The following is a 144,179-nucleotide window of genomic DNA, read 5'->3' on the forward strand; positions in this document are numbered from 1 at the left end:
AATACCCAGCTGATGGGAACACAGGCAAAGGCATGAACTGCTTCCTCACAAAAAAGCTGTGTTCCCGCTGACAGAAGGGTCTGCAGCCTCTCACAGCAGATTTGTGGAGGTCTCTGTGGTTGGGTGTGGGCAACGTAAAGAGGGGAAGATTTGAGGTGTTGGCGGGAGGCGGAAGACCCTCCTTCACCCCCTGCATCCCCTCAGCATCCTGTGGGCCAAAAGCTGGTGGCTTGGCTAGGCCTGCTGGCCGGGGAGGGCCAGGCCAGGCCAAAGGGAAGATGTGACTCCTGTCTCTCTGCCTTCACCACACTCCAGGCCTCAGCCAAGCTTGGGGGACCCAGGGAGATTTGGGGATGGGAAGAAAAGTGACTTCCACGAGAGGAGCAGGCCTTTGTGGAAGACCTTCTCTGGACCCCGCTCAAAGCCCACCTCCCCAGAAACCCAGAACCCCATCTATGGTGGCCCACCCAGCCGTGTGGGGGGCTGAAGCAGGTGCAAAGAAAAGCACACTGGGGCTCAGACGGCAGCCAGTCTTTCCTCCAAGGTCTTCTCACATCTTCCTCTATCGGGACTCTGCCAGCCCAGCCAGCGCGTAAGGAGCTGATCCGCGGAAGAGGGAATGAGGCTACTGAGGTTTTATCTAGGTAATATCCGAGTTGGCGTGCTCCTGTGGGTGAGGGGCGTAGAGGGTCTTTGCCTTGTGAACGAGGCCTGATTATTGATAGACGGGGCCTTCCAATGGACAGCTGTCCCATACTTGAGCCTGTTCAGACTCCGCTGATGTTAACGCAAAATCTCCCCCACGGCTTCCCTGCCCTGCTTTTAGTATCCAAACTAAATTAAGACCTTTGTGTGTATCTGTGTGTTTATGAGAAGACGGTTGATTCACACGTTCTCAATCTCCTGCCATAACCTCTATAGCAAAATTTCATCTTCGTAGAACGAGTTGCGACTCGGTCAAGGTTAAGAATACATTTTCCAGAAAATGGAAACCCGTCGTTTGCATACAAACGGTCACTGGGTGAAAATGTAAAAGCAGGATACCACTCACTGCTGGAGAGAATGTGGACAGCCTCACGGGGGTTGTTGATGGTATCATGAGTCACTGCAAACGCCTCGAAAACAGTTTGGCAGCATCTAGTAGCGTCTAATATAAATCACATACTCAACTCAGCACTCCGGAAAATATGTCCCCTATAAAGTAAAAGCACCGCTACCTAAAAAAAATATATAAAAAATAAATATACCACTACATAAGAATAAATATACAAATATATAATATAAATAAATATAATATATTTATTTATATAAATAAATATACAATAAATAATAAAAATAAATAATATACAAATAATTGATGATTATTTCAATTTCCTTTATTTGGGTAAAATAAAAACTGGAAACAACCCCAAGTTAATGAGTAGGGAATCACTAAATAAATTGTGATCTATCCACACCTTAAAATATCATGCAGCCATCAAAAGAATGACTTAAAAAAATGATTTGGCAAGATTGCCAGGGATCCTCAGAGAACAAAAACAGAATGTATTTAAAATATGATCCTGGGGCTTCCCTGGTGGCACAGTGGTTGAGAATCCGCCTGCCAATGCAGGGGACACGGGTTCGAGCCCTGGTCTGGGAAGATCCCACATGCCGCGGAGCAACTAGGCCCGTGAGCCACAACTACTGAGCCTGAGCGTCTGGAGCCTGTGCTCCGCAACAAGAGAGGCCACGATAGTGAGAGGCCCGTGCACCGCGATGAAGAGTGGCCCCCGCTTGCCGCAACTAGAGAAAGCCCTCGCACAGAAACGAAGACCCAACACAGCCAAAAATAAATAAATAAATAAATAAAAATTAAAAAAAAAAATATGATCCTATTCTGTAAAGCAAATAATCACCTGCAGAAAACCCTCCACATATATATATAGATAGATAGATAGATATAGATATATAACTGAGCATGTATGACTGCATGAGGAGGTATCAATATACACCGCTGTAGAAGGACACCTAACTGACTACCAACATGAGGCACTGTGCTAAAAAGCACTGAAAAAGGAACTAGTGTCTTTTAAGTAATGAGAGATTAAAACAAAAGTAATCCTTTTATTTTGATTAACTTGACTGTTAGTTAAAATTCAGTTTCACAACACATCAGAAAGCACTTAAGAATCGATATTTTTATTTATACTGGCACTGTCCAATTCCAGAAAGGATTTGGGGCAGCTTACAAAGCTATATGCACAAAGGGAGCAGTAAGGACAAACCAGCAATGGGACGGAGCCGAGGCGGCATCACAGCAACCCAACACCCACTGGCCTTCAGCATCTCTAAGCTGGCTAATCTGGTGCACGTAAAACTTGATGTTTCTGTATCCTTCATCCTGATATGATATCGCCTCTTACTTTCCAGTTTTAGTTTTCCAATCACTCCAGATAATTTATTTTCTCCTCTGAATTTATCTAAAATTACAATTCACCTCCCCCCAAAGCCTGTACTGCTCCGGCTGTGGGTTCGTGGTATGAACACTCAGGTCGCTCAGAAGCATGGTGAGATGAGAGAGCACAATTTCCACTCATCTGTACTTTTTTCCACAGAAGTAGAATTTGTTATTGCAGTAGTTGAACATATTATATAGTTCCTGCATTTAAAAAGATGCATTTCGAGCATATAGGTACAAGGAAGTTATTGACTTACTGAGAGGTTGTTCTTTGATCCCTTAAAAACTTTATTTTTTTCTAAAAGCTTGAGAACAAAACGCCTCTCATCTCCCCAAACTCTTAGTTTTTAATTTCTTATCAGGGTCCCAGAATCAGGCTGACTTCTCAAAGTGTCAGAATCCCTGAGGCTGATCTTCAGTCTCTTCTGCGACCACCCCTACCCTCTGGGACTGGGGGATCTTAAGTTTTCACACGAGCTTTTGTTACTGGTCGGCCACATTCTGAATTCTGGATTCCTTCTTCCTCACCGTGAAGGCCTGTTTTTCCCATCCTTACACCCCAACAGAGGGAAAAATTGCAGAGATGGAAGAATGTGTGACTAAGTCATCTTTTGAGAATCAGAAAGGTTTGCTTTCTCAGAGGTAAGAGTCTCTCCCTCCCAAAGGGATTAGCAGCTACTAGACATATACTGGTCAGTTTACAATTACTGATCTCAGTAATTAAAATACAGTGATTCAAGAACAGACCCCAGTAGAATATATGGATTACAAGCTACAAGTGGCATTCACATACACGGGGAGAGACTGGATTCTATAATAAAGGGTGCTGGGATAATTAGTAACGATTAGGGAAAAAGCAAGGTTTAGCCTTTCTTGCACCAAAAGAAATTCCAGGTGGTTTCAATCAGTGAATGTTTTCAAAAAATATACTGAAAGACAGAAACCAGAAGATCAGTATTTTAATGAATAATAAACTGTAATAAAAATGAAAGACAAACTTGTTTCTAATACAGATTGGAGTTGTTCAAACAAAAAATAAACAAAAAAGGAATCCATTTTTAAAATGCATTTTACCAGATTACACCAGAAAATAATATTCCAGGTAGATAAGAGTGCTGATAAATGAGCCCATTAGTATTTCATGGCTCAGAGTACAGACTGGTGCCACTACCGTGAAGGGCAATTTGGTAACATGTATCAAGAGCCATAAAGTTGTGTATATTTTTTGACCCAGCAATTCCACTTCTGGGAATTTATCATGAAAGGTTATTATGGTTACACATAGGGATTATTAACAGCAAAGACATGCGAGCATGCTGAAAACATGTTAAAACCCAAGTATCCACCAGTGAAATAAACAAATACATCAATACAATGTAAAGAGAGTCCCTAAAATGATGCCGTGCAAGAATGCTTAATAACTGGAAAGGTATTCACAGTACATTTGTTTGTTGTTTTTTTAATTTTTATTTTTTATTGAAATATAGTTGATCTACAATGTTTCAGGTGTACAGCAAAGTGATTCAGTTATACATATATATATTATTTTTCAGATTCTTTGCCATTATAGGTTATTATAAGACATTGCATATAGTTCCCTGTGCTACACAGTAAGTCCTTGTTGTTTATCTATTTTATACGTAGTAGTCTGTATCTGTTAATCCCAAATTCCAAATTTATCCCTCTCTCCCTTTCCCTTTGGTAACCATAAATTTGTTTTCTATGTACACAATGTATTTTTTTTAAGATTTTTTTTGATGTGGACCATTTTTAAAGTCTTTATTGAATTTGTTACAATATTGCTTTTGTTTTATGTTTTGGTTTTTTGGCCACGAGGCATGTGGGATCTTAGCTCCCCAACCAGGGATCAAACCTGTACCCCCTGCGTTAGAAGGCGAAGTCTTCACCACTGGACCGCCAGGGAAGTCCCCACAATATAGTTTTATTTATTTATTTTTTTAACTCTTTATTTTATATTGGAGTATAGCCGATTAACAATGTCGTGATAGTTTCAGGTGCACAGCAAGGGGACTCAGCCATACATATACATGTATCCATTCTCCCCCAAACTCCCCTCCCATCCAGGCTGCCACGTAACATCCCACAACGTATTTTTTTAAATTTATTTATTTTATTTATTTTATTTTTGGCTGTGTTGGGTCTTTGTTGCTGCGAGCGGGCTTTCTCTAGCTGCGGCGAGCGGGGACTACTCTTCGTTTCGGTGCACCGGCTTCTCATTGCAGTGGCTTCTCTTGTTGCGGAGCACGGGCTCTAGGCGCACGGGCTTCAGTAGTAGTGGCGTACAGCCTCAGTAGTTGTGGCGCATGGGCTTAGTTGCTCCACAGCATGTGGGATCTTCCCAGACCAGGGCTCGAACCCGTGTCCCCTGCATTGGCAGGCGGATTCTTAACCACTGCACCACCAGGGAAGTCCCGGCTCCACTTTTTTTTTTTTTTTTTTTTTAAATGTCAATCAATGTCTTATTAATTTATTTATTTTTATATTAATTTTTGGCTGTGTTGGGTCTTCGTTTCTGTGCGAGGGCTTTCTCCAGTTGCGGCAAGCGGGGGCCACTCTTCATCGCGGTGCGCGGGCCTCTCACTATCGTGGCCTCTCTTGTTGCGGAGCACAGGCTCCAGACGCGCAGGCTCAGTAATTGTGGCTCACGGGCCTAGCTGCCTCGCGGCATGTGGGATCCTCCCAGACCAGGGCTCGAACCCCTGTCCCCTGCATTGGCAGGCAGATTCTCAACCACTGCACCACCAGGGAAGCCCCCGGCTCCACTTTTAAGAGAGAGAATCTGGAAGGTGACCTAACAGAGGTTGCCGGTTATATCTGTGGGGTTAGAATTGTATGAATATTTTCTTTTCCTCTTCTCTTTGCTTTGCTATATCCTAAATTTTCTCTAAAAAGACATATGACTGAAAATAATGTTTTTCAGGCTGTAACTATTTAAAACATAACCGTTTTAAACATACAGAACTTCACACTCACATGTTGGCTCTGAACAACACAGATCCGCCCTCTCTAGCCACCCTGAGGATTTCACATCTCTGAGTCCACGGCTGTCAGAAAGGCATCTTACCCTCCAAAATGAGCTCAACAACAGCATTCCCTGCAGCTGCAAAATCTCCTCTGAGAGGAAAAAAATCATCATCGCATAACAAACAATAAAAGGAAATCTAGGGACTTCCCTGGTGGTCCAGTGGTTAAGACTTCGCCTTCCAATGCAGGGGGTGCAGGTTCGACCCCTGGTCAGGGAGCTAAAAGCCCACATGCCTCGCGGACAAAAAACCAAAACATAGAACAGAAACAATAGTGTAACAAATTCAATAAAGACTTAAAAAAAAAAAAAAAAAAGGTCCACATCAAAAAAATCTTTTAAAAAAAAAAAAAGAAATCTAAAATTTCTACTTTACACATCTATTTTTTAAAGTTGTCCGTGGGTCTGACCACACACGTGCACACATTTCTACTTGTTTTCAGAGAAGGGTGGCCTGCCTCCAATCTCACTAAACGTTTAAAGTAACCAGATGACCCACACCTTCACGCACTGTTTACTGACATTCGATTCGACCTCAATTGCCAGCCACCATCTCCACTTATTAGGCACTTATTATGTGCTTGGTACCGTCCTGTTTTACCTGCACTGTCTCAACTAACCCCTCAGGCACATATGCATTCTTGCTATTTTATAAGCAGGATGCTAAGCCCAAGCTCCAACAAGTCCCCGGGCTGGAAAGCAAAAGGCAGAGACAGGAATACCACCACCCAGTGATACCTGGTGAGATGTCCTCTTCCCCACCCCAACCCGTGGGGACTAGAGCAAGAGCGGTTTCATCTTGGGTCCTGCACAAGCTTACCTAGTCTTCTCACCATACACAACCCCACAGTTCATGATCCCTGCACATAAGGCGTCCCGTGTGCTCTTTCCCTACTCTCCTTGTGGCTGGAGTAGCAGCAAACTGCAACTAAAATTCAAAAATCTTTGCAATTGGTAAAATCCTATCCTTTAGAGTTATAGATCTCTATGCTGGGAAAGGAACTTAAAGCCTATCTAATTCAGCTTCCAAAATAAGACTTCAACACCCTTTACTACAACCTTGCCAAGAGCTCGACCCTCATCCCCACATTTAAATACCTCCTGTGATATGGAACTCACATTCTCTGGGCAACCCAGTTCACAGTTAACTAATTCCACTCGAAAATGTTTTTCTCAAAGGAAGTCCCTGCAAGCTTCCAAGAACCGCTCAAAAGCAAGTCTACTCAATGACTGATATTTGACGGCAGTTCTGAATCACTAATGCACCAAGTTGACCTTTTTGCTGCCATAAAATTCACAGTGATATCCGTGAGTGACCATCTCCATGGCTGATGCCCAATGTGCCAGCTGTCCCTTCATCCCTTTCTAGCCCACTCAGGGAAGCCGACTACAATGCAAGTGACACTATATTTCAGGAATAATCTTGAACCCGCTCTCCTGTTTTTCAGGAAGTGGGTATTTTTAATTGCCACTCTTGGGCTTCCCTGGTGGCGCAGTGGTTGAGAATCTGCCTGCCAATGCAGGGGACACGGGTTTGAGCCCTGGTCTGGGAAGATCCCCCATGCCGCGGAGCAACTAGGTCCGTGAGCCACAACTACTGAGCCTGCGCGTCTGGAGCCTGTGCTCCGCAACAAGAGAGGCCGCGATAGTGAGAGGCCCGCGCACCGCGATGAAGAGTGGTCCCCACTTGCCACAACTAGAGAAAGCCCTCGCATAGAAACGAAGACCCAACACAGCAAAAAAATTAATTAATTAATTAATTGCCACTCTTCACACCCAGCAGTGACACAGTAAGGTACCCATACAGAGAAGGTTAAGAGGGTGAGTTGGGGTTCTTTCCATGTGACAGGGCTCAGGCGATGCACCCAGATGTACCGCCACCCTTCCTGGGTTCATCTGCTTTCCCAGCACATCTGTTGGTGTTCCCCTCGCCCAGAACCACAGCAACTTTCAATGGTATCACTATGAATTGAGCAGTGGTTCCTATTTCCTCTTCATTTACAAACCCACACGTCACAGATTCTCTGAATATTCCATTGTTTGCGAGAAAGTCACCACTTTAGAGTTGCTGTTTGTTTTGCTTATTGGGAGCAGCGCACTGGCTTTATACCTCCATCACCCTGCCACACCGCCGGGTGGTGTCGCTGGTTAAGCAGGGGACAGTGTGACCTTCACTCCCGTGGCCCAGAGGGACTCCTCCGACTGCAAGTGCTCCCCACAAGAGCGCACTTCCTCCCAGGGTTTCAAGGGCATAACAATACAAGAAAAATGAGACTTTCTAAAAAACCACCCAGAAACACGGGTGCCTCAGTCTGCTGGGTCTACAGATTTATCAGAGTTTGGGGGAGCTGTCTTGAATGTTCTCCTCCAAGAGCTCCAGCCGGCGCTGTCCACACATTCAGGTACGTGCTCCCCTTCATGACCAAATGGTGTCCCCTCCCTGAGGACACGGTCACGGCTGCTCTCCTCGGTGCATCTTTGGGGGTGGCTGACAGACACCTGCTGAGTCACTGGGCCTGATACAGTCAGGTAAGGGCAGTAAAGGGTGACGGTGGATGGGCAGGAGATAAGCCGATCAGGAGGGAGGTGGTCCTTTCTGGAAAGCTCCCACGCCTTGGTGATGGTCTGCTGAGCACTCAGACTTGGAGGTGGCACCAAGAACGGGTCTCAGCAGTTTTCTTCTCCCTTGTATTTTCTATGGGTTTCTTCCCAGAGGTGTCTGGCCCATGGGCATCAGCCAGTAGGAGGCTGAGCTGGCTGGAGCCCAGGCTCCCAGGGCAGGGTCTCCCCCAGAGCCTCAGGACACCATCCACTAGCACAGAGCTTTCCCTCCTAGAAGTGCCGAGCGGTGCCTGCCAGGGCTGCCGTCCTGACTTCAGCGTGATCACAGCTGATCACAGCGACCGCAAGCCAGCCACAAGCCTCTGTCTTTGCGTGCCTGGGGTTTCCTGCAACAGTTAGGGACTCTGAGGCTGCCCTTCAGATGAGGTCAGATTAAAACGTGCAAGAATTCCTGTACTCTGGACTCTTTCCCAAGGGAAGTTGAAGGGAATGGCCCAAGGAGGGGTTGGGGGGACGCTTGAGGCAGGCAATTGACCCCCACGAGCAAGGGGAGTCAGGCAGAGGTGCTGCCACCCTGGGTCCCACCTGCACACCTGCCCCTTTTATGTGGGGACGTTATATAGGGCGGCCCCCCTCCAGCAGCTGTTTGGGATGAGGAACAAGTTCACTTACAAGCACAGATGCAGTGTCTCGGTTCTGTCCTCTGTGGAAGGCCCACAGACACCTTAGGTACCTTGGAAGGTCAAAACTGACAGGGCCCAAAGAAACTGCTCAGACCTTTGAAAGCCAAAGGTTATTCGAATTATTTAACAGCATTGTTTGCGGACTTTAGAAATTATCGAAACAATGTAAGTGATTGACAGTAAGAGGAAATTTTCATAAATTGTGGCCCATTTACTTGGCAGACAATTATTCAACGCTCAACAATTGTCAAAGATTTTGTAAGAGGCTCAGAGAATGTTTATGCAAATAACAAATGGAAAAACAGGACATAACGTTGCATTTACAGTAAGTAAGGTGTAGACGAGGCTTTAGGAAAGGAGCAGAAGAAAGCACGCCCAAGTGTGCTCTGAAGAGTCTAGAATCTACTTTTCATCTTCTGTGGTGGGCCCTGCTCCCCCTTCCTCTCCCCTCCTCCCCCCACAGGCCTCCCTCTGTCTTCCCCAGGCCCAGTAGAGTGATGAAACCCCCCTCCCCCAGGACCCTGGGAGGGAATGAGGGAGGGGATGGGGGGAGTGTAGGACTTTTCTTTTTTCTCTTTTCATTCACTCTTTCATGCAATCACTTATTCAGTCTTCACTCACTTGCTCCTCGACCTTGGGCAGTGGGCTTCTGGTCCCTCCGCCTGTTTTCACTCCCACAAATTTAGAGAGAACAATCGCCTGCCTGCCCGTACCGCAGGCACTGTACCCAGAGCCGCCCAGCCGTAAACCAAGATGCGGAGCAAAGTGGCGGTTCCGGGCTTGGGCCGTGCTGGGTGAGAGGCTGCACTGACCTGTGCCTTGGCCTTGGTGTCTGGGGAACGGGGCTTCCTGGCACCTGGCCCGGGAGGTCGTGCGGGTACACAGTGTGGTAGAGTCAGCACCCCGCACGAGATACTGGCGTTTGTTCCTGCCCTTGGCTGTGCGCTTGGCCAAGCCCGGGTCACTTCTCCCTCTCAACCGGGCAAGAGAAGCAGGGCTTCCACACCTACCACCACCCCTAAAATACACTCCTGCAACCCCCAAACCCCGGGCCTGCCATCTCCCCCAGGACTCCTGCATGCGCATGCGCTCATACACACACACACACACACACACACACACACACTCACCCTGCGCAAAGACCCCTTCATCCTCATACTCTGTGTTCCCCTCCCTCTGCCTGGACCCCCCAGGGCTCCTCCTCGCCTCCCTCCAGGACCCCTCCTCCACTCATCCGACAGCACTTAGGTTTTCCAGAAAGCCCCCTGCGGTTCTCCGTCACCACACTCAGCGTACTTCTCATGCTCTGTCCTTCTTTCTCTGTTTTCCCTTGTTCTCTCTGCGCCACTGCACTGTCAGCCCGTGCGTTCCTTGAGCATTGCTGAACCCTCTGCCTAGCCCTGTAGTAGTGACATAAATGAGCAAATAAACATTACGTTTAAAATGAAAATAAACCGGAGACTTGGTCCTTATCCTTAGAGAGCTTTAAAAATGATGGTGGAAAAGATAAATATTATATGATTCCACATAGATGAGTTTCCTAGAGTAGTCACATGCAAGGAGAGAGAACGTAGAATGTTGTGGGGGGGGGGAGTTAGTTTTTGATGGGAATGTGAGAAAGTTCTGGAGATGGATGCCACTGATATTGCAATGTGAATGTACTTAATGCCACTGAACTGTACACTGAATGATTCAAATGGCAAATTTTGTTATATACATTTTGCCACAGTTTTTGAAAATTTTAATAGTTGTGGGAAAGACATAAATATACTAAACTGGAAAATTATGAGACGACACAGGAATACACAACACAGACAATATGGAGCAGAAAGCGACACACACACACTACTTGATTCAGCCCCAGAAAGAAAGAAGCCCACTTCTGAAGGCTGTTTCCGGGCGGAGTGCGGTTCTGCACTAAGCACTGCTCCCCCGGAAGGGAAGTGAGTTATTTTTAAGTCTTCCATTTGTAAAAGTAATATAATCGTGGTAATATACATCGCAGAAACTTAGAAACTAGAAAAAAGAGTGAGGAAAAAGCATCTTGATGTATTTTCACCTAATGTTTTTAAAACGTTTTTAGTTGTAATCATGCTGAGTGTATCTTTTTATTAAGTATACTAGAAGCATTTTTCTTGTTCTTACATAGTTTTCATAATTACAATAATTCATAATTTTTTTTAAAGATTTATTTATTTGGTTGACCTGGCTCTTATGCGGCAGGTGGGCTCCTTAGTTGAACTCTTAGTTGCGGCATGCATGCGGGATCCAGTTCCCTGACCAGGGATCGAACCTGGGCCCCCTGCATTGGGAGCCTGGAGTCTTATCCACTGCGCCACCAAGGAAGTCCCATCAATTCATGATTTTAATGTTTAAAATTGTATTGAGTGGATTATCGTAGTTTACTTAAATGACTCTTTATTTCTGAACATTTCAACTGCTTTCAACCTTTAACATCTCTGTTCATACCCTACTGTGACAAGTCTAAGATTATATCCACTGGAGAAATTTTCCAGATTGGAATTACTGAGCATACGAGTATAAATATTTTTGTAGCTTTTAATACTTGGTATCAAATTGCTTTCCAGGCCATCAGCAAGTACCAGTTCTACACCACTTTCACCCACAATAAAAAAGGTATCACTTTTTTATGCCCCTGCTGGGTTATAGGTGGGAAATACTTTTTCAGTGTTGATATGATTTTGTATTAGAAGATTGCCACATTTTTTCAAAGACTTTATATTTTTAGAGTAATTTTAGGTTCACAGCAAAATTGAAAAGGTACAGGGACTTCCCATATACTCCCTGCCCCCAGACATGTATATCCTCTCCCCTAATCCACATCCCCCTTTAGAGTGGTACATTTGTTACAATTGATGAACACATCATTACCATCCAAAGTCCATAGTTTACATTAAGGTTCACTCTTGGTGTTGTACATTCTATAGGTTTGGACAAATGTATAATGGCATGTGTCCATCATTATAACACCATGCAGAGTAGTTTCACTGCCCTAAAAATCCTCTGTGCTCCATCTGTTCATCTCTCCCTCCCCTTAACCCCTGCCAACCACTAGTCTTTCTGCTGTATCTATAGTTCTGCCTTTTCCAGATGTCATATAGATGGAATCTTCTCATATTGGCTTCTCTCACTTAGTAATATGCATTTAAGTTTCCTCCATGTCTTTCCGTGGCTTGATAGCTCATTTCTTTTTAGCACTCAATATATTCCCTTGTCTGGATGTACCACACTTTATTTACCCATTCACCTACTGAAGGACATCTTGGTTGCTTCCAATTTGGCAATTATGAATAAAGCTACTATACACATCTCTGTGCAGTTTTTTGTGTGGACGTGAGTTTTCAGCTCCTTTGGGTAAATACAAGGAGTACGACTGCTGGATCATACGATAAGAGTATGTTTAGTTTTGAAAGAAACTGGCAAACAGTTTTCCAAAGTGGCTGTACCATTTTGCGTTCCCACCAGCAACGAGTGAGAGTTCCTCCACATCCTTGCCAGCATTTGATGTTGCCAGTGTTTTGGATTTGGGTCATTCTAATAGGTGTTTGGTGGTAACTCGTTGTTTTAATTTGCATTTCCCTAATAACATATGATGTGGAGCATCTTTTCTTATGCTAAATTGCTATTTTCATATATTCTTTGATGAGGTGTCTGTTAAGATTGTGGCCCTTAGTTTAATCAGGTTGTTTCTTTTCTTATTGTTGAGTTTTAAAAGTACTTTGTATAATTCAGATAACAGTCCTTTATCAGATGTATCTTTTGCAAATATTTCTTCCGGTCTGTGGCTTGTCTCATCACTCTCTTGACATTGTCTTACCAGAGCTGAAGTTTTTAACTTTAATGAAGTCCATCTTATCAGTTACTTCTTTCATGGATCGTGACTTAGAAAAATGCAGCATTTTAAAACTCTGTGTTTCCCAAGTGGAACAGCTTTCCTTGTAGTACACAGACCTTCCTGCTGTGTTTATAGACCTAAAGCATAGGAGCTTATGCTAGAAACACTGCAGGAACTCAAAGCCCTAGGGAGGGTACCTGGTTTACTCCACCCTGCGCCTGGAGGCAAATTAGGGCAGGATTATTTGGAAGTGGTAACCTAAGTACAGGGTTACACTGAGTTGCTTGAGGAGACAGCAAGAGAGGCTTCACTGAGGTCCTTGGGCAGAGATTCCTCATCCAGGCAGAGGGCAGATGGACAATCCAGAACCTGAAAGCAGTGCAGTAGCTGTCCAAAATGAGAGAGAAGCAGAGCTGGAAAAGGCAAAAGGATAAAGAAGGCAAGATGGGATGGAGCTAAGGCATTAGCAGTGGGAAGAGAAGGGTGCAGGAAGCAAGGGGCATAGAAGGAGTGCATCCCCCCACAAGGGGACTCTGCCTTCGGAGAAGATTGGTTACAGTGGGGGCTTTCCCCTGCTGCGGCAGGGTCTTGCTAAAAGTGAAACTGGGATTTTCCAAGGGTTCTGAAGGGGTTTGCCCTGGCAAGGAAGATGTTCCACTTGGGGGTCCACACTGGCTTAAAAACAGTCCTCCAGCTTTCGGTTACCAAGCCCTACGGCAGTGACCCCAAATCACCCTGCATCTCAGCGTGGGCCGGGGCGTGAAGGGCCCCCAGTGTGTCTCAGCTCAAGTGCGCAAGGACTAGACCCCAGCTGCTTCCTCACCACAAGATGAAGAAGAGTAATAAAGCTCCCATCTGCTGAGTGCCTCCCAGGCGCCAGCACTATGCTGGGATCTGTGCGTTCCTTTTCTTCTTTACTTTCCTAACAGCCTTATTTAAAGTAGATATTACTGGCCCCTTTAACAGGTGAGGAGACTGAGGCTCAGAGAGGTTCCCCAGCATGATCGAAATCACACAGCATTTAATGAATTGGAGCACTACGATGCAACACCCATCGGCCTAGCTCCAACACCTTACCTACTCTCCACTTATCCCAGAAATAGCCCAGCTGCTCCTTAAGGCTTTCAGGAGCAGCAAGCAGGTGAGTTTGGAGAAAAACTTGTGAGAAGCCTGTGTAACCTGATAAAAGTCTGAGTTATTGGATTATTTGAGAATAAAGTTGGTCTTTTCAAATCAACTAACTCCAGCTACACAGCGTGGTTCAGGAAAAGAGGTGAGGCTGGAGGAGGGGTGGTCAGAGCTCTTGGGGCAGACAGAAGGTCTCAGTGGTTAGGACAGAGGCCGGCGTCTGGCAGACTTGGGCTGCTGTGTGACCATGGACAAGTGATCCTGGTTATTTTTCCCCCAGTTTTATTGAGAGATAATTGACAAAATACTGTATCAGTTTACAGTGTACAATATAATGATTTGATATATACATATTGTGAAATGACTACCACAATGTCTAGTTAATGTCTCTCATTTCACATAGTTACAATTTTTTTTCTCATTATAAGAACTTTTAAGACCTACTTTCTTAACACCTTTCAAATATACAATACAGTGTGGCTAACTACAGTCGCCATGCTGTACATTACATGCCCGGAACTCATTTATCTTATAACTGGACGTTTATACCTTTTGATCCCCATCACCCATCCCCGCCCCTCCATCTTTTCTCTGTTTCTCTGTGTTCAGTTTTTTTAGATTCCACATATAAGCGAGATCATACAGCATTTATCTTTCTCCATCTGACTCATTGAACTCAGTGAATGCCTTCAAGGTCCATCCATGTTGTTGCAAATGGCAGGATTTCCTTGTTCTCTGTGGCTGAACAATATTCCATTGTTTATATGCACCACATTTTCCTTATCCATCCATCCATCTACGGACATTTAACTTGTTTCCATATCTTGACTATTGTCAGTAATGCTGCAATGAACATGGGGATGCCGATATCTCCTCAAGACAGTGATTTCATTTCCTTTGGATCAATACTCAGAAGTGGAATTGCCGGATCATATGATAGTCCTATTTTTAATTCTATTTTTAATTCTTTACATTCTCACCAACAGTGCACAAAGGTTCCTTTTTCTCCATACACCCTCCATAACATTTGTTATCGCCTGTCTTTTTTTTTTTTTTTTTTAATTAATAGCTACTTTATTTATTTATTTATTTTTGGCTGTGTTGGGTCTTCGTTTCGTGCGAGGGCTTTCTCTAGTTGCAGCAAGCGGGGGACACTCTTCATCGCGGTGCGCGGGCCTTTCACTATCGCGGCCCCTCCCGTTGCGGGGCACAGGCTCCAGACGTGCAGACTCAGTAGTTGTGGCTCACGGGCCCAGTTGCTCCGCGGCATGTGGGATCTTCCCAGACCAGGGCTCGAACCCATGTCCCCTGCATTAGCAGGCAGATTCTCAACCACTGCGCCACCAGGGAAGCCCCTCTCCTGTCTTTTTGATAATAGCCATTCTAACAGATGTGAGGTGATATCTCATTGTGGTTTTGATGTACATTTCCCTGATGAATAGTAATGTTGAGCACCTTTTCATGTACCGATTGGCCATTTGTATGTCTTCTTTGGAAAAGTGTCTGTTCAGTTCCTCTGCCTAATTTTTAATAGGATTGTTCAATTTTTTGCTATTGAGTTGTATGAGTTGTTTATATATTTTGGATATTAACCCCTTCTCAGATATATGATTTCCCTGGCTATTCCCCCCCCCCCCGGCTATTTTTGAACGGCCTAAATCCCACCCCGACTTAAGGCCAGGAAACAGATGTTTCATTAACCTTGGGAATTCCAGTACTTCAGACAGTGCCTGGGACACAACAGGTACTTATATGTAATTATTCTATAAAAAACTTCTAAAGAGAACAGAGTTTTTGAATTTTTGTTTTAAATTGCATAATATGTCAAATAAAAGTACTGAAAGTCATATCATAAATGCCCAGGGACCCCTGTCAGATCTAGAAAATTTAACATTTTTCCAGTTTGCTTCAGTTTTTTATTTCAAGAAATAAATGTTCATACTTACTTCACCCTCATTCCTTCCTCCACTACTGCCCAGAGATTGTCAGAGTATAAAAATCCAAGACCCAACCCTATGTTGTCTATAAGAAACCTACTTTAAATGTAAAGACTCAGGTAAGTTGTAAAGGGATGGAGAAAGCTATATCATGCTAACACTAATCAAAAGAAAGCTGGAATAATCAGACAGAACAGACTTCAGAACAAAGAAAATTATCAGGGTTGAAAAGGGGCATTACATAATGTTAAAGGGATCAATTCTCCAAGACTTAACAATCCTTAATGTGGATGCGCCTAATAACAGAGCATCAAAATATATGAGACGAAAACTGAGGCTACAAGGAGAAATAGACAAATCCACTATTATAGTTGGATATTTCAATGCTCTTCTGTAAGTAATTGATAGAGCCAGCAGGCAGAAAATAGTAATGAGTTAATTGACCTGAACAGCACTATCAAATAACTTGATTTAATTGACATTTATAGAATACTCCATCAAACTACAGCAAAATATACATCCTACCCAAGCTCACATGGGACGTTCACCGAAATAGACCAGATTCTGGGCCATAACTCACATCTTAACAACATTTAAAAAATAAAAACCATACAAAGTATGTTCTCAGAACACAATGAAATTAAACTAGCAATCAGATAACAGAAAGATATCTGGACAATCCCCAAATATTTGGAGATTAAACAACATACTTCTAAATAACGCATGGGCCAAAGAATAAGTCTCAGTGGAAATTTAAAAATATTTTGAACCAAATGAAAATGAAAACACAACTTATCAAAATGTGTGGGATGCAACAAAGGCAGTGCTTAGAGGCCCTGCACATAAATTTGTAACATTAAATGCACGTATTAAAAAGTAAGGAAGGTCTAAAATGAATAACCTAAGCTTTCACCTTGGGAAATGAGAGAAAGAAGAACAATTTAAGCCTAAAGCAAGTAGAAGAAAAGAAATAAAAATTAGAGCAGAAATCAGTGAAATTGGAAACAGGGAAACAATAGAGAAAAATCAATGAAATTAAAAGTTGGTTCTAAGAAAAGATCAATAAAATTGATAAATCTCTAGCCAGGCCAACCAAGAAAAAAAGAGAGCAAACACAAATTACTAATAGAGAAATGAAAGTAGGGTCATATCTACTGATAGTGTGGACATTAAAGTTATACTGAAGGAATACTGTAAATCGATGGAGCTACTTGTGTATGACAAGCTGGGCCATTCCTCCTCTTTCTTAGTCCTGAAAAAAAAAGCAAAGGACTCCAGCTCCCCACACCTTATCCTACCCTCCCTCTCACCGCACCCCCTTTATCTGAGGGACACTGGAACAGGAACCTATCGATCCCGGGAAAATCATGTAATCTCATTAGACGTCACTTTTCCCCATATTTCAGCCCAGTTACCCTAAAATCTCACCACTATAAAAAAAGAGCTAAAGAAGCCCCTCCCCCCCAACCGTATAAGCTTTAGGTCCCACAGGACCCCTATCTGCTTTGTGTGCTACATTGAAAGATCTGCTCAGGTAGCAGGGAGAGAGGCAGTCAGGGTGAATTCAAGGTATCTGGTTTGAAGGGAAGGATTTTTTCTTTTTCAATAAGGTGTTTTGTGGTAGAATAAACAAAAACATAATTCCTAGAATATAAGAGCTGGAAGAGATTAATCTCCACAAATTAAAAGTTAGAAAACAGAAACACAAAAAGATGAGAACAGACAATCCACACACACAAAAAAGAAAATTCAACTGATTGGACCTACAGAAAAAAAAAAAAAGTCAACCTCAATAAAAATCAAAGCAAAGTTTTTAAAGTATCCCCATTTCTTACCGTGTTGTTTGATTGTGTTCTTTTTATACCTTTTGCTGACCATGCGGAAGCCAACAATGTGCATTTGTCAAATCCTTAAGAGGCCAATTTGGCTTTCAAGGCCGTTTTCTTCTGAAAAATCCAGGTCAAGAAAATAATTCAAAATGCATAAAAAGATATATATGCCAATAAGTGTATTTGTTTATCATCTCAACAGCCACGTGGTTTTTACACCTTATAATGTTAACTTTAAAATACGGAAATAAAACCATCAAAGGGTACAAATTTCCAGCTGTAAGATGAGTAAATTCTGGGGAAGTAATGTACAGCATGGTGACTATAGCTAACAATACTGCATTGCACTTTTGAAAGTGGCTAAGAGAGTAGATCTTAAATGTTCTCAACTCACACACACAGAAAAAAATGTAACTATATGAAGTGATAAATGTGTTAACTAACTTTATTGTGATAATTTCGAAATGTATGCATATATCAAACCATCATGTTGTGCAGCTTAAACGTATACAATGTTACACGTCAATCATATCTCAATAAAACTTGAACAAAAATTTTTTAAATAAATATGTAAAGCAAAATCTGTTAGAAATATAAAAAGGAAATGGCAAATCTACAAACATATTTTGAAAAATTACAGTTCTTTCAAAAATTAACCCATCAAGTAGATACAATAAAGAACATAGCAAATATGGATAATATATATTTACTAAGCTTGATTTAATATATACAATTTTGTATTCATTCATTCAAAACTATGCCTAAAGTTATTTTAAAAATCGACCATCTATCAAAAGCTCAATAAATTCCAAAAGCATAAACACAAGCCACATTCTCAGACCACAGGACAATAAAATTAAAAACAAATGGGGAAAAAAAATCTATCCACTTTAAAAATTGTAACATTTTTAAAGAATGCTTAGGATAATTAAAACACAAAAATTGAAATTACATACTATTTAGAAACCACTGTATCATAATGAAAAAGTACACACCCTAAATGTCCAACTAACTGGGGACTAATTGGTCAAAATATAAACAGAGTATTATGCAGATATCAGGTGAGACTCATGAAGAATATGTTAGAAGAGAACTGTGTACGATACAAGAATTGTAAAAAGCAGCCTGGAAACCTAAATAGGAGATATGATGACATTGATGGAAAAAATTTTTTAATATATAAGTAAAGGATTTGAACAAAAAAAGTCTTAAACCAACCCCCCCGCAAAAAACAACAAACAAACAAAAACAAAATAAATACACCAAAATGTTGAGAGATTGTAGTTCCATACTAGCACTATGAGCGATTATTTTTTCTTTTCTATTTTTCAAAAATTTTGACCAAGAGGCTCTGGTTCCTAGCACGTCCTGGGCCAGTGCGGGGCTGAGCCTTCCACATAAACTAAAACCAAGAGTGGAGCGAAATCGGTGAATAGGCCAAGGAACCTCAGAGAGGCCCTGGCCCCTGTAACCTCCCACCTAGTGCTCCGAGGCTTTCCCTTCTCCCAGACCCGCCCGTGCCCAGTGCGGACGAGACCCGACCCGCCGCCTGGACCTTACCCTGCACAGTGACCACTGCGCCCTGCACGAGAGAAACCAGGGACCGGCCGCTCCACCTGACCCCAGGACATCCCAAGCCCCCCGACCCAGTCCGCTTCCTGCCTGGTGCACCCCTCCTGCCCTCCCTCCGGGCCCAAGGCCCCCTCTCGGGGCTGCTGGTCTGGATGAGCAAGCTGGAGGAACCTGTCCGCCTCCCCTCCGCGCCTGGGTCCCGCCGTTCGTGCCAGGGACCAGCAGACAGCTGCTGGGTCAGCCCCGGGCGGGGCTCCCGGAGCTTGCGACGGCCCAGGATCTCCAGTCCGGTCCCTTTTCATTTTTGACAAGTGAGGGAAGGAGAGCTGGGAGAACTCACAGCCTGGCACAAAGAAGAGAGGTTCTCAAACTGGGGACTCCTCTCCACCATTAAAGGGTTGACATTTTATTTCTACGGACGATGCATCGCACAGATGGTTTAGGATTCATTGGTAGATACTGAGGGATTGGGGGAGGTTAGGAGTCTACGCGAGATATCTCCCCGCCCTATCTTAGGCCAGAAATTCCGTCTTCAACCAGTCTTTTGATCCCCAGTCAAATGCAATTCCTGCCCTCCACCCCACTCCACTCCATCCCCCAAGGTACCCTCGGTCGCCGAAGAAAAGTAGAACTCTAAGTGTCTGTAATAGGACTCTTGGAAGTCGGGGTGGGAATCCTGAGAAGGGCGAGGCCAAAGCCACCGCCGGGGAACAGCTAGGTGGGGTCTTTGAAGAGGGCTGGGCACCGGCGGGCTGGGAGGGAGCGTAAACCGGCTTCAGTTTTGCTTGGGGGCACACGCGGACTGAATTCGCAATTCCTCCCTCCCCGCCCCGCCCCCAACCAGGCCCAAACTAGAGCAACATCGCCCCCTGCTGGACTGAGCGGGGCATTAGATTTTATTCAAGGCAGGCCGAGCTCGGGAGCGGGCAGGAGCGTCCCATGGTACTTGGTCCCGGCTCAGTTCTAGCCTCCTGAGTTACTCTAGGATATGGCTCACCCTCCCTGGGCCTCCGATTTTCTTCCTCTATAAAATAAATGTGTTGGGTCGCATCTTCTCTGAGCTCACTTCCAGGTCCGGATTCTAGAACTCTCCTTTCTCCTCCCCCCGCCCCCAGCCAGGGGCCCGCAGGCGCTTCTTCACCTGCCTCCCCCCCCGCCCCGCCCCGCCACCCGCAAGGTCCTGCCCACCAGCTATGGCACCCCAATTTCTACCCCAGTGCTGCGGGCTGAGCTCTGTGCCCTAAGCGTGCAGCTGCAGAAGGCCAGCACCTGCCCCTCGTTTGGGGCCCCTGTTTTCCTGGGGTAAGAGTGGGAAATGTGCTGCCCCCTCCGATCAGGGCTGACTGTCCCCAGAAAAAATTTCTGTGAGAAACGGTGGAGGAGAATCCAGGCCTTAGATCAACCGGGGTGGATATTTGAGACCTCTGCCCAAGTCTGGCCCAGAGAATTGTGCAGAAGGAGTAACTGAGAAGGGAAGGAGTGTCAACCGACCCCCAGCCCCTCTCCGGCATCAACTCTGCCTCCACAGCCCCGCCTCGGGCCACCGTACCTCTGCAGCACCGCCTGCCTTCAGCCTGGCTCGCCACCCGACCCCCCCACTCCCATCACGCCTGCTTCTTCGCCTCCAGGAAGACCGAATCCGGACCCAGCTGGCTCTAGTCGCTTTGATCGCCCTCCCCAGTCCCCACCCCACCGGCTGAGGGCGGCGGGAGGCTGGGCTCCTCGTGCGCCTGTCCGCGGCGGCACCCACCACATCCTGGCACCCTCATCGTGGTACCACGTGTTCCCTTGTCTGTCCCCATTGCTTAGCCGGTGCCCAGGACGGCAAGAGACACCCACGGCAACCGCACGCCCCCCCCCCCCCACACAGACCCGTACCCCAGCTCCCTGTAGCTCCTCTCCACTGCGCAATGGCTTAGGGGTCTCTGCGTGGAGATCCTATTTCATGCCTCTGCCTCTGAGCACAGCCAGGAACATTCCTGAAGGGCAGTTTACCTTAGTGTCTGGGGTGTGAAAGAAGCAGCTCATTTCTCTCCTTCCTGCTAAACTGAGAAGGTGCAAACCACCCTGAGAAATCCTCTAACCCCCATCATTCCGCCCCCGCCAAAGGCGGTGGGTGGGAGGAGCCGGAGGACGAGACGAGAAGGGAGGGAAAAGCCTTTGGTCTCCCTCATCTATTCTTTCCTTCCCTAGCTCCGCCTTTTCTGCCCTCCTCCCTCTCCCAGGATCCACACCTCCTTCCTCCTCTTCCCAGAGAAGACTGATAAATGGGTCACCGTCCTACAGGAGTTGCTGGGCCCTTTTAAAGGGCCCGCCCTCTGGCTCTGGTGGTTAGCTGTGGAAACAGTCGTTCTTCCCTCTTGCGTCCTCCGGCTTCCACAGCTCACCCCGCAGGTAACCGGAGACAACAACTCAGGTCCCCTCAGAAAGTTGCATGAGGGGCTAGTCATAGTTTGTAAAATGTGAGCATGAAAAGCTTTACACGGTTGAGTTGAGGTTACTTCATGGATGCTCCACCAGCGGCCAAATTAAAAAATTAACCCTCTTGTGTAAAAAGAAAAATTTCCACTGACTTTTTAAAGTTTCTGTTTTGGGTAAACGGTTTCAAGACGACAAATTGTCTCACCAAAAAAGAAGGAGGAGGAGGAGGTGAAAGAGGAGAAGGAGGGGAGGAGGGAGAAGGGGAGGGGAAAGAAAGGAGCCTTGGCCTTTTGATAGTTTATTTTGCCTCGCAGAGTTTTTTGGCAGAGCCTGAACTGTGAATGCAGCAAGACTCAGGACAGTCTGAACAGAGAAAAGAGCTGAAGCCTCATTTGGTTGTTGAAATTAGTAGTGAACAACTGACTGGAAAGAAAGCATGTTCTTTAAGCACCAATGAAATTTGTATTTTAAGTGATGTGAGTTCTGGAAGATAGGGACAGCACCTGGTGTGTGGAAGTTACTAACATTGTTGACACTCAAAGAAGGCAAAGAAAGCAAACAAGTGCTTTGCAGAAGAGGCTGAATGGCCAACATCTGACAAAACGCTCAATCCCATCCTTGTTTAGGGAGATGCAGGTTTAAACAACAATAAGATACCAACTCACACCTATCAGATTGGCCGAATTGAAAACACTGGCAAAACCAAGAATTAGAAAGCATGTGGGTAAATGGAAATTCATCCATAGCTGGTGTGAGTGTAAGTGGGTACCATCACTTTGGAGAGAACTTTGCCAGTAGCTATGGGGGTAAGAGAAGAAGATGCTTCAAGTCATCATTCCTCTCAAGGTCAGTGTCCTCCTTAAGTCATTCCTCTTCCAGGTTGATACCCTAGAGAAAATCTTGTACATGGACTCTAGGAAGTATATGTACAAGGATGTTCACCGTAGCATTGTTTATAATGGCAAAAACTGGAAACAGCCAAAAGGTCCATCAACAGAGGACTAGAGAAGTAAACAGTGGTATTTGCCATCAAATCTTACTTCTCTTGTATCACCCCCCAAATATGAAAGACTATGTGCTCCACTCATTTAAAAAATTTTTATTGTGGTAAAATACACATAATGTTTACCATCCTAACCATTTTTAAGTGCACAATTGAGTGGTATGAAGTACAGTCACATTGTTGCCCAACTATCACCACCATCCATCTTCAGAACTTTTCATTTTGCAAAACTGAAACTCTATACCCGTTAAACAACTCCCTATTCCCCCTCCCCTCCAGCCCCTGACAACCACCATTCTACTTTCCGTCTCTGATTTTGACTACTCTATGTACCTCGTGTAAGTGAAGCATACAGTATTTGTCTTTTTGTGACGGCCTTATTTCACATAGCATAACATCCTCAAAGTTCATCCATGACTACAGTATATGTCAACATTTCCTTCCTTTTTAAGGTTGCATAATATTCTATTGTATGTATATGCCACATTATGCTTATCCAGCCACCCATCAATGGACATCTGGGTTGCTTCCACGTTCTAGCTACTGTGAATAATGCTGCTATGAATGTGGTGTACCTCTTCACTCAGTTTTAACTTGACATCAAACACTTTTCATCATAGTATACTTGTAAAGTATATAATTTCCAATGTGTTGTAAATATTGGTATTTTAAAATAAAGCTTTACATCAGTCTTTTTATTTCTAATAGAATATAAACAGATGATGTATCAATTTTATTTCAACCATTGATGCCAAAAATCTTGGCTCTCTGTGCACCGATGCCAAAAAGAAATACGGAGACAGAGTTTTGGAGGAACGAGAAAGAGTAGCTTTATTATTTGCCACGCAAAGAGGGAACACAGTGGGCTAGCACCTCAAGAACTGTGCCCCCCTCCCTGGGGAATAGGGAAAGGTTTTTATAGCCCAGGGCTTGTGGTCTGGGGTAGGTGATAACACTCAAAGTAAATAAGGTCTTGCATTTCTTTTCTTCTGCAAATTCATGGCCAAAGCTGGCATCAGGCAGCGCAGCAACCTCGTGTGGTGTCCCTGAAGTTATAGGCCCATAAACTTCTTTCTGAAATGAAGAGTGCTACAGGGGAGTGTAGGGGGAGAAGAAATGCCAGGTGCAAAGGGTAATTCATATGGAGTCAGAGAGTAATTAGCTTTGTGAAGGACAAGTCTAGCTACAAGTGTTTGTTAGTAGTAACAGCTAAAGAATAACCAAGATTGCTTAACTCTTTATGGGCTGTTTCCCCAGCCTGTTCATTGTTTCCTTATTTTCCTTGTTTATCAGAAAAGAAAATTCTCATTTCTATTTTTTCCTGCAACACCATCACCCATTTTAAAAATACAACAACAAGTTCTTTAACTTTTGGAAATTCTCCATCATTCCTTTTTTTCTTCAAACTTATGAATTCTATCCCACTTCCTCCATAGACATTTATTCTAATATAATACATTCTTATGCTTGAAGATCTTTTATTGATCATACTTCTCTGCCAAAAAAAAAAGCATACAAACTGAAGTTTTAATTTCCTACAATCATAAATTTCTAAGTATTAAAAGTTTAGATTATGCCATCATTGCAACTATCAGTAGTACACAATTGTTCAAAAATAACAAATTTAAAATAAAATCAATTTTAAATTATTAAAAAGTAATTATTAAACATAAAAAGTAACCCTTGGTTCTAATGTACTACAGTTATGCAAAATGTTACCATTGGGGGAAACTAGATGAAGGATACATGGAATCTGTCTATATTATTTCTTATAATTGCAGTGTCAATCTGTAATCATCTCAAAATAAGAAGTTTCATAAAAAAGTAACTTTGAGGGTGTCAACTACAAATTGGCATTTTCCATGAGCACTTGCCATTGACCTCTACAAGGAGTAAATCATGAGCTGCTGCAGCCGCTGACTTCCAACACCCCCTGAAAGGAGTTCAGGATGGAGAGCAGAAATGAGGCACTCCGTGCTCTGGGAAAAACTGGCAGAACAGGTCTTCAGATAGTTAGATATTTTCAGGAGCCCATTTTATGAGCCCAATTCTTGTATCCCCTCATATCTAGAAAAGCGCTAAAATCCTTCATGGTGACTGACGTCTGCTCCTCTTGGCTAGCAGTAACCTGCGCGAGACTAGCAGCAACCTTCTGTAAAAAATATGTGCTTGGTTGCATGTATTCCCCCTTCACCAAAATCACATATATACTGATCTTCCTGCCTGCCTCTTTGGAGCAGTTTCTCAGAGCTATCTGGGATGCTGTCTCCCGGGCTGCCGTCCTCATTTTGCCCCAAATAAAACTTAACTCGCTCCTCTCGTGTTGTGCATTTTTTTTAAGTCGACAAGGGGAAATTCAGCTCTTAATGAGATGAATAGAGTCCAATTAGTTAATGAACCCACAGGATAATATTACCTATCGTTAGAATGAGACAGAGCTCAGCATCAATTATTTTACTTTTTGTTTGTTTTTGTTTTGTTCATAACAAGGAAGCACTGAAAAATCTTCTTTCCATAAATAAACAATTGGTTTTGTTACAGCAGAGTCACTAAATCTTTTAACTTTTTCCAAAATTTTTTCAGCCATAAAAACCCCCAATAACCCCACAATAGTGACCCATCATCAGAAGGTAATTTTAATGATCTATTAGTTGCTTTGTTATTTTGCAACTAACAAAGTAGCACAAACTAAGTAGCTTAAACCACAGGAACGTGTTGTCTCACAGTTCTGGAAGCTAGAAATTCGGGATCAAGGTGTTGACTACATTAGTTCCTTCTGAGGGCTGAAAGGAAGATCTGTTCCATGCCTCTCTCATAGCTTCTAGTGGGTTGCTGGCTGTCTTTGGTGTTCCTTGAATTGTAGAAGCATCACCCCTATCTCTGTCTTTATTTTTGTTGCAGCAAAAGTAGAAATGAAGTTTTCCTTCGAGAGCAAGGAAAACAAAGGGAACAGTGAACAGGACAGAGAAGAAACATAACCTGGCCTGAAAGAGTTAATCACTCCTAGTTTTATTTTAACTGTTACTAATCTGTAGTATCTGTAACTAGATTTATACTTCTCAAAGCTAACCTCACTCCCTCACACTATGTAAATTACATTCTGCACCTATCACCCCTGACTCTGTGTGAGTTACATCCTGTGCCTATCACTGCCTAACCTTATCACATCCTCGGGCATACATTCCCTATGCCCTCTGGTAACAAATCACCCCCTGTAGCTTCTGCATTTCAGAAAGGTCTCTGGCGGATAAACCAGAAACAAACGGTCCCAATTACCAGAATGCTGGACCCCAATTACCAGGCTGCCTGACGCCAGCTATGACTGTTTTGAAATAATGCAAAGGAAAAAGAATGCAAGACCTTCACTGTTTTGACCCTTATCACATACCCCGCCTGTGAGCCCCACATATAAAATCTTCTCCAATTCCCCAAGGGGGGGCGGGCACAGTTCTTGAGGCACTAGCCTACTGTGTCTTCCCTTTGCCTGGCAAAGAAAAATAAAGCCATCTCTCTCATCCTCCAAAATCTCTGTCTCGGTATTTCTGTTCGGCATCGGTGCACAGAGAAGCTGAGATCTGGCAACATTTTCACTTGATGTTCTCCCTGGCTATGTGTCTATAACCAGATTTCCCCTTTTTTAAGGACACCAATTATATTGGATTAGGACCTGATGAACTCATATTAACTCGTTTACCTCTGTAAAAACCTTATCTCCAAATAAGGTCACATTCAGAGATACTGGGGATTAGGACTTCAGCATATGTAAATTTGTTGGGGGGGTGGGGGGAGACTCATTTCAATCTATAACAGTTGCCAGCTCTAGTAGGTCTTCTTCCAATTATGTTGGAAGGAAAGACTCAGGAATCACTGACCTGCATGTGGATTGGTCATGATCTTTAGAGTTATTCACTTCTCAGTTTCTGGAATCCACCAAAATAGGCTTTATACTACAGCCTATCAAGTAGCTATCAACTGCATTGTTCCTCTCTCACCAAAAGCAGTTGCCTACCCTGATGAACTTAGAAAGGGTTGGGGAAATAGAAATATTTTTAATTACCATACAAATTTACCAAAACAATATTTTGATAAAATATTTTTATCTTATCAAAGGCTTTACACTTTGTTTTCACTACAACTTTGGAGCTAAAGGTTTCCCTCATGTGATTCACGGAAAATAAAAATACTGCCAACTAACCTCACTGGCAAAGGCTTCAATGTCAAACCAACTAGCAAATCAGGCTTCCGTTCTGTTGAAAAAAAGAAGTCTGATTCCTTTTGCAATTCTAATGAACATGTTAATGTGCCTCCCATAATAACTGTCTCGCTTCTGAATTCCAGCTCCCCAGTGGAGAGGCAGGTAGAGCGATGCGGCTCAGGAGTCCGCCCTGAGGAGCTCTGCCTCTAGTATTCTCCCGGATGCCCTGTTTTCCAGCATCTCGAGGACTCTACTCAGGAGAAATGCATTCTTTGGCAACTCCTAAGCAGATGGATACTAAATGAAAAATATTTGGGTGTTTCTCTTTGATTGCACCACAGTAAGGTACAGGAGGATGGGAAGTCTGCTGTTTTGTTTTAAAGCAGGAAAAGAACAATTATGAAATGCGGGGTGGGGAAGGAGAATCTGTGTGAAAACTAGACAAAGGCATTTGTTCTTGGGCAGATCTGTCTCAGGAAAAAGGATAAACAGGCTTTTGGGATCTGGAAAACAAACCCCTTAAAATTATGTGTATCCTCTGTTGGTGGGAATGTAAATTGGTGCAGCCACTATGGAAAACAGTATGGAGGTTCCTCAAAAAACTAAAAATAGAATTACCATATGATCCAGCAATCTCACTCCCGGGCATATAGCCAGACAAACTGTAATTCAAAAAGATACATGCACCCCTATATTCATAACAGCACTATTCACAATAGCCAAAACATGGAAACAACCTAAATGTCCATCGACAGATGAATCGATACAGAAGATGTGGTATAAATACATATATACAATGGAATACTACTCAGCCATAAAAAGGAATGAAATAATGCCATTTGCAGCAACATAGATGCAACTTGAGATTATCATACGAAGTGAAGTCAGAAAGAGAAAGACAAATACCATATGATATCACTTATATGTGGAATCTAAAATATGACACAAATGAACTTATCTATGAAACAGAAACAAACTCACAGACATAGAAAACAGACTTGTGATTGCCAAGGGGGAAGGCGTGTGGGGGAGGGATGGATTGGGAGTTTGGGATTAACAGATGCAAACTCTTACATATAGAATGGATAAACAACAAGATCCTGCTGTATAGCACATGGAACAATATTCAATATCCTGTGATAAACCATAATGGAAAAGAATATGAAAAAGAATGTATGTATATGTATATGTATAACTGAATCACTTTGCTGTACAGCAGAAATTAACACATTATAAATCAACTATACTTCAATGGAATAAATTTTTTAAAAGTTATGTGTATCCTTAAGGACAGTCTTCACGTCCCCCCAAAGGTATGAAGACCCTGATTGAGAACTACTGAACTGTGGTATATTCACCAGATAATACTACTATACAGCACTTATGTTAAATGAACTAAATTTACGTCTCAGCATAACTCAAACTCAAAGACATTCAATATGATAATATTTCTGTATATTGAAACATTCTCAAAAATTATATACAGCTAATACATATATATATATATATATATATATATGTATATATACAGTAAAAGTATTAAAACAGAGAGGGGCAAGTTGAAAGTAATAGGATGGAAAAAGATACCATTCAAACAGAAAACATAAGAGAGCTAGAGTGGCCATATGAATATCAAACTAGACTTCAAAACAAGGTATCAACAGAGATAAAGAGGGACAATTTGTAATGATAAAAGGGTCAATCTGATAAGAAAACAGAACAATCTTAAATGTGTATGTATCCAACAACAAAGCTTCAAAATATACAAGGCAAAAAGTGGACAGAGTTAAAGGGAGAAATAGACAAATCCAGGATCGTAGTTGGAAATGTAACATCCTTCTTTCACAACTGATAGACAAAAACCCAATTTTTGCTTCTGGGGAGGAGGCAAGTTATTTGAGGATGCTGCAATTGTATCTGTAACATTTATCTGAGCAAATATGACAAAATGCTAACACATTAGTTTTGAGGGGTGTTTTCCGAGGAGCATATGAGTGTTTTATATTATTTGCTCTATTTTTTCGGTGTCCAAATGCTTTCGTAACTTAAAAAAAAAAAAGTGAATGGAAGAAACATTTAAGTGAATGAACAATAAATGAGGTGCAGACATCAATGTCACCTCATCCAACATTACTCCAACTCCCTACCCTCCCCAGCCTACCCTCCCTCCCCCGCCTCCCTCCCTACCTGTGAGTCTTCCTCTGATAAGCATGTCCTTAAAGTGGACCAGGCACTGAACACAGGCTTACAATCTCTTCCTGCTATGGGCTGTATTCAAGCTGTCCCAAGCTTGAATGCCCTCCCAAAGCTCCTTTATAGCCCAAACCTGCAGCAGCCACCTCTCCATAAAGGCTTGCCACCTTCTCAAGCCCCATCCTGAAGTTCCTACACCACCTGAATTAATGCCAATGTCTTCTTCTCTCTCCTTAAATATGCGCCTTCCCTAAAGGTTCAATATCTTCTTCTGCTCCTCCCCTCCACTCTACCTCTCTTTGCAATCAGACCCACTCTCACAACTTAAATTATTACCCCCTTGCAGAGGCTGCCTCCCCAGCCCCGGCCCCTCTCTTGAATTCAAATCCTGGCTCTCCAATTGCATTCAGGATGCTTCTGTTTGAATGTTCTTGACATTAAAGATCTGTAGCAAGTTGACGCAACTTTACAGCAAACGTGTGTCTGCACCAAGAGAGGAGAATGACACAGCGTGAATACAAGTTGTCAGCCGATATGTGGGTTTTTCCCATCACAGATCAGCTTCTTACTCTCTTCACCCCGTCCAAACTGTGACTAAGCCTCCCCCAAGCATATTTTAAACATCATCTCAACTTCTTCTGGCCTCCTGGGATGCCTTCCTCTCTTTGCTTTTGAAGTCTTGTGGTTCATCTTGATATGTTCAGAGATGGACATAGTTTTACTTATCCTATTTGGCATTCTGGGAGCACTTTTGATCTGATCACTTGTGTCTTTAATTGTAGAAAATCATAAGCAATGATCTCTTCCATTTTTCCTTCTCCACACTCCCTTTATTCTCTTCTTTCTGAAATCCCATTAAACATTTCACAGTACTGATTCACATCTCAATAGCTTTTCAAACTGCTTCTGTCTTTATCTCCCTGCATTGCAGTCTCTGTGAATTCCTCAATGCTAGTTTCCATTTCACTAATTGTCCCTTCAACTATGTCTAATCTAGAGTGTATCCTAGTTTATATCTAAACAATATATAGATTTCATTTCCAGGATGCTCAGTATTTATCAGTATTTATTCAGTTGTTCTTGTTTAATTTCTGCATTTTCTACACCTTCTTGTTCTCTGTTTCAAACTCTTTTCAGATTGTTCTATAATTTGCATCTCTTCTGGAGTGAACTCCCATCCCAATTTTAGTTAAATATCTTTACATATATTTTGAATTTTGAGTGTCTACATAATCTCATCTTGAATGGGAACTTTAAAAATCTCTCTCTCTTTATACTGCATCCTCCTGGTTTTTTTCAGGGCCCACAGCCAGAACCAGGCCTTATTCTGATGGCTCTGGGCTCCTGTCCAGTAGTGACACTGCCACAGCTCCAGTCTCTGGCCTGCCCTCCCGACACTATAGGGGAGCAGCCCTATGTGAGCCACGACTATGGAGAAGCGCACAGCTTTCTCCAGACTTTCACCAAGAGAAATCCTGACCCAAGACACAGACTCAGGAACAGACCCCAACAAGCTGGCCCCAGATTTCAGCCCTGGTTCCACCCCTACATCCAGGATGATACTCACCTTGCTTTTGAATGCATCTATCTTCTCCCCGTCCTCCGTCTCCTTCTTTTACCTTCAACCATACCATTACTATGTATTAAAACATGGTATCAGCACCATCTTGATTAGAAGTCAAGTGCCTCATTCTAAGCAACCTCTCTCCTAATTCTTACCTTATCTACAAACCAGCCACTTTGTAAAGCCTTTCCTGAGCACTCTTACCTGAAATGAGCAATCTCTACCTCCTCTGATCTGCTCTATGCTGCATTTAGCTTTTACAAAACAAGGGTTTCTTGAAGACCAAGTGTGTGCCATGGCCTATTAGGCACCACAATATAAACATGAACAATACAAGGTCTCTTCCTCAAGACACCAAGGGTCTGGTCATCAAGCTGGATGAGCAAACAAACCATTGCTATGCAAAATAAGTGCTTCTGTCCAGGGACGCCCAAGGTCCAGGTGACACTGAGAAGCATATGGTCTATACTGCCTGGGAGCACAGGAAGGGGGCAAGGGGCTGAGCCCATGAGGAGGAGATGCTTGAACTGGGTCTTAAGGAAGAGGAGTTTACTAAGCAGAGAGCAGAGCTGAGAACAAGCCAGGCTAAAAGAATAGCATGGAGGCAATGGCGCTGAGGTGGAAAGGAGCAGGGCTCCTTTGAGAGACAGAGAGGCACCAAGCCTAGGAGGTGTGAAGGAGGCAAGCGGGAGGGGATGAAGATGGGCTGCAGAGCCGAGTGTGCAGGGCCTCAGACAACATCCGGGATCCCCCAGTGTTCTCCTAGGGACCATGGGAAGCCCTTGCAGGATGGAGCACAGGGTTGGCAGGACAAGATTTTCACTGAAAGGGACCAGAAGCACGGGAAGAGACCAGAGTAGAAGTGGGGTGGCCAGTTAGGAGACCACTGCAAAAGTCCAGACAAGAGACAACAGTAGCCTCGTTGAACGTGGGAGCCTGGGGTGTGGAAAAGTGGAAATGGCAGAAGTGAGGTAGAATTAACAGGTATTTGTGATTGAGATAAAGCAAGGCTCTGATAATTCTAGAGTTCAAAGGCCTTTCTAGGCCCAAACAAGCTAACTCTTTCCAAGGAGACGGTAACATCTCTTGGACCGGCAAGGGGAGACAGCAGGCAACTTCCAACACCATGATTCCAGGTTGGCCCTGAGTCAGCGTCTTAGGAGCTGATTAATTTCCTACCACTGCCCTGCGCAGTTATGTGTTCTGAATAGTCTTTAATTAATGTAAAAAAGTATTTGCATGGCTTAAGAACATACACCTTGAGGAAAAACAAAGACCTGTTTAAATTCAGCATAGAAACTGGTTACTCTCTTACCCTCTCTCTCTCTCTCTCTCTCTCTCTCTCTCTCTCTGGATATCTTTAAAAATAAGGAGTTTATTTGACAGAGTACTGCTGTTCCCCTTTCTTCATCCACCCCATGTGAGTGCCACACAGTGTGGGATGTGGAAGCTTACCTGGCAGGCCCCACCCAGCCCTCTGCACACCTGGCCCTGCAGCAAACAAGCATCCCCAGAACTTGCACAATTGCATCTGTTCTCCTGTCTTTTGCAGGGCGGATGTCACTGTGGTTTCATTGAGAATCTACCAGTTCTGTGAAAAATATCATTGGGGTCGCAAAGCCTCCTTGGTGGGTTTGACATGTTGCCCTGACATCCCCCCATCCTCTGTCATGCTCTGCACAAAAGGGGCTGCCACACACATGGCTGACACTTTTCTTAACTGCAAGGCTGGAAGACCTCCAAACCAGCTGCAGTTCACTTTCAGGAGACTGGGATAGGACGATTCTATTTTCAAGTCTTGTACCCCAGAATCTGGCCATCATCGTACTCAGGGACCTGGTTCCCAAGATCCAAATATCTGCAGGTTGACTCTGGCTCCCCTCCAATGCTTCCTCCACCAGCAAGGTATGCCTCTGTGGCTGGCCATCCTCTTCACCACCCTCCTGATTGCATCTTTTGGCCAGAAGGGCCATTGAACATTCCTGCAGTGGGAACAGAGACGAAGCAAAATGGGAAACTATCTAAAAAGAGGATTGCCTTGTCAGTGGCCTATCTGGACTTGGCTGTTTCCTTGTCACCCTCATTGATGTAAGTTAAGGCACAGCACTGTGTCTACACAGCCAGGAACACACACACACACATATATCGATATGCCAGGGGACCCACTGCTGTGTGCCACAGTCATATTTACAGTTACAAAGGGTTTTCCTTCCCCCACCTGCCTGTCTTCCATCTGAAAATGTTACATGTGCATGAGTGACTCCTCAATGATACAGATATATTGTATCTACTACAGCCTTACTAGTAATTGCAAAAATTGAGAAACTGCTTAAATGTCTATTAATAGGAAAACTAAGTTAGGGAACACCCATATAAAATGCGCCTCTTTAGAAATATGGAGTAGATCTACAGGTGCTGACACAGAAAGCTTTCTTCTGCTGTTAGACAAGAAAGGCAAGTTGCAAAAAATATGTGCATAGTACAACCATGTGTCAAAAATGGTGTGTAAGCAGCTGTTTATGCATAGATTATATCTGAGGAGCACACTTAACTGTTAACAGTGGTTTTCTCCGGAGAATGGATGATGGTGAGGAGAGCTGAGACAGGGAAATTTCCCCATACTCTTTTTTGTATTGTCTGAAGTTTTTCAAGAATACATAACTTTTGTAATTTAAAAGACACTGTAAAAAACATGTCTAAATATAAATGGTCCACGTTAGAGTAAGCACCTTTGATGCTTTGGGCGGAGGGCTGGGCGGAGGGGGTTGAAATCAAAGTAAAAAAAGAAGCCCACCCAACACTTAAGTTCAGACCGCACGAGGGGAGTACAGTTCTGCAAACACAGCTCAGCCCAAGCTGTGATGTGACATGCAACCTCGCGGGGGGGGGGGTGGCGGGGGGGGGCCGGGGTGTGTGTCTGGAAAATAGTTCTCGCCACTGCCGCGGGGCAGAACTCACGGGTGGGGCAGACACATGGAACAGATAATGCCAGGTGGCTTTGAATCAGGCAGCAGCAGCATGAAGGGCACCCACTATGGGATGCAAAGTGGGAAGACCCTGAAGAAATGAGAGAGGGCACCCACTATGGGGCAGAAGGTTTCCAGACAGCAGAAGACATAAAGGAAGTGGCCAAGTGTGTGTCAGGTTCAGACAGGGAGAACTGTCTCCACCCAAGCATTCACCCAGGCTGCACACTTGTCCCCACCAAGCACCCATAGCCAGAGGTACAGAGGGGTGAGGTCCAAGTCCCCTAGCACGGGAGCTGGGCCCGGGGCGGAAACAGAACAGCATTCCAGGCACAGGGAACAGCAAAGGCAAGAGGAGCCCACAGTTCAGATAATCTCAAGCCCTGTGGGAATGCAGCGGTAGGTGGATGGGAAAGACCAGGGCAGAGGCTTGGGAGCAGCCAGAACCCAAAGGCTCGGAGCCAAGCCAGGGCTGAGCTGCCACGCGGTCCTGCAAGTCATGGAAGGTTGCGGGAGTGACACCATCAGATGCCCTTTCGGAGAATAATGTTCACAGCAGGGTGGCTGGGGGACTGGCCAGAAGAGGGGCTGGTGTGGAGGCTGCTGAGTGGGCGCCGGAAGGAGTGAGGCTGTGTGGCCAGGTGCAGCTGCTGGGGAAAGCCTGAAGGGTGTGGTCAGCAGAGGTCACACAAGGCTTGAGCGGCTGCTGCCCCTTGGAGCTCCGGAGGAGTGGGCCAGTCACGAACTCCTCTTCAGCCCTCAGGGCCCATTTTACGGCCCCAAAGCCCCAAGGTGCCGGTGCTAGGGCCACTTTGAGTGAGGGCAAAGGAAGTGGACACTTCTCTCTCCTTCCTGCTCACTCACCCTCCCTTCTTGAAATCTCTCATCTCTATCCTCTGCCGCTGTCACACCCACAGGAGAGCCATTCCAAGGGCCACTTTCAAGCCCTTTTCCTTGTCCTCAAACCCGCGGTTCTCAACCATTCCCAGCTTCCCGTCAAGGCTGCCTCGACGGCCCCCATTCACGGACCCCAGCCCCCTCTCTGGGCTGGAAGGTGACAACCGCGAAAAGGAGGGCGACTCTCTCCTCCGCGGGACTTCACGTGACATCACATCCTCCGAACGCGAAATCGGCTCCGCGGCCGGCCGAAGGGCGCAACTTCCTCGGTCGGCGTCCCACTGGCTCCTGCGCTCCTCCGAGCTTCGAGCCGCGAGCGGAGCGGCGCCGCGGGGAGCGCGCCATGGCCTCGCCGGTGACCGCCCTGCTCCTGCCGCTGGCCCTGGTGCTCCGTGAGTTGGCGACCCCTGGGGAAGACGGGGCCGGGGCTGGCGGGGGGCGCGGGGCGCGGGGCTCCCGGCTCAGCCTCACTGCCTGTGCCCCGCAGATGCCGCCGCGGTCCTCGAGTCATTCTCGTTCCGGATGTCGCCGGTGCAGGTGCAGGCTCGCCTGGGCGAGAAGGTGAAGCTGCACTGCGAGGTGCTGCAGTCCAGCATGACGTCGGGCTGCTCCTGGCTCTACCAGAAGCCCGGGGCCCCCTCCAGACCCATCTTCCTAGTGTACCTCTCCAGCACGCGGTCCAAGCCGGCCGAGGGGCTGGACACCAATTACATCTCCGGCGCCAAGGCCGAGGGCGCCAACTTCCACCTCACTCTGCACCGCTTCCGCGAGGAGGACCAAGGCTACTATTTTTGCTCGTTCCTGAGCAACTCGGTTATGTACTTCAGCAATTTCGTGCCTGTCTTCTTGCCAGGTCCGGGCGCCCGGGGCGTGGCACCCCTCGGTGTGGGGTTTGGGGCTCAGTCTGAGTCCGTTTTTCACACGCCTCGAGCCTCTTAGCGCCCCTGGGGGCTACTTAGATACTGTTCCCATTTCACAGTTGAGGAAACTGAGGCTAGGGGCTAGAGTGCGACTGGATAGGAACTGAAGATGGCTTTTTAGGTCCGGTTGATCTGGGCTCGAGTTCCGGGCTTGTGTGATCCTGGGCAAGTTGTACTTAAATTCTCTGAGCCTCCCTTTGCTGGTCAGTAAAATGCGGGTATCACCGCCAAGCCCACGAGGCTTCTGGTGGGGCCCTGGAGAGAGGCCGGGCGGAGGGGAGCGGGCCCTGCATTCACGTCCGAGGCGCCGGGTGCGGTTCGCGGACCAGGAGGTCCCACCCCATCTCCCCTGCCCTGAGCGCAGAGCTCCGCGCGGGCGGCGGTCTACGGCTCTTCCAGCGGAAAATCGGGAGGAGGCGCCCACTTGGCAAAGGCGCGCGGAGCAGTGGGGAGGGTTCGCGTGCACAGCTCCAGCCCGGCCCCTAACCACTCTCTGTTGCTCCCGCAGCGAAGCCCACCACGACGCCGGCGACGCCACCATCCACGCGGGCGCCCACCAAAGCGTTGCAGACTGTGTCTCCGCGCCCAGAGGTGTGCCGGCCCTCGGCGGGCAGCGCAGGTGAGGCGGGCGCGGGGAGAGTCCTCGCCAGGGGCAGCCCTGATCCTGCAGGTAGAGCCGAGGGCAGCCCGAGTGGTGGGGAAGCCGAGAGACGGAGCCGGGAGAAGGAAGTGTCCCGGCTGGCGGGGTGGGGTGAGGGATCCCGGGCCCGCTCCTAAATGTCGGCGTCTTCTGTGTCGTCAGTAGACACAAGGGGGCTGGATTTCTCCTGCGATATCTACATCTGGGCGCCCCTGGCCGGGACCTGCGCCATCCTTCTCCTGTTATTGGTCATCACGGTCATCTGCCACCGTCGTAAGTCCTAGGGAATCGCGGCGGGGAGAGTCCGCCCGACTCCCGCCCTTTGCGCGGCTTCGCTCTAGGCAGCCCTTGCCGGGAGTCGGAGTTGGAATTCCTGGGACTCCGAGCTGCTCCGCAGGGCCAGGCGCAGCCTTTGTCTTTCCTGGAGAGAGAACGCGGGAAGACCCCTTCGCGCTGCTCTTTCCACTCTCCGGGAGGTTTTTAGGAAGACAGTGCCCCGGAGCGGCAGCAGCAGGGGTGGGGTGTTCCCTGGGCAAAGCCTGTAGCAAGCGCACAGGTCTGGGCTTATTACAAACGCCTGGGACAGGGGGCGGGGGGCGCGGCAGGGGGGGGGCTCTGTGCCCCTGGGACCTGTGCCCGGGAGGGCTGGGTCAGAACCACGACAGGCAATGGTTTATTCTTGGTCCCCCACCTTGCGAGCCCCCCGCCCCGTCTTGGATCCCACGCAGGTGATTGTACTAACCCACGTTCACCCACATCTGTATTTGCAATGTTTTTTATTTAACATCTGTATTGGAGTATAATTGCTTTACAATGGTGTGTTAGTTTCTGCTGTATAACAAAGTGAATTAGCTATACATATACATATATCCCCATATCTCCTCCCTCTTGCGTCTCCCTCCCACCCTCCCCATCCCACCCCTCTAGGTGGTCACAAAGCACCGAGCTGATCTCCCTGGGCTATGTGGCTGCTTCCCACTAGCTATCGATTTTACATTTGGTAGTGTGTATATGCAATGTTTTTTAAATTGATACAAAGAGGGATAGGAACGAAGCCCTCACCTGGACTCTCATGAGTTATAATCTTACTTACTGTATAGCACAGGGAACTATGTTCAGTATTTTGTAATAACCTATAATGGAAAAGAATCTGAAAAAATATATACATATTATTTGTATAACTGAATCACTTTGCCGTACAGCTGAAACTAACACCATATTGTAAACTGTCTACAATTTTTAAAAATTTTAATAATAACTATTAAAACCATAAAATATAAATATTATATCATGCTTTCTTTACAGCTTATTTCTTTATAATATAAATTAATCTTCACAGTGTCAATCATCATTATGCACTAATGTCATTTTACAAGTTTATTATGTCTTTTTTATAATGTCGATGTAGTTATTGTTTGCTTTAAATAAAATAGTCATAGCCACACTAGAAAAAAAAAAAGAGTTATAATCCTAAATAAATAGGAAAAGTGAAGGAGAAACCATATTTGGGAACTATTCGTCGTGATGGGGCAGTCACTTTATCCCTTCTTTTTCCTTATCCAGGGAGCCGAAGACGTGTCTGCAAATGTCCCAGGTGAGTCTCTTATAACCTCTGGGCCTGCTAACCCCAGGCAGCCCTGGACACAGGTCCTGGCTCCCCAAGCAGCAGATGGTGGGAACCTTTCCCAGAAAGAGGCCATGGCAGTGGAGTCCTGGGGACCAGGGAGTCAGCATAGTGCCTGAACAAAGAGAGGCAGAAGGCTGACATTGGGGAGAAAATGGAGGCCCAGGTTGGGCTTAGGGGGAGAGAAGTGTGACTTCAGGAAATGTCTGTCTTATTTGGCCTAGTATCAAAAAGCCCATCTGAAGAATTCCCCCAATTAATCCTAGCTCCTCTGAAGACCTGTGGTCTATTTATCTGGATGATTCCAGCTGGGTCTTGTAGTTTTCTTAAGAAAACTTATTTTTTCCTATTGGCTTGGTCTAGACTTTTTTTGAGAGACAGCCAGTTTTATCACCTGAACCAAATAAAGAATGGCCTCAGTTCCTAATTTCCCTGTGGCAATTCGGGGCCTTGATTTGCTGCCAAGGACTGGAGCAGGAAGAAAGGAGGACCAGGGGTAGGGGCAATTAGCTATCTGGCAGTTCGACTCCCTTATCCAGTTCCAGCCCATGATCTTTCTGAAGCGATTAGGAAAAAACAAAAACCAAAAACAGTGTCTGGAAGAGAGGCCTCAGTCTCCTCTCTTCTTCGAGCTTCGGCCAGACAGCCCTGTGCTAACATCCTGCAAGCGCCCACTCTAGCCCAGCTCTGTGGTGGGAGTTATACCCAGGGTCTTCCTTACCCTCACAGCAACCCCATGGGGGAAACACCGCGGTGCCATCTCACAGATCACTGGCTCAGAGATCAGGAAACCTACCCAAGGTGGCAGAGATATGCTTACACTCCAATTATCAATAATATTGAATAATAACAACCATTTGATGAAAGCCTAAAGTGTACCAGTGCCATATATATATATATATATGTATATATATATATAAAAAGTTTCAAGTTTCATAACAACCTTTAAAATAGTTACTGTGACCACCATTTTACAGACGAGGAGACTGAGGCTTAGGACATTTAGTGACTTGTCCAAGGCCATACTGCTAGCAAGTAGCAGAGCTGCAACTGCTATTCAAAGCCCAGGCTCCTCTCTGTGGCTGGGGGCCGGGGCAGAGGGCGTTAACAATAACCAACTATATTCACCAGTTCCTTTTGGTAGGTGAAAATGTTTCAGGTTTTATACCTGGGGTTCACATTTCACACTCCTTGATATTTCTCTTCAGGAACCCAAGTTCACTGTCTTATACATCATTATTTTTAACAGTGGAAATGTAATGAATTTCCAATGCATATACTAGAGGTGATATACCAAGGGGATAAAGACTCTTTAAAAGCAGAGAAGGATTTTTAGCAATTTCAATATTCAGGGTACAGTTGGGAGCTTTTGGAGGAGAATCGTCCCTTATCTCTATCTTTTCTGAAAATTCTCATTTTGAAATGAGCAACTGAGAATAAAACTCTGCCCTGAAATACAAAGCTATGCAGATTAAAAATATGAGGAACTCACACATGAGTTAATAAACTCAGTGATGACCAAGGGCAGCTCAGCTTCAACACAGAGGTTTTGGAGGATGGTGTGTGTAGACATGACACTCACGATGAATCAGCCCATTTAGACGGTGCCAGCCCAGTACTGAATTAACACATTTTTAGTGCAGCATCAAATTTGGGTTGTCAAAGGGACTTTCAGGTAAAGTAGCTCTGCATGGTTGACGGTGGTGGTTCTTTCACATCCTCCCCTGTCACTGTGATCCTCCTGAGGGCTGAGAATCAAGTCAGATGATGGCTTGGTTATCAGCCTGCTTCTCTCACCTCCATGGGGACCTTGACAAAGTCTCTAAGAAGCTAGGCTAACTGGCTTCAGATCCTGGCTCCACCACCTCCTAGTTATGTGACCTTGGGCACGTTCTCTAACTTCTCATCCCCAGTGGCTACCCCTCAGGTTGCCATGAGGATTAAACAAGATGGCACAAGGAAAGCTCTTGGCAGGGTTGCTGAGGTCATTCACCCAGTGCCGTGCTGGTGCCGCAGGGACAAGTCCTCAGACCCCCATGAAGGCTGGGAGGTTGGTGAGGGGTGGGTAGACACGGGTGAATGCTGCATCGCATTGCAGGGGCTCTTGCTGCAGTGATGGTCACCTGCCTCTCTTCCAGGCCTGTGGTCAGACAGGGAGGCAAGCCCAGCCCTTCAGAGAGATGCACCTAGCATGGCGATGGGCCCCGCGTGACAGCCACTACAAGACTTCAAACTGAGAACTCTCCTGACGGGGAGAGCAAGAGTCCTTCCCTTTCGGTTTCTCCAGCCTTCCTTCCTTCCACATGTATTCATTCTCATTATTATTGTTTTCCTGGGGGTGGGGTGGGAAGGGTTAACTTTTTCTTTACGTGTTTACTTTAATTGACACAAAACGAGACTCTACCATGTCTACGGTACACCGCAAGGGTTATAATACCGTTGCGCTCCCATATTGGGGTAAAGGGGAGGTAGGCCAGAGCTATACCGCAAGCTGTGTTCTCAGAACCAGGCTGTGAGGGTTGGCGGGGGCCTCGGCACCCACTCAGCCCCAACCTCTTCCCCAGCCATTTACAAAGGAGGAGGCTGAAGCCCAGAGATGGGGGACAGCTGGACCAGAGTCCCAGCAGGGCTCAGGGCTCAACCTCCACACGGTTCAGATCTCTCTTCTGGAGGCCTCTGTCTCAGCATGGGGAGCTGTGTCTCAAGCCTCAAGAGAACGAGTGATTTTTTGAGCACCTGTGATAGACCCATTACTGCGCCCAGAGCCCCAAGGAGGTAATGAAATAAGACAAGAGGACTTGACAGAGTTCTATGATGTAGCTGAACAGGATCAGACTTTTTAATAATCAAGCGTGAAACAATACAGGTAACAGGAATTCCTCAACTAAAGTGGAAGGGGTGAACTGAATCCTGGAAAATGAAGAACTAGACCTCTGAAGAAAACCTCTGTGAAATCCTGAAGTGGAGGCAGGATGGTTCTCCCAACCCTTGCGTTGCAGAGGGACCCATGAAAGAGGAGAGGCTGCCCTTTGCAAACAAGATTTGAGCATCAGGAAAGCTGAAGGGAAGTCAGCTCTCTCTGAACTTGAGATTTTGCATTTGAACATGCTCCTGGGATCGTCGGTGAGTTTTTACAGTTTGTAAAGGCAGAACTGTGACAGCAGCTGGTACAGGCCCTGGCCTCCCCCAGACCAGCAGATGTGGGAACGTAGCAGACAGACTCTGGTGAGGAAGCTAAGAGCCCAAACTGCAGCCCTACACACGCATTTCCTCTCTTACCGTGTTGTAGAAGAAATGCATGCTCATTGGAAGAAAAAACTTAAAAGATAAGGTAATAAGAATCACCCATAATTCTTTACCTCAGGAATAATCCATTGTTAATATTACGGTGTACATTCTTCCTGATTATTTTCTATGCATATATATAAAATATATACTTTTAAAAAATGGGATTGCACTATGCTTTTATAAGTGGCTTTAATAAACAAACATTTATGGCAAACTCTTTTTTTATTACTTGGTTGCATCGGGTCTTAGTTGCGGCACATGAGATCTTCGCTGCGGCATGCAGGATCTTTCGTTGCGGCGTGCGGGCTTCTCTCTAGTTGCAGCACGAGGGCTCTAGAGCGTGCGGGCTCAGTAGTTGTGGTGCACAGGCTTAGCTGCCCCATGGCATGCGGAATGTTAGTTCCCCGACCAGGGATTGAACCCACATCCCCCGCATTGGAAGGCGGATTCTTAAGCACTGGACCACCAGGGAAGTCCTATGGCATACTTCATAATAGCAAAATCTCATTCCGTTTTTGGTTGTGCCATCATTTAACTGACTTGACATTTAATTGTTTTCAGTTTTCCACTACTATAATAACAAACACTACTAAAATGTTGCACACATCTTTAGGAGGAATACCTAAAATTATTGGGTCACTGCCCACTTTCACCTTGGATCCCCCCCATTTTCACATCAATTGAAATGGATTCATCTCTTCTTGTATCATCTTCCTTCCTTTTGTTCTTTCTTGGCAACAGATGAGCTGATACTCCTCTCATAATAAATCACAAAATCTTCATGTCTGTTGTTCAGGTAAAATATACATACTGAAAAGTGCACAAGTCGTAAGCATACAGCTCCGAGTCGCTATTAAATGAACACTCGCATACCCAGCACCAGGGCAGAAATAGAGCTTTCCCTGCCTCCCAGAAACTGCCTTCCACAGCCTTAATTTTTAAAAACAGTCTACTTTTAGAGAACAAAATTCTAGAGGAAAAAGTATCCCGAGTGTGGGAAAGCAGAAATGAAAGCTGAGAAAGTTCCTTTGAGACAAAATCTGGTTCTTGACCCCTCCTCACGAACATATCAAGCTAACCAGACCAGGGTTGGGGGGAGACACCCCAGGGACTGAGGCCCAGCTTGGAGCGGGTGCCAGGCTCTGGGGCTGTCTCTGGGTTCCCTGAAAGAGGTGAGGAGAGAAGCATCCCACAAAGGGCACTCCTCTCCTCACGGGAGAAACTTGTAAGGATGGCTGTCCTCATGGGACTAAGTGGAGAGGATGGCCGTGGAGCACCAATGTCAGAGAATCTGAGCCAGGGCGAAGGGACAGGAAAAGAGCATTTGCTCTCCAACCTGCAGCTCAGGTGTAAGCAGCCGGGGAGCTATGCTAGGGAGGCCCCAGAGAGGGTTAAATATAATACTTACTGATCTTTTTCATACCCCCTACAAAAGGGTTTCACTTACCACAAATAATATGGTAAACAACAACTTGGAGATTAAAAACATCAACATAGGAAAAAGCATTCATTAGAGTTGGCCCTTGAGACCAGGAAGAAAATAGAATGCCAGTCTGCAGACCACGAGGCCTAAAGCATGCTAGCAGGGGGCTGCGAATCTAGGCTCAGGGCTCTCCGGAGACCACAGACATCCAGCCTGCCTGTTCTACACGTGCGGGAGGAACACCCACAGTTCAAAGCCGAAGGCCTCAGGTCCAACAGTCGTATCTTACTTGCCAATCTCTAGCCTGAAGCTCTGGTTTTACAAATTCTCCCATGTGAAAGATGCCCACAACACGTTTTTGGACCCTGAAAAACAGGAACTAGAGAAATGACTTCTGTACTAGGCAGTACACTTGCTTATCAGCTGGCCAGAATCCAGCCTCAGTGTGGTTCATTAAACAAACATGCATTCTCTTAACAAAATGTATCCTATTTGTGGAAGAAAAAAACAGAGAAATTGGTGGTTTCTTTCTCCAGCTTTTAAACTGTTTTTAAGAGAGCCCACCATATGCTTGGAAATCCCCCATGACTCTTCAACAAGTGGGTCAGGGAGAAGGTTCTCTTTTTTTTTTTTTTTTTTTTTCTTTAACCAGCAAGAAGCTGCCCCCTCCCTTCTGCCCTGGGCCTGTATACAAATCCTTCCTGCACATGATTTTACAACAGGTAGGGACAGGCACCCCTTAACCTGCTCTGAAAGGCAGGTTTGAGCAGTGCCTCTCCACCAAAGGGAGCTGCAGGAGGCCACGATAACCTTAAATTAGGTTACATGCAGAGGCTCTGAAAGCAGCTCCCTGGCTCTGCTACTTATTAACTGTGTGTTCTCCAGCAAATGACAACGTCTCAATACCTCAGTTTCCCCACTTGTAAAATGAGGGTAACAATAGTCCCCACCTCAAAAGGTTCTTGGCAAGAATACACACGCTTATATGTATTTTCCAAGTGCCTAGAACAGCTCCTGGAACATAGTAACAAACGTATACTGAAAAAATGAACTTGTACCGAATTTCTCAAAACTACTGTTGTACCAATTACACTCTGAATGCAGCCACTCGTGTCTGATTCTTCCAAATTCTATCGTGAAAAGGGGTACACAGTAGTCATTCCTGATGGATCCACGCGCTAGTATACCCAGGGATCTCCACCCCTGTGTGCGGAAGACAGCCCTTCATACACATCTCACAAGAGCTCAGTCCCAGACGGACGTGGCCTCTGCACGGTGTGATGTGAAGCTCCCTTCAGCCTGGCATCCTGAGTGCCACCACCCTCCCTGTGCTGGTGGGGGCTGTGCCTGTCCACTGCACAGGAGAGTCTTACCATCCTTAGAACAGTTGGCTGAGGCCAGCAGAGTGGGAAAAGGATGTGCCCGACCATTGGTCATCTCAGCACCTACCGAAGGCCCCATCCCTGCAGGCCTATCTCACCTTTGCATGCCAGTTACAAATTCCCCTTGTCTGCTCTCTCTGAGCTGGCTGTGACCCGCATATGTCATCAGTCTTATGTTTCATTGACTTAACGAAATAATAGCTACCAGTTACTCAGCACTCACCACGGGCCAGGTATCTCATTTAGGCCTCATCAAAACCATGAGGTAGGAACTATTATTCTACTTTACAGATGAGTAAACTAAGGCATAGATAGGAAGTTTCTATCACTTGCCCAAGATTCTACAACTAGAATCTGGTGGGATTGGGATTTGAACTCAGGTCTAATCCCATAGCCCAAACTCTTAACTGCTTTGCTATATTGAATATTTTACAGTCTGTTTTTAATTTTAAAATTAGGCAAATACAGGCAAACCTCAGAAATATTGTGGGTTCGGTTCTAGACCACTGCAATAAAGCAAGTATCACAATAAAGCAAATCACTCGAATTTTCTGGTTTCCCAGTGCATATAAAAGTTATGTTTATACTATACTGTAGTCTATTAAGTGTACAATAGCTTTATGTCTAAAAAAATGCACATACCTTAATTGTAAAAACTTTATGGCTAAAAAGTATTAACCATCATCTGAGCCTTCAGCAAGTCGTAGCAGTAACATCAAAGATTACTGATCACAGATCACCATAACACATAAAATAGTGAAAAAGTTTGAAATATTGCTAGCGTTACCAAAATGTGACAGAGACATGAAGTAAGCAAATGTTGTTGGCAAAATAGCACCAATAGATTTGCTCAACGCAGAGTTGTCACAAACCTTCAATTTGTAAAAAACACGATCTCTGTGAAGCACAAGAAATTGAAGTGCAATAAAACAAGGTCTGCCTGTAGAGCACTTAAAAATTCTCTAAAAGTCTAAAAGCATCTCAAAACCAAATGTACTCTTTTTACCTATGCAGCCCAAGGTAGAGAACAAAGGTCACCACCTGCTCTGAAATTCAACAAATGGGAAGAATGTTCTAGAACAAGCGTAGAACAGGGGTTCTGTTGGAAGTTAGGGCGAGGTTGCTGCTTCTGAATACCACCAGGGGCCAAGAAATGCAGCTCGAGGAGACATACTGTCAGTGAAAAGCGCTGACAGATAACTCCTCATTTGTCCAGTAGCTCAGGGCAGGTGAAAGCATTGACTACTGGTGCTGATGACTTAATTCCATTCTGTGAATCAAATTTCACCTGTTTCCTGGCTGAAATACATGGTTAAGTGTGGCAGAGACTGCAGGTTGCTTTCCTAACAACCATTCTCCCCTTCTTCCTTCCGAACAGAACTTTCATTTTATTATAGGCGGCGATGTGCCAGGCTCAAAGACTACATTTCCCAGACTTCCTTGCAGCCAAACGTGGCTCGTAAGTCACTCGGTAGAGTTTCCGGGGAAGACTTCAAAGGGGCTAACTCAGCTGGAAGCTTGTTCTCTCCCCACTCCTTTCCTCCTCCTTCCTGCCTGGAACACAGATATGATCAGAGGTGAAACTGAGGCCACACGTCAAGGCTGTGGAGCAGAATGACAGGAGCCTGGGTCCCCAGGCTTAACATATGAAGTTAACAGCATGAAGCCACCACACATACCCCAGACTGCCTGCAGCACACATGGTGCTAACTGATACACACTAGCCCAGACACGGGCCCTCAGCCCAAATTTCCAGAACCACCTCTCAAAGCTTTCACAACAATGTAATAATTTCCTGTGAAATTCCTCTGTAGGGCTGATTAGCTCACTAATCTAAAATAACTAAAAGCAACAGTCTTGTGTTAAGAATGAAAGGAAACCTAAAATGCATTTCTAACCTGATCAAAAGGGGAAAGCTCCCGAAACAGTCTTGAACGCTAACAAATAACGTGTTTCCTTTTAAGGCACATCTTTGCTTCAGAGGGGAAAGGACACCAAAGCCGTTCATTTGAAGGGCAGCACTTGCTCTGTGGCTGAATGCAGTCTTCAAACGGAGTAAAAAGACCAGTCCCAACGGGAGATTGGCATATCATTACACAACCCCCATAGTGTAGGGGACCAGTATAAGTAAGCAGAGTGTGGAGAAGTTAGAAACTCACCTAGAAACTGGAGACAATAGAAAGAAATGGGAATATCTTCTAGAACACCAGAGCAAGGAGCCCCATCGCTTTGAGAGACAAGAACGCTTCAATGCCTTTATATATTACAAAAGATTTTGGAGCACTGTGTGTGACAAAAGCATCACCTTGCTGCATTTTCATTACACTTCTCTCAGATTACCCTCACTGAGAGTAGAGACCAAGTCTGTCTTGTTCACCACTCTCCTCCCGGAACCTAGAGTGCTTAAGAAAAACTCACTCTCAGCTTCATTACCTACTGTACTGGCCTCCCAGGGTCTAACCTCCTCCTCTCCCCAACCACCTTTCAGACCACTGTGGCCAGAGTGGACCTTAAAGACACACAAATCAGGAAATTTCCTGGCGGTCCAGTGGTTAGGACTTCACGCTTTCACTGCCGAGGACGCGGGTTCGATCCCTGGTTGGGGAACTAAGATTCCCGCAAGCTGCGGGGTGCAGCCAAAAAAAAAAAAAAGACCACACACACAAATCATTACATCTCTCCTTTCTCTTCTCTCCCATCATCATCCAGTAGTTAGGTCACTGGTGGGAATTAACCTCACTACAGGGTCTTCGTACTTTTCTACTTTTCTGCACTTACCAGCCATCCATAAGCTCCTGGAGGCCCAGGAACTTGTTTCCTCCCAGTGCCTGGCGCTTAAAAAAAAAATTCCGTGTTGACTGACTGAAGGTGTCATTCCATGATATGTTAAGTACTTTCTGCATTTAACAGGCACACAACTGCTTAAGTTACTAACTAATGGATTCTATTGCCCAAGCCAGTATTTAGCTTGAAGCACTTTGCACTTTTCTAAGCTGGAAGGAAGCATAGCTAAGGAGATACAAAATTCCCTGACACACATGAGCCCTTGCTTAGGCAGTGCTTCTAATGTTCAGGAATGTTACATTTGCTAGCATGGAAGACTCATGGGCGCATAACACCCCGCTGCAAGGAAAAGGTTTTTTGGAAAAAGAAAAAAATACTTTCTATCATACACATTGACAGGAGATTTCAACGAAGCTTTGTGAATGGATCATTACACTGTCGTCCCTTAATGCGAGGCTGGCTGGCTTGCCTAACCACCCATCCAACCATCCAACCATCCAACCATCCATCCATGCATGCATCCATTCGTGCCGGGCCTCGCGGCTTCTTGGCCCTCAGCATTGAAAGCGCAGAATCCTAACCACTGGACCGCCAGGGAATTCCCAATGCAAGGCTTTTTTAAACAGTGGATCCCGACCCATTAGAGAGTCATGAAATCAATTGTCTTGATGAGCATTAACCAAATAATAAAAAATATCAGAGGGCTTCCCTGGTGGCGCAGTGGTTAAGAATCCTCCTGCCAATGCAGGGGACACGGGTTCGAGCCCTGGTCCGGGAAGATCCCACATGCCGTGGAGCAACTAAGCCCGCGAGCCACAACTACTGAGCCTGCGCTCTAGAGCCCTCGAGCTACGAATACTGAAGCCTGTGCTCTGCAGCAAGAGAAGCTACCGCAATGAGTAGCCCCCGCGCGCAGCAATGAAGACCCAACGCAGCCTAAAATAAATTAAAAAAAAAAAAATCAGAGCGCACCACACATAAGCATTAAATATATAGTTCTGTAAAACTTGTTTCAGAGTTGTAAACTTTTATGTGTATACAGGGTTATATTAATTTCTTACTGAGTGCCAGAAAAAAAGTTAGGAAAGAGTGTCCTCTGGGAAGTGACGTTTGTGTTTGCTGGGATATTGTTTATCATCAAGCTTCTCTACTGGCAGTTGAGGGTGAGAAGCATCAAGCTGTTCATCTGAAGGTGCATTTTCAGTCTTTATTCTGCCATGACAAAAATCTATTATTTTACATCTTTGGTGCTCAACCTTCCCCATTTGGAGAGGGGTGGAAAATGCATTTTGCCATGCTGTGAATACAACAAACACTCCCTCAATTACCTGGATGCCTAAAGAAATACACTGATTTCTAAAATAACCATACTAAAACAGAGTTCAAAGCACACTCAATTTAACTTTTCTTGATGACTCTGGACTTAGTCATCAGGGTAAATTTTGTTCAGTACATGTGATCCTTACCTGCCACATTTAAGAGGAAGGATACTTCACAAAATAAGGGAGCATCCAAGAAGCTCCTTGTGAGGGAAGCCAGTTTTCTCACAAGCATGCAGATGTGGATTCATCAGGTCTGGGCTGAGGCCTGGGATTCTGCATTTCTCACAAGCTCTCAGGTGATGCCAATGCTGCTAGAGACCGACCACACTTTGAGTCTGGAGAGCCCCAAATGCAGGGATAGGTAGCGATGCCAGGCCGCATCTATACCCCCTGGACCACTAGCTCCAAATGCGACTGGGTAGAACCCACCCTGATTCCCCTAGGTAGAAACATTCTAAAACTTCAGATGAGAATGAGTCTTTCTTAGAAAATATACAGAAGCAGCACAAATAGATCCTTGGTCTCTACCACCTTAGTGTGTCACGGTGTATGACAATTCGCCCTCTGTTCCTCCTTGGCAAAGCTGGGTGTTCACGCCCCACTCCACCAGCAGCCTGGGCAGAGCTGTTTCCGGGCCCCTCTTCCCAGTCACACACTATTCACTTGGTCAGAGGATCCTAGGCATCCACAGGATGAGCATGAGGGGCAGGAAACCTGTAAACAGTAACCCAATCCCCCCCCTAGAAACTGGGGACAGTGCCCAGCCACCTCCTCTTCTCACACTGCTGGTGGCCCAGAAACAGGATGAGATGGTGACAAAGATACTTCCTTAAATTCTTTACGTGCAGACCCTCAGCAAATACAGACAGCGATGTTCTCTTACCTCCATACTCCCTCCCTCCTACCTCTGGCACCTGTCACATTTATACAGACTGGTTCCACAAAACACTTTTCAAATGTGCATTTCTTTAATTTTTAAAAATATACACAGGAGAAGCCATGTGTTTTACATAGGAATACACACACTAACAAAGCATTTCTTATAGTTTTCCAAAACTCTATTATATCAGTCTGAGATTTAGAAATTAAACAGATCAGAACCTGTTAAGTTAAAATGATATCCCTGAAACTACTGGATATGCTAGACTTTTCTCAAGATCAAATGAACAGAGAATGTGAATATGGTTTGTGTTAAATAAGGTTTATTGTTAGCTTTATTGCCTATAGTCTATAAGATGCAACTTTATTGTGCCTTTGCAAACAGGATACATTTCTTAAAAAAACTGATCAAAATTTTCCATACATATAGCTCTATATGATAGATTACAGTGCAACACTATTGTTACATAATTATAGAAATACTATAGAACCCAAGAGCACAGGGTAAGCAAAAGAAATACAATCCTGAGCCATCTGAACAAGATGATTTGATGAATCCTTTTAGTATAAGTCTAGAAAACATGGAGGAGGGCAAAAAAATACATGCACACTGCAGTCAGGAGCAAAATACATTAAATACCTGTTCCTTGCTAGACACAGGTGGGGGTAATGGTGAATTTCAGACACATGCACACTCATTCACGCTCCCATTTTCTTCTCCTAGCTTCCCTCCCATCCCCGATACATTCACTCCCACCCCTTCCCAAAAGAAAAGATCAGGCACTAAGTCCTCGTGAACCCCACATCTGCCTTGCTGGAGAACATTAAAGTAAGAGTGTAGGTCATCACCCATAACATGAAACAAAGCATGTGCTATAAGCCAGTTCCAGCTGCTTCTGCCTCTTTGGAAGTAAATGAAGCATATGCTCACTACAGTTTCAAACTGTAGAGGGAAATGTCTTGAAAACTAAACTGTTTTCTCTCCCTACATCTTGAAGTAAAATCAACAGCGGAAAAACTCGCCCTAAAACTAATTGCCTCATCTGCTATTAAAATACATTTGTCATTCCATTTTTGGTATCTATTCAATTATCGTTGAGTAAGAACAGTTCGTGAAGTTTGTACCTGCTTATGGTAAACACCACCGTACTACATAAAACCTGCCGTAGCCGGACAGGCTTATGAAGCACCAAACCTTCTGTTGTGTTCCCTGCTAACATTCCCCTAAGACCAGAGCATTCTAGTGTTACCAAAGATAATGTACGAAGAGTTAAGTAATTAAAGGTATTTGGTTTGTGTCTTCACCTTACACATCCTAGTGATGAAATTAACCAAACATGCCTCCATGCCTTCCCTGAAAATAACCTGAGTCAGCTGACTAAGCAGACTGGCCAGCCTGTCAATCCACTTAATCAGAGGTTGAGCTGGAAAACCAGAGGGCTAATGTCTACCAGCAGCTTGTCTTGTGCAGATAAACCAAGAGTTCTTGGTTTTTGCAGTATCTACTGTCCCAAAGGCTGAAACCACCGAGGTGGAAAATAACTCACAGCGTAAAATTTACTGAACTTTAAACTGCATAACCTGTGGGACTACCTGGAGAGAAAAAAGGATCCTCACTGCCCCACAAAATGTGGCGTGGGTTTTAGTGTCTCTGTATACATCATCAGCTGCTACAGAAAAATCAAAACAAAAGATTTACTTCATCATTTCCTTAGTTTCAATCAAATGCTCATACACCCACAAAATACTCACACACCCTATGAATATGAGGTGGCTCTTTTCTTCGAAATTTTAAAAATCAAGAGGCACCAATACCCGTTCATTTATGTATTAGAAGTATCAATATAATCACCACTAAAACGACAGAAATGGCATTTGTGATGATCGCACAAAGGAGAAAAAAAGATCAAAAGACAACCTTAGCCACTGCACTTCAGACTGTACTTGAAAGCACAGATGCTCTAAATCAGAATCTAAGAATCTGATAAGGTTTTACTGGTTTAGCATAGTCCCATGGCCTTTGTCCATGACTGGTAAATGGAAATGGTTTCCTAAAGAAATTTAGGAAACCACTCTGAAATTCTGTCTTCAATGGACATAATTAGTCTGACTGTAAAAACCTTGGCTCTTTTTCATGACCTTTTGCAAGAGGAAGCAGAGAGCGACGAAGTGCGTCCGCCCGCGCTGCTGACTGACAGCCTCAGTAATGACATGGTCCTGACACCATTGGTGAAGGTGTTTCTAGAGTAGAAAGGACAGCACGTTTTATTTCAGCATCTTTGGTTAAGGTCTGGCCTCTTCAAATCCACCTCTCTCCTTCACATTTAGTCACCAGTGAATTTTAAGTCCATGCATTTATAATTAAAGAAGGTTACAAGACATCATTTGCACGTTAAATTGTCAGATCAATAGAGTTTCAAATTTTTGGCCCTAACCCTGCCCAGTGGGACCACAAGGACCTTGCACAGGAAGCTGTAAAATCAAATGCTTCCATTAAAGCATATTCTTTCTCAAGTTTCATGAGCTGCACAGAAAACTGTCAACAGGATTTCCAACACGGGGAGAGGGACAAAGCAGAGCTCTCTCCTGATTTTCTCCTTGAAACTGGCCTGAGCCAGCTGTGTGAAGTGTCTGGCCGCCAACAGACATTTACCACCAGCCTCTGGAGCAATGTCTGTATTGTTCCAACCTTATGTAAAGCCTAAATGTTGTGCAGGTATTTGAGGTGGAAAGGTGAGAGTAAGTTGTAACTAAAACTAAAACTACATCTGGCCTAGTGAGAAAAAGGTAAAAAAAAAAAAAAAAAAAAAAGACACTCTGGGTTTCATTCAAAGGAAAAAATACATAATAAAGCAATTTTACATCCTCGGCCAGAGTGTCGCCTGGAGTTCTCTACCTTCTCCTGGAGTCCAAGGAGCTTCTCTCTGCTCCCTTCCTTCACTGTGTTAGTGGACAGAGGGTGCCGACAGGAAAGCCGTGAGGCTGAGCCGGAGGCTGGGCAAAGCGAGCGGCTCAGCAGGCCAGTCGATCCCTGGCCAAGCCCCCCAGCACACAGTAACTCCTGCCATCAGCCTGATCACACACAGCAATCAAGCAGTACCCCTTTCCTTTACAAACAAATCCCCGTTCCCTCACGTGAACATTTCAGGATAAACCATCCAGGCTAGGATACACTACAGCAAATGCTGCCCGTTTCCAATTAACTTAGCACCAGATCTGGTATCTCCCTCCCCCGCAAACGAAGTCAATCTGCAGTTTAAAATGTGAAGCGTCACATTTGTCTTTGCTTCTGTGTATTCTTCTTTCTTCATTTTCTCATGAAAGTTTTCCTCTATTGATATTCAGTTCCGTGTCAGACGACACAGAGTTGCAAAGTATTTGGTGATTTCCATATGACATTCTTCTCAAAATGAAGTAACTTCATGGGTTTAAGTCAGAATTATGTCCACAGAAGTCTTTTCCATGTAGTTCAGCATACAGAGAAAGACTCTTACACATGGCTATTTCTGGACAGTGCATTAAATGAAGATACCTCACAAGAGAAAAGATCGTTATCTGTATCCATTCGAATAATATACAGATTCACAGTCAATGAGATGATATGCTTTGCAGAAGAGAGGCATTGAACAGTATACTATTCAAATACAAAAACAGCAATAAACATATTCTGCACTACAGAAAATTTGCTAGCTTCTAACTTTAAGGGTTGAAAGTGATGAGTCTGGTAACTGCACTTTAGGACTGGAACATGCTTCTTCCCCTCCAGATACACAATGTTTAATGCTGGTGCACATATATATATATACACATATATATATATACACATACACGCAACACTGTGCCTGCAATGATATACAAATGCAATATAAACAGCCAAGTCCTGAAAGCAGATTTTAGAGAAGAGGGCTACCAAGACCAAGAGAGCAAATATCAACTTAAGAACACTTCTAACTTCACGATTTTGTTTTATTGAACACTCTTTTAAAACAAGCACCTCTTGGCAATAAAAGCAAAGAAACAATAGTACTGCTTCCACTCTGTTCTAGTGGAAGACTGCTCACACCAACTTGCTAATAAATTGGTGATGGAATTTTATAACAGGTAGCCTGCTGGGGCTACAAGCAGAGCTCAGATGCAGGTCTGCTGACTTCTTGGTGAGAGCTGGAGCAGAGGAAAACATCACAAAAAGCAAATTTGGAATCTATCACAGCTCTCTTCCTTAAGCAAAAAAACCCCTGCAGATTAGTTTCATAACCACAATTCAGTTTTTCAAACTTTTTCTGAAGAATTTTCATTTAATTATGTATACATAACAGGAAATAAAACTTTTTCACACACATTCTCAAGGCTTACAGTTATCAGGAGAATGACAAAAGTAAAAGCAGGAGAAATATTAAACACATGGCAGGAAGGTAAATTTCTGTTTCTGCTCTTAAAAAGTAAAAAAATCACCATATAATTAAGTACAAAAACCTGCATTGAATGACAACTGCTGGTGTATTTACTTGATCAGAAATGAAGACCAAGAATATAATAAAGCCCTATGATAATATTCATCTGGAGCACTCCCCTCAGTGTGTATACACTAAAATGTTGGCAAAGTTTCCGGAGCATTAGCTTATATAAACACGGGAGTCCTTGGTTAGCTGCATTAAATGGAACGTGCTCTTCTGAAATGCACTCTCGATTCAGTTTCACTTACAAATTGCAAACTAAAGTTATTTCTTCAGAAAAATATCTGTTTGGCATCCCCTGGACTTTGTTCCATTGGACAATATGGACATTTTAATCTAAAGACAAGAAAGAAAACGTTAAATCAAGGAACAGGATCAGTACCGAGCATTCAATTTTTATCTAGTTATAGAGTCTTTAACAATTACACACATACACACACACACACACACACACACACACATGCACACGTCTGTTTTTTGCTTTGAGGATTAACTGTGCTTTCCCTTAATGTTAACAGCCAAGCTTTGAAGGGTCACAAATAAACACCATCCAAGCCAGATGCTAAACTTCAAGGCTCTTCTTCAGTGGAAATCAGTGAAAACTATTTTGAAAACAAAGGCAACTGTTCTGAAAATTACTTTTGGGGTTTCAGAAGTAAATCCAATCTTTCTTCTCCAAGGTTTAGCTCATACCTATCTCAAAATGACTTTCAGAGGTACTGGTGTCACAATCCACTCACATGCAGCAAATCTGATGCCAGCCGCTCCGCCTACCCAGAGCAGCCTACATGCCCCGTCGTGGCACACAATACCCTGTAGTGGCACATGAAACCAGCATGGTCTGAACCAAGATCAAGCTCTGGCTTCAAGTCACCACCTATCTGCACTCCCAGGGTTTCTGGGAAGAACGTGAACAGCTTCAGGGCCTTCTCTTAAAAGAAAGACTTCACCATAATGGGTCTGAAATGAACCCCAATGAGAAATTTTCTAGCTGCCTTAGCTAGAAATAGGGTTTTGAGACTGTATTTTTAAATTTGGGTTCATTATGTATAGAAATTATAAATGTATATACCTGTTGAATTACAATTCTACAAATTTATAAATCACATATAGATACGGTAATTCACTTTATAGTAACAAAAGTTACATGCTCATCGTTAGGGAGCTGGTTAAATAAATTATCACATTTCCATATGACAGAATAATCTACAGCTTTAAAAAAGAATGAGGGCTCTTTCTATACCATAAAAAAATCTCCAAGATGTATCACTAAGTGAAAAAAAGCAAAGTTCAGAACAGTGTATATATAGCATGCTACCATTTGTGTAAAAGGGAGGGGAAGGGCTGAGATGACAATGTACCACCCACCCAAAAAGTTAAGAGTTAAAGATCATGCTTATAAATCTAATCAATAAATTCACGAACAAAGACTAAAGACTGAGAAAAGATACCACCCACTAAACTAAATAAGTAGTTAAGAAATCTGTTTATTTCTAAATTCTAGCTACATTTATTTATCCTTGTTACTTATCTTCCCACTAAGTTCCAAAAGAGTATTTGTTTCTTTTTTTTTTTTTACTGCCACTAAAAAAGTCAGACACTTACTTGCTACCATTAAACATTTTATTCAGGGCATCTCTTGATATAATATGACCACAGACCAATTTCATGGGTGGATTGTTATCTGTTGTTTGCTGACGAAGAATAGGACAGGCAAATATTGAGTGATACCAGCACTTTTTACCAAGGTCCACTTCAATCTGTTTTTAAAAAAAGGTAAAAGGCTCACGTTATATTACAGAAAACCATCCACATATCAATACGTACGCTGCAGCAAAGAACATGTATCAAACCTACTCATCTGAAGGTAACTTTTTACAGCGCTCTTCTAAACTAACCAAAGATGGACAGTCTTTGGGGTTCAAAGTATTACCTCACAATTCTAAATTATTTTTAACACTATGTATCAAACCAAATTCTGATGCCTGAGAGCAAGAGTCAAAGGCAAGGCAACACTCTACAAGTCAAATACTCTTGAAAATTCATCAGGATATATCGAAGAGTAAACCCACCCGAAATCCTGACTGTTTTTACAGCACCCTTAGCTAGGTGATACAATTCAGTGCGATAATTCCTTTAAAGGTAGACTAAACATTGTTTACTGCTGTGTGGGCTTCAGATCCAGATCTTTTCCATGTTTTATGTGTAATTGTCCAGAGAAACTACCTGAAACAAGGGCTTTAGACGGAAGTTCAGCAGGAGAATACACAACCCATCCATCTGAGCTCACAGCACTTGTGTCAGCTATCTCTCTTTGCAGTAAACAAAACAACAGCTATGAAATCACCTTAGCATAGTGGTTCACACAGGACAGAGGCTCCACAAACATCAGCTCTTTCTGTTTTCTTTCCTTTTAAATCTAAAATGGCTATATCTACATAAAAGTCTATTGCTCAGATTCTTTCAAGAAAGGTGGCAAAGTGTAACAATAATCCTGAGAAAAAATGACCAGATCATCCTCCCCCCCACCCCCCCACCGCCCCGCAACTGTTTTATTACCCTGACACACAGGCTTTGGGTGAATTCAGATTTCAGTGTGCTTTGTTCTAGTGCGCAAGTGTCAAAAGATACTGACAATACACCTGGGAAACTGGCAGGTTCTTGCAGGCACCTGCCTCAGCAAAGCAAGTGAAGGCTCAAGTTCTTTACACTTGCTCAAATGAGCAGCCACAATGCAGGGTACTGCTCGTGTCCCGACCACACTCAGGACTGGCAGTGCACCTGCGCCTTTCATCAGGACAGATCTCTGAGAAGCTGGGGCAACCAACCGACAGCTACCAGCTGGAAGAACAGGGTAATTGCAGATAAACCTGCGCACAGGGGTGGCAGAGAAAAAGCAAAAAGCCCAATGCATATTTTAGCCCTTTAGGGTCTGTGACCAAGTCATGACAGGAATGATAATTCCCGTCAAAGTTTCAGCGCCTACTGTCAGAGGCCTGGTGGAAACATACACACACGATGACCTTTGTTATTGCTCCATGTCATAACTACTACGGCAACAAAACCTGACTGCCTACTATGTGTCCTATATTATTCTAAGCATCCCTCTGTTACCTCCAGCCTTTAATAGCCCCATAAAGAGAAGGATGGTCCCCATTTCAGAGATGGACAAACTACTGCTTTGAGAAGTTAGAGAGTTGGCAAGTGACTGGAGCAGATGTTTAAAACCACGGCCCAGTCCGTGACAACAGTGGACACACAGCACGGGAGGGCCACTGATGACCGCAGGTGTCGCTGCGACGACCTTTAACAGCTATACACTTATTTTAATTGGTATTAGAAAAATATAACCAGCACAAGCTCATGATCTCAGAAATATCAATGTTTCAGACAAAACTAAATCAAGTTGACTCACTGCTTTCATATTTTAAAAAGTTCACAGTACGAGTGGTTTAGCAACTGCACTTAGAACACACCACATGCTACAGTATATCCACCCTCCCCACTTCTGATGCTTTCCTTCATTAGCTGTCACTGCCACTCTAAGTCAAAATGGTAAGAAAGCTCCTCCAGCGCCTCCAAAATGTACCAGCTCCCCACTTCTACTGTTTAATCATGTCTACATACACATAAAAGAACCCCTGTCAAAAGGCTACAATAATGTTCCCTGATTAAAAGGCAAGACAGGCATTTAAAATCCTTAACATCCACGTTCTTCTAATGACAGGAGAGGTAATAACTAACAGAAAATGGCACTCACAGGTAATTCATCTTTCTGGTTCCAAACTCCAGTGCACTGCCTCTGTTCGATCACAGCTTTGATATTAATTAAAGCTGGCAGTGCCACACAACCTGCTGAGAAACTGGGAGGGCAGAAGAGGAAATGTTAATGCCAGGCCAGGTGTCAGAAAGCTTGGTCCTAGGAAACGCCAACTCCTCCAGACTCTGTACTGTGTGCAGAGGGCCCCGGCCATTGGATTCAAAGCATTACAAAGCCCTCTATTTTGCGTGCACGCACGCACACACACAGTCTTACAGTTTACAAAACCACCAGATTTAATAAGCTCTGCCTACCAGTCATTAATAGCATTTTTTAAAAAATAATTTTATTTTATTTTTGGCTGCATTGGGTCTTTGTTGCTGCGTGCTGGCTTTCTCTAGTTGGGGTGAGCAGGGGTTACTCTTCATTGCAGTGGCCGGGCTTCTCACTGCAGTGGCTTCTCTTGTTGCGGAGCATGGGCTCTAGGCACGCGGGCTTCAGTAGTTGTGGCACGTGGGCTCAGTAGTTGTGGCTCGCGAACTCTAGAGCATGGGCTCAGTAGTTGTGGCACACAGGCTTAGGTGCTCCGCGGCATGTGGGATCTTCCTGGACCAGGGCTCGAACCCGTGTCCCCTGCATTGGCAGGCGGATTTTCAACCACTGCGCCACCAGGGAAGTCCATTAATGGCATTCTTAACATTAATGACACCCTGAAACATTTTCTTGCACAGTTCCTTCCAGACCCAGATCACCCCTGTACGGGGCAGAAGCACCTTTCTCATCTAGAAGTGCTGGCGGTCAGCTCTCCACTGAGTCCCTCTTCAGGACTGTCCTCATTTGGAGAAAGCGACCTGACCAGGGACACGTTCGATGACCGCTCCACCTGAGGATACAAAAGTTGTACCAATTTGGGACAACTCCACAGGCCGCTGCAGCTCCAGAGCTCCGCAGGGGTGGACTGAGGCCTCTGGTGAGACTGTCTCCCAGTCCGGCTTCTCCCTCTGCCTGGTCCTGCTGCTTTCATTCCCCACAGGATCTGATCCCAGTAAACTTCCTGCACGTGGGTCTCCGCTCATTTCAGAGTCCGCCCCAGACAACCAGACCTGCAGCCCCACCACACCTTACAGTTAACTGCACGAGTCTGTCTCCTACGCTCAGGTGGAGCCCCTGTGGAACGCGGCTGCGCCTTATTCACCTCTGTGTCCCACACAATGCCTGGCATGTAGCAGGGGTTCAAAACACTGGAGGAGCCAAATAAATAGAAGAGCTAAAAACGTTCTTTTTTTTTTTTTTTTTGGCTGCGCCGCGAGGCATATGTAGGATCTTAGCTCCCCGACCAGGGATCGAACCCGCGCCCCCTGCAGTGGAAGCAGAGTCCTAACCACTGGACCGCCAGGGAAGTCCCCAGAAAGTTATTTCTTAAAACTGGTTCTTAAACCTTTTGGATCTCAGGACCCCTTTACAGGCTTAAACATTAAGGATCTCAAAGAGCATTTAGTTTTGTGGGTTATATCTATCATTATTTATTGCATTAGAAATTAAAACTGAGAATTAAAATATTGATTAATTCACCTAAAAATAATAAACACGTTATAAATAACAGTCTCACAAAAAATAACTATATTTTCCAAACCAAAAATAAACCTGTGAGAAGAGCAGCATTGTTTTACGTTTTTACAAATCTTTCTAATGTCTGGCTTAACAGAAGACAGCTGGATTCTTACAACTTCCTCTGCATTCAATCTGTTGCAATGTATTCTTTTGGTTGAAGTAAGTGAAAAAAATCTAGCCTCACACAGATATGTAGTACTTAAACCACCTTTTCAGATAACTGTGGATATTCTTCTTTAATGCCACACCAAAACTCAACAAATAGTTTTGTTCTTAATTTGGCTGCCCTGGGTCTTTGGTTGCAGCATGCGGGATCTTCAGTTGTAGCATGTGGAATCTTTAGTTGTGGCACGCGGGATCTAGTTCCCTGACCAGGGATCGAACCCAGGCTCCCCCCCGCCCCCGCCCCCGCCCCCGCCCCCGCATTGAGAGCATGGAGTCTTAACCGCTGGACCACCAGGGAAGTCCCAACAAGTACTAGATTTTTAAAGGTTAGTTGGAAAGTGGAATCTGAATCCTTGCCATTGTGCTTTTTATACCCTGCTCCACTAAAATCCAATGGTCTTGTACTCTGAATGAATCTTTTACTCATGCATGATTTTGTGAGATCTTACTGATCTTCCAAGTGTTAGCACATTTCATTATGTAATATCAAAAAATTCAAATTCATTATTATTACCACCAATCTCATCAGAAATGTCTTTAAGCATTGGGGAACGGTCAAGCCTACAGTGGTCGGTTCAAGTTTTCCCAACTTTCTATTTTAGCTTACAATCTTGAATTTTACCACTGTAGCAAAAGATACCACCAGTTGCTTTCCCTGACACGACAGGCTTACTTCATTAATCTGAATAAATATCTGCCAAAAACCTGAGTGTGAGTAACTATAGTCTGTCTTTTAAGACAGTAAAAGTAAAAACTGTGTTCAAGTAAAAACTGTGTTCCAGGAAAAAAGCAACCAGTTTTTAGCTCATAACTCAAACATTATACAGATGCTTTTTCTTGAGACAATCATCATACTGTCTCATGATTTGGCATGAGCTGAAGTGCTTTATCTGAGCTTCCCATTTGGGCACACAGAATATTAAAAAGATGTATACTCAAAGGTCGAAATTTAATAAAGTGAGTGATTTTTAACGTTTTGTCAAGAACATTCTTAAGTAAAACTAAAATATCTGCAAGTGTGTGGTGGATGAGGAATACAGCAAGTCCTTGTGGGGTTTGGGACCACTGCCCCGATCTGTGCTAAGGCTGGAGCAGTTTAACCCAACGTGAACACAGTGGAAAAGGCTCTCAGAGACCCCCCCAAAGGATCACAGTCCACACCTAGAACTAGGTCACTGCCAATTGTGACGATCTCTTGAAATACCAACTGCACTCTTCTTCAGAAAGACACATGTTCTCTCAGCTTTAAACATCAAGAACTAGACAACAAATTAAGCAGAACTAACCAATGCAATGCACATTTCAATAATAGGACAATTTCCATACCTGACACTGAGTGGGGACTCCACAGAGAGCCCCAGGAGGGCACAGGCATCCCGTGTAAAGATGTCACAGATGTCAGCCCACTGGTTTGCGTCAAGCAGGTGAACATATGGTGAGTTCTCAATCCCTTGTCTCAGGTACACGAGGCTTCCCATCAAAACCTGAATGTCTAAACAAAAGCAGCAACAATTTGGAGGTGTGAATGATCACATCTGAAACAGAGCTTGCAAGTAACACACTGAAAAAGGCAAGAATTCCCCCAGCTGACATGGCATAAAATAATTTACTGACAATATCTTTTAAAATTCTGGTACTTAAGCTTGGTTTCTATTAAAGAAACAGCACAGAGAAAAAGAAGAAGAAAAGGGAAGCACTAAATACTGAACTTATAATTTACACACAGCATAGTATAATTACCATTATCTAGAGAAGTAACACTAATGTCATAAATGGGGTCATCACATCTCTTTGGCTGTAAAACTAGTCAGTCCCTCTACACTGACACTTGGGGGTAACTGCTGCTACCCTGTCGCACCTTCAGACACTCTGTCGTGGCCGTAACAGCAGTACGGTGGGGGATGCCAGGGGCAAGTGCATACTTTACGTTTTCTCTGTCTCCTCTTAGGTTAATGCAGAATTCCCCAAAATGCAATGTCTCTCTCTGACTTTTCAGTTAAGAGGCTTTAATGCTTTACTTTTGTTCTAGAGCCAGCCAAGAAGCTTTTTTTAGTAAGTGATTTATCATCTACAATTGTTTCAGTTTATTAGCAAATGTATATTAGATCTAGTTAAGATAAACGTAAATTCCAGTGGCGGCCATGGTCCTGTTCCAACCATTAAGAACAGCTGACTCTAGACTCACCTTTTTGATGATTTAGGGCAAACGGCTGAAAATTTTTCGCATATTGTAATGCCTCTCGTTGATTTGTAGTTCCACCCATTAACAAGCTAATAAAATAGAGTCTGTGTAGCTTAAATTCCAAGGAGCTGTTCTGGGCTATGAGCATTTCTCGGTTTGATACCGCCCATCTAAAGAAAAAGCAAAAAAAGATTTTTAACAGTAATTAAGAGCACAGGCATGTCTGTTAAAAATGGTTTGAAACCTAACACCAAAAAATGGGTTTAGTCTGCCATCTTGTGGAAGTCAGTGGTAACATCAACCCCTAGGCCCAGAGACTTTCGTAAAGAAAGTAAACAAACTACACCTAAAGATGCTCTGCAGCCAGTGAAAGAAAGAAAAAATATTAAGTTAGATGACAATTACATATTTAATAAGGTTTAACACCAAGACAAGACTGTCTCTGACATATTTGGAACTGTACAAGGCCACACTTTGAAGCAGGTGTTAGCCATGAGATTGACTACTGACTGCCTAGATCCACTACTCTTTTCCTGTTCAACTGGCATGTTTATAAATGAAACACAAGATTCTGAAGGGGGAACATCTATGTTTAAACTTTCACTGGTGCAAGCTTTTGTGCTATACTTGCTTTGAGATTAAAAACAGTAATCGTAAGTATTTACCCTCAAGATGCTTTCAGTCTAATCAGGCAGATAAAGCTGTATAAGTAACATACAGTGTCAACACACAGCGCCAAAAAGATTTGTACAAACAGTGCTAATGAGGGAAAGAACAACATGCAGTTCTGAATGATCCGAAGTACAGTGACGCCAGCCTCTAGAGTACAGACAGTTGGAATAACCCATCTTGAGCTGGGACTACCAGTAAAAGGTAAGCACTAAAGCAGAAGAGCATTATCAGCCAGCTGTTAAAATCAGATTTGCAAGCAAGCGGTAAGAAGCACTGCTTCATTTCTTTAAACATATTAACACGTAGAAGATGTTGGTATCGTTCTTCTTTAATCTGATCTTTAGTTGGACAGATATTCCCCACCTAACCCAATTCACTAAGGACCCTCAGAATCTGAACTACTGGGTATGAATATAAACACTGAGTTACTCTACAAACTACAAGAGCAAAACGCTTCAAGTTATTCTAATGAATCAGCTGACTGGGATTAGATGTCACGCAGCAGCACTTTCACTGGGTCCTGTGCTCCCCAAAAAGGTCGGCACACGCACATGCATATTCTCATCAACTTGCTGATACATCCACGTCTTAGAGTCAAATCATGAAGCTTCTCTGACCTCAAAATCAATGTGATTTTTAAAAATACTAATCACTTGGACCTTGGAAATATTTGCTTACATTTATTTAAGTAAGCCTTGGATCCTGACGTGGCACTAAGGTTAATGCAGTCTGGTGACTTGGTGACACCAACTGGGTACAGCCAGCAGCTCTCTTTTATGAATGCCCAACACCAGCTGTCAGTACCGGAAGCACTGCTCATCTGCCCGTCTCCAGTCTGTCGGGCACCTTCCTGACTTCCAGGTCTGAGCAAGCGTATTTAAATCAGATCACTTACCAAAGTTTTTCCTACTCCCTTCTAACTCATAAAAGCATGAGTATGTTTTCCTCCTACCAAGTGAAGAGAGGCAGTGAGCCTTTTCTTTTTTTCAGTTTCTGATATGAGGTATATATCCAAGCGTTTGCAAGAGTCAAAGAAGGGAACTAACAGAGAGCAACTACAAATTTTAGTGAACGATGAAGACCAACAGAAAAGGGCAAAGTCCTTAAGTGGGCAACTCACAGAGGAGGAAAAACTCTATATTTATAGGCAAATGTTCATGATACAATGTTAAAGGGGGGGAAGAGTTGTGATATATAGGAAAAAAATAAATCCTACTCGCCAAAATTTTTAACAGGAATGACTCTAGGAAAGCTGGATTCACGCATCAACTGCTGCAGTGTGGGCTATGACTCATCGGAATAGGGCACCAACTATGAGAGCAGCCCCAGGGGGCTCAACACATCCAGGAGGACACACGGATGAACAGCAGCTAACGGCAGTCCAGAGGACAGTGATTTTTAAGATAGGATCGTTTTCCAAGTTTTCTATAATGAACATATATCACTTATTTTTATACTTAACTTTTGTAGCTAATGCAAAACTAAACAAAATTCCTTAACTTTCTTTTTTCATCAAAGAGCTAACGGTAATTGCAAATTACTTTTGTTAAAAGTAATTCAGGCTATGCATTAGAAATTCAAGCTTTTCAAGCTATAAATATATGGACCTTGTTTTTAAACTTGGAGAGGCATTTAGACAATGTAATTCCTTATTTACTACTTGAATTTATTTTGACACACTTTCAAATTTTGCTATAGACAGGGCTACAAAATAGTCAGGAAAAACTAGCATTGCTAATTGCTGTCCCCCTACAAGATTCTTAGAAAAGTAGATACCGATTACAAAAAGGAGCTGCAGAGAGAGTGTAGAGAGAATGCAAAACCTAAATTCATAGAATACAAGTTTTCACGTATTTCTTAAGAGCCATATTTCTTGTCATTCTATTCTGCAACACTGTATTTTCATTTAACTTCTAAATATTATATTAAGCTTAAATCTCACAAGGCAAGGGATTAGAATAAACATTTCTAAGTTTCTCCCTCTCTGGCAAAATGTCATTTTCTAAGCTAAGGATGATATACCCCATTTTTAGCCCCGCAAACATGTAAGCACGCTTAAGCATTAGGGTGAAACCCTTGCTGATAGGGCCTCTCCCTCATCCCCAGGATTGTACCCGGGCCCTCAGGTTTGTATTTTCTTGACCCTAATTCCTGGGCCACAGTTAACCAGCCAGGTAAGTATCGGTTTAACACTCTGTGTTGCCTCCTAACATGAGAGTTCATCTATTTTGATCTCCTTCATGATCACTTCATGGTCCTACATCTCTAGCTGTGTAAGTTCTTGATGGGGTTGTCTCTCTCGACAATCATCGTAACACCTGCCTTACCTAATCTTTGGAATCTGGGTACGAATTTCACAGCAGCTTTCTTATCCACGATAGCAGCCTCCCTAGACAGTTTAACGTTAGTCTATTCATGATGATTTCTGAGATGATGAAACCATCCTTTACTGGCAGTAAAGTCCTTCCTCAATCTCCTTTTATAACTGTTTTCTTTCAATGAGGCAACTAATAACTTAAGCACTTTGGCCTGAATGTTAGCCAAACTGATGGCAGGTGTTTTGGTTTGTTTTTACAAACAAAGTAGAAGTAAATGCTCCATCATTTAAATGACAAACAGCTTTCTGTTCCCAGTGCGATTTAAATTAAAAGGTGTTAAAGCGACTTTAACCTTGGTGTTTACATTCATAGGACTTTTCAATATGCAGTGTACCATAGCTTCATGTAGGCCTAGGTCTGGTCCTAGCTTCCCTTTGCTGTCATCATTTTCAAATCTTCCTCAATGCATTCAGTTTCACTTCTAGCAATTCATCTTTGTTGACCAAGTCCCTCTTTCAATGATCCATTTCTGTAATGTGTCATGTGGGCTTATCAGCAGAGGCAAGGAAGCAATACAACCACACATTTGCTGTCTGACGGGGAAACGAATTGCACTGTGACCAATCACAAACAGACTGAAAAAGCAGTGAGGTGACCGGTCATGATCATGAGGCACATGTGTTATTATGTAGTGATCTGTGGACTGAAGAGCTGGCAGAGAAGTTTTTATTTTATGCAATTACTCACAGTACTTCATGGTGACTGAAATCTGAACTGTGCTGTTGGGGAATTGGTGTTATTTAACTAAACTGTAGTAAATGAAATTTGGGCATACTGGAATTGTGCAGAGAGAACTGCCCATCGCTTCAACAGAGAAAAGAAATAGGAGAGGAAAAACATAAGGATCTCAGAGGCAGGAGGTTACTTTATAAAGGCAAAGACAGCCCAGAGTGACACAACGGAGAAAGAAGTTTGGGAACTGGGCCTAGCATCACTGACATCTCTGCCCCTCCACTCTTCTTTCTGAGAAGAGGGAAGACTGGAAAACCAAGAGCCTGATGCTGAGAGGCAGCACAGGGAAGGTGAAGAACACGGTGGCTGGCCAACAGGGTGAATTAGAGGCATCTGTCAGACGGTATAAAGAATTAAAGGAGGAAAATAAGAGGCCTCTTGAGAACAGAACGGAGGCAGAGAGAGGTGCAGGCCAAGAAAAACATGCAAACAGATTCAGACAACCTGATGCAGCAATATGCATCACCAGCAACAGTGATGTGTCCAGGTGAATGAAAGCTGGTCCAGATACAGGACTTGTTCCTTCTGTGAAATTAGAAGCCATGGTCCTATCTCCCAGTGTAGGTGCTAGTTATATTTTTCCAAAGTACAATCAAACAAATTGAGTAGCTGAGAACAGAATTGAAAAATCCAAGGCCCAGGCTCAGTGACCATATTTTCTACAAGTTCCCCACTCATCTCTCCATCCACAGAACTCAAGAGGTTCTTTACTTGAACCTGTCTCAGCTCTTCACACACAGTCTACTTGGTAGGACAGTTTCTGGTCTCTTAAAGCAAGGGCTCTGCCTTGCTCAGCTTGGCACCCCTTCTACTCTGCATGGGGTACAGTGATAGAGGGCACAGGTTAATAGAGCCAAACATGCATGGACCTTTAAACCCTGGCTCTGTGGTGTGAATCGGGGCAGTCTGTTACTTAATGCTCTCAAGTCTGTTTCCTTACTGTAAAGCGGGGGCAACTCAGAGGGTTAAGGGCATTAAATGAGGGGGCTCGTAGAAGCACTGAGCCCAGAGACTGGCACAAACAGACAATAATAAGCTACTTAACATGTGTTTACTGAGGGGACAGGCCTAACGTTCTCCAAAGTCATTAGTAAGAAAATTACATTTACAAGAGTTACTTGGGCATTTCCATGTAATACTCAGTGCTGCTTTGATTTTTATAGAACCAACTCTGTGGGAATCAGCATGTACCAGTTAATCCCCTTCAGAATTTTTTGAAGTTGTCTTCGCTAGAAGTTCACACTGAATATTGGACTGTTTGATTCACTGAGCAGGAATACGGGGCAGAACAGCCTTAATTAACCTGATAACAACAAATCCAAAACCAACAAAGCACACGAGACTGCAAAAGCACAAAACTACAATCGGCACCAAAAACTGAATCCACTTGTCTACAAAGCACTAGAAGACATACAACAGAAAGACAAAAAAACAGTTAATAAGGGAACGGGGTGCTGTATTCTGGCTAATGGCATTTCTAGCAGAAAACTTTTGATTTTTAATTTTTAAAAAACTAACGATCACTATACTACAACCAGCAAGCTAAATGTAAACATTCAGGTAAATTATTAGCTTTACTGTGGTTTCTAAAATAAATTCTGCTCCCACATCTCCAATGTGTGCCACAAGAGCACTGCCAGCTTTGGAACCATTCCTTGTTTAGAGAAACACTGTAGACCAAAAAAATGACACCCAGTAAGGTCACCTATGTCACAGTTCTCTCTGTTCACTGCCACTGCAGTGGCCAGTAGACAGACCTTCTGGGCCTCTTCCATTAAAAGACCCCCAAACAATACTACTTACTTAGGTGACTAAGTCAGAAGCAACCCCCATCGATGCAATTATCCCACAGAAACACAAAGCGTTAATTATCTTCATCGTCAGGCCTCCGAAAAGACTTGGCCCATTGTTAGCTCCATGTTTAGAATTTCCGTATTAATCCAAAAATAATTAAAACGAGATTCTACCTTCAGAGCTAGCTGTTCTTTCCCAGAAACCTAACTGACAGCACTGGTCTGTTTATCTCTCCTCTCACCATTCTGCCAGCCTGGGTTGGGCTCTGTTTCTGATAATAGTGAATAAAAATGCCTCTCTCCAGTTCCTACGGCACATTCCACTACAACCTTTCACAGCGTTTTTAAAAGGCTTACAAATACCTTCTTCTTCTAGTCTATCTCGGGGCTATCTTCTTGGGGGTAAAAGCTGAAGCTCAGGGGAATGAGTGACACGCGTTTACTCCACAGGTGCCGACTGGCTGAATGTTGCTGGTGACCGAATCAAGTGCTTAAAAAATCCAGAAACTGGAATTCAGCCAAAAAAGTGAAGAACCCTATCACTTTGCTTTAGGACAGCTAGCATTTCATTTCTGAGACATTTTCAAATGGCAACTCAGCTATGAGTTGAGTCCATCGCTGGAACTACTAACATTTTACTCATCTCAGAGTTGGTGTGAATCTCTGTCCTTCTTCCATGCTATTTAAGAAACCACACAAACTACCGTGTTTCACATTTGAATCGTACTTCAACTTTACATGAGGTTCTTAGTAACACAGGGCTTGGTGGGCATACCCAATAGCTACCTGTGACAAGTGGGCACCACATTGGACAGCACAGTTCTATAGATTAGTGATTTTTTAATAAAGTACTTAAATATGACTTTGCCTTGTTTACTGCTAGTTTCCCACCACAAAACCAAGTGTTTGATAGGCTTAAATTAATAACAGTTCAGCATTTTATAAGAACAAATTCCAGAGTCCCCTTTAGTTCCCCCTCCTGGCCTAGTTCAACTCCTTATTCTTTTAAACACTTAATCTCAGTGACAGTTTCTTTCAGTTTTCCCTTTTTGTAAAAGAAGATGCTTAATCTCTCTATAGTCATAGCTTGCCCACTCATTTCCAGTAATGCTCAAGCCCTTGGTGAGGATGGATCCAGATAAGAGATGGCCATGTCTCTTCTTCTTCCTGAGGAGTACCTACTGTCTTGGAACCTCATACAGACTTTTGCCAGCAACAAACATAGAACAGACAACAAAAAATGATGTCCTCACCCCAGATATTTTTTCCCCTTTGGCCTTTATATTCCATTGTGCTTTTTTCTCTTCTGTGTTCTTGCCACTGGGCACCTCTTTCCATTTTCAATTAGCTTCTTTTTAATAGAGTCGCTCTCTCTCCACCAGACTTAGTGCATGGGCCCCGTGAATCAAAACAGTATCCCTCAACTCAGCTCTTCTGCCCTTTCAGAATTAACAACCCCTGGGACACAACAAAACAAAAAAAGAAACAAAACAAAACAGAACCCCCTCAGACTTGGCGGGGGGGGGGGGGAACCCAACTTGTTCAAACCTTGATTCCTCTTCTCCAATAGTACATCTATCAGAGTCTTTATTCTGCGGTTCTCTGTAGCTATTAAAAATGCCTGAATCAGCAAGACTGCCTGCCTACAGGAAGACAAAACTAACAACGAGAAAACAGACACCAGAAACAGCGTAATCCGGGTCACCCTCTTTGCCGGTGGCAGCCAAGGCTCTATGACCAGGCACCTTGGCTTGCTTCCTTCATTTTCACTTTCTAAAACCCTTCTCTGCTTATAAACTGTGTTTTATGCACTGATACCACAATTTCTCTAAGTCCAGCAACCATTTTCTTCTCCTCAGACCCACCATTCACACACACCACCAAGAAACCACAATGGCAAGCTCACCTCAGATTCCTCTGTGGTTTTTATTTCTAGCCTCACCTAATCACTAGGCGTAGAGATGGAGTCCTCTCATACTTCAACAGCTTGCCTGATACTGTTCATGGCCTGTCTAATCGAAAACTCTGCAGTGATCTAGACTAATGAAATAGTTTTTCTCTCTTCTTCTGTGAAAAATTCTATAACATCTCTCTTTCTTATAATCATTCAGTTAGTTTCTGTTCTCTTAATGGCATTCTACTGAGACTTTGCAAATAGAACTGCAAATTCCTCTAAACAAGGGCTATGAGGCCCCTGGGCCTGCTCTGGGCACTGAAAAACAACAGGTTCCCAAGTCTGCAAGGTTGAGAGTCAGATTCTAGACTGCGGCAAATCCACCAAGGCAGGATTACTCTTGGAAACACCTTTACGAAGGCAACCAACCAGCTTCCCCTCGAGACAGCACTTTCAAAATGTCAGTAACTGGCACAGAGTTACAGACAGTTTCTATTTTTCTAATTTTCTCCATCTCCTCAAATTAAGTTACTGTTATTCTTTTGTTGACACTAGTTATTTTTGGCTTTGCTTCTATCTGCCACATGAAGGAGGAGGTCATGTTTGTTCAAAGTTCTCCTTCAAATTATTCCATCTTTTATTGAGTGCCTGCTACGAAATAAGCACTATGCTAGGTGCCAAGAAGAACTCAAAAAACAGATAAAGCGATCTGGATGAGGAGAAAAATCTGTACGCAAACTCAGAAATATAGGGGCAGGAACAAAAGAGTAGGCAGGGTCCTGACTAGATCTGTAAGTATAATTAGCTGTTCTTCTGCCGCTTCTCTCTGCCATGTCACCTTCCTTACTGCCTTCTTTTCCACTGCCTTTTATGAGTTGCGATTAATAGGTAATGCTCACCAGACTTCCTCCTCATCTCGTCCTTCCATGACCTCTATCCATATTAATCTTTTTGGTTGGCCTCTGCCTCAACTGCGTAGGCTGCCTCGAGAACTGCTGCAGGCTTTCACTTTTCTCTTTCTCCCTCGGGTGGTTCCACGGTGGTTCCTGTACCTCTCAGCAGGTACAAAGAGGAGATGCCACACATGAAATATGAAAGATTTTCCACCGTGTATCTGAACCAAAATCCCCGAAACTCATGTCCCACATTTTTTAATTTTTGGTACAAGTTGAGTACAGTGAATTTTCCATACCTTGCCCATAAAATATGTTGAGTAAGTATTTGCTTTGCATCCACCAATAACAGGCAAGAATTGGGAGAAGTCTGAGTTTCTGTAATGGAGATTTCTGTTAAAATAACATTTTCCAAACTTATGTTCTACAGATCACCAATTTTGTGAGTTTTAATAGGTGTTAGGAGACAGGGAGTCTTCGGTTAAATACGCATGGGATACACTGGGTTTTACAAAGTTAAATGAGTTTCTTTACCGTAGGACTGTTGATGGCCCCTTAATATGCTAAAGTGAATCTCTCATTTCTTTTAATTAACTTTTATTGGAGTATAGTTGCTTTACAATGTTGTGTTAGTATCTACTGTACAGCAAAGTGAATCAGCTACATGTATAAATGTATCCCCTCTTTTTTGGATTTCCTTCCCACTTAGGTCACCACAGAGCACTGAGTAGAGTTCCCTGTGCTATGCAGCAGGTTCTCATTAGTTATCTATTTTACACATAGTATCAATAGTGTATATATGTCCATCCCAATCTCCCGATTCATCCCACCTCCCCCTTCCCCCCTTGGTGTCCATATGTTTGTTCTCTACATCTGTGTCTCTATTTCTGCTTTGCAACTAAGTTCATCTGTATCATTTTCCTAGATTCCACATGTAAGCGATATTAATACGATATTTGTTTTTCTCTTTCTCCCTTACTTCTAAAGTGACTCTCTTAGAGGAGAATATTAGGGAATATCATGTGAAGCTTTCCTCGACTGACCTTTTGACTCCATATCCTTTTTTTCATGGAGCAACTTCCAGGCTCAATTCCTCCTCTGTAAACCCAGTACTTACTTCATGGGGTTATTTATGAGGATTGAATAAGCTAATACAAATAAAATGCTTAGAACAATGCTAGGCATGTAGTAAGCACTCCAAAAGAGACAACTATAATTATGACTACATCCCCATATGCAGATATTTAACATGGCAATATTCCCAGAAAAGCAAAACGAGAAAATTTCTACTGTACAGTTGGCCCTCCGAATCCACGGTTGCGGAATGTGCGGATGTGGAGGGCCTCCGCAGGTTCCGCAGCCGTGGATACGGAGGGCCAAGGATACCAGGCCGTTTTACATAACGGACTTGAGCATCCATGAATTTTGGTATCCACAGGGGTCCCTAGAACCAATCTCCCATGGATACCGAGGGACTACTGTAGTTTCCACTGTTAGTGCCAAGTGGATTGGATGAGTCCTCCCTTTGCCTGAGAGGCACTGCTTGAGGCTACAAATAACAGAAAACATTTACAGAAATCATTGATATATATGCCATAGTTATATATGCCATAGTTATCAGTCAGAAACTTAGATCTTACAGAAAAAGCCCAAAGGTAAAAGGGTCTTATGAATTTTCTTTATTCCAAAAGGAACAAGCCTTGAGAATTTTGAGGGCTAAGGCAGTCCAAATACGCAGCACAGTCTCTGGTACATAATAAGCACTCAATAAAAGTTTGATGACAAACCTGAGAAATTAATGGATAAATGACTATTACCTCAAATAACAACTCATATATTATTTCTAAATCACTATAAGACAACTGGGAAACCCATTACATTTTTATATTTAGGCTCCCTCACTCTCCTTTATAATTGTTTAATCATTTAGGTGGAATATAAAAGTAGGCAGAAGAGTGGCTGCCATATTTTGTTTAAGAGGTGTTATTAGAGGCACTTGATTAAATTTAATCTCACAGGGATGTCACAATAAAATCTGCTAAAAAAAAATCAAACTATAAAGGTAATATGCATAGTACACACTGGTGCTGCTTAAGTGACGTTTACATCTTTAAAGAATTAAAATAAATGAGGGACATCCCTGGTGGCGCAGTGGTTAAGAATCCGCCTGCCAATGCAGGGCACACGGGTTCGATCCCTGGTCCGGGAAGATCCCACATGCTGCATAGCAACTAAGCCCATGCGCCACAACTACTGAGCCTGCACTCTAGAGCCTGTGAGCCACAACTACTGAGCCCGCATGCCATAACTACTGAAGCCTGTGTGCCCTAGAGCCCACGTGCTGCAGCTACTGAAGCCATGCTCCGCAACGAGAAGCCACCGCACCACAACGAAGAGTAGCCCCTGCTCGCCGCAAATAGAGAAAGCCCGCATGCAGCAACGAAAATAAATGAGCTACCTCATATTTATAATTTATACAGAAATTTGATATTTATAAATTTACACAGGACTCTACCTCTTGTCTGTTCACCTAGGCTGGTTTTAGAACTCTGCGAAATTTTCTAAGAACTGAGAAATGATGAGAAACGGAAAACTAACCTATGAAGAATTAAATGGGTTAGTAGAAGGAAAAGAAAGTGTATTTTTTAAAACTCATGAAGGATCTTCCCAACTATTTTTTTCCCTGATAACAACGATACCAAATACTTCCAGTTTTAAAATCCCAGGATTCTAAGGCTATGACCTCAAAATCATATCACTGCTTCTATCACCCAGTTTCTTCCTTTTATTTTATAACTTTCCTTCCTTCCTCCTTCCCTTTCTTCCTTTTTAAAACAAATAACCTGATAATTCTCACATTAAAAAATTCTAGGACAGGGGTCAGCAAACTATGGCCACGGGCCAAATAGGACTTGCTGCCTGTTTTGTATGCCAGATGGTCAAGACGGTTTTTTTACATTGTTAAAGGGTTGTAAAATAAAATAAAGAAAAATATGCAACAGAGACCTTATGTGGCCTGCTAAGCCTAAAATATTTACTACCTGGCCCTTTATGAAAAACTCTGCTGATTCTGTACTAGGATAATACTTATCAGAGCTAACCCAGTAATTTCATATAATTCATATCAATGACAAGTTCACAGTGAATTATTTTACGACGGTAATTAGAGTAAAACTCCATAACAATATTTGTTCTCTTTACGTATACCACTTGGTTCCAATAACCAATTAAATTGCTTTTTTTTTTTTTTAGAATGCTAGCACCGAACCCAGAACATTATGGAAGTTCAAATATCAAACTCAGACCATCTGAACAACAGTCCTTCAGTTATAAAGCTAGTCTAAAGCGGTGGTGTAGCCTAGCTAGAGGAAACCCTCTTCTCTCATGGGAATTCAGACCAACTGATAAGTGAAATGAGCCCTAAACATTTTCTCATATTGCATATCCCCCAAACTCACATCGCTAAAAGAAATAAAATAATTCTCCCCTGATGCCTCTGAAGTCTACCCCAGGTGAGATATATATATAATCTCAAAATCTCTAATGTGTTTTCTGATTCCATTTTCTTATAGAGTTCTCTCAAAGTACTCAAAAGAAAACAAACTCAGTAACTCACTCCAGAGCAGGTCTCAGAACTCGGACTTTTAACGCTTCTAATATTCGGTTTAACTCCACAAATGGTTCTTTCTGGCTTGGGTCTACAGAAAGACCAGATTCCTGAAAAAAATGAAAGAACTTTCATTAGCAGTAATCAGAATAAAGAGATATGGTAAAAGCATATTCTACATTATAAAATGTGAGGCAAATCACTAAAGATAATTTCTTTTTACCATGCATTTCTCTGGCAGAGACTGATGACTGAGCCCCAGTATCATTCTTCCTCCATTTCTATAATAGTAAAACCCCAGATTTTAGCTGGGCACATAACCATATGGAATAAAGCTGGGCATGGCTTTGCAAAATGTAAGTTCTAGCCAATGAAACATAAGTATATACTCTTTGTCCCTTCCTGTAATACAAAATGTCTAGCTGGGGTTCGGGCTATCCTGGACCATGGGGACAAGGGACACCTTAGAAACAGCAGAGCTACAAGCAGCCAAGGTCCCTAAGAGCTTCACGGCACATGGCTACCACATATGGCTTACTACCTCCTATTTCTGTGTAAGAGAAGTAAACTTCATTCTTGTTTAAGCCATTGGTATTTTGGGTCTCTGTTACTTGTAAACAAAACTTAATCCTAAATGACACAATTTATTTTAGGAAATTTATATGGACACACACACAAAATCCCATAACATACAGAGAAAGACTTGAGTTATTGCTTATCTGAAGTGTTTAACAGAAAAGGCTTACATTAGAGGTCTGGTTTACAGACTGGCTTTAAATTATTTAATCCTTATGGTCCTTCGTTTTTCTAAATGGAAAATACAACAGCACAGAATGTAAGCCACAGAACAGAGTCTGAAGACACACGAGTTGGAACTGAATCCAAGTTCCTCCACTAAGAACCTGTATGGCCTTGGGCTGGTTACTTCTCCAGACCTCAGATTCCACATCTGTAGAATGGAAGCAGTCATTTCTTCCTCACAGGGTTGCAGTGAGGTTAAAGGCAGGGCTTGGCGGGTGGTAAATACTCAATACAGGGCAGCTGCTAATATTATGACTATGTGGTATTGGTAAACTGTTCTGAGACCCCTAAGTTCATGTCTAATAGGAATAAAAGACAAATGTTGCTCACCTGAAGTAAATTTTAGCTTGAAATTCATTTGATAAACAAAGTTCTTTAAGCTGGGCTAGATGAGAAAAGCAAATATAAACTTCTTTGTCCTTTTCTTCTCTGCTATACTAACCTTCCCTCTTAAAAGAGATGTTTTATACATACTACTGTATATAGAAGATAACTAATAAGAACCTACTGTATAGCACAGGGAACTCTATTCAGTGCTCTGTAAGGACCTATATGGGAACGGAGTCTAGAAGAAAGTGTGTATATGTGTATGTATGGCTGATTCACTTTGCTGTGCAGCAGAAACTATCACAACATTGTAAATCAACTACACTCCAATAAAAAAATTAATTAAAAAAATAAATAAAATGCCCTGGCTTATTCCAAAAAAACAAACAAACAAAAAAACAAAAGAGGAGATGTTTGAAAAAGTAGCATCACTTCTGACCCTTGATTGATGACCTGGGACCAACATTCTGGGGCAGGAATAAGGAAATAATCTGAATAACAAGTTCTAGGATTATAATTTTCACCAACTTAAGAAAAAAACAAACAAAAACTTCCTAGTAAACTGAAGTCAGCCCAGATGATTAAAACGTAAAAATCTGCCTATGGCTTAGAAGACTTAAAAACTGCAAGGACTTCCCTTGTTTCTGTTTCATCCTCTCGCAGGTGGCACACTGTTACCTGGCAGAGCTCCTCAGCTACATCCAGCATTCCTTGTCGAAAGAAGTGCTCCACCATCACCTCATTGAGAAGCCTTTGGCTGTCTGCCTGCCAGCAGCCATCTATTCCCACACTGCTAATGTCAGAATCAAAATTCTGAAAAACAAGAAAGCAAATCATGAATTGACCAGGATACATCACTTGATATGTTTTCACCCCACCTAACTTAACAGAAACAATGGCCTTTGTTTCACTCTGAGACACCTCAAATAAGTACCCAATTCCAATTCATCCGTAGCCTATGACAGGAAGTAGCTTTTCCATTGCTCTTTTCTAAAACTTGCCACTCTCATTCATTATCGCTGGAAGGGTAATAAACAAGCATACTTTTTGAGGGTATTTTGGGGAAATACATAAATTTAACAATGACTTCTGTGAAGAAATTGATTTCTAGGCATTATACAATAGCAATATTTTCAGAGGTGTGCAGTGATACCTGTAAAAGCACGTTCAATGCAGCATTGTCTAACAGAAAAAAAAAAAAGAAAGAAAGAAAACCCATTATGTCCAGCATAGGATTATTCAATAATCCATGGCACATCCCAACAACTGCCGTGCCAAGGTGGAGACTGGGGATAGGAGAACGGCCAGATAGTTCAAAGAACAGGCTCTGGGGCCAATCTACCTGGGTGTGAATCCTGGTTCTATCTTACTAGCTGTGTGACCTTGGCCAAAATTACTCAAGGTCTGTGAGCCTCAGTTTCCTTATCTTAAGCAGAGAAAAATACTTTTATGGGCTGAACTGCATCCTTCACAATTCCTGTGTTGAAGTCCTAACTCCCAATACTTTATAAAGTTAAAATGAGGTCATTAAGGACAGCCCTAATCCAACAGGACTGGTATCCTTATAAAAAGAGGAAATCAGGACACAGACAGGTATAGAGTGAAGACCATGTGGTACAGACCGAACGTCTGTGTCCCTCCCAAATTCCTACATGGAAACCCCAGCAACCAGTGTGACTGTATTTGCAGACAGAGTCTGGGAGAAAGCGGTAGAGGGTAAATGAAGTCCTAAGGGTGGGGCCCTAATCCGGTAGGCCTGGTGCTCTTGTAAAGACAAGGAACAAACACCAGGGCTCGCTTGCTTGCTCGCTCACTCTCCACCACATGAGGACACAGTGAGAAGGTGGTCATCTGCAAGCCAGGAAGGAGGCTGTCTGCCTTCAACAGGCAATGAATTGGCCAGCACCTTGATCTTGGACTTCTCAGTCTCTAGAACTATGAGAAAACACATTTCTGTTGTTTAAACCACCCAGTCTATGGAATTTTGTTATGGTAGCCCAAGCAGACGAAGACACCACATGATGACACAGGAAGAAGATGGCTATCTACAAGTCAGGGAGAACGGTCTCAGAAGAAACCAACCCTACCACACCTTGATACGGAACTTCCAGTCTCCAGAACTGTGGGAAAATAAATGTCTGTGTAAGCCACCCAGTCTGTGGTACTTTGTTATAGCAGCCCTCATAAATTAATATACTTCTTTATTGGTTCAATGAAATGGTAGTTGCTATTGCTAGTATTACTATTTATAATTAAAAAGTGAGGTTCATTGTTCTGCATCTACTAACATGGAAAAATGTCCATAACACCTTAAGTGAAAAAAAGCAACTTTGGGCTTCCCTGGTGGCGCAGTGGTTGAGAATCTGCCTGCCGATGCAGGGGAAACGCGTTCGAGCCCTGGTCTGGGAAGATTCCACATGCCGCGGAGCAACTAGCCCCTTAAGTCACAATTGCTCAGCCTGCGCGTCTGGAGCCTGTGCTCCACAACAAGAGAGGCCACGATGGTGAGAGGACCGCGCACCGCGATGAAAAGGGGCCCCCGCTCGCCGCAACTGGAGAGAGCCCTCGCACAGAAACGAAGACCCGACACAGCCAAGAATAAATAATTAAATAATTTTTTTTAAAAAAGCGACTTCTACAAAACTACAAAATTATGACTCCATTTGTTAAAAAAAAAAAAAAAGAATCCTTAAAAACCCAACCTCTCCCACTGAATGCAGTTACAAAATCAGGACTGAATGGAGTAGCTACTTGAGGAAACAGAAAAGTGAATGGTAGTAAGTGGACTGGGGAGGAAGGCAAAGAACTGGCAGTGAGTTTACTACTTTTCTCCCTCCAATATATCTTAACCTGGATGCAATGCAGCCAAAACCCACAACTGGGCACCCAGGATGTGGACAGAGCACTCCAGGAGAAGCCCTTCGGTTCTGGCATGGGGAATGGGAGTGTACTCTCCTACCACACAGAGAGTGGGGGAAATCGCATGCTTTTTTCCCTCCCTTTTCTTGTACCTGTAGCTCAAGGCAGTCTGTAGTTAAATCAGTTTCTATTTCTACCCTTCACAGCAGTACCTAGATTAGGTTTGACTGAATAACCATGGGACAAGAATCTTGGGAGACCTTTAGAACTCTGTCTACCACAGCAGGCAACCTAAAACTCTGAGGCACCTTTAGAAAGGGATCCTTCCTCTCCAGTCAGAGAAGCTATGGTCCCAAGAGCGAGGGGCAAAAGCCCCTCTTGCATCTTTTCTCTCTGTCCTTCCACCTTGTAGCCCCAGATATAGGCAGAGTTATGGTAAATGTACAGGAGAGCAGGGTTAAGTAAAGCCCCAGATTTCTGGCTGGATGACTAAAAAGGCAGCCCCAGAGAACCATAAAGTAGCAGGGAGATCACAGAGAGGAAGGAATGCAGGAAAGTGATCCCCCCACCAAGTTGTTTATGAACTCCTGGGCTCACCCTCAAGTTATACAGGATGGGTCTGACCCTCAGCAGCATACCACAGACTTTGAAAACTGGACTAAGAGACAGCCCTAGTTTCCAGGTCCCAGAATGGCCACTGGTTGGCACACAAACAGAACATACCTGAAGAGCTCTGTAATGGCTTTAGAAACGAAGCTGACATTGAAATTATTTTACAACTCAGAGAATACTGAGTAGCCTGAACCCAACCAGGTCAAGTCCGCTAAAACAAAAACATCAATGTTCTCCATAGAACTTAAATAAGACCCAGAGGCTCAAAACATAATATTAAAAATGTCCAAAATACAATCCAAAATTATTTGTCATACGAAGAACTAGGAAAATCTAAATTCACATAAGATGTTCAACAGACAACAATGCAAAGATGACAGATGTTGGTATCATCAAAGACGTTAGAACAATTATAAAATTGCTTCAAGAAGGAAGGGCAAACACTTTGAAACAAAAGACAGAAAGTCTCAGCAAGAAACAAGATATAGTAATCAAAATTAATAAGTTGTTGCATGGACGCAACAGCAGAACAGAGGCGACAGCGCAAAAATCAGTGAAGATCAACAGAAATTATCTAATCTGAATAACCAAAGATTGAAAAAAAATCGAACAGAGCCTCAGGGCCCTGCATGACAATAACAAAAGATTACCAGTCATGTCAATGGAGTGCTAGAACAACAGAAGAGTATAGTGTAGAAAAAAATGTTTTTAATATTTCCCAAACCTGGCAAAAGACATAAATCTAGAGATTCAAGAAGCTCAGCAGACTCCTAAAAGGATAAATTCAAAGAAATCCACACTTAGACACTTCGTAATCAAACTGTTAAAAACTTAAGACAAAGAAAAAATCTTGAAATAGTTATCAAGAAAAGTGATGCACTACTTATAGGGGAACTATGATTCAAATGACTACAGACTTCTCAATAGAAACCATGGAGACCAGAAGAAAGTGGTACACTTTTCAAGTACTAAAAGAAAAGAACTGTCATCCCCAAATTTTGTACCAAGTGAAAATATCCTTCAGGAATGAAGGTGAAATAAAGACATTCTCAGATGAAGGAAAGCTGAATTTGTTGGCAGAAAACCTGCTCCGAAAGAATCGCTAAAAGTTCTCCTGATAGAAGGGATATTATACTAGTAGAAGACAACTCGGAACATCAAGAGTGAAGGAAAAACAAAGATACCTCTGAAAGCTTTCCCTGCCCAATTTTACTTCCACCGCCTTATCTTTCATAGGCATTACCCGCTGGTAAACCTCTTGCATTTCTTTCTTTTTTTTTTTTGAAGCACATGAATTTAATTAGACGAGATCATTTAGATTTACTGAAATTACAATCTAAGTCAATCATTGTTTAAATACAGTCCACACGACACAGGATTATTTTACAGTACATACACGAACAGGTAGTAATAGAACTGCAAACCACCTACCATTTACGATCACTACAATGCAGGAGAGAACTCCTCTCCAAAAGTAAGCCCATTTTTCTTTAAAGAGCTATCTATTCTTAGATGTCAAGTCAGTAGCCTAAAACTAAATATGCACATTAACATTTGGAATTACTCAGACAAAAACAAAAAAGCAAAATTACTCTGAGTCTTCATTTTTATTCATTTTCTTTTTATAGACCTCTTTCTTGGCCTGGTACTTAATCTAAAGAATGGAAATAACATAGGGTATCTAGATGCTACAGCAATAGTCTCCATGCCCACACTGAATAGACTATCTAGCACTGAAGAAAAGCCAGAATTGTTTGGATAAGGTTCTCTAATTTCCCATCTGCTTATCAGATTCCGCCTGTTGAGAGATGATTTCATAACAGTTCATCAATACTTTTAGGCAAATTATTATATCTTTATGCTGTCTATGACAACTACAATACTAGAAGTGAAGATGGTGCTATCTTGTTCCTCTTCTGGACTAAGGTACAGGCCTAGAAGGGTGACTGATGTACACTCTCCCATATTTTATTTCCCCTGACAAATGCCCATTCAAGTGACCAAAGGAATGGGTATCAGAAGATGACAGAATTTATTGTGAACTCAGAAATCTGCCTATAATTGTATAACTGTCTGAATGCACCCTATAAGCAAGAATCATTGAGACTAATTAAGATTCCTCACTGATCTTTCAACCTCATTCAATCAAAATACAACCTTCAGATTTCTACTTATCCATTTAATGATTACTCCCCCAACCGCATCAACCTCCAACAAATTTATCAGGTGTCTATTATTCTGCAGGAAAGAAAGAAAAAAGCTTTGGAAGACACAATGGTCAGCTCAAAGCACAGACCACATTAAAAGAGACAATTTTTTTGGTAGTATATACTTAGGATTTTAATAGCTACCACCAGACAGTAACTGCTCCGATCAAACAAAACAATTCCTTTAAATCTTTCCTTAATATACATACCAAAGGTAAATGTTCATCTAGAAAACTAGATGACTTTAAAATGAAAGAGTCTAACATTTAAACAAATTTAGACGGTTTTACAATGATGCTCTTCATGTAACTTTATTCCTATAATGTATATACCATGGTCAGTACTACACAGGTGGTAAGAAAAATTGAATACCCTTGCACTCAGGATACCTCTACTACATTCAAGTTCTAGAACTTATTTGCTAGTCTTGGAAAATACAACTAAGCATGAATACGCAATGCATTCGATGAAAATTTCTGAGCTCCCTTCTACCGTTCTGATTTTCCAGTTTAAACCACTGAGGTCGATAAGTAAATTTTTTTCATAGCTTATTTTCTGCTCACATGCAGTAAAAATTAAAGCTAAAATTATTAAAAAAAAAAAAAAAAGGTTGAGGAAATGCAATATAGTATCAGAACTCCTTTTGTTTTAACTGCATGTTCTTACCGTTGCATCAGAGCAAGGATCAGTTCCAGCCCCTGTTGCTAGGTGACCAAACTCATTTGCATGGCTGCCCAGGAAATCAGCAGCACCGCAAACCAGCCAAGAAGTGGCTAGTGAAGAGAAACATCTGTCTATTACCACTTCTGTTTTACTATACTTTTTCCTTTCATATTTTTAAAGGAAAAGGAAAAAAAAAAGTGGAAAGATGTTCCTAAATGTGAAGGCAGGATTCAAAAAAGAATCAAAAGCAAAAAAGCACACATTCAAGGGTGTGTCCGCCTAGAAAAGATATTACGGCTTAAAAAGAGAAATCAGGACACATAAATTCGTACATCACCTCATGTACTTTTAGTATCATTCACATTTTTGATGGATTAAAAGTTTTAAAATCTGGAAGCTAGGCAGAGGAGGAGTAAATAACTTTAACAGACCATCGCTATGAAACCATGAAATCTAAAACCACCCTACCTCTCTGCCGTATCATGAACATGCTTACAAATTGGTTAGATTTAAGGACTGGCTTTCATTGCTCACCATCCGAAACAAATCCATTTCTGAAATACATTTTATGAAATTATAATTATTGAGCAGGTAGTGATAACCATACACGATAAAACTCAGTATTTGTTTTAATTCCTAAGTGCCAATTCTTTAATACTGTTAATTTGTTTTAAACTTCTCCATCTACTTTTGAAGAAAAATTGGCCTGTGAACCTAACTATGTGCTATTGTTGCACCCACCAGGAATCAACTTCCCTTCTAAGCACCCAGTTAATCTGATTTAGCAGTGAGAGGTGAACTGCAAAGAATATTTAACAGAGAACAAAAAGACCTGGATTCTGGTTCCATGCAGGCTGGGAAAAGATACCTACTTGACTATAACCCCAAAAAGATTAGTATCCAAAAGAGGTTTTTTTTAAAAAAAATTCCTACCAATCAATAAAAAAGACAAATAACCCAATAGAAAACAATAGACAAATAACCAAGAAATTCACAAAGGAGAAAATTCACATGGTCAAACATATGAAAAGAGGCTCAACTTCAAAGATGATGAAGGAAATGCAAATTAGTACAAATAGATACTATTTCACATCCATCTGATTGATTTAAATTTTTTAAAAGTCTGATAATACCAAGTGTAAGTAAGAATTGAGGAAACAGAAACTGTTATATATGTTCAGTAGGACTATAAATTGTTACAAACCCTTTAGGGAAAAATTGCTAAATTTTTACTAGTAAACTTAGTAAAGGTGATGAGGAGGTATATGCCCTGTAATAAAATAATCCGTATGTAGGTATATACCAGACAGCAGTGCTTTGCCAACTATGGGTTGGAAAATAAATTTAGTAGCGTCTCATAATGAGCATTTATAAATGCTGCTCCTTTTAGACACTCCAGTCTCTCCTCTGCATGATATTCATACCTCTCCTTTAGTTTTCAAAGTTAAGAGACAGGTAGATTAACCAGGTCAAGGAAGGTGTGGGGGGCGGTTAGGGGGTGCACACTGGTAAGTTATTTCTTTATAAACAAAGGGGAGTCATGTGGCGTGGCCAGACATGTGCCAAACTACTCCGCTGGGCTTTTAAGATCCTTAAAATGCCCCACAGTCTAACCACCTGTCACATTTGCATCCCTGTCCCTCACAATTATCTTACATGCTATTTCACATACCTTTCTGCTCTGGTCAATCTGCTTCCCCAACTTCCTCCTTATCTGAACCAACTACAGAAATCTGAGCGACTATTTTACTAATTCTCCCAAAGAAGGCACATACCTCTTACCACTGTAGAAGCACAGGACAGAAATTCATACATACAGTGGGTGCCCTCAGGGTACTAGGAATTAATTCTTTCAAAGAACTCCAGTTGGGAAAGGCTCTTCAAAGTCTTAAAATCTGGGCTTTTATCCCAGCTCTTCCATTTGCTTCCTAGTTCTGTGATCTCAGGCAGGTTACCTAACCAAAGTCTTAGTTCTCACATCTGTGTATGCCGACCACAATCTCTACCTCACAAGGTGTTGCTAAGGACTAAATTAAATAACGTACATGAAGATATCTACTACTATCAGTACCTATCCCATGGTAAGCCTTCAATAACACAGATGCTGAATCTGTAGGGCCAGGTCTTGCCACCAAATCTTCTAATTCTACATTTAAAAGAGCTTCATTTTAGAAAACGTAAATAAAAATAAAAACACAAAAGCACTTTAACAGAGGCATTAATAATGAATTCATTAATTTAAAATCACTTGAATACAATTACAGACTGGATTAGTTGGCACAGCTTAATAGGTATAGGGTCTGTTTCCCCTCTCAACCCAACCTAACTTGGATGCTAGACCAAGCAAGCTGTTTCATCTAGACTCAGGCAAAAGTGGGTTTGTACCCCCTCCAGATCCAGTGGGGCTCTCTGATCCTGTATCCTAATCTGAGACTTGACTGCAAAGGTCCAGGCTTTCCTCTGTGGACTAGACTATAATTCAACAAATAATTATCATTACCAAGTAAATAATGTAGTTTCATTCTGCTCAGAGCCTAAAACTAAAAATGTAATGGGACACATGGCAGAGAAAGCGGAACTCAACTCATCTTCTCTTCTGAGAATGATCTTCAGACTGAAAAGGGCAAAACCAATATTGTTTCACAGAAACTGAAGCCCAGTACAAGTGAAGAGACCCAGAGAGCAACTAGCTGCTTAAGTCAGGACTCTTGGTTCCTACAAACAGAAATCTCTTTTGCCCAAGCAAGTTGTATTTAAAAAGAGGCACAGGTAACCAGGGGTAGACAGGAGGATAAATGGGTCTCAAAAGATTTCCCCTCCCTCATTCTCGCGACATGTAGGTTTTGCTTCCCACAAGAGACCAGATTCTTTCAAGGGCTACTCATCACTCCAGGGCTCACGTATTTTCAGCGCTTCTTTCCATAAGGGCTCTAATGAGAAAGATCCTAGGGAAGGACGGTGAGGTACCCACCCGGGAGCAAACAAAGGTGGCCAAGCCTGGATGGCTCAGGCCCATCCTCACACCATGCAGCACTGTGGCCAAAGTGGACAGGGTATCGAGAACACGCTGCTCCTATTCAAACCACATAATTTAAAAAGGAACACCTTCCATCTTGACCACAAAAATATGAGATTTTTATTAAATGCCTTGCTAGTAATTGGTGGCGGTGGGGGGGGTGGGGGAAGGCGGTTAGTTTGACATGTTTTATTTTTAGGGAATTTGTTCCCAGCTTCTCATCACTATTGTCTTTTTATAACTTTGTTCACCATTCCTTTTCAATAATTCTAAAAATTCCACCCAAAACATAAATCAAATTATCTGCCTATATTTCAGAACTCAAAACTTAGCTTTTTCACCTTAGACTAAATTTTCTGGTCTTTTTAATTTCCTTCATTTCCTTCCTTAATCTCCTGCCTTCGTTAACGTCTCTCGACTACAAGGATTTATCTATTACATAGTAAGAACTTTAGAGCCAGTACTTATCTGACCTCACCCACTCTAACCAAACGACTTTTTAAGGCTAAACCCCCCAAATTTTCTCCTGCCAGTATCTTCTTCTCCTCTCATACCCCAGTCATACCTACATAAAAGGCAGTTCCAAACGGCTCACCCAGAACTATCTTAAAATATTCTCTATTTCACTTTTTATAGCCTTACTCCACTTTTTAACAATCATCATGTTGCCTCACCAGTGTAGATGCTCCATCTGGTGGCAGAAGATTTTCCCCCTTAAAACACTACCAGCCCTGCAACGGCCTAACTGATTTCCTAGCACAGCACAGTGTTTAAGAACAAACTCTTGAGTGATACCTTTCCCCAAACATCGATTCACCACTTCCAAGCTGTACACCTGGGGTATGTTACTTAACATTTCTGAATCTTAGTTTCCTCATATGTGAAATGGGAATAATGTACCTGCATCATGGGCTATAAATGTATGTAAAGCTCTCAGCTCAGTATCTGGAACATGGTCAACACTCCATTAAGTGAGAGCTGTATTTTCCTACTCCTGACTTCTCCTTAGTCTAATTTCATCCTATCTAACGAAGGCAAGCAAACCCTCAGATGCTTTCATCGTTCCCTCCCTTTCCCCCTAATCTCCTTGGAACAAATCCTGAGGCCTTCCATCACTGGCCTGTCCCCAGCCTGATCTTGTCCTAGTCCTGACAAGGGCGGCTGCTCCAATCCAGTCAGTCCCTGAGAGTCTTTAACAGGAGTCACGCATTTTCTCAGCTGTTCAGCTCCTTTCTGGGTGCCACAGAAGAACCACACCTCACTGCTCTGCTGCTCTAAATCTTACCCATTCTTCCAAATCAAATTTAAAATATCAACTCCAGAAACCTTTGATTAATCAAGAGCATAATGATCTTCCCTTTCCTTTTTATAGTAAGCAGAGTCCATCCTATGCAAACTTACTTTATGTTGCCTCGGAATCTTTCCAGTTCTTTTATGCGTACAAAAAGCACCCTTACATGAACAAACTAGACCACAATCTTCTAAAGAACTGTATGTTTCACTTTCCACTGTCCCACAGCAAATTTTAGACACTTTAAAATCTTAGCACTATTTCTCACACACACACACACACACACACACACACACACACACACACACACACACACACACACAGGAGTCTAAAGCAATAATTGTTTTTATTGACTTTTCTTAGGAATTAAACTTTAAAAAAGTCAAAAGACTAAGTAAAACACTAAATAAAATACACTAAACAGGAGAGAATTCTAGATTTTCTTAAAATAGAGAAGGAATTAAAAAATTATAAAATAAAAATTAAAAACACATTAAAAAAATTTTTACAAAACCAACGATTGTTGTTATTATATATTATAAACTATGATTATACGACAAGCATCTGGAAATAGTCAACACGTTAAAGCAGAAATCTTCAATAACTTTTTATGTTGGCAATAATTAAAAGGCAGAAAATGTCTTGGTTAACATCATAAACTTCTCTTCTGTGTACATTTTCAGCCAAGTGATGACTAAAGAGCTTTAAAAGGAGCCCTGAAACATTAAAAGGAAAAAATAAATCATTTAAGCATGACAAAAATTTACTGAAGTTCCTCACTCAACAGCCAACCTGCTCACAAAGGAGTCACCGGCTTCTTTACTGTCCTCCTCTCAGCAGGGTGGGAACATGTGTCCATAACATGGTGCTCACAGGCCGCTGGATGACATTCCAGTTGATTACTCAAGGCTGTTTGGTGTGTAAAGGCTTGAGCCACAATGGCTTCAGCTTCACCCTGTTTGTTTACCAGTCTACACAAGTCCACCCAGCCTTTATAGCAGGCGGCCCCAGAAGCTTGCGCAAATTTACCAGGTGCAAACTAGAAGAGCAGGAAGACTTTACAAGGCAATGGAGTCTTAGACAACAACAGCCAACACAGAGTTCCTCATATGCATGGGAAGCTCATGTACAAGGTCTAGGTAGTTCTAGCAGGGTAACAGCTTCGTTTACAGCTGAGGCTAAGTAGATGCCCCCCCCCACCCCAAAAGAGGGGAGAGAATGCACTGGAAAATGTTAGCGAACTGGGCTAAGAGATCCAAGCTCTCTGCTGTGCCCCAGGACTATAATTCAACAAATATCACCAGTATCAACTTAATGATCTTATTTCATATGATAGATCAGAAGAATCTAGAATCCAGGTCACCTAGAACCTAAACTACTTTCACAGGAACATAAAACCTACCAAAAAAAAAGAAATTACTTGAAAAAGCCCTTATAACTTCCAAGTACCTGAAAAATGTCCTCAAAAGAGAAATGAGTAAATTGAAATATTTAATTAGCAACATTCACCTCAAACACATCCCCCCTAAAAAAGTCAGAATACAGATTACTCACTATGTGTTCCCTTGTTATCCAATCTCAAAAAGATACTTCCATTTCTAGCACCAAATACATTTAAATGCTTTGTCTCAAAGATTAGCCAAAATATGATAACCCTTATGAATATCTATAAAGACCTGCCAGATCAGGAGGAAGACATGTTTAGCAAGTCACCAGTAGCTGGGGGACAGGAGTAAAAGAGGGTTCTGATGATAATTATGACAGGACAAGACATAAGCTAGGAAATGAGGACATATGGTCATCCTACCAGTGGCAGAATGCAAAGCTCTTGAATTATTTCCCCAAATGTTCCAAATCTTGGTGGCCAGTAGTCCGCACACTTGAGGTACGACTGCTGAGGCCGTCCCTACCTACTCCCAGAATCTGGGATCTTTTCTCAGATGCTTTCTCTGATTGGCTGCTTTGGAAGCTTCAGCTATTCTCACTGTCATGGCATGTTCTGGTCCTGCTGCCCCCCGACACTGGCCTAACTGCAGGCAGCCTGGTGGTCAATGCCTCCAGGAGCCTCCTGGGGTCTGAACCATCATTAGAACGCCTTGGTCGCTGTCAGCCGCCAAAATCCGAAGCTTCCTCACCACCACCAGTAGTTACTTCACCCTAAAGAAACAGAGGGTTCCTCACCCACAGTGATTAAAGACCACCTCTAAAGTGCCCCCATCACCATTCCAGGAGGACTTTAAGCAGTACACGTCAACACTCACTTCAGGTACCAGCTGACCGCATCCAACGCCACAGCCCCCAGAAGTCTGAGGCTGAAGCCACTTCCAAAGCTGTGTTCACTCCCCTGCAGTTAACAAACAGGCATCACAACCTCAAAGCTATTTCAGAGAACACTTGCTGCCTTCCCAGCCTCTGCTGGCAACGGCCATCACTGACCCCAAAATGAGGCTTCTGCCGCCAACACCACTCTTCTGCCTCTTTGGCTGCGGCGAAGCCCGCAGCGCTGTGGGAGTGGTGAGAGCTCTCCGAAAGGTCACTAACACTTCTGAGGGCACAGCTACCCAGACAGTCCCCAGAGCCCCGCCTCTCACAGTCCTGTCCCACCGTACCTACCAGGTAACCACGTCTCCTTACGAGCATCTAGTGCTCACTGAGGCTGCCTCGAGCCTAGCTTCTCAATCCTACTGCTCTGTAGGATTATTTCTAACAGACATACGCACGAGTTAGAGCCACTCTCTGGATTCCACGAGCTTCTACGTTACAGCTACTGTCCTCATGTATACAGATGGAGCAGCTCGTGAGACTGGTTTTGCTACAAACAGCTGTCCCCAAAAGTTCTTCCTACCCTCCCGGAAGTTTACAATGTGTGAACAAAAATGTCCATAAGCAGTCACAAACTCCCCAGTGATTGACTATTTCAAACTCCTCTGAAATAGTCAGGGGTATCACACAGTAACCTTATTAGGCCATTTCTTAGTCACCACTAGGACTATGAACTCCGAGGGCAAAACTGGCCCAGGGCTAAAAGTGAAAACTGCTTAAAAGTAAACCACCAAGTTAAAGATTTAAGAGATGTCACAAGAGCAACCATATTCCAATAAAAATTAAAAAAGAAAAATCGCCCAATACAAGTGACAGGCCTTGCTAGCTGGCAACCAACCCACTCACAAAGAAAGCAACACTGGAGACAAGTGACTCGCATGCTCACAGGAAAACAGCAGGAGGGGGAGACAGATGCAAGCGTGTTACCCTAATCATCCCATAAAAGAGGCAGAGTCATGGCCTCGGAATTACTCAGGAAGTAGGAAAAGTTACTTCTAGAAACAAACTCCCTCCTAGTAAGTTAAAATTGCTTGGAAATTTACTCATCATGACACTAGGAACGGTAATCATTTAAGCAAATGGGTGAAAAACAAGGCTGTAAAAAGAGAAGGTTTTCGGTTTGTTTTCTTTTTGTTTTTTTAAATAACAGCAACAGGGAACTTTCAGAATAACACAGTAAAACGAGATCTGCAAAAGTTTATTAAAAGCAACGATAAAAGAAACAAGAGAAAATAATCTGAGAAAGCCAATGTTATTGAAGCAGTGACAGGAGATGAAGGACGATGCTAAAGCACACCAGACACTCCCTTCAACACCATACCTTATCAATGGCTTTTCCGACCCGAGAAACACTGCTGTGGATGTCTTTGTGGTCTGAGGCTAATTTTTGAACAGTATCCTTTATCCTCTTACAGCACTGTGTCAAAACAAGTGAAAGCGTCCCTGATAATTCAGCATCTTGACCTATAAAAAAGAAGAAAAGGAAGAAGATTGGTTACTCACAAAAGCAAATCCAAAGATGGCAAGTTACAAATTGGCCCTTTGGAACATGAAAGATGGAAGTAAAGTGAAGAAAAATCAGTGTCTGCTTTGAACAGATGGTCACATTCATAGATAATATTTTTCAAGTGCATACTAAGAAAGCTATTTTAACTTTTTATTGTTTGGAATAAATTTTAAAATTTTACTATGAAATAAATCACTTTTGTAATTACTGAAATCAGGAGACAATCAAACTGTGAAGGCATTTTTCAGAAAATATGCCTACATGAATAAACTCACTTATTCAATCCACTTAAACTGTCCAAGTCATTCTCACATTTCAATTATTACTAAATTTCCTAAAGAGAGATAAATCTAAATGCTTTATGTTCTACATAAAGAAGAAAAAACAAACTTCTTTGGATACCATGATGAAAACAGTGAAAAGAGAAACACGGCAGAAAAAGAGTTAACATATCCCCACCTGTAAGCAATAGTGAGCCAGTCTTAACCAGTTAGGGGGTAGGAACCCTCCTGAAAGCCAAGTTCCCAGATGCCAGCCAAGGGTCAACCTTGCAAGCAGGCCTGGAACCGGAGGGTTCCTACCACCCTAACTGGTTAAGAATGGCTCACTGTGCCTAAGCTGTTTGTATAACGTGGTTTGTGCTGAACTACTTTTCTTCTTCGGTATCTGCTAGACAGAGGGTGCCTGTAATGACAAGTACCCAGTAAACACCTGAATACTGTGTCTCTAAATGAGCTTCCCTGGTAGGTAACACTTCACACTTGTTAGGATTTGATGTTAGAGGAATTAAGCGTGCCCTGTGTGACTCCACTGGGAGAGGACTCTTGGAAGCTTTCTCCTGGTCTCCTCTGGACTATGCCCCATGTGACTTTTCCCTTGGCTGATTTTTGCCTTGTATCTTTTTGCTGTAATAAATGTTAGCCATAAGTATGGGTATGACCACCTGCTGAGTCCAGTTCATCCTGCTGGTAATCACTAGAACCTAAAGGTAGTCTTGGGGACCCTGACACACACAATTAATCAACTGGACGTTACTACAGTTTATATCCTCTTTCCCTGTGCTACTTCCTCAGGAAATAGGGAGGAGGAAGAGAAAGAGAAGAACCAAGAGAGAACAAATTCAGTTATACTTGTCAATTACCTCATAGATCTACACATCCACACCTGTAAGCAACAGACCTGGCTCCTGAAATCTTGTTCATAGCGGTGGTTCTTAAACTTTAATTTACATCAGAAATTTGGCTGCGCTAAGACCCAGCACAGCCAAATTAAAAAAAAAAAAAAAAAAAAAAGCCCGAAAGTACAGTAGCCTTAGGATGTTTATTCATTCAACAGCTATTTATTGAGCACTCAATTATGTGACAGGTATAGAAGTGTCCAGGCAAAAATCTCTGCCCTAAAACTTACCTTCTGGTGAGGAAGATAAACACAAAGTAAGTCAATTATACAGTATGACAAAAAAGGATACGTGCCACTGGCAGGGGTGGGGAGAAGCAGAGTAAAACAAATGGGGAGTGTATGTGGCTTGAGCAATTGTAATCTTAAACAGGTGGACATCGTAGGCCTCACTGAGAAAGTGACATTTGGGCGAAGACTTGAAAGAAGCGAGGGAATTAGCCATGTGGCTACCTCGGGGGGTGAAGGGTAGCAGAATATGCCACCCCAAAATAGCTTCTTTGGCGTAAGAATGATTTTGAGCTGATTATTCTGAGAAACAGCAAACACAGAAGCTCTGAAAACAGAGTAGAAGTTACCCTTTGGTAAAGGAAATTTAAATTTATAAAATAAATCTCCATTTGTAAGGGTTTCTCCCTCTCTGTACCAGGCAGAGAAGAATGACTCTAAACCTCTAAAGAAATTTTTTATCATGATGACAGCTCAGACTTAGATCTGTATAACAAGCCTTATTCTTGTTTACTGTGCTTTTCCTGGTAACCTCTCCATTACTGGCCTCCCCATACCAACCTTTCTTTTGTCTTTAGCTGAAGATGGTATTTAAGCCTGAATTCTAAGCCACCTCTTTGAGTTACTCATTTTTCCCTGAGAATCTCCCACATACACATGAGGTATACGTGTTAACAAACTGTCTGTTTTTCACTGGTTAATCTGTCTTTTAATATAGTATTCTCAGCCAAGAACTTGCAAGGGTAGAAAGAAAATTATTCTTCCTCCCCTACAGAGGAAAGCATTCCAGACTGAGGGGGACAAAGCCCTATTGCAGAAATATACCTAGATTACTCAAGAAATAGCAAAGAGGCCAGCGTAGCTAAAGTAGATTTCTGGCAAAGGAAATCAGTAGGAGAGGAAGCCCAGGAGACCGGGGGGGGGGGGGGGGTCCTGATCTTGTAGGGCCTTTCTAGTACTGTAAAGTCTTTGCCTTTTACTTTCTTTGAGTGATAGGAATGCCCATTGCAAAGTTTTGAGCAGAACAGCTACATAAACTGACGTAACATTTTAATACAGTCATTCTGGCTGATGATAGGAGTACAAGACAGAAGCAGGGCGATGAGTCAGGAGGCTGGCAGCAATCCAGATGAGAACAGTGGCTCAGCCCAGGGTGTTAGGCGTGGAGGTGGTGAGAAGTGGTCGGATTCCGGACATATTCTGAGGGCAAAGCCGACAGGATTTTGACTGGCTATGAGGGAAGAAAAGGACTCACAGATTACTCCAAGGTTTTCAACCCGAGTCAACCAGAAAGACAGAGCTGTCTCCAATTCAGATGAAAAAGATTAAAGGCTGAGCAGTTATGAGGCGGGAGGGAGACATAAAGAGTTCAGTTTGGGGCTTGTGAAAGCTGAGATGTTGAGTAGTCACCCCAGTGCATATGTGTAAGAGTGAGTTGGATATATAAACCTGGAGTTCAAGACTAAGGTCAAGGTTGGATACAAATTTGTGAGTTACTGGCATACATACGATACTTAACGAAATCAGCAAGAGAGAGTTGGGGCAGACACACAGAAGTGATAAAAGGAGGGAGTCCTGGAAACTCCAAGTTTATGAGACCAAGACAAAGCAGAACTGGAAAAGGGGACTAACAAAGACTACTGAAACACTAACTCTGGTGTGAGAGGAAAATCAAGGAAATACGGTGTTCAGAAAGCCAAGTGAAGAAAATGTGCCAAGGAGGAGGGAGTAACCAACTGCGTTAAATGTGCTGTTATGTATCAAGTAAGATGTGGGCTGAGAGCTGACCACTGACCTACAATACAGAAGTAATCAGTGACCATGACAAGAATAGTTTTTCCAGAGTTTTAAGAAAAGAAATCTAGAAGATTGTAGGGACTGTGAAGAGGGAATATAGTAAGTCTGGCTCAATGACAACCACTGAGAGAAGTAAAAAGATAAGTAAACTGGAGATAGTGCCCATAAGGTACCCAATCCAATGTGGGGTGGCCAAAATAGAAACTACCCTTACTTCTAAATACAACTGCACAAAGTATATATCAGGTGCTTCCAATTTCTAATAACACAGTTTAGGCTAAGAGAATACTTGGTAATCCAGGAAAATTTTAAAATCTGTCTAAAAGGTGTCCCATATATACTTGGGGCCAAAAGAATCTAATTGCTTCAGTAAGCTCTGCTCTGACCATTTCTGGTCTTTCTGTATCTAAACCTTATCTAAGGTCAATGGCTTTATCTTCTCTATGAACTTGTCTGCCCACAGACTTACTTAGTCTTCTCAGTTCCTAATGAATTCTGTTCTCTCCACCACTCCTCTGGCACAGAATCATACACTATTTAACGATTTCATGTATATATGCCACCATCAATCTCAACTAGATGTAAGACCCAAAGGGAAGACAAGTTCTTATTGTAAACTGTATACTTCACAGTCTTATCATATGCCTTGCACATCTGCAGGCACTATTAATATAAGTATTTGGATTGATGGTAAATAAAGCAAGGGGGAAAAAAAACAGTTAAAAAGAAAGTCATATTGAACAAACGGTGCTGGGATAACGAGCTATCCATATGCAAAAGAATCATACCATAGAGAAAAATTAAATCAAAATGGAATGAAGACTGAAATGTAAAGAGCTGAAACCATCGAATTCTTGGAAGAAAGGGGGTGTATTCTTGACCCTGGATTGGGCAATGGTTTCTGAGATATGACACCAAAAGCAAAAATAATTAAATTGGACTTCATCAAAACTAAACTTTTGTGCTTCAAACGCTACCAAGAAAATGAAAAGAGAACCCACAGAATGGGAGAAAATACCTGCAAATCATATATCAGATAAGGGTCTAGTATCTAGAATACACAAAGAACTCTTACAACTTATCAATATCAAGGTGAATAACCCAATTAAAAAATGGGCAAAGAATCTGAATAGACATTTTTTCCAAATAAGATATACTGGGAATTCCCTGCTGGTCCAGCGGCTAGAACTTGGCGCTTTCACTGTCGTGGCCCGGGTTCAATCCCTGGTCAGGGAACTAACATCCCACAAGCTGTGTAGTGCAGTCAAAAAAAAAAAAAAAAGATATACAAATAATCAATAAGCACAGGAAAAGGTGCTCAACATCTTTAATCAACAGGGAAATGCAAACCAAAACTACAGTGAGAGGGACTTCCCTCGTGGCACAGTGGTTAGGAATCCGCCTGCCAATGCAGGGGGCGCAGGTTCGACCCCTGGTCCGGGAAGATCCCACGTGCTGCGGAGCAACTAATACCATGAGCCACAACTGAGCCCAAGTGCCACAGATATTGAAGCCTGCGCGCCTAGAACCCATGCTCCTCAACAAGAGAAGCCACCGCAATGAGAAGCCGGCACCCCAAGGAAGAGTAGCCCCCGCTCGCCACAACTAGAGAAAGCCTGTGCGCAGCAACGAAGACCCAGCGCAGCCAAAAATAAATAAATAAATAAATAAAATTTATTAAGAAAAAAAAAATACAGTGAGAAACTACTTCACACCCACTGGGATAGCTATAACAAAAAAGATGGGCAACAACAAGTGTTGGCAAGAATATAGAGACTCAGACCCATATCCATTGCTGATGGAATGTAAAATGGTGCAAAAGCGGTAGAAAACATTCGTCAGAAAGTTAAAGTTACCACATGACCCAAGAATTCCACTCCTAGGTACACACCCAAGAGAAATGAAAACGTATGTCCATACACGAACTTATACATGTTCATAGCAGCATTTAATAGCCCCAAAATGGAAGCAATCCAAATGTCCAAATGATGAATGGATAAACAAAATGTGGCAAATCCATATGACAGAGTATTATTCAGCTATAAAACGGAATGCTGATACAGGCTACAATGTGGAGGAACCTTGAGAACATTAAGTGAGATAAGCCAGACACAAAAGGCCACAAATTGTTTAATTCTACTTCTATGAAATGTCCAGAATAGGCAAGGAGATTCATGGTTGCCAGGGGGTGGGGGAAGGGCGGAGTAGAGAGTGACGGTTAGTGATATGAGGTTTCTTCTGGGAGTGATGAAAATGTTCTAGAATTAGATAATGGTTATGGCTGCACAACTCTGAATGTACTAAAAGCTAGTGAAATACACACTTTAAAAGGGTGATTTTTATGGTATGAGAACTTTAACTCAATTTTTTTTAAAACCTAAAAAATGCAAACCATAACTCCTATCCATCCAGACATGTTTGTTTCTACAGTCAGTAGACAACAACGTAAGCAAAAGGTTAAGGAACAGAAAAGCAGAGCCCAAGCTGGAGAGAGGGCATTTGGAATTTACCAGCTGAACTTCTATGCCCCACCCTTGAAATCCATCGGTATTTTCGAACCTTAGCAACTTAGTTTGCTAAGTTTATAAATGATAGATACTAGTAATATAAGGTCAATTAATTAACACTGAGAGAGTTTTCAGTATGCCCCAAGGAAAAATAATTTCTACAAACTATTTGGAAGCACAAGAAAAGTATAATGGAATAATCTGAAAGAGAACCCTGGGAAAGCCCTGTTCAGAGAGAAGGATTCCACTAAAGCATTTTCAAATGGATTCAGTGGAAAGCAGCCAAAGGTAAAAACAGGTTTGAAAATCACTATAATAACAAACTGACTGAGACCAAACTTCTAAGTCCTAAAGGGAGTGTCCTAATGTTCTTCTGATTTATTTGTCTGAAAACAAAACCTGCTTCAAGGAGAACCATTCTGTGAAAGAAATCTAACTGGATTCAGTTCCTAGGAGGAAAGCTGGGCAATTACTGTGACAGCCATCTTTACCATAACTAAACCAGATATGAAGGTAAACGCTGGATTCCAGGTTTGCCACTGGAGTGTTCACTTTTTACCCAGGATGAAGTCGCGTGCCAACTGTGTCTGGCAATGCGATAAACCTCCCTGTACTCAGAACCCATACACAAACATGAAAGAAATCGTTCTGAGACAGTGCTCACCACTTAGTCACCACGAGTACTTTTTTTTTCTAATACTTTATTTTTTGAGAGCAGTTTTATGTTTACAACAAAATTGAGAGGAGGCACTGAGATTTCCCATATATACGTTGCCCCTATACATGTACAGCTTAATGGTTCATTCCTTTTTATTTAGTCCACTGTCTGGATATAAGCACACTTTCCTTATCCATACACCTACTGAAGGACATCTTGGTTGTTTCCAAGTTCTGGCAATTATGAATAAAGCTGCTATAAACATCCATGTGCAGGTTTTTGTGTGGACCTAAGTTTCAACTCCTTTGGGTAAATACCAAGGAGCCCTGATTGCCGCATCTTATGGTAAGAGTAATGTTTAGTTTTGCAAGAAACCACCAAACTGTCCTCCAAAGTGGCTGTACCAGAAAAGTACTTTTTTTTTTAAGGTCACTTTTATTATTAGACTTGATTCAACAGGCAAAATAATTAGCATGTCAGTAAGAGATTTTAAATCCAAACAAAGGACCAACACACATGGTTGGTCTAAGTTAAAGATAATTTTTCTTTTAGTGCAATAGAATAGTACCTTTTATAAACAAATTTTAAGCGTGATATTCTCAGAAATTGGAATAGGCATGGTCTCCTCCAAAATCAGACATCTGCCAAACTAAATTAAACATATTTGAGTTAACTCCTAAATTGTTTTTATAGAGCCCAGCTAAGACTTCAAGCTCTGCCCTTCAGCTTCACTGCCTAGCCATTTCAGGATTTACGTCCATTAGTTTCATGGAAACTGTAAATTAGAAAAATATTTGTTTGCATAGCTTCCTGTACTTCTCTATCAGGCTTTCACACTACATTGTAAATATTTATTTGTCTATCACCCCCACGAAATTAGTTGAAGGTAGAAAATATGAGTGTTTAATCTCCAGCGTTTAGCATGGCAACCAGCACATATCAGGTGTTCAATAACTATTTACTGAATGAACAGAAAAATAATAGATCGTGTATTACACAGTCTCAATTTCAAGCCCAGCACTGGAGACTCTGGCACTACCAATGCCCTCTCAGCTGCCAACCTTTCACGTCTAGCTGCTCGCTGTACCTCTGCTCTCTCCCAGGATGCTTCAGCTGTACTACTCCCAAGAGCACTGCACCCTAAATTTTCCAAACACCAAATAAATACACCAGTCAATACACACACCAATTTTCAAATAAAACACATTCACAAAGTAAAGTCCCCCCAGTTATAAGTTCCTTCTCTTTTCCAAAGAACGACACCCCCCCCAAAAAAAATCCTTAAACATGTAGGTGAAGACTTGGAATAAGAACTCACAGGCTTGTGTTTTGAGCCACAGTTTCCTTGTTTGTAAAAGAAAATTATCCCAAAGCTTGCCAAGGAAATGAAATACTTCTCAACTTTAGTACGTAATGTGTTCCTATAAAAGTGTACTCAAAGTCAGTATGTAGGAAGGTAGAACAAATTACACATTAAAAAGGGTATTTGGTTCCCACAAAGCAAAAAATTATAAAATTCCTAATTTAACTTGGTTTTACAAATAACTTTTAATACAGTTTGATCATTTTGCTCATATATTTGTTCCATTATTTTCCTTCATTACTAATCACATGGCTTAAAACAGCCATGTGAACAACTTTGTGACGTGATTTACTCATCATTTTGGGCCACCTAATAATACAAGCAAGACAATGATATCATTAAGACTGAAAACTAAGTTTGCATCCCTACTCAGTGTTTGCATTTTCAATTTTGTTTGCCACTTATTTTTATGGTAGCCCAGGGAAAAAACCTCAAAAAATTACACCCACACAGTTAAGAAAGTGTTGTTAGAACTGAACAGCTGGTTGGTAGGTAGCTCTACAAACGCCATCAGTTGATATGTCTGCTCATCAGTAGATAATGAAAAGTTCTAATTTGGTCCATAAAAGGCAGTTTAGAGGTATCAATTACACCACAAAGTACATGCTGCCTAAGAGTCAAACACATGAGAGATGAGACTCATGATAACTGAGACCACGCTATAAAAGATGGTGAGGCACAACATAGAAAGGTATTGCTATGATGACAATTATTAACATTTCCCAAAAAAGCTGAAAACCTCACCACCTAGGATTAGGACATTTTGGTAGAAATAAATAAGACTCCCCAGAAATGACTAAGACTTAACGTTTTTATGAATATTGTGGAGGCAAGAAAAAGTTTAAATATCCAAGTTTATAAATAATACATATATGGCATTTGAGCTCTTCTGAGTTATTAAAAGTTAACTCTGCTTTCATAAAATGGACAGAGATTTTAAATTTGGAATTAAGGGGAATGCAAAATGGCACACAAGTTTTAATACAGATAAACAGAAAGAAATCCATTTACTAAACATAATCCTAACTGTACCTAAATGAAAACTCAGACCTCACAGAACTATACTCCAGAATTCATTCTAGATTAGTTCCTTTAAAAAATAATTAAAGAGGGGCTTCCCTGCCGGCGCAGTGGTTAAGAATCCGCCTGCCAATGCAGGGGACACAGGTTCGAGCCCTGGTCCGGGAAGATCCCACATGCCGTGGAGCAACTAAGCCCGTGCGCCACAACTACTCAGCCTGTGCTCTACAGCCCGCGAGCCCCAACTACTGAGCCCGCGTTCCACAACTACTGAAGCCCGCACACCTACGGCCCGTGCTCCACAACAAGAGAAGCCACCACAATGAGAAGCACGTGCACTGCAATGCAGAGTAGCCCCTGCTTGCTGCAACTAGAGAAAGCCTGCGCACAGCAACGAAGATCTAACACAGCCAAAAACAAATAAATAAAATAAATTTATTTTTTTTTAAAAACGGGGAGGGAGAAATCACATTAAGAGTCAATGAACATTTGAGTGCTGAATGCCTTGTCAGCAGCGTTGAGGGTACAGATTAAGTGTTCTATACAGATTAAGAAATTTAGGATGGGAAGGAATTCCCAGGCAGTCCAGTGGTTAGGACTCGGCACTTTCACTGCCGGGGCCCGGGTTCGATCCCTGGTCAGGGAACTAAGATCCCACAAGCCCAAACCGAACCAAACCAAATTAAAATAAAATGAAATATTATCTCAGTAAGCATGACTAAAAACAAAAAAGCTTAAAAAAAAAAGAAAAGAAATTTAGGATTGGAATAAAAGGAGATGAAAGATAGAGTCCAAGACTGATTCTAAAGAAGTTGTTGACAAGGTGAACATGGATGTGCTTGCAAGATATTAAAATAGAAAAACTTGAAACTCTGAAAGGTAAGGCTGGTATTAAAAATAATAATAAAAGGGCTACTTCATACTGTGAGTAGCAAACCAAACTGTGGCCTGTTGATGTTCTGAGCTTCTTATGAGCTACCTCAGCACCTAGAACACAGCAGCTGCTCAACAGAGATTTACTCAGAGGAAAAGGAAAAGGCACAAAGAGAAAACACTCATTTTTTTTTTCTAGAGGCAGTACATCCTGAAAACAAAACAAACTTTTTGGTATATTAATAGCTGGCAAATGTACAAAGTAAAGGATAGCATTTGTTGGTCAACCTCTGACCTTTCTGAACAGAAAGGTAGATTCACAGATAGGTGTTCTGATCCACTGCACCAAATCACAGCCTAGTGGGCTGCAAAACCAACCACGAGCGAAAACAAAAACACACAAATTTATCTTTAAGAGCTAAGTGACATGGTACAGACTAACAGCGCTCCTGGAGCAGAGAGCAAGACCAACATGACGGGCACAAGTTTGAAAGGTGACGCTCTACAGTAGCCTGCGAGGCAAGAACTACCCAGAGAAGAAGAGGAGGAGGATGCAGGCACAAGTTTTTAAATGTCTCCTAGATATTTTTAGAGAGCCTGTTCGCTCTGTTCACATTAGAAATATAGAGAATTAATCTCTAGACATCTATTTCTCTTTGAAATGAATAGAGGAACCAGTTTGCACTTCTTTTAGCATTTGAATGTGGGTTTCACATTTAAAAATCAAACCCAAATTTCTACCTTTCCCTCTCCTAAACTTCCCATTTTCCTCCTGGTTCTATAATTGTCTACCTGTCATTCATGCTCAGACCTTAGATTAACTGTTGATTTTTCCAGCCCTTCTCTCCTACTCTGCCCCAAGTCCTGGTAATTCCTTCCCTCAGGAGAGCCCACGCATGGGTCTCCATCTCTACCACCACTACCCCAAAACAGGTGCCTATTTCATCAGATGGAGGTTGACAGTAAACCTTAACTAGGCTTCTTGCCTCTAGTCAAACCTCACTCCCAACTCCAATCAACTTAAATGCTAACTGGTCTCAGATCACGTCCGTGTCCCTTCCCTGTTCAAAATGCACCCCCCGCCCCTGCCCCAAGTCATTCAGTATCTTCCCAGTCTACCACCTTCCCTGATAGCCATGACTCTATAAAACCTGATTTCAATTTAATTTTCCTTCTTTTTACTCTTATCTCCCCACTCTGGTCCTTCACTGTTCCCAGGAAGCCTCTTGTACTCTCACTCCTCCACACCTTTGTTCTCGCCAACCTCCTCTCCTGGCACCCCGCCCTATATTCCCACTCTCCACATTCAGTCTGTTACTGAAACTTCCCACAGGTTAGAAGAGTCTGTCCCTGTCCCAAACCCTACCCTATTGTTGCCACCATTCAATCAGCATTTGGCCTATCCTGTACACACGGCCTTGCATTGTAAAAACATACTGGGCTCAGTATGTAAAAACATACTGGGCTCATACTGGGCTCTCCCCAACTACTCAGGAAGTTCTTACAGCATGATGAGGACGATTGCTTGTCCTCTGTAACTCCCACAAGATTTAGCCTAGTTCCACATATACTTGGTGATTAATAACTACCGATCAAGTGCTCTGCAGTTCAACTGAAATAGCCCACCTCCAAGCAGCTCCTTCTAAGGGGTCCTCTCTTCCCATTTCTCTGAACTGCTAGTATTTATACCAAGCAGAAACACTGTTATCTATTATAGTGTACTGTGCTATGGCCATGGTTTTTTCCCCTCTCCAATGTAAAAGTCTGGCCTCATTATCCAAATAGAGCCCCTTGAAGACTCTGTTTTGTATACCTTTTGAATATTCCTTATAGCAGCGGTCCCCAACCTTTTTGGCACCAGGGACCAGTTTCGTGGAAGACAATTTTTCCACGGACCAGGGGGTGGGGTTGGTTTCAGGATGATTCAAGTGCATCACATTTATCGTGCACTACATTTATTGTGCGCTTTATTTCTGTTATTATTACTTTGTAATATATAATGAAATAATTATACGACTCAACATAATGCAGAATCAGTGGGAGCCCTGAGCTTGTTTTCCTGCAACTAGATGGTCCCGTCTGGGGGTGATGGAGACGGTGACACCTGAAGTGTGTTGCTTATGTCCAGTCTACTCCGTAAGATGCACCTTAATTGTCACTTGCCACTCACTGATAGGGTTTTTTTTTAATTGATTGATTGATTGATTGATTTTTGGGTGTGTTGGGTCTTCGTTTCTGTGCGAAGGCTTTCTCTAGTTGCGGCAAGCCGGGGCCACTCTTCATTGTGGTGCGTGGGCCTCTCACTATCGCGGCCTCTCTTGTTGCAGAGCATAGGCTCCAGATGCGCAGGCTCACTAGTTGTGGCTCACGGGCCTAGTTGCTCCGCGGCATGTGGGATCTTCCCGTACCAGGGCTCGAACCCGTGTCCCCTGCATCGGCAGGCAGATTCTCAACCACTGTGCCACCAGGGAAGCCCCACTGATAGGGTTTTGATATGAGTCTGCAAGAAGTTGATTTATTATGGTCTCTGTGCGGTCAGACCTCTCTGCTAATGATAATCTGTATTTGCAGCCACTCCCCAGCGCTAGCATCACCGCCTCAGCTCCACCTCAGATCATCAGGCATTAGATTCTCATAAGGAGAGCGCCACCTAGATCCCTCGCATGCGCAGTTCACAGTAGGGTTTGAGCTCCTACAACAATCCAATATCATCTCATACCGGTCAGAATGGCCGTCATCAAAAAATCTAGAAACAATAAATGCTGGAGAGGGTGTGGAGAAAAGGGAACACTCTTGCACTGCTGGTGGGAATGTAAATTGATACAGCCACTATGGAGAACAGTATGGAGGTTCCTTAAAAAACTAAAAATAGAACTACCATACGACCCAGCAATCCCACTACTAAGCATATACCCTGAGAAAACCGTAATTCAAAGAGTCATGTACCAAAATGTTCATTGCAGCTCTATTTACAATAGCCAGGACATGGAAGCAACCTAAGTGTCCATCATCGGATGAATGGATAAAGAAGATGTGGCACATATATACAATGGAATATTACTCAGCCATTAAAAAGAAACGAAATTGAGATATTTGTAGGGAGGTGGATGGACCTAGAGTCTGTCATACAGAGTGAAATAAGTCAGAAAGAGAAAAACAAATACCATATGCTAATACATATATATGGAATCTAAGAAAAAAAAAAGGTCATGAAGAACCTAGGGGCAAGACAGGAATAAAGATGCAGACCTACTAGAGAATGGACTTGAGGATATGGGGAGGGGGAAGGGTAAGCTGGGACAAAGTGAGAGAGTGGCATGGACATATATACACTACCAAACGTAAAATAGATAGCTAGTGGGAAGCAGCCGCATAGCACAGGGAGATCAGCTCGGTGCTTTGTGACCACCTAGAGGGGTGGGATAGGGAGGGTGGGAGGGAGAGAGACGCAAGAGGGAAGAAATATGGGAACATATGTATATGTATAACTGACTCACTTTGTTATAAAGCAGAAACTAACACACCATTGTAAAGCAATTATACTCCAATAAAGATGTTAAAAAAAAAAAAAAAGAACCTAATGCCTAATGATTGGAGGTGGAGCTGAGGCGGTGATGTGAGCGATGAGGAGCGGCTGTAAATACAGATGAAGCTTCGATCGCTGGCCCGCCACTTACCTCCTGCTGTGTGGCCCGGTTCCTAACTGGCCACGTCCTGGCCCAGGGGTTGGGGACCCCTGCCTTACAGTGTTAAGCAGACCACTGGACACAGAATGGTAGTTAACAAACACCAGTAATAAAGATATATAAATAGTCAGAGTGTCTCAATTAAAACACTGCTTAACACTGCTTAAAGGTACAGACCTTAAAAATAACAAGTAAACCTTGTTTTACAGATTTCAAAGCTAATTCATATCATCTATTTAATTCCCATAACTCCGTAATATAACTTACCAGTCTACTGAAGAGGAAAGAGGCTAAGCAAGATTGTAGAACCAGTGAAGTGGTAGAACAAGGACTCAAATCCAGATCTCCTGAGCTCAAGGACAGACAAACTTTTATGTTCTTCTCCACAAGCTCAGACTCATCCTCTCATCTCCTGAACTAGCCTCCATCTTCCTGGAGGACTGAGGCCGTGTATACAATGTTTCTTTTTAAAGAAGTCTCTCTTTATCTCCTCCCAAATGTCTTCATATACCAATAATAAGATATTAAATCTATATGGATTCCACAGATACAACAAACTCATCAAAGGTAACACACTGTGCCCCAGGCCTCTTACGTGGAGAAAGACTTGGCAACATAAGCCTTATGGACTCTCTGAACAATGTTCCCAAATAAGGTGAAAGCTTATTTCTAAAAGCCTCAGTTCTGCCAGAGATTCTAGTCTCTGCTCTTTGAGGCGTTAGACTGCACGTAATCTAAGAGGAAGGCCAGACGAAATGCCCTGTTGAGAGCATCACCTCCCTGGTACCTATCAACTTCTGGGAGTTACATGGAGTACCACAGGCCTCCACGTACACAGCTCAGGGCCAGCCCCCCCCCCCCACAGTTCTCCCCTCAACTGCATTTTGGGGTCATTTTCAAAGATTTTACAGATCAAGAAGCAGGGCCCAAAATAAAAACAAGACAGTTTTAATATCCCAAGTGAATAGTAGTTTGCCTAAAACGCCACTCTCACTATTCTAACTACTAAGATTACGACATGAAAACAATGGAAATTTCTCTACTAACTCTAGTATGACAGTATCACAGAAGTGTTGGCAAGTTTCTCCCTTACCAATGTTATTATCCAGAGTTAGAAACTACTTAAGAGATAAGATAACCCTAGGAAAATGATTTTATTATACCAATCATTAAAGCAATTTCAAGTAAGTCCCCAGAGGTAACATGAATTGAGTTGTATTCTCTAGTCTACAGATTAAGTCATACCAGCAACTCAGTATTTGAATTACATGAACATTACAGTTAGGAGCCAAGGCAAAAGCTGAGAAATAAAGAAACCATCTCAAAGGACACTGTTATCAAATGTAACTTGTAGCTGCTCAACTATCACAGATATCTATCACTTCTGTCTGGGTGCAAGTCTTCCTTTCTAGAACTCTCTCCTCTGAGCAACAGTGGATCACATGGCCATACATCTGACATTTGCTAAGCACAGCCCAAGGTGGCTAATGGGCTCCACCCACCGGGCCCCGTTACTGATTCAGGAAAAGCTTATGACCTGAACCAAGACAATAAGGATATTCCCTGGTAATTTTGTCGGAAATACAGAAAACAGGCATGTTCCTGTATCTGGAATCGCAAGCAGTACAAGGATGACATGAGTCCGCTGGCCATCTTTACTTCCATGTGGAAAAAGCTCTGCTGAGAATGAAGCCAACCATGGAAAGCACAGCTGAGAGAGGAAGAGGACAAAACCAGTCCTCGCGACACCCTCTGTGCCCCTGGAGCCGCTGACCTAACTTCAGCCTTTTTAGTTATGAGTCAACAAATTCCATCTTAGTTAAAACTATTCTGCCACCTGCAACCAAAAGGATCCTGAGTAATATACTAGTCTGAATGAGTAAGGTGCCAAAGGACAAAGGATTATCTCCTAAAGGAGCCTGAAAAGGAATGGCTGACAGTTAAATCTGCTTCTAAACCCAACTGGAAACACCAACACTAACCTATTATTATTATTCTCACCATCTGTAAAAGAGGCCCAAGTAGCTTGGTGACTGGTCTATTCCCTTCCTTGAGTATTTGAACGATGGCTACTGTTAATCCACGCAAACTTTTCTGACCTACTTGTCTGCTACCTTCCAGACTAGATGTTCAACGTAGATGTCAAATTTTATTCAATTCAGAACTTTAAAGGCATTATTCTCTCAAGAGTGTCTTGTCTAGCAAAAAGTTTGATTAACAAATGGAAGACCAAGCTATGTAGTCTACTTGAAGTACACCAAAGAATAAGGGTGAATAAATAGACAAAGCACCGGTCCACCAAACCCTGATCCTTTTTACAACTCATTCAACACAGTACACTCAACACTGGTAGGCTCTGAAAAGCAGAGAATTTACATATATAAATAAACATACTTTTCAATATGTATATAGTATATACAACCCAAATTCTAGAATGGAAAGTTATGCCTAACATGCGACCACTGACCTCTGGTTTTTGTCTACTGACACAATACCACAAAAACTAGTTTAAAACATGATCATCTATTTTGTTTTTTCTTTCATGTTCAACTGCCTACTTCTCATTTGTCACCCTCAAATTTAAAAAAAAAAAAAAAAAAAGGAAGCAATTCTGCAGGTAGTAACTAAATTCTCTTTGATTCACCAAAGAGATAAATATAGAGGATGATACTTTAAAAGAGTTTTATTACTAAGCGTCAGACCACACACACACAAACACACACACACACACAAAAGGAGTTTTAGATGATAATATGTATTGATCACACCCACAAATGAAGTTGTCTTTACCACCTTGCAAATTGAGATAATACTAGGCCTAAATCACAGTAAGTAGAACCACATGTCCAATGCCTCAAAGAAAAAATAAACAGTGATAAATTATCATTTCCCTGAATCCTCTTAAAATTTTTTCTGGAGGGCTTCCCTGGTGGCGCGGTAGTTGAGAATCTGCCTGCCAGTGCAGGGGACACGGGTTCGAGCCCTGGTCTGGGAGGATCCCACATGCCGCGGAGCAACTCGGCCCGTGAGCCACAGTTGCTGAGCCTGCGCGTCTGGAGCCTGTGCTCGGCAGCGGGAGGCTGCGATAGTGAGAGGCCCGCGCACCTCGATGAAGAGTGGCCCCCGCTTGCCGCAACTAGAGAAAGCCCTCGCACAGAAACGAAGACCCAACAAAGCCATACATACATACATAAAAAGAATGTAAGCAGACAAGAATAGCATTAAAAAAAAAAAATTTTTTTTTCTGGAAACTAGCATCTCTGGCTGTGAAGTGGTCCAAGAATAAGAAAGACTGAGATGGAGATTTTTTTACTGGGTATCCTTTTTTATCATTTGAATTTATACCATTTACATGTATTATCTACTCAAAATAAATACAATTTTAAATTTAGAAAATTCCTTGAGAATCAGTTTCAGAAACTATATTAGAACTCCCTTTAATAACAGCCTAAAACTAATTTTAAAAAATACTGTACATCCTTTACACTTACAAAGATTATAATTTTTTTCAAGTATACCAGATACATGTCATAAAACTGTTACCCAATTGTTTCAGCCTAATTTTCTATCACGAAATATGAATTTAGAATATCAGCAATACATGATATATAGTTCTTTTATGCTCTCCCTTTCACCATAGAAGTACTAATGAGAAACAAAATATAAATATACTTGCCAAAAAAAGGTAATAAATAATCACAAGTCAAATCACCAAGATGTATCTATACCATTTATCTGTTAATCAAGGGCTGTCCAAACTGTGGTTCCAATACCACTGATGTGAATGGTGACTTTAGTTGTATGTGAAATAATATTTTAATAGTTACAAATTTTTTTTAATATGTAGTTGATTATACCTAACACACCAAATCTATGATTTCACAAATATCATTGCCTAAAATGAGGATAAATCTACTTAAGTGAAATTGTGAATCCATTTGAAAAATAAGAGTGCACATGTGTGAGGGAAGTTTGGGAAGAACCAGCACATCATCCAAATTAGATCAAGGGCACTCTGTGAACAATTGCCAAACAGCATCACCGGCATCAACTATACTGAATCTTAAATTAGACCAAACTTCACACTCACAGGGAAACTCTCACTGAAAGGCTGATACAACTAAATGACAACAGTGCTCTCCTCTTCCCTCAGAGTTGGGGAAATGCCACATGGGGCAATTTAGAGCAAATGAGAGATCTTAGGGCAGGCCCGGCAAGCACCCTTTGGGCAGTGTTTACGATCTGGAATCAGAGTGGTGAGAGTGGACCTGAGTTGTCAATGGGCTTACAAATTAAACTCCACTGATGTTTGATCAGTTTCTACCACAAACCATCCTAACTGTCCTCACTTGGTATAGCTGTCTGCTCACAACTTTAGAAAAAAGAAATTTAAACATAAGAAAGGGTAATTCAACCTCCCAAACTGACCTGATCCCCTGACCCTCGCTAATGGACACTTCTAAATCAGGCAGTCACTCACCAACAGTATGATGCAAAGTAGGGGATCTATGAAGTCCCCAAGATTCTACTTTATTCATACCACATTCTTACAAGAATATCACCACAAATGAGCCCTGAGAATGAGATCCAAAGCCCTAATGGAGGGTCCCAATTGTAGCCCCTCCCTCAGGTCACCAGAGGCCACCAGATCACTTGCCCAGACAGGTACATTCAGAGCCTTGAAAACGTCCCTTTAAACTTGAAAATGGAGTTCCAAATTCAGATTTCAGTCGATATAACTTTGAGAAGGGTATATCTAAGATTCAATGTAATACCCTGCAGAGAACTTTAGAAATTATCTGCTTTGAAAAATACCATAACCCAGATAGCAAAGCATGATGTTTGTTGTTTTCATACATAAGAACACCATAAGAAAGTAGACCTTATTTTGAAAACTAGACCTGGCACTTGTGGTACTTATTTTTCTTTCATGTTTTATAGCTGCCTTTAGTCACTTAATCCTATTACTAAAGAATTTTTTAAAAATCAAAGAGATTATTAATATAAGACTGCAATTTGGTAGACAAGAAGGTAAAAAATAGGAGGCTGAAGAGGGAACACACACAATTCATCACATCAGACTGTTGGAACAGCACAGCAAACTCTGTGGCTAATACCCCACTGACCGTAAGTTCCTTGAAAAGTTCCCAAGCAAAGAGGGCTAGAACACATTCCTGCTTCAGCAAGTTCTCAAAATTATTTTATCCATCTGGGATGGGCCCCAAATCCCCCAAAATGAGGCTCACAATCACATTCCCCTTCACTTAATATGCTCTCTGTCTTCTCATGGAAGAAAGGGATTTTACTTTCCATCTTCCGCCTCTCAAGCTCTGCCTATCCAAGCCCTCAATCTCTGACCTGGTCCCTAAAAATGAAATGTTCCTTCCACCGCTCCAAGTCTGCACCCTGCACCCACTCCTTCCCTTTCAGTCTTTAACAAAACAAAGATCTCCTCTCCAGTTGAAGGCAGAGGGGGCACACCTTCAGCCCCATTACTTAAGCAGCCCCTCACCCCTCAATCTGCATTATTTTTCTTAACTCCCAGTCACTTAGTTTATTTTAACAATTCTATGAAACTGCAAGCAAAGAGGGTCACTGACTCCCAATAGTCAAATACCAGTTGACCAACCTCTCTTTTTCTAAGCCTGTCCTTTCTGTTTCTGGGGGCACCTCCTGGCCCTCCGCTCTTCAAGAGGAGTTCAAGGCTGTGGTTAAATCCTAGAGTCTTTCCTCCCTGCAGCCTAAGTAATTTCCTTCACTCTCCTCTGTAGGAATGACACCAGGAAACCATCTTAAACCTTACTTTCCTCCCAAACTCCATCTATACATCGTCAGCCGCCAGTAGACATTACGCCCTTGGCTATCTTCATTGGCCTTTCAAGGCCAACTTTGTCTAAAACCAAGTTCACCAGAGCCTTGCCAGGAGTCCCACCCCACTCCACCTCTCCTTCTCCATCACAGGCAGCTGTCTAGGTCTGCTCATTTTTCCATATTCACATTCCAAGTCCTACTCCCACTATGGTCTCTGGTTTGCTTCTTCCCCGGAGTTCAAACGTGACTGCCGGTGTCCAAGATGAGATGCTGTTAAGACATCCCTCACCATGGATGAGCACTAACTCTCAACTGCAAGCAGTCTGGGAAAGGAAGGCGTACAAGAAGGAAGGAGAGATGGAGAGAAGCTCGGCCACCGCCACTGTCCTCAATCGCACCTACCACAGTATCGACATCACCCCAACTACCAAACCTCCCTCGTCAGAAACTTCTGTTCAGCCTCTGAGTTGAGAAGGCCCTCCCAACCTCTTCAATAAATCCATTAATAAAGTCCTTTACTTCTTGCTCAGAAGGAATCAACACTATGGATATTTTAATCTAAGGACACCAGACCTTTAATGTTCTTTAACAAAACCAAAACCCAAAACCCTTCCCAACCAGCTTCCACAAGTTAACTCTGGCAAAGTATCTGCCCCCAGGGCCCAGGGCAATAATAATACAGGGGAAACACCTTCCAGAGAAAAGCTGTTTGCTGAAAGGAAATCAAGTAAAAACTTGACCAGGTAACGCAAGTAACTAACAACTTATGTTACAATGTGTTTCCGGAGAGTTGCCTCTGTCTCTTCGCAGGCTACCTCAGGAGAGCTGAACAGTTTGATTTAGCTAGTTTCCTAGGAATCGTGTCGGTGCCGCTGCGGAGTTGAAGAAAAGCTACTTCTACACAGAGTCAAATTATGGACTTGCAGGAGCGGCTGTTCCGTTAATCCACAGCTAAGAATAACACTCGAGTTTCTAATTTAAGAAAAAGAAGAAGAAAAAACAGAAGAAGAAAGGCGAGGAAAGTAAGTCCCCGGGCTAAGTGTTCGGAGCAGGGGAGGAGGAGGGGGCTTGCTGCACTGACCCTCTTATGGCCCAGATCCTTGGGCCCAAGGCAATTGACGAGGAGCGCCCACCCCGGGAGAGTGGCAGTTTGCAGGTGCGAAGGAGCGGCCCCCATCCCCGTTTAACCCGGGCTGGAGCCCGTGGCTCCGGAATGGGTTTCCGGGTGGGTTCGCGCTGACTCGTAATAAACAACGAGATCGGGGCAGGTTCGAGACAAATCGGGCGAGAGAAGGAGAAAAAGTCACAGGGGCCTGGTGGGTCTCCGCGCCCCGGGGAAGGCGGGACCGGGCCCCCATGAGGGCACCCTCCTAGCCCGCCGGGGCCTGAGGGACGCGGGCGGGTGGGCCCGGCCCCGCGCGCCCACCCGGGCCGCCCTACCGTGGCTCTGCAGGATCTCGTGCTTGAGGCCGCCCGTGTAGTCGATGAGCTCCTCCAGGCCGCGCTCGCACAGCTGCCCGTAGCCTGAGAACTTGTGCAGCACCTTCTCCAGCTCACGCTCCACCGTCACGCACTGATCCATCCCGGAGGCGGCGGCGGCAGCGTTCGGCTCCCCGGCGCCCGGGTGTCCGCAGCCGTTCGGCCCGGGCCCGGCCGAGGCCGCGTCCTGCTCCTCGTCCCCCAGGCGGGCGGCGCGGGCTGCCGAGGCGGCGGACGCGCTAGCCCCGGCGCCGGGGAACCCCGGCGAAGCCCGCGCCCGCCTGCCCCATGGCGCCCCGACCCCGGCGCGTCGCCGCTGCTCCCGCTCGCTAGTCCCACCCGGCCCCGCGCCCCCGCTCCCCGCGTTCGGCTGCCAGCCGAGGCGCCGCCGATTGTTTTTGTTTTCACGGGAACCGACCGATGACCTGGTTCTCCCGGGCGGCACCAAGCGCCGCCGACCCGAGGGGGAGGAAACCACCCCAGCTAGAGAAGGAGGAGGCGCGGGCCGTACCAATCGCACCCTCGAGGGGGAGGCAACCCGGCGAGCGCGGGCGGAGGAACGCGACGAGCGTCCGCTCGCGCCGCCGCTCTAAAGCTGTGGGCCGTACCACGCGGGAGGCGTGCAAGGGAGCGGGAGAGGGTGGAGCAAGGACCCAATTGGTCCGAAGAGCTAAATAGGGAACTTTGGAGACAGCCCCAGCGATCCGAGAGCGCTACAACTACGCGCTCCGTAAACAAGAGGGTGGAAACCGTCCCGAACCGCTCCGCCCAGAAACGGGGAAAACGAACCAATGGGCGCCGGGAATACGTAAGGAACAAACGTCCTCCAATCCCTGGCCGAGGCGTAACCCTTCAGCCAATCCGAGACTAAGGGCCAAACCAATAGACTCGCTGTTGGAGGGGGTGACTTGGAAAGCATCCCGGGAAGCAAGTCGTTTCTAGAAAGCCAAGAGGGAAAACAAGGCAGAAATAAAAAGGTCTATTTTCCGTAGGACTTCGCTCTAGCCCTGAGTTATTTCATCTCCCCATCACTCCTGGGGGTACTGTCGTTCCGAAGTTTTGGAAGACGGACTCTCCGCCCCGGAGGAAAAATCAAGCCTGGCCAGGCGTGGTGGGTGGTGCTGCAGGCGAGGGTCGCTAACGAGAATGAAAGGCGGGGGTGATTCTGAGGCGGGAGAGGGTGGCTGCGTGCTGGCCGGGCGCGGTCCCCAGTGCTGGCTCGACTCTTGCGACACCGGAAGGTCACACGCCTCACACCACCACCCCCGCAGGCCTCGGCCCTTTGGCCCCTGGGCCTGGAGCCTCTCCTGACCGGTTGCCTCACCCCGCGTCTAATACGGGCAGCTTCGCGGAAGGCAAACTCGCGCCGGAGATCCTGACGGCCTGGCGCCTGCCTCTTCGGCGCCTTACTCCTTTGAATCGGATGGAGTTACGCCCTTTGCGTAAATCCTTTCCTTGACTTGCCGTGGCGCCTCCAACCTTGGCCTATACCTACTTGCTCACTAAGCTGCAGCTGCACGAGGAGCCAAGCTGGTTCTTGCTTCAGGGCCTCTGTACTTAGCTTTTCTTTGGCCTTGGAAAGCTCTTCCACCTTGTCATCCACCTTGTCATTAGCTCACTTGTCCCACAGAGGGTCCTCCCCTGACCGCACTAATGTATCTTCTACCCTCCCGCGCTCCCTCCTCCATGGCTATATCATTTATTATAATACCTATTATACTACCAGTTTTATTCTTTTCGCTGTACCTATTAAAATCTGAAATGATCGGATTAAATTATTCGTTTACTTTTCTGTCTGCACCTCTTCAATAAAGTTCCACGAAGGCAGCCCCCTTGCCTGTCTTTTCTGTGCCTGGAACAGTGCCTGGCAACATAGTATGAAATCTTTTTTTTTTTTTTTTTTAATTAAGGTAAAACCTCTTTGAGCTTCAATTTCCTTTTTTTATAATTTGGAAATAATCAGAATTAATAATACTTCACGTCATTGTTAGGAAAATTAAGTGAGATAATTTATGTAAACACCCAGAAGCACATGATAACCACATGATAAATAGTGATGGTGGTTGTTACTATTGTTGTCAGTTCCCAGGAGTAAATCTGAGATGGCAGTTGAAAGTCATGGAATCATGTTGGTCTAGCACCCAATCCTTTAATATATTTCTTGGTAATTCTCAAGGGCAGCCCCAACTGTTGCTGTTACATATCTTCTTTCTCTTCCCCACCTAACCCGATTTCCTTTCTCCTTTCTTGGCAGGTGGCCCTGATTCTGGCTTCACTGAGAAAGTGAAAAACATCCAACTCCAGCACCCTCTGCCACTCTTCTCAAAGTATGTCTACCTATACCATCCATTTTGTTAACTGTTGTCAAATACCTAAAGGAAGAAGAGTCCCTTCTTCCTTCCTAAGCTGCCAGCTGACCTGGGGACATGGGGGAAACCTTCATGTAACCCTTCTCAAGCTGTTTCCCTTTTCCTCTCAGTCCTTTCATGGCCAAACTGCCCAAACAAATCCTCTGCACTTGTTCCTCCTGTTTCTCCAAGGATTTCCTTGATAAGCTCAGTCACCCTTTTCTCACTCTTTTTTTCCTTGACCTCACTGCAACACATGAAAATTGTGACTCACCATAACTTTTAAAATTCTTCCTTCACCTTCAGGGCATTGCCATGGTATGGGTCAGTCACCCCTTCTCCCTTGCTGGCTCTTCTTTCTCATTTAGTCACCTATGTGGATGAGCATTCGTCCCAGGTTCTATCCTCAACCTTCTCTTTTCCCTTTACCTGCTGTACTGTGAGAACACATTGAAATTGCCCCTCTCCAGCCTTGACCTGTCTCATAAACCAGCTTCACATTCCCCCCAACTAGCAAGACATCATCATCCAGAGGACTCGTTACCTCCAGTCAACATGTCAGAAACAGAATCCGTATTTCCCTTCTACAACAGACTTTCCTCCTCTTGACTCCTCAATTTTTGTACGCATTACCCTAACTCTCCCATGTTCCTCTGCCACTTCACCATCCTCATCATTAACTTACCTCTAGGATTCTTGAAAACTTTTTCCCCATCAGATTTCTTGACTCCACTAACCTGTTTCCATTGCCAACTACATCCTTCTGAAGATCCGTTTACTAAGTCAGCTGCTTTCAGTCACCCCAGAATTATTGGTGCTTCCCAGGATTTTGTCCTCATCAGTATCCTTAAGGATAAAGATTGTCTCACTCCCTTTTCCATTCACCCTCCACATGTTCTATTGAGTCTAACTTCCTAATGTCTTAAATGAGGCTTTTTAGTTTCTACATCCTTCACCTTCCTTAGTACTTTTGACATGTTTCCAAGGTTATAATTGCTTCTCTTACCTGCCTTTATCTCTTACCTCTACAGTCCCACCAGGTGAATCTTCATTCCCCTCGAAAGGTTGTTATAAGAATTAAATCAGACAATCCATGTAAGGCACTCAATATAATGCCTGGCACATGGTAAGAGCTATTATTATCCACTGATCAGAAGTAATCACGACTCCCCATTACTTACAGCTTCAAATCCTAATTCTCAGCTGCATGGTCTGCCCAGCATAGTGACACATCACAGTCCCCCATCCAAACACTGGGCACTTGCACACTTTCAAGGTGAATTGAGTACAGCTCCTTCATGCTTTTTCTTCTTCTAGAATGCTTTTCTTTATTCTCAGCCACTCAGATCCTCCCCTTTCTTCAAGTAACAGGACAAATCCTATTACTATTGACACCTTTCACTATTGATACCTTCCAGATCTTGGTCTACCACTCCCCAGTATGGTAGTCATCAGCCATATGTAGCTATTTAAAATTTTAATTAAAAATTTTTTAAATTCATTTTCTCAATTGTACTAACCACATTTCAACTACTCAGTAACCACACGTGGCTAGTAGCTACTGTGTTAATCAGCACAGTATGAACATTTTCATTGCTGTAGAAAGTTCAGTTGAACAGTACTGATCTAGACCATGACCATAGTAAAGTTACCAGCCACTCCTTTAACTGCTGGAGGACTTCGCTGTTCAGTCATTTAATGCTTAAATACGTACTGCCCCTGTATTTTTAGTTAACTTTTCCAATGTGTACCTTGTTTTCTCAACTAGATTGTTAACACCTAGGTCAGGGCTGACTTTTCTTTCCTCTCCCATGATTTAATCAACACAGAAAAAGCACTCTAGGTATTTGTTAAAGGAAAGAAAATAAACCAGAGGAGAAGAGGCCTCAAATTTAACCGAGGAGAGAAAAATAGTGCTTTTAAGGGCAGAGATCTTTATGTTCTCTCCTTACTTTGTATTGGCCCTTCCTACCCAGTGCACAATTGCTTTAAGCCTAAACCTTGATTTCTCAGAGAAGGGTCTCTAGAAGCAACAACCGAAAAATTCCATTTTCAGAACAACTGCAAATTATTTTTCTATGATTGTATTTTTACCACACAACAAAAAATAATTCACTCACACACGAACACCAACCAGCCAACAAACAAAAACCCCAGCCAGTATCAAATGGAGTCCTGCCCCATATTTTGTTCAATCTAGAGAACCTTTCATTTGCAATTATTCTGGTCTTTGCATTGGTCCTCCCCTCCACTCCAGATTCCTTTCTCTGTAACATTTAAGAAAACAATCCAAAGAAAGAAAGACGAGAGAAAGAAAAACCCTTTGTCTTATGACCAAAATACATGTTCATTGTAAGAAAATCAGAAAGTACAAATAGGTAAACAGAAATAATCAACCCGTGAAATCCCAAGACCCAGAAAAAAAGAAAAATCAGTTTTAACATCTGGGGTGAATTTCCAGAGTTTTTCCTGCATATACACATAGACCCATATGTGAAGGGTAGCTCTCTTTATATGTAACTATTTTGTAAACCACTTTTACTGTCCACTTAACATTTCTCTAACAAAAGGAAGTTTCTAGAACTGCTTGTGCCATCTCTTTGAAATGTTTAATAGTTAACTATAACTTAACATTCACCCTTATTCTCATACGTATTCTTTTCATTTTGACTTATTCTTAGCTTGAAACTAGACAGAGGCAAGATAGAAAAAGTCAAAATTTCATCTTTCAGATTTGAGAATCTATAAAAAAACTGCTTTAAAAATATGCTTTTATACAAAATGCACTTTCAGATATGAGTAAGAAAGACTATGTTTATAATTGTAAAAAACAGACCATGTGAAGGAGACCTTGCTCATTTACTGACTGTTCTAGCTGACAGCCAATATGAAAGTAAGGTTAAATTGACAAAATGCATTATTATGAAATACTGGATTACAAAAAATAACATTCCTTTTCATCATTTCTTTAAAAATCGATTTTCATCATTTTTAAGCCAAAAAAATAATCTCCACACGGACATATCTGGAAATTGCTACTAAGAATAATTTAAGAAATGGGTGGACTTCCCTGGTAGCGCAGTGGTTAAGAATCTGCCTGCCAGTGCAGGAGACACGGGTTCGAGCCCTGGTCCGGGAAGATCCCACATGCCCCAGAGCAACTAAGCCCGTGCGCTACAACTACTGAGCCTGTGCTCTAGAGCCCGCAAGCCACAACTACTGAAGCCCGTGCGCTTATAGCTCGTGCACCGCAACAAGAGAAGCCACAGCAATGAGAAGCCCGTGCACCGCAAGGAAGAGTAGCCCCAACTCGCCTCAACTGGAGAAAGCCCGTGAGCAGCAACGAACATCCAACGCAGTCAAAAATAAAATTTAAAAAAAGAAATGGGTGAAAGCATAACTACTAGCAAAAAATTTTGATCTGAATGTTTTTCACTTCTTTTATATCTCCTCTGTGGTTTGGGGTATATTGCCACTTACATGCCTGTTTGCCGACATGGATGATACTTGCCTGCCATAATGACCTACTGTTAGGGATTGGACAGGCAGTGTTGACAATAATGCCTTTCCTTCTGTATCCATTACCACCTTCTTTCAGCATCACTAATGTTTGTAGAAGACAGCCTCTCTCACCGGCAAAGCCCACCCCAATGTAGCCTTCACCCCTTCTGTAAGCCACTCACTGGTTGCCTCCTAGTTTAGATACCCCTTTATAGATCTCTACGAGGATGATATGTAGACATTGCCCTCGTATATGACGTCCCGTAGGGAGGTATTTACACCTTTTGGACCTGCTCCCTCAAGTTTTATTGGTCTGAATCTTTTTCTTTTTGGAATCCTGGTGTCTTTCTGTACTTTGTTTCCTGCTCACTCTTTTGTGTGGTTTACCAGGTCAGGTGTAGCCAGAAGGGTGCTAGCACTGTAACCCTCAAGTAATTCATTCAGCCCCTCTCAGGCTCAGTTTCCTTATATATAAAATGAGAAGCTTGAAATAGATGACCTTTAAGTCCCTTCCAGTTCTAGAACTACAGAGATGTCAGTGTTTATTAAGCAACATGTGAGGTACTGCACAGCCGAACAGGAATGGGTAGATGCACCCTCCCTGCTTTTGAAAGCTTTGATTCTGAATCATTACTTCCTCATTGTGGAAATGCAATGGGTTCCCCCCACCTTGGCTTTGTTTATTTATCCTAGTAATAATAATAACTGCCATTTATTGAGTGCTTACAATATGCCAGGCACTTTGCTTTAAATGTGTGATTATCCAAAGCAATCTTTTCAAGTAAATATTATTTTTATCTGTATTTTACAGATGAAGAAACTGAGGCAGAGAGGGGTTAAGTAATTTCTCGAAGATTACACAGCTAATACACAGTGGAGCTGGAATTTGAATTTGAATCTGTCTGACTCCAAAACCCATAAGCAGTGTACCTCAAAAAAGCAAAATTATGCTCCATGATTACTTGTTAACATGGGGTTTCTAATAAAACAAAAGATCATTTATCCTAAGTAGTGTGGTTAGGTAATAGGAGTCTAGGGCTAAAATTCACAAAAATTGTAACACTTCTACTTAAGATTCTTTGGTAAGAATCTTAACCAAACAGCCTTTTTTTTTTTTTTTAAATAACAATATCTACTTCACCCACCTTGCAACATCACTGAGTTATATGTATTTATTTATAAAGTAATATAAATATGTTTTCAATAGTAAATGTATACATATAATTAGTAAATGTATAAGAATATATATGTATATGTAGATATATAGAAAGTACTCTGTAAACCATGAAGCCCTATAAAAATTTGGGGTGCCGTTATTTCCTCTTATTATGTATGCATTTGATTCATCTGTTTATGTATCTTACTATGCATCTCTTCAGGGCAGAGTCTAGGTTGTAAATTGTACAAAAAAGTACAAGTTGTAAAAGTACAAGTTTCATGACTTTTGACAACCTGGGGGAGACTCCAGATAGTAAACTAAGCAAGTGCTTAAAAATGGCCTTTTGAGACTTCCAGTTCCACAAACATGAAGTAATCCCATTCCTCCAGGCTGTTCCTAAAAAACTCTGGACATAGCACAGAAAACAAACATAGGAATGTTTTGAAAGGTAGGAAGAACATACATAGGAACAAACATAGGAATGTTTTGAAAGGTAGGAAGAAGTTGGGCTGCATAGGGGTCTTGGGACTTGAGAAATGCCATGGTGGTAAATTCACAGGTTTCCTCTCATATCTCAGATGGGGCACTGCAGAAACCTTCAGCCCAGCACCACAAACAGGCACAGACAAAAGCTCCAAGAAAAGCCCTAACCAACGAATGGAAAAAAGAGTGGCCTAACGATGAAAACTTTGTTGACAATATCTGTCCTACTCCAGCCAAACACACAAAAAACTGCATCCTCTCCCCCTAGCATGGTATCAGCAGAGCTGAGCAGGGACTTAATTTTCCACTCAACCCCCTTTAATCCATGGACGTGGAGGCAGCACTCCAATTCCTCTGCAGGATGGTTTTGGCAGGGCTGAGTCAGGGAGCTGATCTTCCATCTCCTGCCTGGAAAAAGCAGGTGGTGCTCCAATTCCCCCAGCAAGTGGTATCAAACACGTTGAGCAGGGAGCTGAGCTTACAGCCCCATTAAGAGGCAACAAGACAGTGGGAGTTGGTGCCCCGATTTCACTGGGAAGTTGTCAGTGGAGCAAGGGGAGTGTTGAACTTCCACCCCACCTATTTGCAACAAGGCAGCGTGAGTCAGTGCTCCACTTTTGCCAAGGTGGTGTTGGCAGGGCTTAGAAGCTAAACATACATACCCAGCCGCCCATGTGCTAAATCTCAACAGGGGACTGCCTGCTAAAGAAAAAGGAAAAAGAAGACGAAGATGAAATGTGATCCAGAGCTTTGTTAATATGCTATCAAGAATGTCCACTATCCGATTTTTTAAAAAATTACTCATCCAGCAACCAGGAAAATCACAACATGAATGAGAAAAGACAATCAATAGATGCCAACAATGAGATGAATCAAATGTTGGAATTATCTGATAATTATGTTAAAGCTATCAAAAAAACAATCATTTACAAACTTTCTTGAAACAAAGACAAATAATTCAGCAAAGATATAGAAATTATTAAAAGAATGGAATGGAAATGATAGAACTGAAAAATACATAAGTAAAATTAAAAACTTGCTGTTTGGACTCAATAATAGAGTGAAGATAGCAGAGGATAGGATCAGTGAACTTGAGGAACAGACCAGTAGAATTTACCCACTCTGAACAACAGAGAGAGAATAGTCTGGAATAAAATGAACAGAGTCTCAGTGACTGTAGGGTGTTTTGTTTTTTAAAGTAAAGTAAAGTAAAGTCACAGAAGGAGAGGAGAATGAGAGGAAGACTTAAAAAGTATTCAAAGAAATAATAGCTGAAAACTTCCCTAACTTGGCAAAAGATATAAACCTACGAATTCAAGTTGAACAAATACCAAATACTGTTAGATAAACCCAAAGAATTCTACTTCAAGACATATGACAATTAAACTTCTGAAAAATAAGAAAAAGAAAATATCTTGAAAACAGCCAGAAAGAAATGACACCATTTTGTGTAGGGGAAAACCAAAACAAATTGCAGCAGATTTCTCACCTGAACCACAGAGGCCAGAAGGAAGTGGCACAACATTTTTCTTTTTTATTTTGAATTTTAGAATTTTATTTATTTTTTTATACAGCAGGTTCTTATTAGTTATCCATTTTATACATATTAGTGTATATATGTCAATCCGAATCTCCCAATTCATCACACCACCACCACCACTCCCCCCGCCACTTTCTCCCCTTGGTGTCCATACATTTGTTCCCTACCTCTGTGTCCCTATTTCTACCCTGCAAACAGGTTCATCTGTACCATTTTTCTAGGTTCCACATATATGCATTAATATGATATTTGTTTTTCTGACTTACTTCTCTCTGTATGACATAGATCCATCCACACCTCTACAAATGACCCGATTTCATTCCTTTTTATTGCTGAGTAATATTCCATTGTATATATGTACCACATCTTCTTTATCCATTTGTCTGTCGATGGGCATTTAGGTTGCTTCCATGACCTGGCTATTGTAAATAGTGCTGCAATGAACATTGGGTTGCATGTGTCTTTTTGAATTATGGTTTTCCCTGGGTATATGCCCAGTAGTGGGATTGCTGGGTCACATGGTAATTCTATTTTTAGGTTTTTAAGAAACCTCCATACTGTTCTCCATAGTGGCTGTATCAGTTTACATTCCCACCAACAGTACAAGAGGGTTCCCTTTTCTCCACACCCTCTCCAGCATTTGTTGTTTGTAGATTTTCTGATGATACCCATTCTAACTGGTGTGAGGTGATACCTCATTGTAGTTTTGATTTGCATTTCTCTAATAATTAGTGATGTTGAGCAGCTTTTCATGTGCTTCTTGGCCATCTGTATGTCTTCTTCGGAGAAAAGTCTATTTAGATCTTCAGCCCATTTTTTGATTGGGTTGTTTGTTTTTTTAATATTGAGCTGCATGAGCTGTTTAAATATTTTGGAGATAAATCCTTTGTCTGTTGATTCGTTTGCAAATGTTTTCTCCCATTCTGAGGGTTGTCTTTTTGTCTTGTTTATGGTTTCCTTTGCTGTGCAAAAGCTTTTAAGTTTCATTAGGTCCCATTTGTTTATTTTTGTTTTTATTTCCATTACTCTGGGAGGTGGGTCAAAAAGGATCTTGCTGTGATTTATGTCAAAGAGTGTTCTTCCTATGTTTTCCTCTAAGAGTTTTATAGTGTCCAATCTTACACTTAGGTTTTTAATCCATTTTGAGTTCATTTTTGTGTATGGTGTTAGGGAGTGTTCTAATTTCACACTTTTACATGTAGCTGTCCAGTTTTCACAGCACCACTTATTGAAGAGACTGTCTTTTCTCCATTGTATATCCTTGCCTCCTTTGTCATAGATTAGTTGACCATAGGGGCGTGGGTTTATCTCTGGGCTTTCTATCCTGTTCCATTGATCTATATTTCTGTTTTTGTGCCAGTACCATATTGTCTTGATTACTGTAGCTTTGTAGTATAGTCTGAAGTCAAGGAGTCTGATTCCTCCAGCTCCGTTTCCTTCCCTCAAGATTGCTTTGGCTGTTCGGGGTCTTTTGTGTCTCCATACAGATTTTAAGATTTTTTGTTCTAGTTCTGTAAAGAATGCCACTGGTGATTTGATAGGGATTGCATTGAATCTGTAGATTGCTTTGGGTAGTATAGTCATTTTCACAATATTGATTCTTCCAATCCAAGAACATGGTATATCTCTCCATCTGTTTGTATCATCTTTAATTTCTTTCATCAGTGTCTTATAGTTTTCTGCATACAGGTCTTTTGTCTCCCTAGGTAGGTTTATTCCTAGGTATTTTATTCTTTTTGTTGCAGTGGTAAATGGGAGTGTTTCCTTAATTTCTCTTTCATATTTTTCATCATTAGTGTATAGGAAAGTAAGAGATTTCTGTGCATTAATTTTGTATCCTACAACTTTACCAAATTCATTGATTAGCTCTAGTAGTTTTCTGGTGGCATCTTTAGGATTCTCTATGTATAGTATCATGTCATCTGCAAACAGTGACAGTTTTACTTCTTCTTTTCCAATTTGGATTCCTTTTATTTCTTTTTCTTCTCTGGTTACTGTGGCTAGCACTTCCAAAACTATGTTGAATAATAGTGGCAAGAGTGGACACCCTTATCTTGTTCCTGATCTTAGAGGAACTGCTTTCAGTTTTTCACCATTAAGAATAATGTTTGCTGTGAGTTTGTCATATATGGCCTTTATTATGTTGAGGTAGGTTCCCTCTATGCCCACTTTCTGGAGAGTTTTTATCATAAATGGGTGTTGAATTTTGTCAAAAGCTCTTCCTGCATCTGTTGAGATGATCATATGGTTTTAATTCTTCAATTTGTTAATATGGTATATCACATTGATTGATTTGCATATATAGAAGAAGTCTTGCATCCCTGGGATAAATCCCACTTGGTCATGGTGTATGATCCTTCTAATGTGTGTTAGATTCTGTTTGCTAGTATTTTGTTGAGGATTTTTGCATCTATATTCATCAGTGATATTGGTCTGTCATTTTCTTTTTTTGTAGTGTCTTTGTCTGGTTTTGGTATCAGGGTGATGGTGGCCTTATAGAATGAGTTTGGGAGTGTTCCTTCATCTGCAATTTTTTGGAAGAGTTTGAGAAGGATGGGTGTTAGCTCTTCTCTAAATGTTTGATAGAATTCACCTGTGAAGCCATCTGGTCCTGGACTTTTTTTGTTGGAAGATTTTTAATCACAGTTTCAATTTCATTACTTGTGATTGGTCTGTTCATATTTTCTATTTCTTCCTGGTTCAGTCTTAGAAGGTTATACCTTTCTAAGAATTTGTCCATTTCTTCCAGGTTGTCCATTTCATTGGCATAGAGTTGTTTGTAGTAGTCTCTTAGGATGCTTTGTATTTCTGCAGTGTCTGTTGTAACTTCTCCTTTTTCATTTCTAATTTTATTGATTTGAGTCCTCTCCTTCTTTCTCTTGATGAGTCTGGCTAATGGTTTATCAATTTTGTTTATCTTCTGAAAGAACCAGCTTTTAGTTTTATGGATCTTTGCTACTGTTTTCTTTGTTTCTATTTCATTTATTTCTACTCTGATCTTTATGATTTCTTTCCTTCTACTACCTTTGGGTTTTGTTTGTTCTCTCTCTAGTTCCTTTAGGTGTAAGTTTAGATTGTTTCTTTGAGATTTTTCTTGTTCTTGAGGTAGGCTTTTACTGCTATAAACTTCCCACTTAGAACTGCTTTTGCTGCATCCCATAGGTTTTGGATCGTCGTGTTTTCGTTGTCATTTGTCTAAAGGTATTTTTTTATTTCCTCTTTGATTTCTTCAGTGATCTCTTGGTTATTTAGTAATGTATTGTTTAACCTCCATGGGTTTGTGTTTTTAAAATTTTTCCCCTGTAATTGATTTCTAATCTCATAGTGTTGTGGTCAGAAAAGATGCTTGATATGATTTCAGTTTTCTTAAATTTACTGAGGTTTGACTTGTGACCCAAGATGTGATCTATCCTGGAGAATGTTCCGTGTGCATGTGAGAAGAAAATGTAAGCTGCTCTTTTTGGATGGAATGTCCTATCAATATCAATTAAATCTATCTGGTCTATTGTGTCATTTAAAGCTTGTGTTTCCTTATTAATTTTCTGTCTAGATGATCTGTCCATTGGTGTAAGTGAGGTGTTAAGTCCCCCACTATTATTGTGTTACTGTTGATTTTCTCTTTTATAGCTGTTAACAGTTGCCTTATGTATTGAGGTGCTCCCGTGTTGGTTGCATATATATTTATAATTGTTATATCTTTTTCTTGGATTGATCCCTTGATCATTTTGTAGTGTCCTTCCTTATCTCTTGTAAAATTCTTTATTTTAAAGTCTATTTTATCTGATATGAGTATTGCTACTCCAGCTTTCTTTTGATTTCCATTTACATGGAATATCTTTTTCCATCCCCTCACTTTCAGTCTGTATGTGTCCCTAGGTCTGAAGTGGGTCTCTTGTAGACAGCATATGGGTCTTATTTTTGTATCCATTCAGCGAGCCTGTGTCTTTTGGTTGGAGCATTTAATCCATTCACGTTTAAGGTATTTATCGATATGTATGTTCCTATTACCATTTTCTTAATTGTTATGGGTTTGTTTTTGTAGGTCCTTTTCTTCTCTTGTGTTTCCCACTTAAAGAAGTTCCTTTAGCATTTGTTGTAGAGCTGGTTTGGTGGTGCTGAATTCTCTTAGCCTTTGCTTGTCTGCAAAGCTTTTGTTTTCTCCATCGAGTCTGAATGAGAGCTTTGCCAGGTAGAGTAATCTTGGTTGTAGGTTCTTCCCTTTCATCACTTTAAATATATCATGCCACTCCCTTCTGGCTTGTAGAGTTTCTACTGAGAAATCAGGTGTTAACCTTATGGGAGTTGCCTTGTATGTTATTTGTCATTTTTCCCTTGCTGCTTTCAATAATTTTTCTTTGTCTTTAATTTTTGTCAATTTGATTACTATGTGTCTCAGTGTGTTTCTCCTTGGGTTTATCCTGCCTGGGACTCTCTGTGCTTCCTGGACTTGGGTGGCTGTTTGCTTACCCGTGTTAGGAAAGTTTTCAACTATAATCTCTTCAAGTATTTTCTTGGGTCCTTTCTCTCTCTCTTCTCCTTCTGGGACCCCTATAATGCGAATGTTGTTGCGTTTAATGTTGTCCCAGAGGTCTCTTAGGCTGTCTTCATTTCTTTTCATTCTTTTTTCTTTATTCTGTTCTGTGGCAGTGATTTCCACCATTCTGTCTTCCAGGTCACTTATCTGTTCTTCTGCCTCAATTATTCTGTTATTGATTCCTTCTAGTGTATTTTTCATTTCAGTTATTGTATTATTCATTCATTATTCATCTCTGTTTGTTTGTTCTTTAATTCTTCCAGGTGTTTTTTCTTTAATTCTTCTAGGTCTTTGTTAAACATTTCTTGCATCTTCTCAATCTTTGCCTCTTTTCTTTTTCTGCGGTCCTGGATCATCTTCACTATAATTACTCTGAATTCTTTTTCTGGAAGGTTTCCTATCTTTACTTCATTTAGTTGTTTTTCTGGGGTTTTATCTTGTTCCTTCATCTGGTACATAGCCTTCTGCCTTTTCATCTTGTGTGTCTTTCTGTGAATGAATTTTTTGTTCCACAGGCAGGATTGTAGTCTTCTTGCTTCTGCTGTCTGCCCTCTGGTGGATAAGGCTATCTAAGAGGCTTGTGCAAGTTTCCTGATGGGAGGGACTGGTGGTGGGTAGAGCTGGGTGTTGCTCTGGTGGGCAGAGCTCAGTAAAACTTTAATCCACTTGTCTGCTGATGGGTGGGGCTGGGTTCCCTCCCTGTTGGTTGTTTGGCCTGAGGCGACCCAACACTGGAGCCTACTCGGCTCTTTGGTGGGGCTAATGGCGGACTCTGGGAGAGCTCCCGCCAAGGAGTACTTCCCAGAACTTCTGCTGCCAGTGTCCTTGTCCTCACATTGAGCCACTGCCACCCCCTGCCTCTGCAGGAGACCCTCCAACACTAGCAGGTAGGTCTGGTTCAGTCTCCTATGGGGTCACTGCTCCTTTCCCTGGGCCCAGATGTGAACACTACTTTGTGTGTGCCCTCCAAGAGTGGAGTCTCTGTTTCCCCCAGTCCTGTTGGAGTCTTGCAATCAAATCCCACTAGACTTCAAAGTCAGATTCTCTAGGAATTCCTCCTCCCATTGCCAGACCCCCAGGTTGGGAAGCCTGACGTGGGGCTCAGAACCCTCACTCCAGTGGGCGGACTTCTGTGGTATAAGTGTTCTCTAGTTTGTGAGTCACACACCCAGCAGTTATGGGATTTGATTTTATTGTGATTACGCACCTCCTACCATCTCACTGTGGCTTCTCCTTTGTCTTTGGATGTGGGGTATCTTTTCTGGTGAGTTCCAGTGTCTTCCTGTCGATGACTGTTCAGCAGTTAGTTGTGATTCCGGTGCTCTCACAAGAGGGACTGAGCGCACATCCTTCTACTCTGCCATCTTGAACCAATCTCGGCACAACATTTTTCAAGTACTAAAAGGAAAGGATTGTCAACCCAGAATTCTATGTCCAGTGAAAATATTTTTCAGTAATGAAAGGGAAATCTTGACATTCTTGTTGAAGGAAAACGAAGAGAATTTGTCACCCGCAGCCATACCGAAAAGAATATTTTCCAAACAAAGAAAACAAAAAAGAAAATTGTAACATCAGGAAGAAAGAAAGAACATAATAAGCAAAAATATTGGTATGTACTATAGACTTTCCTTCTCCTCTTGGGTTTTCTAAATTTCTAAATTTACAGCGCAAGCAAAAATTATAACACTGTTTGACGTGGTTCTAAATGTATGTAGAGTAAGTATTTAAGACAATTATATTAAGAGGGAGGGCAACACATAAAGGGAGATAAGGTTTCTATACTTAACTTGAATTGGTAAAAGGACACTAGTAGACTGTGATACGTATGTATAATGTTATACCTAGAGCAACCACTAAAAAAATAAATTTACAGAGTAAAATTAAAAATACTATAGATAAGGGGAAAATGGGGAGTTACTGTTTAAGGGGTACAGAGTTTCTGTTTGGGATGATGAAAAAGTTACCGAAATGAATAGTGGTGATGGCTGTACGACACAGTGAATGTACTGAGTTTCATATTTAAAATGATTATATATGGTAAATTTTATGTTATGTATATTTTGCCAAAATTTTAAGCATAGGTAATTAAAATAGTTAATTTAAAAAAACATAGCAGTGGTAATCATTTTGCAATATATAAGTGTATCAAATCAACATGTTGTACATCTTAAACTTACAGAATGTTATATATCAATTATATCTCTGTAAAGTTGGGGAAAAACACTATAGATAAATCAAAACGTAATTCTTCAAAAATGTTCAAGTAGGAACTTCCCTGGTGACACAGTGGTTAACAATCCACCTGCCAGTGCAGCGGACACAGGTTTGAGCCCTGGTCAGGGAAGATCCCACATGCCACAGAGCAGCTAAGCCCGTGCGCCACAACTACTGAGCCTGTGCTCTAGAGCCCGCGAGCCACAACTACTGAGCCCACATTCCACAACTACTGAAGCCCACGTACCTAGATCCCATGCTCCACAACAAGAGAAGCCACCGCAATGAGAAGCCCGCTCACTGCAACGAAGAGTAGCCCCCGCTTGCCACAACTGGAGAAAAACCCGCACACAGCAACAAAGACCCAATGCAGCCATAAATAAATAAATAAATAAATGTATAAAAAAAGTTCAAGTAATCCACAGTATGTCTGGGAGAAAGAAACCAGAGAAACAGAAAACAAAGAGAAGACACAGAAAGCGAAAAATAGAATGGCAGACTTAAGCTCTAACATATCATTAATTACATTAAATGTAAATGATCTAAATACACCAATTAGAGGACAAGATTGGCAGAGTGGATTAAAAAACATGACCTAACTATATTATGTCTACAGTAAGCTCATGTCAAATATAATCATATAAGTAGACTGAATGTAAAAGAATTTTAAAAGATATCATACAAACATTAATCAAAAGAAAGTAGGAGTAGCTATGTTAATATCACATAAAGACAACTTCAGAGCACAGAAAACTACCAGAGATAGAGGTGGCCATTATATCATAGTGAAAGGGTCAATCCACCAAGAAGACATACCAATTAAAAATGTGTGCACCAGACAACAGAGCTGCAAATTATGTGGAACAAAAACTGACAGAGCTAGAAGAAATAGGCAGATTCACAATAATAGTTGGAGACTTCAACACCCTTCTTTCAATAGTTGATAGAACAGCTAGACAGAAAATAAACAAAGATATAAAAGAACTTAACACCACCAACAACCAGTAGGATCTGATCGACATTTATAGATACCAACCCAATAACAGCAAAATATGCATTCTTTTCTTTTTTTAATTTATTATTTATTTATTTATTTTGGCTGCACTGGGGTTAGTTGCGGCACACAGGATCTTTGTTGCGGCATGCGGGATCTTTTTTAGTTGCGGCACGCAAACTTCTTAGTTGCGGCATGCGGGCTTCTTAGTTGCAGCATGCGAACTCTTAGTTGAGGCATGCATGCAGGATCTAGTTCCCTGACCAGGGATCAAACCTGAGCCCTCTGCATTGGGAGCTCGGAGTCTTACCCACTGGACCACCAGGGAAGTTCCAAAATATGCATTCTTATGAGGTGTCCATGGAATATATATCAAGATAGATCATATCCTGGGCCATAAAACAATTCTCAGTAAATTTAAAAGAATTTGAAATCATACTGCATATGTTATCCAAACACAATGGAATCAAACTAAAAATGAATAACAGAACGATAACAGGAAAATAACAGGATAATAACGATAACAGGAAAATCTCCAAACACTTGGAAACTAAACAACACACTTCTGAATAATACATGGATCAAAGAAAAGTCTCACCTCAAGAAACTAGGAAAAGAAGTGCAAGATAAACTGAAAGCAAGGAGAAGGAAGAAAATAATAAATATAAAGAGAGATATGAATAAAATTGAAAATAGGAAAACAATAGAGAAAATCAGTGAAAGAAAATTAACAAACCTCCAGCAAGATTGACAGTGAATAAAAGAAGACACTAATTATCAATATCAGGAATTAAACGGGATATCACTACAGACTCTGCTGACATCAAAAAGATAAGGAAATACTACAACTCTATACATATAAATTTAACAACTTAGATGAAATGAGCCAGTTACTCAAAAACACAGACTACCACAACTTGCTCAATATGAAACATCATTTGTATTTTTTTGTTGTTTTTTTGTTTGTGTTTTGTTTTGTTTTTTTGGTCACGTGCGGCTTGTGGGATCTTAGTTCCCCAATCAGGAATTGAACCTGGGCTTGGCAGTGAAAGTGTGGAGTCCTAACCACTGAACCACCAGAGAATTCCCTGAAACAGATCATTTGAATAACCCTACAGCTATTAAGGAAATTGAGTGCATAATTTTTTAACTCTCAGAAAAGAAATCTCTAGGCTTACATGGTGTCTCTGGAGAATTCTGCCAAAACTTTAAAGAAGAATTAACACCAATTCTATACAATCTCTACAGAGAATACCTAATTCATTCTATGAAGCTAGTGTTACCCTGGTACCAAAACCAGGTAAAGACAGTAAGCCAAAAGAAAACTATAAACCAATATATCTCATGAACTTAGTTGCAGTAATACCCATGAAATAGTAAATTCATTCCAGCAATGTGTAAAAAGATTTATATACCATAATGTACAAGGAATACAAGGCTGGTTCAGTGTTCAAGTATCAACTCATAAATCCACCAAATCAACAGGCTAAAGAAGAAAAAGCATATAATCATATCAATTGATGCAGAAAAGGCATTTGACAACATCCAACATCTGTTTGTGATAAAAAGACTCAGTAATGGGAATTCCCTGGTGATCCAGTGGTTAGGACTTGGTGGTTTCACTGCCAGGATGGGTTCAATCCCTGGTCGGGAAACTAAGATCCTGCAGGCCAAGTGGTGTGGCAAAAAAAAAAAAAAAAAAAAAAAAGGCCTCAGTAAGCTAGGAATAAAGGGGAACCTTCTCAACTTGTTAAAGAACATCTACAAAAACCTACAGCTAACATAGTTACTGGCGTAAGGCTGAATGCTTTTCCCCTAAGATGTCCTTGGATGTCCATTTTCACCACTATAGTGAAGTGGCTAGAAGTTCTAGCCCGTTCAATAAAGCAAGAAAAAGAAATAAAAGACATGACATACATATTAGAAAGGAGGAAATAATACTGTCCCTATTGCCAATGATGTTAGTGTCTACATAGAAAATTCCAAAGAATTTACACACACACACACACACACACACACACACACACACACACACACAATCCCAGAACTATTTAGTGAGTTCAGCAAGATCTCAAGATACAAGGTCGATGCACAAAACCCAATTGCATTTCTATGTATTGACATTAACAACATGTGGAAACTGAAATTAAAAACACAATGCCATTTACAATTGCTCCAAAGAAAAATACTTACATATAAATCTAATAAAACATATACAACATCTGTATTCTGAAAATTACAAAATGCTGATGAAAGAAATAAGAGAAGACCTAAACAAATGGATAAACACATTGTGTTCATACTTTACTCAGTAGAATAAAGATATGAATTCTCCCCAAACTGATTGCTATAGATTTAATGCAATTCTGGTCAATATCTCAGCAAGGTATTTTATAACATAGACAAGCTTGCTGTAAAATTTATAGGTGAAGGTGCAGGACCTAGAATAGTTATAATAATTTTGAAAAAAAAAGAATGAAATAGGAGGAATCACTCTATCTAATGGAAAGTCTTAATATATAGCTACAGTAACCAAGACTGTATGGTATTGGCACAGTGATAGACTGATAGATCAATGGAATAGAATAGAGAACACAGAAATAGGCCCACACAAATATGGCCAAGTGATTTTTAGCAAAGGTTCAGGAGAAATTCAGTAGAAGAAGGATAGCCTTTTCAGCAAATAGGGCTGGAGTTATCGGGCATTCATAGGCCAAACAGAAGTGAACCTCAACCTAAGTCAAACACTTTTTACAAAAATTATCTCAAAATGGATTATGGACTTAAATGTAAAACAGGTCATGTAAAACTTAAAAAAAAAAAACGGCCAAAAATCTTTGGTGCATAGGGATAAACAAAGAATTTTTATATATGACACCAAAAACAGTATCCATAAAATGAAAAACTTGTTCATGAACCTCATCAAAATTAAAACCTTTTGCTCTGTGAAAGATCCTGTGAAGAGGATGAAAAAGACAAACTATAGACTGAGAGAGTATAATTGCAAACCACATATCTGACAAAGAACTTATTTCTGGAATACATAAAGAACTCTCAAAACTGAACAGTTTAAAAAAAAACAGTCCAATTAGAAAACGGGCAAAGGGGACTTCCCTGGTGGTGCAGTGGTTAATCCGCCAGCCAGTGCAGGGGACATGGGTTCGAGCCCTGGTCCGGGACGATCCCACATGCCAAGGAGCAACTAAGCCTGTGTGCCACAACTACTGAGCCTGCACTCTAGAGGCCATGAGCCACAACTACCGAGCCCGCATGCCACAACTACCAAAGCCTGCCCACCTAGAGCCCATGCTCCACAACAAGAGAAGCCATCGCAATAAGAAGCCTGCACACCGCAACGAAGAGCAGCCCCCACTCATCTCAACTAGAGAAAGCCCATGCACAGCAACAGAGACCCAATGCAGCCAGAAATAAATAAATTATTTTTAAAAAACACAGGAAAGAAAACGAGGAAGGACATGAACATACGTAGCACTGAAGAGGATTTACAGATGGCAAATAAGCACATAAAAAGCTGTTCAAGGGCTTCCCTGGTGGCACAGTGGTTGGGAGTCCGCCTGCCAATGCAGGGAACACGGGTTCGTGCCCCGGTCCGGGAGGATCCCACGTGCCGCGGAGCGGCTGGGCCCGTGGGCCACAACTGCTGGGCCTGCGCGTCTGGGTCCTGTGCTCCGCAACGGGAGAGGCCGCGACGGTGGGAGGCCCGCACACCGCGATGAAGAGTGGCCCCCACTTGCCACAGCTAGAGAGAGCCCTCGCACAGAAACGAAGACCCAACACAGCCAAGAATAAATAAATAAATAAATTTATTAAAAAAAAAAAAAAAGCTGTTCAAAAATAAATAGCAATTATACATATACATGTATCTATTTCAAATTCTTTTCCCATTTAGGTTATTACAGAGTATGGAGCACTTAGCTGTACACCTGGAACTAACACAACATTGTTAGTAATCAACTGTACTCCAATATAAAATAAAAATTTTTTAAAAACAAGAAAAAGGGAAAAAAAAAGGAAAAAAATTAGCAATTAGCAAAATGCAAATTTAAACCACAATGAGATATCACTATATCACTATCAGGATGGCTAAAATAAAATGTAGCAATATGCCAAATGAGGGTGAGGATGCAGAGAAACTAGATCACTCACACATTGCAGATGGGAATGTAAAAAGATACAGCCAGGACTTCCCTGGTGGTGCAGTGGTTAAGAATTCGCCTGCCAACGCAGGGGACATGGGTTCGAGCCCTGGTCCGGGAAGATCCCACATGCCACGGAGCAACTAAGCCCGTGCGCCACAACTACTGAGCCTGCGCTCTAGAGCCCACGAGCCACAACTACTGAAGCCCGCGAGCCACAACTACTGAAGCCTGTGCACCTAAAGCCCATGCTCCTCAACAAGAGAAACCACCACAATGAGAAGCCCACGCACCACAACAAAGAGTAGCCCCCGCTCGCCGCAACTAGAGAAAGCCTGCGTGCAGCAACAAAGACCCAACGCAGCCAAAAATAAAAAATATATATATAAATAAATAAGTAAATTTATAAAAAAAAAAAAGATACAGCCATTCTGGAGAAGAGTATGGCAGTTTCTTACAAAACTAAACTTGCACTTACCATGTAACCCAGCAGTTGTTTACAAAAGTTTTATTTGTGATAGCTCCAAGCAGGAAACAACCCAAATGCCCTTCAACAGGTGACTGGTTAAACAAACTGTGGTACATCCATACCGTGGACTATTACTCAGCAGTTAAGAGGAGTGAACTGTTGATAACACATGACGGCATGGATAAATCTCAGGGAATTATGCTGAGTGAAAAAAAAGCCAATCTCAGAAGGTATTTTTATGCAGCATTCTTGAGTGACAAAATTACAGCGATAGAGAACATATTGGAGTTTGTCAGGGATTGGGGAAAGTAGGAGGGGCAGGGGTGGCTGTGGCTACATAAGAGTAACGAGGGATCTTTGTGATGGAGCTCTTCTGCATCTTGATTCTGATGACCACACGATTCTACCTATGTGATAAAATTGCATAGAAGTAAGCTTCAGCATATGCACACGCACACACACACACACACATGCATGTAAAATAAATAAATTTGATGGGTTGTACCAGTGTTAGTATCCTGGTAGTGATATAGGCCTATGTAGGATCTCTCTGCAGATTATTCTAACTGCATAGGAGTCTACAGTTAACTCAAAAAATTTTTTTTACCTGGCCTTTTGAGAATAATTATGATAATGAAGGGGAAAGGCAACCACTCTTTATGTCCCTAATTATTATATCTACATCCTCTTCTCTTTGTTTTTAGGTATACCTGGTTCCTTTTTTCCAGTGATTAATTCTGAGTTATGTTTAATCGCCCTTCTTCTATCTTCTCCATTTTTCCTGTCAAATAATCAATAGGTTTTTTGGGCCTGATGCAAGATTATTTAAAGTTATATTTAAATATAGAAACTATGATCATAGTTCTCAAACTTTTGACTGATGTTCCTTACTGTCCCAAGGGCAATAAGGAGAGTGTTGTGCTCTCTAGTGGACAGCACGTGAGAAGTATGTAAACAGTGAGTTTCTGTTGCTACCAAAGAAATGCCTCCATTACTAATCCTCTAAATCATCTTGTGTGTTGAAACAAGTGAGGGGATTGTTTTCTGCTCAACTCATTCTGAGCTCCTGCCTTTACCCTTGGTTGAGAATCAGGCATTACTCTTTTTGGAAAAGAGTAACAGCTTACTAGAATTCCAAGAGGGTAATGTTTACCAGTAGAAATAAAGGTCAGGATATAAGGAAGGCCACATAACTGATTACAAACATTTGAAAGGAATAGTAACATGTCCTTGGCAAGTACGACGTCGTTTTGTGCCCCCGTACCTCAGCATATGCTATTCCATCTGCCTGGAATGCCTTCCTTCCATCTTTCAAATCCTGCTTAGGTGTCTGAATCCTTCTGACCCCTTTCTTTATCCTACAGATATAATCATTCCATGTGCTGTACTACTCCTACAAAGAATACATACTTATACTGTGACATATAAAATGGAAAGAAGAAGTGCAATACAGTGATTAAGAACTTGAACTCCGGCACCAAACTGAGTTTGAATCTCAGTTCCACTATCTGTATGACCATGACCAAGTTATTTAACCTCTTGTTGCCTCAATTTCCTCATCTATAAAATGGTGATAGTAATACTATTTACCTCATAGAGTTGTTATAAGATGAAATTAATCAATATATATAAAATCCTTAGAAAAGTACCTGGCATGTAATAAGCACTATATTAAGTGTTAGCTATTGTCTTTATGTATATATTTATTTCACTTAATCAGACCATAAACTACTTGAGGGCAGTGTAAGTTATCTATTGCTATATTCAGATTACTCTAAAACTTAACGATTAAAATAACAAACATTATCTCATGGTTTTGTGGGTCAGAAATCTGGGAACACTTAGGTGGGTCCTCTGGTGCAGGGTTTCTCACGAGGCTGCAGTCAAGGTGTTGGCTGGGTTGGCAGTTATCTGAAGGCTCGACTAGGGGAGGATCATGTGGGTTTTGGCAGGATTAAATTCCTCATGGATTGTTGGACCGAGTTCTCAGTTCCTCACTACCTGTTGGCCACCCCCGGTTCCTTTCGACTGGGCAGCTCACAACGTGGCAGCTGGCTTCCATTGAACAAACAAGCAAGAGAGGCTGAGCAAGAGATGTCACCCTAATTTTATACCCTAATCTCAGAAGTGACATCCCTCACCTTTCCTGCATTCTATTTGTGAGAAGCACGTTACTAGGTCCAGCCCACATTCAAGGTGAGGGAATTACACAAGAGCAAGAATAAGAGGAGGCAGGGCTTCCCAGAACCCATCTTAGGGGCTGCCTCCCTCCTCCCACGTGCAAATTACACTCATTGCCTCCCAAAGTCCCCCAAAGTCTCATCTCATTATAGGCAGAGACTGTAACTACAGCTACCTTTTCTTATGGGTTTGAGCAAAGGGAAAACAGTAACATTCTTCTTTGTTTTGAAGAAAAAGTATAGAATCTCTTGTCACCAAAACTTAAGCTATGTGAACAAAATTCTATAAACAAAAAATGTATTAAAGAACAAGATTTTTTTTAGCCGTTATTTTTTTAAAATTTTTATTGGGGTATATTTGATTTACTCTTAGCACTTATTTTGGATGCCCTGAAATCTTTTGGAGAATTTAATAACTACACAAATTTTAAACATTCATCATTTGATTTCATTTCCATGTTTGGTTTGAGTGTGAAGATATTCCAAGAGATCAGGAGGTAAAACTTAATTTTACATCTTAAATTTCAATAAGCTCATCCATGTAATATTTATCTCGTCTATTTATAGTTGGTTTCATAATGCCAAGGAATGTGGATAATTTAAACTCCTTTTTCCAAAACAACTCCTGATCATGGTTGTCCAAGAAGGTACAACCAACTAAAACACAACATTGTATTCAAATAGAACTCTTCTCATCTAGCCATCTCCAGGGCATTTCTCCAATCTCTAGCTATAGGTGCATTCATTCACCTGTGATATGAAAGAAACACAGAGTAGGTATATGACATACCTTGCTTTCTATCCATGAGACATATTTTCCCAAGGCATAAGCAAAAGCCATCTGCTTTGCCATGGAGCCTCTGGTTGGATGTGTAATAGCTGTTGGAGAGGGTGTTGGAGAAAGGGCAGAGGGAAGGGGATTTCTCCTTATGAAGAGCTGAGTTCAGTGCCTTGAGACAAACCAGAGGAGTTGAACTTGAAGCCGACAGGTCTCCTCAAGGGGTATGTATTGATGGCACAATAATTAAAATCTATTTTTCTTGTTCCCAGTCCAGAAAACTATTTTTTCTGTTTTAAAACTTTGGGATTTTAAGACAAACTTAAGTTTTTAGATTTAAATTATCAATATAAAGGGAGATTTTCAAGCTACTTCATCTATCAGGGCTAAAAACCTGTAGGGATCTTCAGGATAGTAGTTTTATTTTTCCTGAGAAGCTATGAAGGATAGAATTCATAAAAAATCAAATGGTGTATTATAAATAGTAAATAGTTCTGTCAGTGGACCGCCAGTCTCCTGAAATAGCACTTCTAGGAATCTCTGAGCAATGCCTACTTACTAAATCCAGTAACGTTCCTGTCCCGCTTGCTACTGACCCATTTGTTTTCGAAACTTCTTCCCAGCATGAACCTTCAGTTCTGATCTAAATCAATCTCCTCATTTTCTCTGCTCACACTGTCCTTGCTTCTGTCCACACCCCTCTGCTAATCTAATGCCCTTTTCTCAAGCCTCTGAAGTCTGATCCTAACCCTCAGAGCCCAGCTTATATTACAGTTTTTCCTTGAAGCCTCCCCACACCATGGGAGCCCTCCTGGATCTCTGCCTCCTGTGGATTACTCTTGCAGATAAAATTTGTCACTGCTTATTTTGGCTCTTAACCAAATATTCTTTCTTTAGTTATCATATAACCTTTTCATGAGTGAGTGTCCATCACAAAGCTGTCATGTCATGATATTTGTTTTCAATTTTCAAAGACCTGTGGAGGGACTTCCCTGGTGGTCCAGTGGGTAAGACTCCACGCTCCCAATGCAGCGAGCCTGGGTTCGATCCCTGGTTGGAGAACTAGATCCCACATGCATGCCGCAACTAAGAGTCCACATGCCACAACTAAAGATCCCACATTGCTGCAACTAAAGATCCCGCATGCCACAACTAACACCTAGCACAGCCTAAATAAATAAATACTAAAAAAAAAAAAAAAGACCTGTGGAGATTAATAGGTTGTAAAGTGGGAGTTTGTCCTGCAGATGCTGTACAACACTACCAGGTGGTGGTGAACAGTGCTGCATATTCTTGAGATTGAAGGGTGCAGAAACAGAAGAATGTGTCTTGACTGAATTAAATGGTAGGTTTCTGCCTGAAACATTGAAATTAGACTTCCAAATCACAGTACAGAAATAAACTAAAACAACTTCAAATTAAACATGTAAAGCTGGTATTTCTTTAGAGTATCTTACTAAAAATGTTATATGGTGTATCTGCATGTGCACGCATTTGTATGTCTGTATTCTATGATACATGTGGATTCCTTTCCTCGTGGTTTCTTAATTATTTCTGAAACTATAATTTTGAAATTTTCCTGAATTTTTACTTAAACTAAGTCATTTTGTGGGCAGTTTGTCAAGTTTACTACCTTTTCTGGCAAGAGTTTTATCGTGACTACTGCTGGGCTCAGAAGTAAAACATCTACAAACTTCTGAACTAAATTGTAATAATGGTGACAGGTTTTATTCACCCTTCTTGGGTACCTTCTCACAGAATTTTCCAACCTGTCTCTCACTTGCTCTCCAGTCATTTCTCAGTACAAAATACACAAGACACTGTTTTATAGTCAGCAGCCAAAAATTCTTGTATATTTTCCACCAAACAGAAGATAATACTCAGCCACTTAGAAAAATTCATCTTAATTTTACCCTCTCTCATGGCCATCTCAGGCAGGGAGTCCTTTAGGCATTTTTTATTTACTAACCTAAGTTACCAATTTAACAACTTTTTCCCTTGGCAAATTATAGTGTGTGTGTGTGTGTGTGTGTGTGTGTGTGTGTGTGTGTGTGTGTGATTTCAGTGGTTTCTTCATATTACATTTAAAGTGACAGTATCCCTTTTGGAAGACAGAAAAATAGCTGGTTTCATCATACTCCATAACTAAATTATAGGTTTTTTTTTTTTTTTTTTAGTTTGCCTTTTTTTTTATATAAATTTATTTATTTATTTATATTTATTTATGGCTGTGTTGGGTCTTCGTTTCCATATGAGGGCTTTCTCCAGTTGCAGCGAGCGGGGGCCACTCTTCATCGTGGTGCGCGGGCCTCTCACCGTCGCGGCCTCTCTTGTTGCGGAGCGCAGGCTCCAGACGCGCGGGCTCAGTAGTTGTGGCTCACGGGCCCAGTTGCTCCGCGGCATGTGGGATCTGACCAGACCAGGGCTCGAACCCGTGTCCCCCGCATTGGCAGGCAGACGCTCAACCACTGCGCCACCAGGGAAGCCCCAGGTTTTTTTAAAAATAAATTTATTTATTATATTTTTGGCTGCGTTGGGTCTTTGTTGCTGCGCACGGGCTTTTCTGTAGTTGCGAGTGGGGGCTACTGTTTGTTGCGGTGCACGGGCTTCTCATTTCTGTGGCTTCTCTTGTAGTGGAGCACGGGCTCTAGGTGCTCGGGCTTCAGTAGTTGTGGCACACGGGCTCAGTAGTTGTGGCACACGGGCTCAGTAGTTGTGGCTCACAGGCTTAGTTGCTCCGCGGCATGTGGTATCTTCCCAGACCAGGGCTCGAACCTGTGTCCCGTGCATTGGCAGGCGGATTCTTAACCACTGCGCCACCAGGGAAGTCCCTATAGATTTTTTTTTTTAATTTTCTCTTTCCTGCACCTCTCCCAACTTAGCGCAAGTGTTTAAGTAGTATAGTATGTAGTCCTAAATTAAAATTCTGTTTAAAATTCAAAAATTAGAATATGTCAGGGCACTAACTGCTACAAAAAGTTCTAGACCTCCTCCCCTACCATTAATATTACCACAGTATTATAAATTGCGTTTGTTGGAAATGAAATTTTAATTTTTAAGACTAATAAATAATTAGCAATTTAACAAATTACATTTAATATTTGTTGATGAGAGTTTACAACAGTGAAGCTGCTAAATTTCTCAGCATGTTGCCCTTATCCACACACAACAAGTGAAAAGTGCTCTCCATAAGAGACTCCATGTTCTCGCTGCGATCAGAGTCCTGGTTCTCTCTTTAGAATTAAGGGAGCGTCCAAAATTCAAGATTCAATACTGTTGGAGAAGAAGTGATAAAGCCTTGATCCAACAACTCCCAAGAATGAAAATTCTGGAACAATTTCCTGGGCTGGTCTTCTCCTGTTACCCAGCCTCTGGACCCAGAAGGAGTTGAGAGGAAATGTCATGATAGAGTTGCTCTATTAGTTATCTCTTGCTACATAACAAATTATCCCCAAACTTAAGAGCTTAAAACAACAAACATTAATTGCCTCATTTAATTTCTGAGGTTCAGGAATCCAGGAGTGGCTTAGCTGGGTGGTTCTAGCTTAGAGTCTTAAAAATAGATGACTCATTTATATATACATATGTATATTTATATATAAATGAGTCATCTATTTTTATAAATTTATATAATTATATATAAAATTGCAAAAAAGTGAGCACATTTTATTTTACTTGAACATTGCATTTAATCAGAATGTATCATGTGTTTCATTATCATTTCAATTAACTTCTGATTTTTTTTGCCTCTTTGATCAGGTCTTTATTCAAAATTAGCTGTCCAAAATGATTTGACCTTTACCGAATAAACAAATTTAAGTTTATGCAGCAGCCTTCTTTTCCTCTGTGGTGGGTTTCTTTTCTGTGGGCTTCTTTTTAGCAGGCTTCTTTTCAGCTGCTGGTTTCTTGGTCAGAAGAAAGGCTATAAAAACTTTTTCAGACAGCACAGGTTTGCTCCTCCCAGAGAAATGCAGCAACATAGCAAATAATTAATAAATGGGAAAAAAGACTAATGAAAGCATCAGTGTCAAATCATGGGGCAGATTAAGCAGAGAGCCATTAAAGTGAAATTGACAGTCCATAGTAGAAAGAGGAAGATGATGAAGTACAAAGGGCATGGAACATGGAATCAGAAGTTTGGCCTTCCAGCCCAGTTCTTCCAGTTGTTTGGCCTTAGGTAGGACACTTACTTCTCTGTGACTTTGTTTCCTGAACTATAAATTGAGGAGATTAGAAGATCATGGTACCAGAAATCTCTTCTTAAAATGATGTAGCTTTGTGTGTCTAAGCTCTAATTGGCAAGACATAGAAGTATACAAGACAATAAAGAAAAGGCAAACAAAATACACACTTTAAGGAAATAACTGAAGAAAAAACTTCTGAATCAAACAAACAAACAACTTAAAGGTCAAGAAAGTTCAAGCTGCCTCCAAAGAATAATGATCAAAGAAAAACTCATTCCCACCATTCTCCCACCCCCAGTCAAGCATATTTGAAAGAATAATTGATCATAAATTAAGCAATAAATGAAAGTCTAATTATAATAAAAGATATGAACTCTGCATTTTCAAAAGATTATAATAAATTTAACAAAGGTACAGTAGATTTGAACAATACAATGAATAAAATGTAACTGATTGAAAAAAATCTATAAATGTACTTCCTTTCAGATGAAAAGATTCAAATGAATCTTTTATAAGAACTACACGATAAGCATAAAGAGTATCAATTCTATAAATGGCTTTACACAGTTTCAAATAATTTTTTTAAGTACCTAACCATAAGGGAAAATAGTAAAACATTATTTTTACAAAGGTTCTCTTCAAAGAAGAAATACAGGGAATTCCCTGGTGGCGCAGTGGTTAAGAATCTGCCTGCCAATGCAGGGGACACGGGTTCGATCCCATGCCGCGGAGCAGCTAAGCCCGTGTGCCACAACTACCGAACCTGCGCTCTAGAGCTTGTGAGCCACAACTGCTGAGCCCGCATGCCTAGAACCCGTGCTCTGCAACAAGACAAGCCCCTGCAATGAGAAGCCTGTGCGCTGCAACAGAGTAGCCCCCGCTCGCTGCAACTAGAGAAAGCCCGCACGCAGCAACAAAGATCCAATGCAGCCAAAAATAAATAGATAAAACAAATTTTTTTTAAAAACTTATGAAAAAAGAAGAAATACAGACTATAATAATGGAATTTTAAATTAGCTGTATTGAGGTATAGTTAACATACAATAAACTGCACGTATTTAAAGTGTACAATTTGACAAATTTTGACATATGTATACACCCATGAACACATCACCACAATCCACACAATGAGCACACCCATCACCCCCAAAATGTTCCTTGTGCCCCTCCACAATCTCTCCTGCACTGCCCTGCCTCCTGCCCATCCACATGGTCTACTTTCTGTCACTATAAATTACTTCACATTTTCTAGAGTTTTATATAGATGGAATTATACAGTATGTACTCTTTTTGCCTGGCCTCTTACTCAGCATAATTATTTTGAGATTCATCCATGTTATAACTTGTATGATCAATTCATTCATTTTTATTGCTCAGTAGTTTTCTACTGTATGGATATACCACAATTTGTTTATCCATTCACCTGTTGATGGACATTTGGGTTGTTTCCAGTTTGAGGCTATTACAAATAAAGCTGGTATGAATATTTGTGCACCAGTCATTGTATGGACATACACTTTAATTTCTCTTAGGTAAATGCCTAGGAATTGAATGACTAGGTTATATGGTAAGTGTATGCTTAAGTTTTAAGAAACTGACAAACTGTTTTTCAAAGTGCTAGTACCATTTTTCATTCCTACCAGCAGAATGTAGGAGTTATAGCTCCTCCACATCCTTGCCAACACTTGGTATGGACAGTCTTTTAAATTAGACATTCTAATTGAGGCATAGCGATATCTCGTGATTTTAAATTTGCATTTCCCTAATGCTAATGATTTTTAAGCATCTTTTCATATGCTTATTTGCCATCTGTGTATCTTCTTTAGTGAAGTATCTTCTTTTGCCCATTTTTTATCGGTTGTCAGGTTTTAAAAAAATTTTTAGTAATCTTGAGAGTATTTATATATCCTGGACACAAGTCCTTTATCAGATATGTAACTTACAAATACTTCTCCAAGACTGTGCCTTGTCTTTTCACTCTCTTACCACTGTTTTTCAAAGTGCAGAAGTTCTTGATTGTGGTAAAATCAATTTTTTTTTCTTTTATGGATTGTGCTTTTGGTGTTGTTTCCATGAAATCTTTGCCTAACCCCAAAACATAAGATTTTCTTCCATATATTCTTCTAGAAGATTCATAATTTTAGGTTCTGCATTTAGTTCTATGAACTAGCATGAGTTAATTTTTCTGTGTAGTGTGAGATATGGATCAAAGTTCTTTTCTTTCTTTCTTTCTTTTTTTTTTTTGGCATATGGATATCCAATTGTTCCAGCAGAATTTGTTGAAAAGAAATGTAATTTCTTTGGATGTTTGTGAAAACTCAGTTGTCTGTATATGTGTGGGTCTATTTTTGGCCTCTGTGTTCTTTCCATTCATCTGTTTGTCTATCTTTTTTTTAAAAGCATTTTTTAAAATTTATTTTGTTTATTTATTTTTGGCTGCATTGGGTCTTCGTTGCTGCGCGCGGGCTTTCTCTAGTTGCAGTGAGCGGGGGCTACTCTTCATTGCGGTGCACGGGCTTCTCATTGCAGTGGCTTCTCTTGTTGCAGAGCACAGGCTCTAGGCGCGTGGGCTTCAGTAGGTGTGATGCATGGGCTTCAGTAGTTGTGGCTCACGGGCTCTGGAGTGCAGGCTCAGTAGTTGTGGTGCATGGGCTTAGTTGCTCCGCGGCATGTGGGATCTTCCCGGACCAGGACTTGAACCCGTGTCCCCTGCATTGGCAGGCGGATTCTTAACCACTGTGCCACCAGGGAAGCCCCTGTTTGTCTATCTTGATACCAATTCCATATTGTCTAGATTACCGTAGTTTTACAATGTCTTGAATTCAAGTAGTGGAAGTTCTTCAACTTCGTTCTCCTTTCACAGAGTTGTTTGGCTTTCTAGGTACTTTGTATTTCTGTATGAATTTTATAATCAACTTGTCAGTGTTTACAGAAAAAGCTTATTGGGATTTTGGTTGAGATTGCATTTAATATATAAATCAGTTTGGGGACCGTTGGCATCTTAACAATATTGAGTCTTCCAACCCATGAACAAGGTGTGTCTCTTCCTTTATTTACATCTTTTTAAATTTTTCTCAGCAATATTTTGTAGTTTTCAGAATACAGCTGTTATACATCTCTTTTTCAGGTTAATCACTAAGTATTTCATATTCTTTATGCAAATATAAGTGGTCTTTTAAAAGTTTTTTCAGTTTCCAATTGTTCTTTGACCATGTATGGAAATAGAATTGAATTTTGTATATTGACTTTATATCCTACAACCTTGCTAAACTCACTTCTAATTAATGATCACTTCTAATACCTCTTTTGCAAACTCCATTGGATTTCCTAAATGATCATGTCTGCAAATAACAATAGTTTTACTCTTTTCTTTTCAATCTGGATTCATTTTATTTTGTTTTCTTGCCTGATTTCATTGGCTGTACTTTCCAGTACCAAGCTGAATAGCAGTGGTGAGAATGCACATCCTTGTCTGTTCCTGATCTTAGGGAGAAAGTATTCAGGCTTTCACCACTAAGTATGACAGCAGCTGTAGATTTTTTTTTAGATGCCCTTTATCAGGTTGAGGAAATTCCCTCATGCTTTTGTAATTATTGATATAGTTAGGTTTAAGTCTATCATTCTGATATGTCTTTTCTAATTGCCCCATATGTACCTTGTTCTTCTTTTCTTCATTTTCTTTGGATTGAGGATTTTTTATGATTCCTTTTTATATCTTGAGTTGGATATTGGCTATTACTTTTTCTGTTGTTCAATGGTTGAGTTAATGTTTATAGTATATTTTCCTTGATGCATCACAGTCTACCTTGAAGTGATATTATGCCACTTCATGTATAGTATACAAACCTTAAAATAGTATACTTCTACTTCTTAGCTCCTGGCTTTTATGCTATTGTTGTCATGTATTAGAGTTAATACATGTATTAGAAACCCCACAATACATTGTTCTTATGTTTTCTTAAACAGTTATCTTTTAAAGATATTTAAATAAGAAAAAAGGGCAAATATTTACCCATATAGTTACCATTTCCAGTGTTTTTCATTCCTTTACATAGATTTATATTTCCACCTGATACATTTTTCCTTCTGTCTGAAGGACTTCCTTTAACATTTATTTCAGTCTAGGTCTGCTGGTGATTAATCCTTTCATTTTCTATGTATTTCAAAAAGTCTTTATATTGCCTGGGTTTTTTGTTTTCTGGGGTTTTTTTTTTTTTTTTTGGCTGTGCGGCATGTGGGATCTTAGTTCCCCAACCAGGGATTGAACCGTCACGCCCTACATTGGAAGGTGAAGTCTTACCCACTGGACCACCAGGGAAGTCCCTAGGCTGACAGATTTTTTTTTTTTCTTTTAGTATATTAAACATGCTGCTCTCTGCCATCTAACTTGCATTGTTTCCAAAGAGAAATCTGATGCTTCTTTGTGTCTTTCTACATAACTTGTATCTTTTCTTTGGTTGCTTTTATCACTTTTTTTTGTAAACTGATAATGATGTACCTTGGTGTAGTTTTTGTTATATTTCTTGTGTTTGAGATTTGTCAAGCTACTTGAATCTTTGAATTTATAATTTTCATCAAATATGAAAAAAAAAAAGTTGGACCATTGCTTCTTCAAATATTTTGCAGATCCCCACCCTGTCTCCGTTGAGGACTCCAATTACATTTATATTAGGCTACTTGAAGTTGCCGCAAAGATCACTGATTTTCTGTTCCTTTTTTCTTGAATTATTTTTTAAATCTATGCTTCAGTTTGGATAGTTTCTATTGCTATGCCTTGATGTTCACTTATCTTCTTTATGTCAATTTATAATCTGCCATTAATGACATCCAGTTTATTTTTCACCTTAGATACTCTACATATTCAATTAGGTGTTTTTTAAGTATATTTTATGTTTCTACTTAAGTTTTGAACATATGGAACACAGTTATAATAAGTCTTTTTTTTAACATCTTTATTGGAGTATAATTGCTTTACAATGGTATGTTAGTTTCTGCTTTATAACAAAGTGAATCAGCTATACATATACATATATCCCCATATCTCCTATAATAACTCTTCTAATGTAATTGACTGCTAATCTGACAGCTGTGTAAGTTCTAGTTTAGTTTTGTTTTATTGATTCAATCCTCATCAAGGGTCATATTTTCCTGCTTCTTTGTATGTCTAGTAATCCTCAACTGGCTGCCAAACATTGTGAATTTTGCCTTGTTGGGAAGTGGCTATTTTTATTCCTATGAATATTCTTGAACTTTGTTCTGGAATGCATTTAAGATAATTGGAAACACTTTGATCCTTTCAGGTCTTTCTTTTACAATTGTTAGGTGAGACCAGGGCCATGTTTAGTCAAAGGTTAGTTATTTTTTACTACTGAGGTAAGATCCTTTTGAGTACTCTACCCAACGTGCCATAAATTATGAGACTATTCAGTTTGGCTAATGGGAACAGGCCCTATTCCTGGCCCCCTGTGAGTTTCTCTAATCCTTTTGGATGGTTAATTCCCAAGCCTTGAGTAATTTCCTTACACATATGCACTGATTAGCACTCTGCTCAATACTCAAGAGGGACATTCTGAAGATCTTCAGGGTTCTCTTTTTGTATCTCTCTGGTACTCTGTCCTGTGGTGTATAGCCATCTGGGTCTCTCCAGACTCTCAGTTTCATTTCCTCCATTCAGGGAGTCCAGTGAATCCCCTTTCTAGGCTCTAGACTGGAAACTCTCTAAAGGTGAAAAGCCGGGACAATTATAGGGCCTACCTCATTTGTTTCTTATCTCTCAGGAATCACCTTCTTTCATTGCCAGTGTGCAATATTGAAAATTATTGTTTCAAATATTTTGTCTGGTTCTGCTGTTGTTGCTTCAGATGGGACGATAAATCCATTTCCCATTACTCCATGTTGGCCAAAAGCTCAAGTCCATTAGTCTTTTATAAGAACTATACAGTAATTTAAATAAGCTTAAATTCTACAGAGAATTATGTGTGTGTGTGTGTATATATATATATATATATATATATAATTTTATACATATACCAAATTATGTGAGTAAATGACAAAAATTATGTTAAAAGTAAATATTCTTTTCAGAAAGTCCAGAAATAATAATGGCATATTTTTAAACAATGGAAATCCTAGATAAAACATTTTAAAATCACTGGAATAGAGCCAAAAACAATATGTTTGCTTCAAATGCTTACACTGACAAGAAGAGAGAAAAGAGAAACCCAATTAGTCAAATTATATTTTAGAAAAATAGAAAAGGAAACTAGGAAAGGTATAGTAATAAATTTAAAAGTAGAAATATAGTATTGGAAAATGATAACTTAGTATGAAGGATAAATAAAACTTAAAATTAGCTCTTTGAAGAATAAAATACAGGTAAACTATCAGCCCAACTAATTTTTTTAGAGCACAGAAAGTACATAAATAAAGAATGCCCAAAATGAGGAAGAAGATATTGCAACCAATAAATACATGTATAGGGAAATGATGTAAGCCAAAATGCAGTAGTGTCCCCTTATCTTCTGTTTTGCTTTCCCCAGATTTCAGTGACCAGCAATCAACCACAGTTTGAAAATACCTACAATACAATAAGATATTTTGAGAGAGAGAGAGAGACCATATTCACATAACTTTTATGACAGTATATTGTTATAATTGTTCTATTATATTAGTAGTATTGTTGTTAATCTCTGAGGTTGCCCAATTTATAAGTTAAACTTTATCATATGTATGGATAGGAAAGA

At 41.9% G+C, this 144,179-nt stretch overlaps 2 protein-coding genes and 1 long non-coding RNA gene across 4 annotated transcripts; 2 read left to right on the forward strand and 1 right to left on the reverse strand.

The window, feature by feature from the left end:
- The first annotated feature begins 34,500 nt into the window (after nucleotides 1-34,500).
- On the forward strand, nucleotides 34,501-45,184 carry CD8A (CD8 subunit alpha). The gene is made up of 6 exons (XM_082357898.1): nucleotides 34,501-34,681; nucleotides 34,777-35,142; nucleotides 35,718-35,828; nucleotides 36,012-36,122; nucleotides 37,413-37,443; nucleotides 39,612-45,184. Exons 1-6 carry the CDS (start codon nucleotides 34,633-34,635, stop codon nucleotides 39,661-39,663), a joined length of 720 nt encoding a protein of 239 aa, XP_082214024.1. The 5' UTR covers nucleotides 34,501-34,632; the 3' UTR covers nucleotides 39,664-45,184.
- A 3,668-nt stretch (nucleotides 45,185-48,852) lies between these two features.
- On the reverse strand, nucleotides 48,853-109,224 carry RMND5A (required for meiotic nuclear division 5 homolog A). 2 transcript variants are annotated; one of them, XM_082357872.1, is made up of 9 exons: nucleotides 108,857-109,220; nucleotides 88,112-88,254; nucleotides 74,499-74,633; nucleotides 72,702-72,802; nucleotides 60,727-60,893; nucleotides 59,868-60,033; nucleotides 56,766-56,868; nucleotides 54,611-54,765; nucleotides 48,853-53,341 (listed from the first exon to the last, which is right to left on the reverse strand). In XM_082357872.1, the coding sequence occupies exons 1-9, from the start codon at nucleotides 108,996-108,998 to the stop codon at nucleotides 53,278-53,280; spliced, it is 1,176 nt and encodes a 391-aa protein (XP_082213998.1). In that variant the 5' UTR covers nucleotides 108,999-109,220; the 3' UTR covers nucleotides 48,853-53,277. The 2 variants fall into 2 exon arrangements, with proteins under 2 accessions (XP_082213998.1, XP_082213999.1); XM_082357873.1 differs by lacking the exon at nucleotides 54,611-54,765 and having other exon boundaries at nucleotides 108,857-109,224.
- A 394-nt stretch (nucleotides 109,225-109,618) lies between these two features.
- LOC309612326 lies at nucleotides 109,619-116,141 on the forward strand. Its single transcript, XR_014235092.1, has 3 exons — nucleotides 109,619-110,006; nucleotides 111,150-111,222; nucleotides 114,240-116,141. It is a non-coding gene; the product is annotated as an uncharacterized lncRNA (long non-coding RNA).
- Nucleotides 116,142-144,179: the final 28,038 nt, after the last annotated feature.

This window comes from Balaenoptera borealis (assembly GCF_965194805.1).
Source record: "Balaenoptera borealis genome assembly, chromosome: 15".
Taxonomy (NCBI): domain Eukaryota; kingdom Metazoa; phylum Chordata; class Mammalia; order Artiodactyla; family Balaenopteridae; genus Balaenoptera; species Balaenoptera borealis.

Bases quoted from the DNA above. Each gene is read 5' to 3' on its own strand.
- RMND5A (XM_082357872.1), bottom strand. From the start codon at position 108,998: ATGGATCAGTGCGTGACGGTGGAGCGTGAGCTGGAGAAGGTGCTGCAC. The intron at 74,634-88,111 runs GTATGGTGTTGA...CTTGTTTTTCAG, and splicing joins TCGGAAAAGCCATTGATAAG to AATTTTGATTCTGACATTAG. The intron at 56,869-59,867 runs GTATGGAAATTG...CTGCCCTCCCAG, and splicing joins GAGTCCCCACTCAGTGTCAG to TTTCTCAGCAGGTTGTGTGG.
- CD8A (XM_082357898.1), top strand. From the start codon at position 34,633: ATGGCCTCGCCGGTGACCGCCCTGCTCCTGCCGCTGGCCCTGGTGCTC. The intron at 35,143-35,717 runs GTCCGGGCGCCC...TTGCTCCCGCAG, and splicing joins CGTGCCTGTCTTCTTGCCAG to CGAAGCCCACCACGACGCCG. The intron at 36,123-37,412 runs GTAAGTCCTAGG...TTCCTTATCCAG, and splicing joins CACGGTCATCTGCCACCGTC to GGAGCCGAAGACGTGTCTGC.